At 46.2% G+C, this 143,136-nt stretch overlaps 3 protein-coding genes and 1 pseudogene across 5 annotated transcripts; 2 read left to right on the forward strand and 2 right to left on the reverse strand.

The window, feature by feature from the left end:
- Positions 1-6,213: 6,213 nt before the first annotated feature.
- On the reverse strand, positions 6,214-28,515 carry LOC123830568 (cartilage associated protein). Its single transcript, XM_045856947.1, has 7 exons — positions 27,979-28,515; positions 23,376-23,525; positions 19,037-19,208; positions 14,577-14,705; positions 11,118-11,263; positions 10,003-10,086; positions 6,214-7,125 (listed from the first exon to the last, which is right to left on the reverse strand). The coding sequence occupies exons 1-7, from the start codon at positions 28,447-28,449 to the stop codon at positions 7,072-7,074; spliced, it is 1,206 nt and encodes a 401-aa protein (XP_045712903.1). The 5' UTR covers positions 28,450-28,515; the 3' UTR covers positions 6,214-7,071.
- A 14,145-nt stretch (positions 28,516-42,660) lies between these two features.
- Positions 42,661-117,808, forward strand: GLB1 (galactosidase beta 1). The gene is made up of 16 exons (XM_045857379.1): positions 42,661-42,843; positions 63,768-63,937; positions 65,890-66,040; positions 66,605-66,665; positions 67,785-67,879; positions 70,580-70,760; positions 73,399-73,457; positions 74,692-74,813; positions 74,902-74,942; positions 79,241-79,353; positions 89,885-89,959; positions 92,036-92,125; positions 95,232-95,345; positions 96,786-96,917; positions 99,162-99,419; positions 117,233-117,808. Exons 1-16 carry the CDS (start codon positions 42,661-42,663, stop codon positions 117,485-117,487), a joined length of 2,100 nt encoding a protein of 699 aa, XP_045713335.1. The 3' UTR covers positions 117,488-117,808.
- On the forward strand, positions 42,724-50,512 carry TMPPE (transmembrane protein with metallophosphoesterase domain). Of its 3 annotated transcripts, none has more exons than XM_045857380.1 (2): positions 42,724-42,843; positions 44,373-50,508. In XM_045857380.1, the coding sequence occupies exon 2, from the start codon at positions 44,985-44,987 to the stop codon at positions 46,326-46,328; it is 1,344 nt and encodes a 447-aa protein (XP_045713336.1). In that variant the 5' UTR covers positions 42,724-42,843; positions 44,373-44,984; the 3' UTR covers positions 46,329-50,508. The 3 variants fall into 3 exon arrangements, with proteins under 3 accessions (XP_045713336.1, XP_045713337.1, XP_045713339.1); XM_045857381.1 differs by lacking the exon at positions 42,724-42,843 and adding an exon at positions 42,941-43,118 and having other exon boundaries at positions 44,373-50,512; XM_045857383.1 differs by lacking the exon at positions 42,724-42,843 and adding an exon at positions 43,088-43,118 and having other exon boundaries at positions 44,876-50,512.
- Positions 117,809-137,580: 19,772 nt separating the features above from the next.
- LOC123830743 lies at positions 137,581-138,780 on the reverse strand (annotated as a pseudogene).
- Between the last annotated feature and the right edge of the window lie 4,356 nt (positions 138,781-143,136).

Here is a 143,136-nt window from a genome sequence, read left to right on the forward strand (position 1 = left end):
GGTTCTCAAAGCGCGGTCCTCGGACCAGAGGTGTCATCAGCGCCCGGAAACTGGCCCGGGCTGCAGATTCCCTGGTGCCGCCCCAGGCGCTGAAGCAGAAACCCTGGGGGAGGGCCCAATTCTGTGTTGTAACCAGCCCTCCAGGCACCTTAACTGCACGCTCGAGTTTGAGAACCGTTGGTTTCCGATGAGTTTTGAGCTTTGAGGCCTGCTGAAGCTCCAGAGGCCAAGAAGATGAGGAACCCCTGGGGTCCGTCTTGTACTACGGAGGTCAATGTGCAACTGAGGGAGCGCTCGAAGCTGGTGCAATGCCATCTCCAGCGGTCTCCTGTGCATTGGCATAGAAGCAAAACACATTACATTTTTCTAATATGAAACACCTCCTTAGAAATCGTTTCCATTGGTAAAGAGTGATGAAGGCATACATTTATTCTGAGACTAAGAGTCTAAGTTGTGTTGTGTCTCCTAAGAGAGATCCTGAACTTCTTTGTAAGTGAAAAGTGGTTAGGAGTGTTTTAGCTAAGGAAAAAAAGAATTCTTGAAACATGCTTTCTACTCCGCCACCTCTTTGGGGTGCAAGCTTTGGGGAAATAATAGTCTCAGTAGCTATAAGGACACTACACAAAACTGAAGGACCTTAGTCTCCATGACCAGGTAAAACGAAGACCCGAAGACACCAAAGGGGACACCTGTCTGTCAGATGAAATCCAGAACAAGAAGAATGAAATGCTTTCTGCAAGTAGCCAAAGCAAAACACAACAGAATAAAAGCCAGAGACTGTATATATTTATAAATTAGATTCTTTTCTAATCTATAAGATGCCTTTCCTATTTTTAACTGTATAAAGTAACCTCTGTTTCAAAATTAGGATTGTGTTATCCAACTCTTATGTAATAACCCAAGAACATTCGCGTCATACCAACCCCCAAGTAGGTTGTATTAATACAAACGTATTAATAAATGTATTACAAATATATTAATACATGTTAATGTATTGTTTTATAGACATAAACTGCAAAAGAAGCCCAACACATCAGCTTTGAAGTTTTCATTGATTTGGTGTCCTCTAAATTAATGTCGTAGGGTCTAAAAACGCATGTAGGGAGGGGATGATTAAAATACTGTCATTATGCATGTTTTGAGACTAGGAAATGTTTAATGAGCATGAAAATGGGGGGTCCATTAACACAAAGCTCCTGAGATATTTAAAATAAATGAATATGTCCCCAAACAGTTGCTTAATGTATTTTATACCTAGGCTACTTCATAGTGACTTTTTCTTGTAAAAAAAAATGTCTAATAATCTTGGAAATAATTTCTTCAAACTTGCTCTGTCTAAGACTGCCCACCCTCTAAGCCACACTCTCCCCGGGCAGCAGGATTTTGTGGTGGTGGGGGGCGGGAGCCTACAGAGCCCCGCCCACCCCCCCTCACCCAACCGGGGATTACTCATCACTGGAGTAAGGCTTTGCTTCAAGGGATCCAGACCCAAGACATCTGTCAACGCGCAAACTCTTCCTCCCGCCGCCGTCGCCACTCCTCAATCCAAACTTTTCCACTGACGTCAACAAAATTCATGTCAGCCACCTCCTCTAGAGGTTCACGTTTGAACTCTCCCTACCGTGGGTCTCTGGTTTCGCCCCGGCCAGTTCCTCACTCTTTCCACCGGCCTGCTTCCACGCTCTTCGTTCTCTCCTTGCCTGCCCTTGAGTGACACGCGTGGAACACGGTGGCTGTCGGCAGTCCTGCCCGGAGATGCGTCTGGGCCTTGTTTGAAACAGTGAATATTCTTTCCCTTCTGAGACGTTGGCAGTGAGGGAACAACTCATCAGATCCAAAGCCAGCCCTGGATTGGAAAAGGTTTTTCCTAATGGAATCCCAGGTCTCTTAAAAAAAAAAAAACCTTCCTTGGGAGAAGGAGCCTCTCTCTCCTGAAAGGCCCTCGCCCTGCTTCTGTCGAGCAAGGACCACTCGCTGCACGAGATCTGAAAGTCCTTGGGGCGAGGCTTCTGCTTTGCTAGGTCAACGTCAGAAATCTCACAGACCTGAGAAAACAGCTCAGTAGAACATGCGTCCCAGAGTAACTGGGTGTGGCTCAGACAGCTTCATCCGGTGGATAGAGAGAGAAAAGAGTAAAGAATAAGCAAAAGAAAACAGTGAATGTGACTTAAAAAAATACTATTGTTTTCAACAATGTCCTAGGTCCTAATTTCCCACGAGAGTGAGACTGCATAAACTGCCCTACCCCAGGAGGAGGGGTGGCAAAGACATCAGCCCCCTTTATATCAGCAACCTGTATGGCCTGGCCTACTGACGGCCCCCTGCAGCGAGCAGTGAAGCACTGGGACTGATCTGCTGGACAACCTACCTACTGTGTCCCTGTTTGTTTCTTGTAAAGTGAGGCACCAGCATTTTACCCCGTCAGCTCCGAGAGCATAGTGAGCCAACCCGTGTATTCACCAAAGCCGGATCTTGGAGAGGCCATCCCCCAGCACTTGGAGGTGCTGCAGGGATGGGGGGGGTGGCGCTTACACGCCTGCCCTGGAGAGAGGAGCACTCTCCTACGGCACACACCACAGCCGCTCCTGACCCTTAGTGCTGGGGTAGGAGAGGGTCAGTCAAGGCGAAGCTGGACTGTGCTGGTGTCTTCCTTCTCCGGGAGATGCCACGGGCATGGGGCGGGGAGCCGCCTTGCCCGGCTGCAGGCACAGGAAGCCCAATGCACAAAACCTTTGGCTGAGGCTTATTTAAGGTTCCTCTCCTTTCCCCCTCCCGCCCCTTGTATACAGTTGAAACTCTCCACACTAGGTCATTCAAGCCTGGAGTCACCAGAAAAAAGAAGGCGCTGTTTGGGGGATGGCAGATGATCAAGAGTTCAGACAGCTGCGATGAAGGATTAGTTGTGGGTTTTTCTCAGTGCCTCGCTACGAACTGTGTTGTAGTCCCATGTGCAAACACTATTAAATGAGAATGTTTTCTCTGGCTCTGCTCCACCTTCTCCCCACAGTTTCACTATTGAATTTTTTTTTCCCTTTTTAAAAACTGAAGGCGCTCAGGTTTACAGCTCACATTTAAAACTTAAAAACGTTATTTCCATAAATGTTGGCAGAAACCGGCCACTGTTTATCCCACCAGCAGTCATAATAAACCCTTTCCCACTGACAATCTAACAAATCATTTTCTGTTTGCCACTGAGTTTGGTTCAATACAATTTTTGTGCTTTTCACATTCCCTGAGTAAGAACTCCTAAAAGCAACCTTTCCCAAGGCGGCCTTTGTGATCAGTGTCCCCAGTGGTACTCCGCGATCCCAGAAGGGGGGGGCAACAGGTTTGTGGTGGTAAATAGAAAGTCTTGAGACTCAGAAAGGTGTTAGTATGTTCAATGTGTTGGTATATGACATTGGTACCAGACAATTAGTCCCTTTTAAACTTATGTGCACCCACGAACCCTGTGCCATTCACTGTTAAAGCCTGATCATCAACAGGGGTCACAAGGAGGAGCCCTTAGACCCTACCCAGTGGGTGCCCCTGCCTGGTTACCAGGGTGGCAGTGTGGCTGGACAGATCCCCCTGCCCCCAGGGTGGGCAGCCTCCCTGGGTGGGACCAGCCCGAGGAAACCAAACACTGCATGCGTTTGGTGGGTCAGAGGGCAAGTGAGGCATCGTAGGCGGGTCTGGCAACTCCCACAAAGCTCACACATAGGTTTGTTTTTTCAAAAGACAGACCAGACTGAGGCTGAACCCATGAGGTCTCAGTAAAGGCTCTTCTAGGCTCTTCCAAGACACCTATTCAGGGAGGCGCTGGGCTGAGGTTGTTGAGTACAGCCTGCACACTGGGGTTTCATGGTAGGTTTGGAGGAATTGGCTCTCGTGTGTGTGTGTGTATGCGCGAGTGTGTATTTATAGAGATCAGTTTGGTCTCCTTTGAAATAAAAAGCTTAGTAACTCAGTTCTACACCCTTCGATCAAAGCAAAGTGCTAACAATGTTGACCATGCTGTCCCCAGGGTTTCTTTCTCAGGGGCCACTACCAGGATGGAGGTGGAGGTGCTTTTCAATCCCTGGTGGAAAGAGGCCAAGTTCAGAGAGTGAATGAGGACCCTGCCACTACTACTGCCACTGGACCCTGTGCAGAAATACATCCTCCACAAAATGCTCAGCCCAGGCTCAGGACCTAAGCAAGAGGACCAAATGGAAGCTCTGCAGGGTGCAGAGGTGGAGTCAGACCACCCCGCCCAGCCCTGTCCCTGTGGTGGTCTCCTTGCACTTTCTCACATGGCTGGCGAGGAAGGACCACGGCAGCCCAGAGCTTCAGGAGAGTTGAACAGCTGCAGGAGGCACTACTCCCATGACTCAGGAATGCTGGGGGAGGGCACTCACTGGGTCCCCCTCTACTTCGTAGTCCTGACTGATGATCTTCTTCCCCACTGACTTCCAAAGAAGCTTCTTTGGTAGAGTAGAGGGTGGGACAAGGGAAGCAAGGAGAACCCAGCATCTCATGGTCAGAAGCCATAGAGGATCTGACCCATCGCTGGGCTGGGGTGCCTTGACTTTGGACATCAGTAGTGGCAATAACACTGACTCCTTTGGCCATACAGCCCCCTGGGCAAATTCAGCCAAAGCCACAGTAGTTGGGTAACCCAGAAGATCCTGACAGGACTTGGTGCAGGTGAAAGAGGAAGTGCTCTCAGGAGAAAGGGGATGAGGGCGCAGGATAGGACCGAAGGAGAGAGAGGGCACGTTCAGGTCCCCAGAGGCTGGAACAGGGAGGTGAGGGAAAAGGAAGCCTGGAAAGGCAAAGGTGTGTTTTCCACCGGCAGTTAATCACCCTTACACTAAAGACCCCAGACTCAGTGTCCTTTCAGCCCGTTCCAGACCGCTGTGGAAAAGTCCCATTGGCTCCTGCCTCCATCGTGGGAGCATGCCAACTAGACTAAGCAGCTTATTGGAGGAGAGAATAAGGTTGAATAATGAAAGCTCACATCCCAGAGCACCTCACTCCCCTGTTTTCTCCGGTCCAAAAGGCAGCTCCTTCTCAGTCTCCTCGATGGACTTCTCATGGCACAGAGGACCCCCAGGGCTCCTCCCCTGGCCCTTTTCTCTTGCTTCTTAATATATACATGCAGCCAAGATGACCCCATCCAGCCTCCTGGCTTCAAGTAGCATTCGCATGCAGATGGCTCAGTAGCAGGCGCTGTGGATCTCCTCCCAGGTCCCCTTCACCCTTCCCTCTGGGCCTGCCTGTTGGCCGCCAGTGACCCACAGTCCCTTTTCCTGAGAACTGGGCTGACCAAGCCACTTGTCTTCAAAGGCACCCCCACCCCCTAACACGCAGTCAATAACTAACCGGTGGAGGCTTTCACAGCAATTAACCACATGCATCCTGATTCCCGTCTCAGGCTCTGCAGCAGACCAGACCCGCGAAAACTCAAATTGGATTTGCAGCCTGTACCTCTCACCCCAAACTCAGCCTGCTTTACACAAAACTCTTTACTTACCCACCCCCCATCTTCCCCATCTTCCCCATCTCTGGAAATGGCAATTCCATCCTATTTGTTAACCAGGCCAAAAACTTTGAGGTCACCATCCGATCTGTCAGCAAATTCTATTGGCCCTGCTGTCAAAATGAATGCACAATCTGAGCACTTAGCATCCTTTCCATGACTACCCCCCAGGTCCAAGCCTGCATCCCCTTTGCCTGGGCTTCTGCAGCAGCCTCCTAACCCGTATGCCTGCTTCCGCTTTGCTCACTTTCAGGGCTTTCACAATAGGACGGCCAGGATAATCCTTGTGAAATGGAAGTCAAGGCACTCCTCTGCTCAAACCTTCCAGGGGCTTCCACCCCAGTTAGAGAAGCCAAAGGCCCTACATGCTGAGCAAGGCCCTAGGCCATCTGCCCTCTCCCCACTCTGCCATACTCACGTGTCTCGAGCCCCTTGTCCTTCTGTCCTTCCCCTTGCCCACTCACCTCCAGCGCCTCCTCGCGGGTCCCTGATCACAGCAAGTGTGCTCTCCCTGGAAAGCATTGCATGTGCTGTTCCCTATGCCTAGAATGCTTTTCCCTGAGAGCTGTTTCCCTGAGGTCTCTGCTCTGCTGTCACCTGAAGCCTTCCCTGACCACCCTACTTAAAACTGCAGCCTCATCTTCAGGCTACCCTGCCACCTTGCCTGGTTTATTTTTCTCTACAGCAATGATCACCCTTGACACCCTCCCTATATTTACTCCTGTTTATTCGTTGTCCGTCTCTCCTTGTAGAATGCAGGCTCTGTGAGGGCAAGGATTTTTTTTTCTTTTATTCTGTGCAGAATCTCCAGTGGCAGGTCAATGCCTAGGACATAGGCAGTGCTCAATAAATATTTATTGAAGGAACAAATGAAACAAGACTCCCTCTGCCTTCTTCCATTTCCAACTCGGGGCCTGGTAACTGGGTCTTGTACCCAGCTGGAATGGACCAACCATGGTAGGACTTAGGAGATGCAAAAAGCGAGGAGCAAAAGCCACAGTTCTGCAAGGCACGCTGTCGTCCAACTTCTCTTTCAGGGGGTGCCAGAAACGGTGCAGGTCGGACCACGTGCAGACCGCCATGAGTGTGGGGAAGTTTAGCCCTTGTCTTCCACCAGCTTTCCTGGACTGGATCGGGGTACAGGGGTGAAAAAGACTAACATCTGGAAGGGTAGAAAGGTCGGAGTAGGTTTTCACAATTTATCATCTTTTAGGAGTATTTTTCTTATTTAAAAAATAATATTAAGTTTTTCTGGGGAAACAAATAGAAGACTCTCCTTCCGACCACAATGGTGAGAAAGGCAGGTATGGACACGGGGAAGACAGGTGTGAAGGTGGAGAGGCAGGTGGGAATGCGGAGAAAGTAGGAGTGAAGACCAGGAGGCAGGTGTAGTCACGGGGAAGGCAGGCTCACCCCTTGTTATATGTAGTGAGAGGCGGGGCTTCCCTTTCACTTCACAGAGTAAAGAGAAGGCTTTGAGGTATCAGCCACTTGGGCTAGGGGGAAAGGGAAGGCAAGGAATCTGTTTCCTGAAAACTTCGAAGGGAAGTCTCTCTGGCTGCTGTGGACTAGCTGGTCTCCTCCAGCTCCAAGAGGTCATCCACGTATTCCACGACCTCCCCCTGTAAGAGACAACAGGACACCTCTGTTACGTGGGCCACCCGGCTTTAGGGGTGCTGGTGGGCAGAAACTGTTTCCGAGGGGCCACTGCCAGCTGCCTGCTGGGGCTGCAGCAGCCCTTCCCCACCATCCTTGGGCCGAGAACTGGGCTTCTCCCTGGGAAGGCACCTGGCTTCCACGGCATGTGAGCTTGGAGTCAGGTGCTCCGCAGCCCCCACAGATGGCCAGTGTGAGGCGGGCAGCCCAGCCAGCCTCCGAAACACCCTGCTCAGTGCCTCCCTCCCCACGCCTCTGCCATCCCATCAGCAGTGATGCCACAGGAACCTGGACTGTCCCTTCCTCTCTGCCCTGCTCACCAGCCCGTGAGCTTCTCAAGGACCAGGACCTGGGTTCTTTTTCTGAATTAGTTTCCTCATTGGTGACGTGAGAGAGCTTTACTGAATCTTCATGATCAAACGACCCAACAAAGGAGGAAGAGGAGAACATCCTCGGCCTGACAGAGGGAATGACAAGATCATGTTTTCTATGAATATCGTGGTAGTTTCACTTCTTTTTCAATCTGGATGCCTTCTATTTATTTTCCTTTGCAAACCGCCCTTGCTAAAACTTCTAGCACAATGTCAAATAGAAAGAGAGAAAGTGGACATCGTCGTCCTATTCCCAGCCTTAGAAGAAAAGTATTCTGTTTCAGCATTTAGTATGTCGCTAGCTGTGGGGTTTTTTGCATGTCGCTATGCATACATTATATGTAAAATTAACTCAAAACAGAGTATAGTTCTAAATGTAAGTGCTAACCCTATAAAAATCTTAAAACATAGGAGTTGTGAACTTGGATTAGGCAATCATTTATTTCTCAGATATTACACCAAAAACATAAGTAACAAAATAAAAATAGATAAGCTGGATTTCACCAAAATTTAAAACGTTTGTGTGTTAAGACACCATTAAGAAAATGAAAACGACAACCCACAGATTGTGGGAAAATATTTGCGATTCACACATCTGGCAGGGGACTTACAGTCAGAACATAAAAAGAGCTCTTACCACTCCACAATAAAAAGACAAGCAACCCAATTAAAAAATGGGCTAAATGTTTGAACAGACGAGACATCTCTCCAGAGAAGATATACAAATGGCTAATAAGCATATGAAAAGATGTCCAACATCATTGGTCATTAGGGAAATGCAAATGAAAACCACTTTGATTATGAGATACCGCTTCACACCTACCAGGACGGCTACAATAAAGAAGGCAAACAGTGATGTAGCAAACTGGAACCCTTCCACCATGCCGGTGCGGGTGTAAAATGGTGCAGCCACTTTGGAGATGATCTGGCAATTTCTCAACGAGTTAACCAGCAGTGGCCAACCAATTCTACTCCTCATGATAAACCTAGGTATATACCCCTGGTCATGAGAACTGAATATTTTTGTCCAAATAAAAATTTGTACACACATGTTCATAACATCATTATTCAAAAAGAGCCAAAAAGTGGAAACAACTCAAATGGCCATCAACAGAGGAACAGATAAACAAAATGCGGCATATGAATGTGGAATATTAATCTGTAATAAAACGGAATTTTTACATATAACATGATACATGTTACGATATGGCTGGACTTGCAAACGTTATGCTTGATAAAAGAAGCCAGTCACAAAAAACCACATGTCATGTGATTCTTTTATATGAAGTGTCCAGAACAGGTAAATCCAGAGACAGAGAGTAGGTTCGGGGCTGCCGAGGGCTGGGGGCAGAGGGGAAAGAGAGGCGAGCAGAGAGCAGAGAAGTGACTACTAATAGGTTTGGGGTTTCTTTTGGGGGGGATGAAAATGCTCTAAAACCGGATAGTCGTGTTGCATGCACAACTTCATAAACATACTAAAACCCACAGAATCGAATACTTTAAGAATAATTTTATAGTATGTGAATAATATGTCAACAAAGCTGCTCTAGAAAAACCTAACAAGGAAAACTGCTCATATTACAGCGCTAAATGGAAAAGCCATGATAGATAATTAGAGTTGAGTTTATAATGAATATATGTCAGAAAATGAGTAGAAAAAAGTGGAAGCATATATACCAAAATATCAGTAGTAGCTTGCCTCTGGATGATCAGAAACTCAGCTCCTCCCCCTTTTTGGAAAGATATTTTTCTCCACTTGACAAACCACAGTAGCTGGCTGTGTTTGCATGTCGGTAGCACGCAAACCCGGGTCTGGCCTAGCAACTCACAGAACTGTCCTGTCCCCCAAGCTCCTCGCCTGTGAAGTGAGGGGTCCGACCAGAACAAGCTCACGGCTCTCTTCCAACTCCAATGGCTGGCATGTCCCCAGCTGTCTTAGGGAGCATTTCCCAGTTTGTTCCAAATGCTTTTCTCTCCATGCTACCCCTAATGATGGCTTTACTGGGACGAGGCCGCCCATCCACACAACCACTGCTCCGTAAACGAGAAAGGAGTCAGCTGAGTGAGAGTCAGGATTAGAGCAAGGACCTAATTTACAGGACAAAACAAAACAAAACACGATAATCTCAAATAAAAATCAGGATGGGCGTTTCCAAGTGTCTTCAGGTTGATGAGTAACTGAACATTCACTGTGTTTTTATAAAGTAAAAGAATGATGGTTGGACGGCTCCCGATTTCTGGCCCGTCCCACCATCCCCACCGCTGGGGAGTGCGGCCCTTCAGCCAGGTTCCTAGAAAGCTGTCTTCCCCAGGCCTGTGCTCTGCCTTTCATTAGCACGCCCACAGAAACTGCATTTCTCAAGGTCCCCTTCTGTTTCTTATTTCGGGGATGACTCGCCTTCCAGTGATGTTTAGCGGAGATGTGAGTAATCTTTTCTCTTAGCCAGACGTGCGCTAACTATGAAAACTTACCTCATCATCATCCATTATATTTTCCTTTGCAAAGTCATACAGCTCTTTCTGGATTGTAGTCACGTTAAAGAACTGAACCGCTTCCTGTTCGGACACAGAAAGAGAAGAGTTTATATGACCAACCTTTTAATGGTAGAACTTGGAGGAGGCATAGGATTTTTTTTCGGGGCGGGGGGCAGTGAGGAAAATATTTAAAATTATATAGTGGTCACGGGAGCACAACTCTGTGAATATAATAAAACTGTGATGTAGGTACTTTAAAAGCATGAATTTTATTGTATTTGAATTATGTCTCACTTTAGAAAAAAGTGGCCAGCCCCCAGTGAATGAGACGTGTGTGAGGGGAGGGGAGTGAGTGGGGGCAGGAAGGCGTGGGTGCAGGCGCGAAGAAAGATGTATGAATGGCAAACTGGGACACCATACAGAAATCCCAGTGGAAGTGCAAGTTTAGAACAACGGTCATTCAGAAAAGACCTTCTGAATGTAGTACATAATCCATGGAGTTCCGAACACATGTGAAGCTGAGTTTGTCCATCGCAGGAAGTAAATGATGGTGCATCCCTTAACGAGCCTACGGTGATGCGGTTACAAGTGATCACAAAGGAGGTGTGTGGGCGTGGCCTGCAACATGTTCGTGATGAATCGTTGGAAAGACAAAGCAAGTTTCTGGGGTGAGGGGCACACGACGCAGTGTGCAGACGATGTTCCAGTGATTTGCACCCTTGAAACCTGCATGGTTTTGCGAACCAATGTCACCCCAGGACATTCAGTGAGAACAAAAGCAGGATGCAAAACTGTGTGTGAAGTACGAGCCCGTTTCTGTAAAAATAAGTGGATTCATGCTGCACAGATGACTAAACGTACAATCATAGGCAGCGGGTGAAGAGAAAGTGTGGAATGATGGGGCAATTTCACTTTCTAAGTAAAATGTTTCCCTAATGTTTGAAATCTGTAGAGTTTGTACTGGTTTAAAAATCAGAATAGAGCAGTAAAATGCCAAAAGACAAAAACAGGAGAAGAAATTAGTTTCCTTTATTTCCAAGACAACCCTTTGTCTTCGGGTGCAAAGTGGCCTCCTGAAAGTGAGACTGATGGGGCGGCGCCCTGGCACTCACCGGTCTGGGCTGGAAGTGCTCGTCCGACAGGCCCCACTTGTCCCTGTGGTACTGGTAATACACCAGGTTCTGCTTCATGACCTGGTCGCTGGGGTCGAAGAGCAGGTAGCTGACCGCACAGGGGGCTGCGTTCTTCAGGTCGCTCACTGGGGAGGAGGAGAAAAGAGGAACAGGAAATCGAGGGCTCTCTCAGGCCACCCTTCCTTCCAGTGCAGCTTCCTAAAGGAAAAGGTCGAGAACGGGCCCCTTCTGCAGTCTGTCCTTCAGATGGTGGGTAGTTTGCAACCAACCAGGATCATCCCTGGGTAGCAGGTCACAGACGGGGTCTCCCTGGCAGCCTGAAGCTTCGAAACGTGCAGGTTCCTCGTTAGGCAGATGCCTGTGCGGAAATGCCTACCACATTCCCCCTTGGGCTCCGGCGGCCAGAGCTGGGCTCACACCCCTGGAACCAGAGGAGGCTGGGTCCCAAGACCTGGACTGTCAAGGAGCTAAGGCAGTTAGGGACGATACACTTAGCAAATGAGTGCCACCCCCTCCACCTCCCGCCCCATCCCTGCCATCTAGCGCCTGGGTCCCATCTGGATGATACCACAACCCTCAGACCCAGGCAGGCCCTCCTACAGCTAAACCAAATCTAGACAACTCAGGAGGATGGTGGATGATCTGGGCTGGAAGAGATTTGAAAACCCACCTGGTCTTCTCATTTCCTGGAAGTGAGATTCCCACCTCCAGCCTCCCTCCCTAGAGTTGTCCTGTCTGTGACAGCACCTTTAACATAGAAGTTTCGCAGGGGTTGGGATTTCCCTCAAGGGTAGGGGACAAGGAAGAAGAGGTGACCAGTGACAAGGCCCTGGGTATTCATTCTGGCACAATCTGCTCCAATTTATAATCCAGAAACACTACCTTTTGTTCAAACTCTGGTTGACCAGAATAACCAAAGCCTGGGTATGAATACATCATGCCACCCAGTGGCTACTTCTGGTCATGACAACTTTAAAACCAGGGTCTTAGGGCCAAGGTATCCACAAGGTCTGTCCTGGAAAAGACACAGCAGACTTTAACGAAGCCAATATTGATAAGCAAATTTTGCACATACTGAGTACCTATCACCCTAATGAGCAAAGATTTCCTGGGGAGGAGTAAGCAAAGCTAGATGCTTGGCTATCAGTGCCACAGTTTCTGACAGAGTGGGCAATCTTGAGAGCAGGTACGGATTTCAGAAGACCAGCGAGCTGCCAGAGTCTAGAAGTGTCTGAAACACTCCTAAACTCCCCATTTTCTGGCTCTGTGCACGCAGAACCAAGCCCCGACGCATTCTTCCCATGTTTCAAAGTCTAGCAGGGGGCCAGCTCAGTGAAGCGCCAGCACAGATTTTCATGAAAATGACATAAAAACACTAGGTTATGTGTCCTGACCAGTGTGGCTCAGCTGGTTGGGCGTCATCACACAAAGCAAAAGGGTCGCTGGTTTCGATTCCAGTCAGGGCACAGCCGGGGCTGTGGGCTGGGTCCGTAGTCGGGGCGCGCATGAGAGGCCACCAATCGGTGTTTCTCTCTCACGTTGATATCTTTCCCTTTCTTTCGCCCTCCCTTCCCCTCTGTCTAAAGACAAATAGATACAACCTTTAAAAACGAAAAAAACTAGGTTATGTTTTAATCCAACTGAAAATATTTAAACTGTGAACCCAAGACTGACAAAGTGTTGGTGACAGTTGTTGAAGCTGGTGATGGGCAGACTGCAGTTCCTTATCCCGCGCTCTCTGCGGCGTTTTAAAGTTTTCATAAGTTGTTTTTTAAACCATGTACATATTTTTTTATCATTCCCACTAAAACAGGCTCTTCCAAGTGTGGATGAGCAAAAGCAACCGGCTAGCTGTGGGTGGGGGGAAGGAGAGCGGGGAGAAGGGAAAGGGTTCTTTGCTTCGATGTTTCTGATGTTTCTCCGGGTAGCCCCCGGACGTGTGGTTTGCTGCGACAAGCCAGGACCGCAAGCCTTTTTGAAAGAAGGCACCAATCAATCGCTTGTATTTAAAAAAAAGAGGGCTCTTCACAAGCAAAACATTGTCTAGTAAGAAACTATGCCCTTAACACGAGAGTGTAGTCAGTAAATATTCACTGGGGACCTACTGTGTGCTCAGTGCTATCTCACATGGAATCGTGTTTGTAGATTATGGAGAACACGACTCTCGTCCTCTGTGCTAAATAATTCCCTGCCACAGAGCCGGTGCCAGGGTTAGTGAGACAAATAGGACCTCCTCCCTGCCACCCATGGATGGGGACTCCTGGGAAGGACACCTGTTAAAACACACCTCCCTCTCTGGCTGATCTCGGAAATGTTCCAACTGAAAAAGCAAAGCTTTTCATTGTGTCCTTAGGTGCCAATCAGGCTGCCGGAAGATCAAGTTCACTCCTGAGAGAGGCACGTTACCGAACTCAGAAACACCTGGTGAAAATGACTGTTTCAGAGGAGCAACCTTGATGAGAAGCCAAACTTACCAATTAAAAAAATATATAAGTAGAGAAAAAAATTTTTTTTTCTTTTCACCTTCAGCAGGCAAGTCTTTCAGTGTGCCCTGAGGAGGACAGGAGGCAGGATAAAAAGGAAGGTGGCTAATGCAGGAAGAGGGAGCCCAACCAAGAACAGACGTCTGCAAGGGGGACGGAGGGCTAGAGAAGTCAAGGTCACCCATCACTCTTCCCGGGACTTCCCTGAATGCCCGAGGCCAGCCGCCCCTAGGTTTGAAGGGGACCGCAGGGGAGCCCGGCCAGTCACCTGCCACTGAGGCATTTCATCGCTAGGACAACGGAGTGCCTGCTGCAGCTGTCCCTAACGGTCCCCCTGTGCTTGTCACTGAGCCGCCCAGGTACGTGCTGCTCCAACAAGTGGCCCTCGGCAATGCCAGTCTTCACGGGAAGAGAAGGAAACTCCAAAAAAGACCGGCTCTGACGACTGAGCTCTAAACTACTTTCCCTCTTGCACTTGTTTCCCTTTGTCCCCTTGGAAGGCTCCGATGGATGAACTCATTTTAGGCCGAGGGAGAGCCGACTGGAATGAAACCCCAACAGCGAGAAAAGCAAGGCCCGTGATGAGGAGGGAGGAAAGTATGACAGAAAGAACAAACACTGGTACAGAGTTTGCTATGTGCCAGTGAGTGAATACCCTCTGTATTCCATGTCAATCAACTGGTTAATTCCTCATCTCAGTCTTAGTCAGTGCTATTATGTCTACTTCCCGGATGAGGAAACAGAGACACTGAGAAGCGAGTAACTGGCAAAGCTAGAGATTGAACCCAGGCAGTCAGGTGCCAGGGTCTGCGCCCTGAGTCACCAGGTCATGCTGATGATGTAACCTTGATCTCAAAACCATAGGTAAGGGTGACCTCTCTTCTACAGAGGGGGAAGCTGAGTCTTAGAAGGATTAAGTACCACACCCAAGATTTCAAAGAAGAGGATTACTTACATTTATAATAAGCAAACTGCAAATAATGATACATGGTAGCCACGAATTTCTCCACGGGGTAGCCTCCGATAACGGGGGTGAGGTTCCCTTCACACTGTATTTTGCATTCCAGAACTTCCACGTAATGATCTGAAAGGACACACACATGTTTTCGGAGCCGTGCACTCGTTACTTTCTCAATAATGCTTCTGCCCACCTCCCAGATGATAAAGGTAAAAATGACCAGTGATAAAGATAAAATATGTGCAACACTTATGATAAAGGACTGAAATCTTTAATGTGCAAAGTTTCTCAAAATTAACCAAAAAAGGGCAAATATCCAGTATAAAAATGGTCCAAAAGATGCCGAGAGAAGAAATGATAAAAGTGGCTAATAAACATTGTGAAATGATGCTAAACCTCATATGTAATTAAGAAATATAATGCCACTGAAGATAATTTAAACGGTTATATTGGCAAGTTTTTAAAAATACGCTGACACCCATGTTAGGGAGACAATGGTGAGACTTACTCTCGTGTTCTGTTGGTAGAAGCAAAACAAGGACACATTTTTCAAAGAGCAATTTGGCAAAATGTATCAAAGGTTAAAATACACATATCCTCTGACCCAGCAGTCTAGTTCTGGGAAACTTTTTTTAGACATAGCCACCCAGAAGCACTCACTGTTAGTAACAGCAAACAAACTTGGAAATCACCTAAATGCCAATCAATAGGATGATAATTAATAAAGTACGACACATACCAACAATAGAATCTATAAAGACTTTGAAAAACAATAGGTGGACCTAAATATAATAACATAGAAAGATATCAAAAACTACATTTCCCAGCTTCCCTTGTAGTTAAGTGGGGGCCATATGACTAGCTGTGCCAATGAAATGTGAAATGCAGCAACTAATGAATGCTGTCTTGGCCTGGTCCCCCAAAATCTCCCATGTGGTCCTTGGCCCCTGCCTTTTCTCCCTTCATGCAACTAGAAGCAAAGGGCTCCAGAATAATGGTGCACATTTTGCTAGAAAGACTGTAGAAGAACAGGCACTCTCTTACATTGTTGGTAGAAATGCAAAATGGTAACAAAATCCTAGATAATTTACAGAAACGTTTACTCTTTGCACAATCAGTCCCACTTAAGGTGACTTTAGAAATACGCCTCCATAATTAGACAAAAACACCTGAAATTTCCCATTGCAATGTTATATGTAATAACAAAATATTGGAACAACCCAAATGTCCATCAGATAATTGAATACACCATAGTATATTGCCCCCACCCCTAGCAATGAAATATTCAGTAGCAATTGAAAAAAAAAAAGACACAACATCTCTGCACTTGTTAGGACATGTGGTTAAGTGGAATAAACAAAGAACCCACAGTGTATCAAGTATGGTACCTATTCTGTAGGAAAGAAGCAGACATGAAAATAAGGGGAAAACAGATTTGTATATATACAACCTTTTATTTAAAAAAAAATGATTCAGCCCTGGCTGGCATAGCTCAGTGGATTGAGCAGCAGGCTGCAAACCAAAGCATCGCAGGTTCGATTCCCAGTCAGGGTACATGCCTGGGTTGCAGGCCACAGCCCCCAGCAACCGCACATTGATGTTTCTCTCTCTCTCTCTCTCCCTCCCTTTCCCTCTCTAAAAAATAAATAAATAAAATCTTTTAAAAAAATGATTCAGGCAAGAACCCTCAAAAGATGCTAAATCAGAGGATTGGGGGTTGGGGGAGACACAGAGTTCGATGGACACTCTCCACAAATTATTTATTATTTTCAAAAGGAAAAATAGTAATTACATTGTGGAGAAGGTGGAAACTGAAACACACCTTAACCAAATGCTTAACAATTAGCAGCGCCAATCCGGGGCAAACAGCCACCATGCCCACCTGGATGTGGTGCCCGAGAAGGGCACTTCTGTAATGTCCCAGCCAAGTGGGCACAGCCTGAACACAACTGTGAGGGCACATCATAGAAACCCAAACTGAGGAATGTTCTATAAAGTGATGGGCCTAAGTTCTTAAAAAATATCAATGGCATAAAAAGACAAAGAATGGCCAAGCAACTGCTCCAAATTAAAAAAAAAAAAACACTAAAGAAGAAAATAATTAGGAAACATGACCCTGGGCTGGGCTGTACCAGGCAAAAAAAGTTTCTATTGAATAGAAAAGATATTATTGGGACAACTGACAAAATTAGGATACGGACTGCTGATTGGATAAAAGTACTGCACCGATATTAAGTTGCCTGAATGTAATGACCGCACTGTGGATATGCAGAGTATTGTTGTTTTTAGGAAATACACTAAAGTGTGATGGGTTCAAGGGTCATGACATGTGCAACCTGCTCTCATGTGGTCCTGTAATAAGAACAAATATGCACACACACACAGGGAGAGGATAATAAAGTAGCACAACCAATGTAAAAAAATTAGCGAATCTGACCCTGGCTGGGTATGTTAGTTGGTTACAGCATCATCTCTATACGCCAAGGTTGCAGGTTCAATCCCCAGTCAGGGAACATACAAGAATCAACCAATGAGTGCTTGGGTGTGTTGAACAGTAAGTCGATATTTCCCTCTCTTTCTCATTCTCTCTCTCAAAATCAATTTAAAAAATTAGTGAATCTGGGTAGAAGTATATGAAAGTTCCTTCTATTTTTGCAACTTCTCTATAGGTTTGAAATTATTTAAAAATAAAACTAAAATATCCCCTACATATCTTTATCTACCTACCCAGCTAGCTATCTACCTATCTATATTAGGTATAGCAAAGATAACTTATCTTTGCTTATTTTTATTAAGAAGAAAACCTTTTAGAAGTATAAACCAGAAGCTAGTAAAAATGGTTGCCTTTGGGGGTAAGTGGAACAGGCAGAAGAGAAGTGGATGGAAACAAGATCTCCTTTTAGCTGCCTGGACCTCCTCCCTCCCCTCACCTAGGAGAAAATGGCTCACTACTAGTAGCCCTGGGGTCCCATGTTGCCCTTTGGGGTCCCCTTCACCCACACTTCGGTAGATAACCCTCCGTGAGCTACCCTGGTGGACGTGTGCCATCTGCGGCCAGTCGGGCCCTGACTGCTACAGAAGGAGACTCATCTTCCACAGCTCGGCCTTTTGTCTCTTTCACAGCTCAATCAATGTGCATGTGCTGGCTACTAAAAACAAAACAAAGTGTAAGTATAATGTTCCCTACCTGGTAAGACACTATTTCATTAGGGTTAACAGGTTAAGACTCTGCAGTCAGACATCCTGGGCTCAGATCCCAGCCCTTCCCCTGAGGACAATAAACACAATACTCTCTGGGCCCCAGCTGTCTCAGCTATAAAATGGGGAGAATGCTGTCACCTTCCTCATGGGGCTGCAGCAGTGAGATACTGCACATAGAAAGTAGAGAACAGGGCCTGGTATCTAGTTAAGAGGGTTTTTTTTAAGTTACCTTGTTTTAAACATTTTTAAAGGTTTAATTCATTTTCATTCAAGAGAGAAGGGAAGGGGGAGAGAGAAACATCGATCTGTTGCCCCCCTAACATGCCCGACAGGCAACTAGTTGCCAACCGACTGGCAACCTCTGGTGCATAGGCCAGCGCTCCATCCACTGAGCCACACCAGCCGGGGCTCATCTCTCTGTTTTTTGAATGCTTGAAATTTTTCACAAGAAAATGGTTTTGGCAAGGGAAAAAAGGTACTCTGTAGAAAAAGGCACACCTAAGCAAAAAAAAAATTTTTTTTAAAAAAATTTAAAAGCCTGGATTCAATGACCCCAAACCACAAGATTTCTCCGAGCTTTGACCCATCCAAGGGCGCAGGGCCTCCCCAAGAGGCAGGCCACACCCAGCTTGAGCCCAGGCTAGACTGACCAGGGCACCCTTGCTACCAGGTGCAGTGCTAGGATCCCCGGTCCCACAGCCAGCTTGGGAAATCTCTTCATGGCCACTCCCCGTGTTCTGGAGTGACGCTGCCCACCAGAGGGAGACGAGAACCCGTAGGGAAATCTAAGCTCCCTCTGGATGGGGCTTTACATGCTCTTTCTTCATTCTTTCCTGTGTTTTCTAGACCTCTTATAATGAATCTGCATTGTTTCATGATCAGAATATTTTTTCCCAAAAGTTATCATAGTGACAACTACTTAAGGCTCATGATACTCTTCCTCCTACCTTTCTGTGTGCTGGCAAAATTCCACCATTCGAGCTATCTCAGTAACAAGAGGCACGAGTTACTCATGAGCCTGTTTTTGTTTTTGCAGAAGCCCGTGGGGAACCTGTGATCGGTCAGGGCTGATGGGATAAACGCCCTCTGCAGGCCTGGGCTCGCCCTCTGCAGGTCAGGGCTTGGACATGACACTCCCTGTCTCTCCAGAAGCCCCTGCCGGGTCTGATCTGCGCAGGCGTCTGCCGTGCCCAGCAAGGCTCCTCGGAGGCCACGGGCAGCTATCCCCCTGCCGTCTGGGATCCAGTCCCACCAACCTGCTATGGACAGATAGAAGTCCTTGAAGTCCTTGATCTCCCTGGAGCCCTCGCAGGCTGCAAGACACTCGTAAAAGGCTTTGAAGAAGTCGGGAAGGGCCAGCTCCATGTCGGTGATGGACGTCCTCCAGTTCTCGCCGTTGTACGCCCGCACAGCTCGAATGAACAGGCTCTGGGGGAGCAAGGAGAGGCCGACAATGAAAGTCCCAGACGGGAAGGGAGCTGCACCTGCCTTCCCAGAGGAATCGGAGCATCACAGAGCTCCATTCTCACTAATTCTGAAGGGACCGCGCTGGCCCTTAATTAAATAGGAAGCCAATTAGTGACTTAATTTATGCCTTGTTTTTTCTACCCTTTTCTTCTTTTTAAATCTTCACCTGAGGATATAGTTATTAATTTTAGAGAGAGAGAAGGGAGAGAGAGGGAGAGAAACATCAATGTGAGAGAGACACATGGATTAGTTGCCTCTTATATGTGCCCTGACCAGGGGTCGAACCTGCAACATTTTGGTGCATGGGACAACCCTCCAACCAACTCAACCACCCAGCCAGGGCAATGGAACATTTCTTATTTCATTTCATTGTAAAAGTAGCAGGTGCTTAATAATAAAATCAGGTTTGAGTCAAGGATAAAGGGGAAATGACAGTGACAGAAATCCCAGCAGTGGCACCCAGAGGTCAGGGGTTGGGACAAAGGCTTGACTACAAAGGGACATGAGGGAGCATTTTAGGGGAGGTGAAAATACTCTGTGTCACGATTATGGTGGTAGCTACAGGTTTGCATATATTTGTCCAAACCTATTAAATGCTACATAAATTATACCTCAGTGAAGCTGATCTTACAGATTGCATCAAGGAAAAGATAGAAGCTTCAGAGCAGCAGTCGAACCACTGTGCCCTAAGAATGAAGTACTAAACAGGAAGGCCATACATCAGCTCCAATTACTGGGGAGGTCAGCCATGTGCCAGGCAGTGGAAACTTCCAGGAATTTCTGCTACCTGTTGACCAGACCAGGTAGAAGAGAAACAACGAGGGCTCAGGAAGAGGCGTAGTATCACAAGAAATAAGTAGAGATCTTGGATTCATACCCAAAACTGCTAACCTGGAGGGGCCCAGACAGGCCTTGAAATAAACAGGGGGCAGATGGCGGTGTAGGCAGACATGGCTCCCCTCTTCTCACAACCACCTCAAAATTACAACTAAAATATAGAACAACCATCGCTCAGAACCGACAGAAATCAAGTTGAATGGAAGTCAGACAACTATGGAATTAAAAAACCACATCCATCCCCACTGGTAGGAGGGATGCAGACACAGAACAGGTTGGTCCCACACCCACATGTGGGAGATAAAAATATGGAAGGAATATCTTGGGAGCAAGGAGTCCCAGCCCCACACTGGGCCCCCCAGCCTAGGGTTCCCCAGGAGATAAGTCCTCATAACTGTAGTTGCAAAAACCAGTGGGGATTGAGTAGGTGGAAGAAACTTCCGGAGTCCCAAGCAGTTCCCCATAAACAACCCACACGCACTCTCTCTGAGCTCTAGCACCAGGGTAGCAGCTTGAAAGGCACCAGTGGCGTATGAAGAGGAACTGAAGTGTCTGGCATCAAGGCAAAAGCTGGGGGACAGTTTTCTCTCAGACAGAAAGGCGGGGAGAGGCCATTATCCCTTTCTGAGTCCTCGCCCCAGAATCACAGAACCAGCAGTCTGGTGCTATGTCTGAGACTCCATCAACCTGGCTAACACTGTTTGCCCTACCCTGGAGATGCCCTGAGACTGTCCCACTGAATTTACAGATCCCCCCAAACTATTAACCATTATTTTTCCATACGAATGGCTGGTCTTGGCTCATGTTTCACAACTTCCTAAATCCTATCAAACAAGCAATAGCTGACCTCAGTGAGCCCCCAGCCTCCAAACCTCTTGCTAAGAGGCCCCAGGTCCAGCACAAGCAGCAACCAGCCTAGATTCACAGTTTGGCTTTGCCTGATAATCTCCAAGCCCAGCATAAGCAGCAGCCTTCTTAGACTGCTTTATAGCTTAGGCAGGGTGGCACAGGGAAAAACACAGGTGGGGGCTGACCTTGGCCTGAACCACCTGGGAAATCTCAGAGCCTGTACACCAAGTGGACAGCTACAGGCCATGTCAGAGCCATCACCCTGCCCCTGCACAGCTGATCCTCCACGGAGGGCAGAGCTTGGTAGTCAGTGGTCACAGCCAGTCCTTGCAGCTGACTGGTCTGGGTAAATCTTTCCCACTGACCTGCCAACAGCAACCAAGAAGAGGGTGTACTCAGTGCACATGAAGGGCATACTTAGAGTACCCAGACTGGGCCCTACAGGACACCAACTATATTAGGCCATATACCAAGACAAGGGGTCATAGCAGCTCTACCTAATACATAGAAACAAACACAGGGAGGCTGCCAAAATGAGGAGACAAAGAAACATGGCCCAAATGAAAGACTAGATAAAAACTCCAGAAAAACAACTAAATGAAATGAAAATAAGCAATCTATCAGATGCAGAGTTCAAAACACTGGTTATAAAGATGTTCAAGGAAGTTAGCGAGGACCTCAACAGCATAAAAACAATTCAGTTAGAAAAAAAGGATACACTAATTGCAACAAAGGACAATTTACAGAGAAACTACAGTAATTAATAAAGCTGAGAATCAAATCAATTATTTGGAATATAAGGAAACAAAAAACAACCAATCAGAACAAGAAGAAAACAAGGATTGTGTAAGCAGCCTCTGGGACAACTTTAAGAGGCCCAACATTCACATCATAGGAGTGCCAGAAGGAGAAGAGAAAGAGCAAGAAATTGGAAATCTATTTGAAAAAAAATAATGAAAGAAAACCTCTCTAATTTGATGAAGGAAATAGAGATTCAAGTCCAGGAAACACAGAGAGTTCCAAACAAGATGGATGCACAGAGGCCTACTTTAATACACATCATAATTAAAATGCCAAAGGTTAAAAATAAAGAGAGAATCTTAAAAGCAGAAAGAGAAAAGCTGTTAGTTACCTACAGGGGCATTTCCATAAGACTGTCAGCTGATTTCTGAAAAGAAACTTTGCAGGCTAGAAGAGATTGGCAAGGCATATCCAAAGTCATGAAAAGCAGACCTACAGCCAAAGTTCCCCTACCCAGCAAAAATATCATTTAGAATCAAAGGGCAGATAAAGAGCTTCCCAGACAAGGAAAAACTAAAGGAGTTCATCATCACCAAACCATTACTATACAAAATGTTAAAGGGATTTATTTAAGAAAAAGAAGATCAAAACTATGAACAATAAAATGGCAATAAATGCATATCTATCAACAACTGAATTTAAAAAACAAACTGCCCTGGTTAGTGTGGCTCAGTGGATTGAGTGCTGGCCCTCCAGCAGAAAGGTCGCAGGTCAATTCCCAGCCAGTGCACATGCCTGGGTTATAGGCCAGGTCCCAGTTGGGGATGTAAGCCAATGAATGTTTCTCTTGAATATCAATGTTCCTCACCCTCTCCCTCTCTTTCTCCTTCCCTTCCCCTCTATCAAGAAATAAATAAATAAAATCTTAAAAAAAAAACAACTAAGCAAACAAGGACATGGTCAGAATCATGGATACAGAGAGCATTTTGATGGTTGCCAGATGGGAGAGGGGTAAAAAGGAGTGGCTGAAGAGGTGAGGGGATTAAGAAGCACAACTAGGTAGTTACAGAATAGCCATGGGGATGTAAAGTACAGTATAGGAAATAGAGTAGCCTAAGAACTTATATTCATGACCCATGGACATGAACAATGGTGTGGCGATAGCCTGAGGGAGTGAGGGGTGTTAGGTAGAGGGAGACGAAGGGGGAACTACTGGGACAACTGTATTAGCAAATTCAATAAAAAATAATTTAAGAACACTGAACAATCAAATGACCATATTTCTAAAATGTACCATTTACAGAAAAGGTGGCTTTAATAGCATCATGGAATGCAAAATCTCATTTTTTTTAAAGATTTCATTTACTTATTTTTCGAGGGGAAGGGAAGGAGAGAGAAACATCAATGTGTGGCTGCCTCCATGCTCCCCCTGCTGGGGACCTGGCCCATGACTCGGGCACGTGCCCTGACTGGGAACTGAACCACAACCCTTTGGTTCCCAGGCCCGAGCTCAATCCACTGAGCCACACCAGCCAGAGCAAAATCTCATTCTTAAATGGGTCAATGCTAAAAAGTCACTTATTTCTACTTTCATGGTATTCATCAAATGCCATCAAAAATCACTAGAAGTCCTTCGATAGCTGGAACTGTTCTTCGACAATTCACACTGTGACCGACCACCGTGCAGAACTCCAGCCATACCTCATATGACTTGGTTTCCAGGTCTTTAATGTAGTCCTCAGCGTCAGGCAAGCTCTTGTAAAAAGCCATGTTTTTCTTCATCATTTCGTCATCGGGGTGCTTCAGTAGAAAGGTGTGTGCAGCTGCGATTGCTTTCGGAACATTATTTGCCTGAAGCACAAAGAAGAAAGACAAACTCGACTCAATGGACGGTGAGCAGTGATTTTTGCCCAACGAGGTCTACTGGGTCTTTCAGTAACTTTTTTTTCTACACAATGTTTCCAGCTGAGGGTTCAGCAACTTCTGTGGCCCATCAAGACCTGGTCCAGCTACTTTGGACACGCGTTTATTCCCTGAAAGTGACTAGATGGCCTTGGGGAGTGCAGGGGGCTTTCATCATCTACTCTCCCCCATCTCCACCCTGCTCTGCACCCTGGGAGTGCTGGCCTTTGTGGACCGTGTGAACTGTAACAATCGACTACTCTGCCCTCCAGCCTCCAGTGGAGTTCATCCATGAGGAACCCCATTAAGGAGACTAGAGGGAGAGGAGAGAGTAAGGTTGGGTTATTTAGTCTCCTGGCTTCCCCCCTGCCTGGTAGCCTCAGCCTCCTCTTGTCCCTCAACTGACAGTCACAGCTCCTCTCAAGGTGGCCCTCTGTGTATACAGTCTCTCTCCTTCCAGGCTGTCTCCTTCGCCCCTTTGGCCTCGGGGTAGTCACACGCCACTGTCACCAGCCTCTGTACATAACTGCCTTATTAATGAATGTCCCTTCACTCACCCAAATGATTAGACCACATCTTTCCTGCCCAAACCCTGACACCGCGATAAGTTCCCAAGTTTCTCGCAGAACCTTCTGTTCACTGTTCTCGGCGACTGCCACCATCTCCTCACTCCACTCAGTCACTCACTCAGCAAATACTTGTGGAGAGCCTCCTACATGCTAGGCACTGTTCTAGAAACTAACAACAGGCAAAATAGGGAAAAAAAATCCCTGCCTTCATGCACCACACATTGCAGTGAGTCCTCCCTATCTCCTAGCAACCCTGATTAAGAGCCCTTTATGTTCCCAATGTTCTGTCTGCCTGCTTTCACACCGCTCTGTGGGCTCAGGTAATGTGTTTCTCTCTCCCCGTCCAGACTATGGTCCTTTTAGGACCCAGCAGTGTCATTCCTCACGCCTGGTATACTTCCTGGGACAAGGCAGCACACGGAGTCAGTGACTGGGACACGACACTGTGACTACATAATGCGATTGTGAAAAGTGATCCATCTTTTGCTCTCTTTTCCCCTTTCTCATCTGCCCAGTTAGGCAGTGGCCAACTGATTCTGAGCTTATCTGTTTCATGAGAGGTAACTTCTGGACAAAACACAGAAATTACTCATGTGACAAAAGCCCCATGCCATTGAGGGAACTTGGGAAGTGGGAACTTGGCAAGTGAGAGGAAGAATTGGGAGAGGGAGCTGTGGGCAGAAGCCGGCTGGCCTGAAAGGAGAAGAGGGAGAAAGGGAGACTCCCCTAAAAAGTTTCCCTTTGCAGCTTTAGGAGAAGCAAGTTCCATGGCCCCGGGGCGGCAACTGTGGTGCCCTTGTGGGCAGAGCCCAGGAGGGAAGAAGTCTTCAGGGAGTAATGGTACGCTGTGGGGGGAGGGGGGCTTAGGAGGGCAGGTAGACAGGGATATGGATACCTCCCCGTGTGGACACACAACCGACAACCAGAGGACACCCCTGCGCGCGCACACGCACACACACACTGACATCCCAGCTCTGGGCGTCCCCTGGAATCATGGCACAACCTGGTGGGGGCAGGGCAGGCACCACACACAAGCACAGAGACTCCTTCAGCCAATCCCGAGGGACACTTGGAGGCAGGGATGGGAGAATCAGGTTTGAAGAGAGAAGGGAAAGGGATACTTGTCACACTTGGATTCCTGAGAATCAAAGGGTGGCACAGAGCCACGGCAGTTAGAGACAACGGCGGTGGCTGCAAGAGAGAGTGGTGGGCGGGGATGACTCCCACGTGTCCGTGCTGGTGTTTTGGGAGCACCCCTCAGTGGCCCGCAGACTGCGTCAGAAAGGGCTCTAGAGAAAGCTCTACAGTCCTGGCCAGGAAAGGCCAGCCTGGCAGCTGGAAGGAAGGGAGGAGGTATGAATGCAGCCGTTTGACAGCATTTGCCAGTGAAATGAGGTTCTCAGATTCTCAGAAGAGCATGTAGAAGGAGGGGCACAGAGTGGGATTTTGAAGGCCTCTCACGCAGGACCTGCATTTACAAAGTAGAACCCGCTCCTGAAGAGGAAAGAGTGATTTTGTGCACTTGAACGCAGGCTCAGCCAGCTGGAACATGAAGCCACATCTTGGCACCTAAACCTCAGACAGACCCCAGCCGGGTTCTGGAGAAGGGGGTGGTGGTAGCCCCTACCCAGCCATGGGCTCCTGACAGAGAGAGCTACCTGCATGATAGAACCCCAGCTACCTGCCAAATGAGCCACCCCTAAATCAGTGAGGCGGCAGGCCTTTGGGTTGGGAAAGAACAGAGTCCACGTCCAGGCAAAGGACGGGACCAGGGTGCCTGCGAGGGGGCTGGCCCAGTCTGCTCACAGCCATTAAGGGTTTGATAAAACGCTGCACCCCACCTCTCCCTTGGCCTGTGGGGAAGTTGAGCATTTCAAGGAGATGGCAGCCACAGACAGAACCCACAGACATGACATGAACTAAGGTGGCTGGTGACATGAAGTCTCTAGTGGGACTGAGAGCTACACACAAGGAGGATGGCCCCTTCTCTACAAGAGGCACATCCGCACCTCCTCACCTCTCTCTGGCAGCCTGAACTCACCCTCCCTCTCCGCGTGTTCAATCAGGGCTCTGGCCTTCAGCACGGACACACAGGCCTGCCGTCAGCCCGGCGCAGGGGCATCTACCCAAATCCGCCACAGCAGCCGGCACCATCTACCTCTGCCTTTCGGAGTCAGGGAGGATGTACCTGCCTGTCACCGATCGTTTTCTCTCTACCCAGAAACAAAACGTGAAAATATAAACATCATTAAGGAACAACAACAACAACAAGGAAACAACATACAATATCACCACCTAAAATCACTTTCTCAGTGATTTTCAGTTGAAGCAATGAAGATTCCTAATATTTATCAATAAAATTCTTAACGTTTTTCTGCCCTATAAGAGATCTCAAAATACTGCGACAGATGGTATTTTACTGACTTTTGAGGGATTGTTACAAGACCTATAAACAGTTTTGAAGAGAAGCTATGAACTTCCTAAACGTTGAGGACACCGCGACCAAGGAGAAGACCCAGGCCTTACGGGCACATCGAGTAAAACGCTCTCCCCCTCCTCCTATGTCGCTTGTTTCAAATTCATCTACACATTAAAGAAATCAGAGCTTTTGCTACTCCCAAGTCTTACAAGTAAAGATTATGTGATTCAATTTTGGTTCTGTCTTTGCCAAAAGCTATACAAAAAAGAGAAAGAATTTAACAAGTCATTTTTTTTTGCTTAAAAAATAGTGTTTGTAGGAGCTAGCCATTATTTTTCAATGTCCTGGAAATGTATTAATATTATTTCTGGTTCCATTTTTAAACCTTTTTTTATTGCCAGGACAAACAGTCACAAAACTGGTATGTTTTATAAAACTGCACCCAAGCATAAAAGAACCCAGCTTTTCTTACACTTGGGGTTTTGTGCTGTTGTTATACTCCTATGACTGCAATACACACGTGGCTGTCTCAGTGGAAATATGAAAAACAGGTCTTGCAGGCCAAAGACTCAAAGCTAAGTTAAAACAAAACAACCAACTTCCACCTCCTGAGTCTGGCCAATGCCCTGCATCTAATTTTGTAGTCATTAAAATAAAAGCAATGTATTCCTTTAAAAATCGTTTTCAATTAGATAAAGGAGAATGTGGGCTTTGAGCAGGCTCTCTTGGCAAAACCCAGTGGAAACTCGCCAGGTTCAAGCCTCTTTATCCAGTAACAGGGAATTCAGCCCATTCTTAAAACTCGTGGGTCCCCAGAGTAAGGACTCAGAGGATATAGAGGATTGTAATTTGTGACTATTCTTAGCCAGCAATCACAGACAGAATCTAAGCAGCCCAAAGGAGGAGGCCGACTGCTGTTGAATTCCAGATGAAAGACAGACAGTAGAGAGCGCCAACCTTGATGAATCACTGCTAAATTCTGCTCCTCGGGCAGGGATGTGCCCTCACCATGAGTCCTGCCCTTTCCTGGCCTCCATCTCCTCCTCTTTTAAAGGGACTAGCCAGCTCCTCAGGTCCTCTTTGGCTCTATTATTGAAAGTCACCACTCACTTGAGAAAAAGGGATTTTAATGGCATATACTGAAAAGATGAATCTTCCTTCCAATAACAGGTAACTATTACCAGGCACTTGGCCGAGTGCCACTTTGCTAGACGTTCTATGTATGTATTCACTGCCTTAGCTGAAGTATCTCCACCTCTAAGATGAAGAAGGGGGCGGGGTGCGGAGACGTCCTTTGCCAGGTCTGGGTGGACAGCCGGGTCCAGTAAGGGCGGTGGAACGTGGCCTGGAACAAAGGGGGTGGGGCCAGAGCCTAAGGGAGGCGGGGCCGCGGGGCGGGGCGGGGCGGACTTGCCTTGAAGTAGGCGAACTGCAGAAACTTGTAAGGCTCGCGGCGCTGGAAGTCGGCCAGTACTTCGCGGCTGGGCTGCGACTGGCGGAAGGCTGGCAGGCCCTGCTTGCAGCGCTTGAGGCAGTGCGCTCGGCGCAGCAGGCCTCCGAAGAGGCGCAGCTCGGGATAGCGGGCGAGGCCGGGGGCGGGCTCGGGCTCGGGCACCAGGCTGCAGTTGCGGTGGCAGAAGGCCTCGCTGTCGCGCAGCAGACGGTGCAGCCGCAGGCTGATCTCCAGGTAGCCCACGCTCTCCGCCCAGTGCTCGCTGCTGTATTGGTCCAGGGCGTGCCGGTAGGCCGACTCGAGCGGCATCAGCTCGTCCCGCGGGAAGCTGCGGAAGCTGTAGCGCTCATACTGGGCGCGCGCGTAGCGCAGCGCGCAGCCCGCGCACAGCAGCACCACCAGCGCCGCGGCCGCCCCTCGTCCCGGCTCCATCGCGCCTGGCGGAAGGAGAGAAGGAAGGAAGTAAAGGAGCTAGAAGGAAGAAGGACGGCGAGATGCGGCTGGCCGAATTCCTGAGAGGCGGAGACGACAGCCTCAGGCCCGCCCCGTCCGGCCTCCCCTCCCCTAACCAACGGAGGGTCCTGGTGTAGCTGCCTTCACGGGGAGGGTGCCCTGGAAAGGGCGAGCAGACCGCTGGTTCCCACACTGTCCCACCCGAGCTGGGGACTTAACTGTTGAGCGGTTTGGGGACTGAGGTCTGATAGGCAGACGCTGCCCTAATGGATCATAGATTAGCGCCACTTTTTTCTTTTTCTTTTTTAAATTTTATTTTAATTGTTGTTCATGCAGATTAGCGGCACTTTTATAGTCACTGAGGGGATTTGTGAAAACTCAGGTTCTTGGGCTGTATCCCCAGAGTTTCTGATTCAGCAAGTCCGGGTTGGATCTGAGAGTTTGCATTTTTTTATAGTTATGATGTAGAATTTTATTTTCATGACCTCTTTTAAATGTTATTTTTCAATTACAGTTTACATTCAGTATACTTTTATATTAGTTTCTGGTGTACAGCAAGTGGTTAGATGGTCATATACTTTACCATGTGTACCCCCCCCCCATATTTCCAGTGTCTACCTGGCACCATATATAGTTATTTCAGTGTGATTTGGCTATATTCCCTATGGTGAGATCCACTGACTATTTGTAACCACCAATTTGTACTTCTTAATCCCTTCGCTTCTTCTCACCCTCTCTCCCAACCCCAATCCCCTCTGGCAGCCACCAGTCTGTTCTCTGTATCTCTGAGTCTGTTTCAGTTTTGTTGATTTTGTTCTTTAGATTCCACAGATAAGTGAAATCATAGGGTATTTGTCTTTCTCTGACTGACTTAATTCACTTAGCATCATACTGAGATTTGCATTTCCCATCAGCACCCTGGTGAAGCTGATGCTTCTGGTCCAAGACCTGCACTTTGATAGCAGCATGGCTGACCACCTTACTTTTCAGTGATAGAAAAAGATAACTAAAATTAATAAGAATGTCCATGGCACTTTGTAAACTATTTAGCCAGCCATGTGGAAGATGCAGCACCTTACAACCCTGCGATTCCATTCCTCAGAATATACTACAGGAACTTGTATGTGCTCATCGAAAAATATGGATGGAGCCCGGGTTGGCGTGGCTCAGCTGGTTTGAGCATCGTCCCATAACCCAAAGGTTGTGGGTTTGATTCTCCATCAAGGTGGATACAGGAAGCAGCTAATCGATTCTTCGCTCTCTCTCTCGTTGATGGTTTTCTCTTTCCCTTCCTTTTCCTGTAAAAGCAATGAGAGAATGTCCTTGGGTGAGAGAGAAAAAAAAGAAAAAAAGAGAAGGATATGGATGGAATATTAAAAGCAGCTCTTAAAAATTATTTAAACTTTTTACTTTGAAATAACTTACAGAAAAGCTGCAAGGACAGTACAAAGAACTCCCATATTATCTTTCATCAAGATTCATGAATTGCTAACGTTATGCCACATTTCCTCCCTTTATCTAGATTTATATGTTTTTTTTTCTGAATCATTTGAAAGTAGGTTGCCTATATCAGTCCAACTTCCCCCTTAATCTTTCAGTGTTTAAGTCCTAAGATTGAAACTACAGATAATGGTCAAATTCAACATCGACATAAGACTTTAACCTACATTCCCTATTCCAGTTTTGTCCACTGTACCAATAATGTCTTTTATAGTACTTTCCCCTGGACAGGATACAGTCCAGGATCGGGTATTGCATCTAGGTGTCACCTGTAGTAACTTCTAAACTGGGCCTTTTCTGCTTATTGTGCCCTGTTTTTGAAGGATACTGGCTGAAGCAACATTGAGATCCCACTACACACCTCTTAGGATGGCCAAAATCCAAACCACTGACCATGCCAAAGGCCGGCAAGGATGTAGAACAACAGGAACTCTCACTCATTGCTGGTGGGAATGCAAAATGATACAACCACTTTGGAAGACAGTTTGACAGTTTCTTTTAAAAAACAAAAGATTTTGTTTATTTTTAGAGAGAAGAGAAGGGCGGGAGGAAGAGAAAGAGAAAAACATCAATGTGTGGCTGCCTCTCATGCACCCCCCATGGGGGACCTTGCCCGCAACCCAGGCATGTGCTCTGACTGGGAATTGAACTGTCAACCCTTTGGTTCACAGGCTGGCACTCAGTCCACTGAGCTACACCAGCCAGGGCAGTTTGATAGTTTTTTTAGCAAACTAAACATACCCTTTCTATACAATCCAGCAATCACATTTCTTGGTATTTACCAAAATTAGTTGAAAACTTATGTACACACAAATATTTATAGCAGTTTTGTTCATAATTGCCAAAACTTGGAAGCAATCAAATGTCCTTTAGTAGGCAAATGGATAAATAAACTGATATATCCAAACAATGAAATAGTGTCCAGTGTGACAAAGAAATGAGTTATCAAGCCGTGAACAGATATGGAGTCACCTTAAATGCCTATGACTGAGAGAAGCCATCTGAAAGGTCTACATCCTGTATGATTCCAACCATATGACATTCTGGAAAAAGCAAAACTATGACGATAGTAAAATAATCAGTGGTTGCCAGGTGTTGGAGGGAGGGACAGATGAACAGGCAGAGTACAGAGGATTTTAGGGCAATGAAACTATTCTATGTGATACCATAATGGTGGATACACATTGTTATACATTTGTCAAAACCCAAAGGATGTACACCATCTAGAGTGAACTTGAATGTAAACTAGGAACTTCGGATGATTATGATGTGTCAGTGTAGGTTACTGTTGGGAACCGACCTGCCTGGTTTCAGAAGCTGTAACCTCCATGGCTAAGGCTGAGTAAAGGACCTTGGGACCATAAGCCACTTAGGAGACAAAGCTTATCTTCCTTGTAGGGGTGCTGCCTCTGCCCCCTTTTACTTCATCCTGCTTGGCCCCGGGTAGATGACTGGTTAGCCAATGACGGGTAAGATTCCTTAAAGGAGGGGTGACCTAAGACAGGCATGGTCATGAGGGGCCCTCAAGGAAGCACTTGGGAGCCTATAGAAGAAGGGGGTGATAGACCCTCACTCCTCGGCTTTAATATAGCCTGAGTCCTCATTCTGTCTGCAAGAAATCTCCTAATGTCTTGGCGACCTCACTTTCCTTGCCCAACTTCAGTCTGAAACAATGCCAGAGGTGAGTGTGTCCCTGTGCTGGAAAGAGCAGGTTCCCTGGGGCGATCAGGCCTAAGAAAAAAATGCATAAAATCCCGTGAAACCTACTTTGCTAATACCCTCAATTTAAATGATAATGGTCCAAGCACTAAGTGAGTTTGTTCCCCAAAGTTTTATGGCCCTTTAACTACCTGACCCTGACTCAGAATAAGCCCTCAGAGTTCTTTGAAAGTTCTATCTATTGTTTAATCATTTCTGCCTAACAATGATTGATGAGCTTTACATATAAATCCTGTATTCCTATACAAATTAAACACAATAAAAGCTTGTCAAGGCAAGGATCGGGGCATTCTCCTCTGCAGAGAGTGGCTAAGGCACTCCAAGGCACTCTCCCCTTGAGAGAGTGACCATGCCGTCCCTTTTCCTTCACAGGATTTTGGTGGTCCATGTGAATTTGTCTCGTCTTATCCACAATGCCATGGACACTGCTGGCCAGTGTCCGCATCAGGTTATAGCACAAAAATTTATTTCTTATAGTTCTGGAGCCTGAGAAGTTCATGATCAAGGTTGCCAGCAGATTTTGTATGTGGTTCAGGCCAGCTCCTTGCTACGTTCTCACATGGTGGAAGGGACAAGAGAGCTCTGCAGTTTCTTTTATAAAAGCTCTAATGCTATTCATGAGGGCCCTGCCATTCATGAGGGCCCTGCCCTCGACCTGATCACCCAAAAGACCCCAGAGACCCACCCCCAAATACCATCCCACCGGGGATTCGGTTTTAACATGTGAATTTGGGGAACACGCAAACAGTCAGTTTATAGCAGTAATCACTCTAGTGTGAGGGTGAGTCTGGAAAGGTTTCTTGCAAGAGGCCACACTTGAATTCCTATACAATGTTTGAAAAGATCAAATAGAAGTTGGCTGGAGGCAAAACAGAAAAGGAAGAATTTCTGACAAAGGGAGTGATACACGCAAAGGCTCAACTCAGGAAGAAGATGGTGGGGCTGGAGGCCACAAAAACAGTATAGGACACCCCCAGAGTGATCCTCATAAGAAAGACGAGGGCCTGAATTGAAAACACAGGACATAAAGAGCCATACCCCAGAGAAAGATAAGTGGCAGAAGTTAGATATTTCCTTCAGATACTGCCATTGGTAATTCCTTCATTAAGAAAGAGGCATTAAACCTGGGGTTTGATTTGGGGATGCGTTGTGACCTATAATCCTAGGTAGCCCCCCCCTCACCCCATCCAAAGCCCTATGTTAGAGAAAGCTCAAGAAATTCATACAGGATATGGTAGGCTGCCAGGCAACTTCACTGTGTTCAGTGAATAATTATTTCATCCTGGGCTCCCTAGAAAGCAAAGTCTGAGGCAAGAATTAAGTGCTAATAGTTTATTTGGGAGGTGCAGTCACTGGCAGAGGGCATGAGAGGGAAGGATGAGGAGCAACACTAGGTATGTGTTACTATGCTGGCTACTGCTCCGTAACCGCCTTGAAGACATAAGGCCAGTGTCTTGGCAGGTACACCCACCAGACCACGTGGTATGTCTCTGGACAGGCTATGCCGAGAAACCACACCATGAAACTGTTCATCTGGGAGAGAAAGGGAGAGAGGAGTTTTTACTGGCTCTTTCCCATCTCTGGTCTCCCACTGTCCTACAGGGAGTGAACTCGCCTGCCCTTCTGGGTTGTACTTGCCGGCCTCTTTGGCGGACAGTCGGGCAGCATGGTGCTTTATTCCGGTGAGTCCAGAAATGTCTGGAGGAGCCAGAGTCTCCACATGGTTGGTTTGGGGTGGCAGATGTGCTGCAGGGGCAGGTGCCATGGAGCAGGCAGCCTAGGGTTTGGGAGACAGGTGACTAGTGAACCCCAAGTGTCACACAGATGTGTCTAATACAGCAATCACAGAGGTGTGATCAAATTATCTGAAGCTGCAAACTTCAATCTCTCATACAGCCTGCAGGTCATGTCAAGAGTGACGTGGAGCCAATGGAGACCATTGCCCACCTTGAAGGGACCTACTATTGCCTTAGAAGTGTCCCCACACCTATCTCCAGTCTACGGTTACCCTATGGGACCATGGGCCTGGTGTAGCCACACCTCTGCTCTTCCAAGAGAAACTGTATATCTAGATTATGTAAATTCCCCTGCTTAAATGTTGACAACCCCAGTAGCGATATAAAATTTAAGACACTGGTGAGCCAACATGGTGATTGCCAGAACAAATACACCTTCGGGCTGTATCTTACTGTAACCTTCAACTGAGCTAGAAAATTCCTGCGATCGATTGTTGAGAGAAGGGAGTCGCACATGCAGATGTGGCTGTAAGGAGAGTGTGGGCTGAACCCAGGGTCCCGGGTGGGCAAGAAACAATATGCCTAGATCCAACACGAAGGGGAAAAGAACAACCCTGCGAAGACGTGGCTGAGAGATGGTAGGGAAGCAGGTGCTCTTGGCAGATAGTACGGGGACACGAAGAAGATAGGAGAGAAGGGCGTTCAGAATGAAGTGCTCATTTCTCCCCCTAAGGCAGGCCTCACTTGGGGCATTTTATATTTTTAGATATTTTAAGAACATATCTGTTTTTGGAAACTGAAAGGGAGTTTGAAGACCTAAGGGCAAGGACATCCTGAGACTCATGACTGTCATATGGCAGCTGCTAACTTTTAGGAAATTGGAGCTGTGGGGAAACAGCCGATTATTTCACAATTTTATCATTTTATTCCTTTACAACCATACCATTAGCTGGTTGCTCAACTTAACTCCTAGACAAGGTCTCGGGGTTTTCTGAGTCAGGAAACTTAAACACGAGAAAGATAAGGAATTGCTGCCTGGCCAACTGTCCACATTTGCAGGGCGGAGACTTCATTTTTATTTTTTTTTTATTTTTTCTTCTTTTTTAAAAATTTTAATTGTTGTTCAAGTACAGTTTTCTGTCTTTTACTCCCATCCCAGCCCACCCCCCCCATCCCTCCCCACCTCCCTCCCATTTCCACGTCCCCTAGTTTTTGTCCATGTGTCCTTTATATTTGTTCTTGTAAACCCTTCCCGTTCTCCCCTGAAATTCTCCTGAGATTACCTCTTCTCTCCCCTCCAGCCACTGTCAGCCTGTTCTCTGTTTCAGTGTCTTTGGTTATGTTTTGCTTATTTGTTTGTTTTGTTGTTTAGGTTCCTGTTAAAGGTGAGATCATGTGGTATTTGTCTTTCACTGCCTGGCTTATTTTGCTTAGCATAATGCTTTCCAGCTCCATCCATGCTGTTGCAAAGGGTAAGAGCTCCTTCTTTCTTTCTGCTGCACAGAATTCCATTGTGTAAATGTACCACAGTTTTTTGATCCAATCATTTACTGATGGGCATCTAGGTTGTTTCCAACACTTGGCTATTGTAAATTGTGCTGCTATGAACATTGGGATGCATAGGTTCTTTTGGCTTGGAATTTTTTAAATACGTTTATTTTGATATAAGATACCTAATGCGTCATTTGGTAACATTTTGCCTTATCTGTTCCATTATTTGATCTGTCATTTTATACAAGTGATATATATATATACAGACATTATATATAATATATAAACATATTTATAATATGTATAAACATTATATATAGTATACATATTATTAGTACCATTTAAGATTAAATTGAAGACATTACGCCCCTTTACCTCTCAATATTTCAGAGTATACTAGTATTTTCTAAGAACGTAGGCACAGTATCATTATCCAAGTTAGGAAATGTAGTATTAATACAATATTTTTATTGTATTAAATACACTTTCCAGCCTCCCTACCCCCCACTTTCCAGCCCGCTCCAGTGCCTACAGCCCAGGGGCAGAGGCCCGGCTGTGGTTCAGGCCACCGTCTGCTCTGGCACAGGGAGCTGTGAGAGACCCGGGGGCAGGCCTGCCATACATCTACAATGTTATTTCTAATCCACAGTCTATATTCAACTCTTGTTCAGTGTCCCATAACATCCTTTGTAATTATCTCTTTTTTTCCAGGTCCAAGAGACAAACATGCATCACAATTGGTTGCCATGTCCCTTTAGTGGAGGCCTTGTGTTTTCCTTGCCTCTAACATATGTCCTGAAACCTGTTCCAAATTACAGTGATTTCCAAGGACGTTTTAAAATATCACACATGTAAAATTCGTTACTTTTTTACACTGCAATAAGGTCAGAACTGACGTCGAGACTTGACATTTGCGAAAATTTCAGAGGCATTTGAAAAGGAAAGCTCTGTTAGGACCTCAAGGGAAAACTGATCAATCAAAGGGGCTGAGATTGATTCTTAACATGCGTGCAAAGCCCTGTTAGGATAGAAAAACAAAGTTTCTGTCTGTGTTATTGGGCCCCATGCCTCTCCTCCTTTCATTGTTCTTGTGCTATCGTCGAGGGTTCTGTGTTTTTCGAACTACCTTTGGTGAAGAATCAGTTTCATTTCAGTGGTTGTCAGTCTCTTTCCCATCAATTCAAGGACTGAGCCTGTTGTAAAAACATGATAAAAATAAATGGCTAGACAAAGGAAATAAAAATATACATACAAAATTTACATTCGCCTTCCTGTTTTTAGATTTAATGGACAAGCTTTCACAGACTGCGGCAAGTTTCTAAGTCCCTACTTGGAATTTCTGCATCCAGGCTGCTGCCCTCGGACCACACTGTGAGCAGCTCAGGCCTGCAGCTGAGCCTGTGCTGTACGTAACTGTGTGTGTGAGCACCTTTTCCCCTGGACACTATTCCCTGCGGGAGGGCAGCTTTCTCGTGGTCATTTCGTATCTGCCACAACCCGGAGCAGCAGGTATTACATCCCAGCACATATCTGAGGAGGGGCCCCCCCAAAAAAAAACAGAATTATCTTCTGGAGGGTGGGCCCCTTATAGTACAGGCTTCCCCTGATAGGAATGTTCTAGGAACCCATCTGTGTCAGTGTACCAGCTGGTGTTGTTGTGAGAGGCTGCATTTGGCTTCAGTGATTTTTTTTTTAAGACTGTTTCGACACATTTGTCCATTACATGCTGAGTGATTTACAAGCACACCTGCCCACACCAAGCTGAGTGTTCAGCAGTTTTTGACCAAAACGGCAGGGTCACCATGCCCCACCCTCCCTATTCACCCCACCTCACCCCAAGTGACTCTTTTTTTGTTTGTTTCCCCAGATGAAAATCATCCTCAAATGGAAAGGTTTTGCTGATGTGGAAGAGGTGAAAAGAAAAAAAAGCAGCAGAAGCACTAAAAGGCATCAACATCGGTGCATTCAAAAACCGTTTGGAACAGTGGGAAAAATGTTTCAATGGGTGTATTGCATCAGATGAGGAGTACTTTGAAGGTGACTGAAGCTTAAACATGTAAGAATAAATACGCAATTTTAAATAAGTAAAGTCAGTTTTTGTGGGGGAGGGTCCCCCTCACATACGCACACTTCACTTGGACGGGAACTAAAAGACCAAGTACGGGCAGAAAGAGGAATGGCCTTGCAAAAACAACTCAGGCGTGAAAGTCAGACGGTGTGACTTAGAGACTCCATCGCGTCCCGGCCCTGGGGCTGGCGGCAAGTCATTGAACTCTACGGTGCCTTGGTTTTCTCGTCTGTGAAGTGAAACTTGGATCTTGATGCAGAGCCACACGCCACTGGTAAAGCATTCAACCAAACAACGGTCATTATTATTATTATTGCTAGCTCAAGGCCAATACCAAGTCAGGTCCTAACATGTCAGGAACCAACTACAATCTGTGGTCCCTGGGCAAGCTCTTACCGTCAGTAGGTTTTGTGGGCCATGAGGCCTCCACTTCGATCCTCCGCTGCAGTGTAAACGCGGCCACAACATGCAGAGAACTGGGAGTGGCTGTGTTCTAACACAACTTTGTGTGTGGACACTGATGTTGCAATCCCATATTGTTTTCAAGCATCACGGAATAGTATTCTTCTGATTTTTTCAACCATTCAAAAGTGTAAAGATGGCCCTTAACGGGCAGGCCATACAGAGGCAGGCATCAGTGGGACAGAGGCTGCTGGCTTCAGTTTGTTTAGCACAACCCCGAGCTAAACACTTTCTGCTTCAATTCGGTTAAACATGCCTGCTGCGTATTGTCATGCTACATCTGTAAAGGGGGGGAGGGGAAAGGTAGGAAAAGTTGAAGCTGTTGTTTGCCAAGGATTTTTTAAAATCTAACTTTGTCTTCCATTCAAGATGGCACCATGGGCAGACACGGCTCGCCTCTTCGAACAACCACATCAAAATTACAGCTAAAATATAAAACAACCATCACTCAGAGCCATCAGAAATCAAGTTGAACAGAAGTCTGACAACTACAAACCCAGTTAAATGTAAGTCTGACAACTACAGAATTAAAGAAACCACATCATCCCCACTGGTAGGAGGGGCACAGATGCAGAACAGGCTGGTCCCACACCCACGTGTGGAGGGATATCTCAGGAGCGAGGAGTCCCAGCCCCACACCAGGCCCCCCAAGCCAGGGTTCCAGAGCCAGGAAGATAAGTCCCCACAACTTCTAGCTGCAAAAACCAGCAGGGATTGAGTCAGTAGAAGAAACACCAGGGGCCCCAACCAGTTCCCCTTAAGGAACCCACACACAGACTTACTCAGATTCACTTCCTCTGAGCTCCAACACCAGGCTAGCAGCTTGAAAGGCAACAGTGGTACACAGGGAGAAACCGAAGTGTTTGGCATCAAGGACAGCAGAAGCCATTGTCCCTTTTCTAAACCCTCCCCACAAAGAGCCGGCAAGCTGGTGCCAGATCTGAAACTACCTCAGCCTGGATAACACCATTTGACCCACCTTGCAGATCCTCAGAGACTCTGCCAACCCAACTTGCAGGCCAACCCAAGCTGTTTTTCCATACAGAAGGCTGGTTTTGGCTCATGCTGCACAACTTCCTAAATCCCATCAAAAAGCAAGAGCAGGCTTCAGTGAGGTTCAGGCCTGGCACTAGCAGCAGCCCACCTAGATTCAAGCTTGGCTTTACCTGGGAATCTTCAAACCCAGCAAAAGTAGCAGCCTTCTCAGGTTGCTTTATAGGTCAGGAAGGGTGCTCCAGCAAAACACGGGTGGGGGCTGACCTTGGCCCGTAGCACTTGGGAAAACCCAGGGCCGGCACACCCAGTGGACAGCTACAGACCATGCTGGAGCACCACCACCATGCCCCTGCACAGCTGACCCTTCACGGAGGGTGGAGGTTGGTGGTCAGTGGTCACAGCCAATCCTTGCAGCTGTCTGGCCTGGGTAAATCCCTCCCATTGATCTGCCAACTTTAGGCTCAACTTTAAGAGGAGGGTGTACTCACCCCACACAAAGGGTGTACCCGGGAGTACACAAGTACACAGTTTAGGTGATAGGGGAGGCTGTGCCACTGGACCCTGTGGGATACCAACTACATTAAAACATGCTACCAAGACAGGGAGTCATAGCAGCTCTACCTAATACATAGAAACAAACACAGGGAGGCTGCCAAAATGAGAAGACAAAGAAACATGGACCAAATGAAAGAACAGATAAAAACTCCAGAAAAAAAGAGCTAAATGAAAAAACGGAGATAAGCAACCTATCAGGTGCAGTGTTCAAAACACTGGTTATAAGGATGTTCAAGGAACTTAGTGAGGACCTCAACAGCATAAGAAAGACCCAGTCAGAAATGAAGGGTACATTAACTGAAATAAAAAAGACAATTTACAGGGAAACAACAGTAGAGTGGATGAAGCCAAGAATCAAATCCATGATTTGGAACATAAGGAGACAAAAAACAACCAATCAGAAGAACAAGAGGAAAAAAGAATTTAAAAAAAAATGAGAATACCATACGCAGCCTCTGGGATTTCAAGAGCTTCAACATTCGCATCATTGAATGCCAGAAGAAGAAGAGCAAGAGGAAGAAATTAAAAATCTATTTGAAAAAAACAGTGAAAAAAAGCTTCCTGAATTTGGTGAAGGGAACAGACCTGCAAGTAAAGGAAGCACAGAAAGTCTCAAGCAAGATGGACGCAAAGAGGCCCACTCCAAGAGACATCATAATTAAAATGCCAAGGGTTAAAGATAAAGAGAGAATCTTAACAACAGCAAAAAACAAAACAAAACAAAACAAAAAAAAACAACAGTTACCTAAGGGGTGTCCCCATAAGACTGTCAGCTGATTTCTGAAAAGAAACTTTGCAGGCTAGAAGCGATTGGCAAGAAATAGTCAAAGTCATGAAAAGCAGGGACCTACAGCCAAGATTGCTCTACCCAGAAGATATCATTTAGATTAGAAGGGCAGATAAAGAGCTTCCCAGACAAGAAAAAAGTACAGGAGTTCACCATCACCAAACCATTATTATATGAAGTGTTAAAGGGACTTATTTAAGAAAAAGAAGATCAAAACTATAACAATAAAATGGCAAAAAATACATATCTATCAACAGTTAAATCTAGAAAAACAAACTGAGCCAACAAGAAGAACAGAGACAGAATCATGGATGCAGAGAGCATTTTGATGGTTGCCAGATGGGAGGGGGTTTTGTGGGAATGGTTGAAGAGGTGAGGGGATTAAGAAGTACAAATAGGTAGTTAAGGAATAGCCATGGGGATGTAAAGGACAGTATAGGAAATAGAGTGGCTGAAGAACTTGTATGCGGGACTCACGGAAATGAACAACGGTGTGGGGATTGCCTGAAGGAGTGGGGGTGCTGGGTGGAGGGGCCTAAATGGGAAAAATCAGGACAACTGTAATAGCATAATCAATAAAATATCATTTAAAAATTGAACTATTTTGCAATAATTTAGACTTAGGAAAAAAGTTGTAAAAATAGTAGAAAGAATTCCTTGATCGATTCCTCTAATGTCAATATTTTACCACATTTGCTTTATGGTTCTATGTGTGTGTTTATACATATTTTTTTCTGATCGGATAGAGAGTCCATTGCAACGATGATACCTTTCTTTTTGTAAAAACAAAAACATTCTCTTCTAAAAACACAGTGCAATTATCAAAATCAATAAATTAATGTAAAACTATGATTTAAGCTTTAGTGCTTGCACTCTTATCAAAATCAGGAAATTACCCTACAGGCCTAACTCTGATTTCATCAGCTGCCCCGCCAACATGCTGCATGTGCCAAATGTGTTCTAGTTATCACCTCTTGCAACTCTCTCAACAACCCAGTGAGTCTGATGTTATTATCCCCGTTTTACCAACGAAGAAGCTAAGGCTCGGAGAGGTTAAGTGACTCACCCACTCACACAAACATTAAGCGGCAGAGCTAGTATTTCAACTTTTCAACTCAAGTGTGCCCGCCGCCAAAGCCCTCGCTCCTTAGTTCCGGATGAGTGTTGCCGTGTTTAGAGAGGACCTCACAGCACCAGAGGAGTGAGTCTGTGTTCCAGGCAAGAAGAGAACCTGTGAAAGGAAAGCCAGTGACTGTTTCTCAGTCTCCCAGGGAAAAGTCCAGTGGAAAAGGAGCCGGGAATGAGCAGGTGCAATTGTAGCTATTTTGTTACACAATGTATAAGGGATTTTTTTTAATATAGTCAACATTATTTTTTAACTTTTTAAAAGTAAAAAATAACTTTTTAAGTCATTTTAAAAACAGATACAGAAAGAGACATAATACAAATAAATAACTTAATGAGTTCTGTTGTGGCTTATCCCCTTGTGTCCATCTTCCAGGTCAAAAAACAAAACTTCAGACCCAGAGCTCGTGTGGCAGACAGTGATCCTGGACAAGCTAACACACATCGCAGGGCATTGGTTTTCCCAAGTGTAAAATGAGACGATACTACAGTCACGTGCCGCAGAATCACGTTTCGGTCAACAGTGGACCAATAGCGGTCCCACAAGATTATAATGGAGTGGAAAAACTCCTACTGCCTTGTAATGGGGCTTTGAAATGTCTTAGCACAACACATTTCTCCAGTGTTTGTGGAGACGCTGGCTTAAACTGAGTACTGCACTGTCAGCCACGTAAAAAGTACAGCATGGTTAGTTATGTAGAGTACATTACACTTGATTATGACAAAAAAACAGCTATGTTACTGGTTTATGTATTTACTACATTTTTGTCATTGTTTTAGAGCTTACTCTTTTACTTAAGTGTTTGCTGTGAAACAGCATGCCATGTTCATCGCATCTCTTGACTGCATTTTTTTGCGTGTGTTTGATGTACTCTCGTGCTGTTTTGTCCAGTAACACTGTAGCCCAGGAGCAATGGGTGGTACCACATAGCCTCGTGTGTAGTAGCCATCTAGGTTTGTGTTCACGCAGTGACAAAAATCACGTACTGTTGCGTTTCTAAGACTGTCTCTCGTCCTTAAGGGGCACACGACTGTATTCCACCCCAGTGTGACAGATCTGCCCACGTCGGCATGGCAGGGCTGTTAAGAATCTCAAGGGCAAAATTGAAAGGAGGGAGATGTTGCTTTTAATCTGTTCAAACCCAGCAATAAAATAAAAAATTCTACAGACCCTGATGCTTTGAAAGTTGGCATTTGGAATGATTTTTTTCACAGCTCTAAATTTCTTGGTAACTTAGAACGGTGGTTCTCAAACTTCAGCACGCACCCACAAACCTGGAGAGTGTGCAAAAATACAGACTTCTGGGCCCCAGCCCTAGAATTTCTGACCTGCAGTTCCTGGGGTGGGGCCCTAGAATTTGCATTTCTAACAAGTTCCAGGTATAGGGTTGGTCCAGGGTCTGAAATGTACAGACCTTTAGTTTTCGAGAGTCTGGTATGCAGGGCTAGGATTCTATCTAGTCCACTTAGGTTTATCTGGTCTCAACTTCCCCGTTCTGTCCTCTGAGGCAGCCAAGGAGCAAGGAGGCCCTTGTTGAATGAAGTCCAACCCCCGGGCGCGTTATCAGGCTGCTGACAGCGGGGCCTCTCAATTGCCTTTGCAAAGGGTCTAGCAGAGGCCGACAAGGAACGAGATAACGCTATCCTGAAGTCACGAGGCCGCGCGTGGCCTCCAGATTCGTCAAGCCCATTCCCCGCCCCCGGGTCTGCTGTCGTGGGGCGGAGCGCCGGGCGCAGCAAGCTCCCAGGCTATGGTCAGGACCCGAGAGGGGCGGTGCCAGGTCGCGGGTCCTCAGTCAAGTGACGCCGAGCGGCTGGCCCGGGCGCCGACTGCGATGGAGCAGAGAGGCTGGAGAGCGGATCTGCCGGGGGTCATTCGCATCCTCTCTCTGCTGCTGGTGTTCCTGCCGCCGGGACCCGTGCACGGCTTGCGTGTAAGTCTACAAGACCCCCTTGCGGGGATGCATTGCTAGAGGACATGCTGGCAGAGGACCAGGTTGTAGCTGCGGCCAACAGGGGCCCTGCAGGGCCGTGGGCCTGGAACCCGGGGCGTACCTCGGCAGAGAGGCAGCCTACGGAGCGGGCAGGCAGTGGACTGGCCCTCCTGCCGGGGGCGGGCCGAGCGCGTCCTTCCCGGTAGCTTGTCGCTAGTGTGTTCCGCTCCGGCTGCCGGTTTCGCCTGAATCCACATCCCCAAAGGTGCTAGGAGGTGGGTGAGATGAGGTGTGCCCACACCTTTCCAGCTCTGCAATTTTCCAAGAGGGGGAATTGGAAATTCCTCCAGCGCGCATTATTGGAGGAAGCCTGGGACTCTGGCCTGGGGCGCCCTCCCTTGCCCAGTGTGTGCCCTGCGAACCGCTTCGGGGAAAACGGGGCCAGGGGAGGCCCCCCGCAATGGGAACTTTGGGTTCATGTCCTCCGAGGAGCTCTCTTTTCAAATATCTCGCCACTCCCCGCCGCCTCCTTTTATGGCTTGGATTTTCCAGACCTTCGGGTGGTCCAGGCCGAGGGCGGAGAGGAGGCGGGCGGCAGGTAGCCGCCGGAGCTGCGGGAGGGAAGTCTGCTGGAGCCAGTGGGGGAGGGGGAGGGGGAGGGGCACCTTTGGCGGTAGAAGGAGGACCGCGGGGAATTGAAACCGGCACCCACCCCTTGGCACGTTCAGCGAACCAACTTTGGTTCCTCCAGAGCCTGGGTGGGCTGAGCCTGGGCCACGTTTTAAGCCGAAGTGGTGAGGTTTGGGCCGGTTGACCTGTAAAGCACGACTTGGCCTAGAGCAAAACCGTACATTTATCTAAAGCGAGGTTAAGAATCTTAAGTATTTGGAAAACACCTGCTGAAAATATTTTAATTTGGGATTCTTCTTGGGGAAAGGTCACCTAAAAGGGAGGGTTTGCTACCCCCTGTTTATTGGGGTCTGTGGCTCCCCTAGCCCAGTTTTTTGGCTAGGAGTCTTGGAGGAGCTCCCCGCACCCCAAGGCGGGAGCTCGCCCGCTGTGAGAAGCCCTGGGGACAGCGGCAGAGACAGACGGTCGGGGAACACGGACCTTTATACTCAGGTGGGCTGTGGGAGGGGAGAGACACGAGCTTACCGGTGAGGAGCCGGTGCACTGGGCAGTCCTCCTGAGTGATGAGGGCTCATCATTGCGCAGCAACATTCCGCGGTGGGGTGCCCTCGGACCGCCATGTCAGGTCCCCCCCGGGGAGGCCGGCTTCACCCCAGGAATTCGTCCGTGCCTGGTTTTCCCTCCTGGGCCTAGAGCCGATGGAAGCTACCAGCTGATGAGCTTTCTGTGATTTCCTCGTTTACATTTCCTTAGAACAGCGGTTCTCAAACTTCAACTGTCCCAGAAATGAACATTTTAAGTATTTATTAATGTATTTCAGAAATAATAACTCTGTTACATGTAAAGAGATGGATGGGTTTTTGGAGGGGAGGATAACAATGTTTCTCCCCAAATTTTAGGGCAAAGAGTGGTATTGGTTTTCATGTTTGCAAACCTCGTGTCTGCCCTAGAAGATGACAGTGTCATTCTCCTGCCTGCTTCTGCGCTCTGTGTCGCCACTGCGTGTGTCCCAGAGCCTCCGGAAAACTCCGCCTCACACTCAGAGAGAATGAGAAAGGAACAGGCAGTTGTGGTGTAACATTATTATGGAAACAATTTAAACTAAATGGACCCCCGGGCCGCACTTCGAGAACCGCTGATTTAAAATAATGTGTTTGTTATCATAAAAGAAATTCTGTACGCATTGTGGAGAAACTTTAAGTGTTCAGAAAAGTGGACGGAAGACCATGAAAACTGCCCATCGTGTTACAACCCAGTGTTTGTGTTTTAATAGTAAAGTGTCCCCACCAACCAGTGGCTGGGATTCGAGGCAGGTCGGGAGGTTGTACTCGGCCTTCGGGTTTTGAATGGGGACGAGAAAGCTCTGATACTCCACAAAGCTGATGCCGGTTCCTGGTTGCAGGCGGACCTGAGCCGGAACCTTCTCCTTGGCCACTGTCTTTTCCAAGGACCTCGCCTTCCAGAGCCCGCCGGCACAGACCTGCCAGGGGACCCTCTTAGGAGCAGAGAAAATGGTGGTCTTCAGGCAGCTGTCCCTGGGTGTGAAGGCTGCCCTGGCTGCTGGCACTGTCTTCGTGTCCATGATAATCTCCCGCTCCTACCTGTCCGAGAGCCTTCGGCTGGGAGCCTGGCGCTGGCTGTTCCGCCTGCAGCTTGCCCTGTTTGTCAACTCGCTCATGCTGATCGGCTCCCTCTACATCTGGCGGAGCGCAGTCAGCAACCTTAGCCATTCCCCAGCCTCGGAGTCAGCCTGCTTTCAGCTTTGGAAGGCGGCCGTTGTGACCTTCCTGGCCTTGGCCCATTCCAGTTTCTTCACCATGCTCTTTCTGGTGGCCGAGGAGCCCTATCTGTTTTCCTTGGCCGCCTACTCCTGCCTCGGGGCGTACATCATCATGCTGTTCTTCCTCTGTACCCTGAGCGGCATGGAGCAGGCCTACCAGCTCTTGGCCTGGCGCAGTGGCAGGGTGGTGGGCAGCCTTGACAAGACAAGGAAGCTGACCCTCAGGCCGGCCCTGGCGGTGGCGGTGACCGCCGTGCTCAGCATAGCCGGGCTTCTGAACGCTGCCCAGCCCCCGCTGGTAAAAACCGTGGCGGTGCCCATCCATCAGCTGCCCCCCTCGATGGACAACCTCAAGGTTGTGCTCCTCTCAGACATTCACTTGGGCCCCACCGTGGGCAGGACCAAAATGGAGATGTTCGTGAGGATGGTGAACCAGCTGGAACCGGACGTCACGGTGATCGTGGGCGACCTCTGCGATTCAGAAGCCTCCGTCCTCCGGACAGCCGTGGCTCCTTTGGGCCAGCTTCATTCACGCCTGGGCACCTACTTTGTCACCGGGAATCACGAGTACTACACGTCCGACGTCAGCAACTGGTTCGCACTGCTGGAGTCCCTGAACGTCAGGCCCCTTCACAATGAGAACGTGAAGATTTCCGCCACAGGGGCCCAGCAGGCTGGTGGTGGGGGTGACGACTGGATCTGCTTGGCCGGGGTGGATGACATCGAAGCAGACATCCTGCACTACTCCGGCCACGGCATGGACCTCGAGAAGGCCCTAGGGGGCTGCAGCCCGGACCACGCCACCGTCTTGCTTGCTCACCAGCCCCTGGCTGCCAAGAGAGCCCTTCAGACTCGGCCAGATATTAACCTGATCCTTTCTGGGCACACGCACGCTGGGCAAATCTTCCCCTTGAACGTGGCAGCCTATCTCCTGAACCCCTTCTTTGCCGGTCTCTATCAAGTGGCCCAGACCACATTTGTGTACGTCAGCCCAGGCACGGCCTACTATGGGATCCCCATGAGACTGGGTAGCAGGGCAGAGATCACAGAGCTCATCCTGCAGCGGGCTGTCTGAACCTGGCCCTGCCCCATCTGCCTCTTAATTACCCCCTGCCCTCTGTTCTCTGTTCCTCTTCAGAGCAGGTCACCTGCTTTGTGTCCTCCTGCCTCTCCTGCCCAGCCCTGCCCACACACGCTTGTCACGAGGCTGGCCTGAACAGTGATTTCTGGTGGAGCTGCCTGGCAGGTTAACTCTGTAGACGGCCAGTTGCTTTTTACTATGCATTTGTGAGGCCACTAAAGTCACATGCATGAGGACAGGCACCTGTTTTCCAGATGACATGGAGTAAACCTTCCGTCTCTGCAGAGCTCGTAGGCATAAACCGAAACATGGGGTTGCTTGAAATGTGCACCTCTAGAAAGCAGAGTAGGGAAGGTTCTCTGAGTGCTTTTTAAACCCTCTTTAGGACTTAGGCAGTTTCCAGGACCATTGATGTAGAGCTTTCTGGGCAAGGGGCCACATTGCTAGGTAACCTGGGCGAGCAGGTGAGACGGAGGCCCTTCTGGCTGCTGAAGAAGAATTTCTTGTCCCCCTTGGTTCTTGCCGAGTCATCTTTATTGAGGGCATCAGCAAAACCTGCTGGAATACAGAGTTCACCCTGTTCCAGACCTTGAGCGATGCTATTTTACTGCCAGCGCTCCTGGGCCTGTGGGGTTGGGGGTGGGGTGGAAAGAAACAGAGCTTCATGGTGAGTGGTGGTAATAGTGCTGCGTAGAAATTCAGAGGGTGTTTGCCTCCTTTTATACAATAATTGGGTGAGGTAATTAAGGGCAGGCTCCTTCCCCCTGTCTAGAGATGCAGAAACGGAGGCAACGAGCTGTAGGTAGGGCATTAGCAACAGGACAAGGTGTGTAGGAGATTCTGGGCTAGAAGTCAAGTCCGTTTCCCAGTGAAAGTGTTCTTTCCACTGTCGGTGGTCCAGGACCTGTGTCTGATTCAAAGAGTTACCAGGATGAAGAGAACAAAAAAGGGCCTAGAATCTGATGTTCTTTCAAAGTGGTTGTTTGCTTGAGGCTGATTTCAGTTCACCCCTAAGTACATGGGCCAGGGCCTGGAGGGGAGTCAGCTGGTTTCAGTGTGGGACGTCTGTTAACACTGGAGGGAGAGTTAGAAAACTGGATGCCCCCAACCCTTCACTCTCTTCCAGCAGGGGCAGGGGGGACCATCCTTCCTACTGGCCAGCTTTCTGCCCCCTGGCCTGACCTCATCAGACCTGTCCTAGGACTCTGGCCACAGAATCAGAGGTCCATCTGTGCTGCCACTGGACCCATAGCAAAACAGGTGGAGGTTACTATGTCTGGAGTGACTTTACCTCTATTGGTCCGGCCCTTATGAGACCCTTTGGCCCTGGGGTAGCAATAAGCAGGCATGCAAGGAAAGGCCTGTCTGAGAAGATGGAGGACCTGGGCTCAGTGTTGACATTTTTGTGATCGACAGTCACTCTGATGAGAGGTCACCCTGCTGCTCACAGGTCAGGCAATGAGGTCAGACGTGGCCTCACTGAGCCTCGGTTTCCCTCACCCTAAATGGAGATATTATCATAGCTACCTCAACACTGTGTCGTGGGGAGGGCACTGGGACGTGGCACGGGAGTTGCATGTGGCACAGTCACCGTGGAAGCACGCGGTGTGGCTGCTTTGTAAACATCAGGCGGGGGCATGCTAAGGAACTGGGTACAGGTGCCAGGGAACTTACGGAGCAGACAGTCCTGGGGATGTGAGTGGGTCTCGAGCCTCCTGCTGCTGGGCCCCAGTGATTTGCTGGGGGGGTCGCTTTCCTCTGCCTGTGTTAAGTCTCCTGTGAACTCCGCCTGGTGGGTAATGGAATCCCCGGGGATCCTGAAGACCACCTTGTTACATCCAAAGTATTGACGGCGGGCCTTCCAGTCCAGTGTGGCTGATTCCACCCTATGAGACACAAAGCAGGGCCATCTTAGGTGTCCAAGGAATAGTCAGCAGCACCTCCCACTTGGCTTGTATTCCGTGAAGAGGTGGGAGTTTCCCAGCAGAAACTTCTCCTTTACTGTCCAGATGCGGCCTGGAAGGGCCGCTCTCTCCCGGGCACCCTCTGCACTTCTCTTCCTCACACACTGACCTTCTTTGTTTGTGGCTGGAGGAAGTGGTGAGAAATAGTTACTTGGAGCTTGAACATTCTTTCAGCTTCCATTCTGGATTTTTTTTTTTAATCTGTAAATTCAAGTGAAATTGAAATGCTTTTAAAAAACAACAATGTCAAGTATAGTATGATCCTATTATTAGGATCCTATTAGGATCCTATTAGGATCCTATTATTAGGATCATACTATATGGGAGATGTCACTTCATTCACCCCACTGTCATCCATTCCAAACATCCGTCTGTCTTTTTTCCCCTTTATTTTGTTTGTTTTGTTGTAGATTTTTTATTGAGGAAATGTAAAAAGTATTCACGATGTAGAAAGAATGGCACCGCTCTCTCAGCACCCAGCATCAACGATCATAGATATTCTGATATTCTCTGTCACTCATCCCCACCACACGCTCTTTCTCTTTTGGCTGGACTTTAATATTAAGGCAAATCTTAGAAAATACAATGTTACCCCAAAATACTTCAAGATGAATCTCTTCTAGAAAAGCATACACCTAATGCCGTTATACCCAATGGAATTAATAGTAATTCTTTAACATCACCTAATACCTAGTTAGGAGGTGTCGGGGCTGGAAGCCAGGTCTTCTACCTCTCAATAAAAGTGGTTTTTCCACTGCCTGAGGCTTAAGCCACTGTATCGGTTACAGGTGACTACCAGGATTCAAATGCAGTCTACTGTCGAAAGAGTTAGTATGCAGTTTTTCCTGAGTAACTCAGTAGGTTTTGTTTTTTTTCTTTGTACTGTGGTAAAAAGCACAAAGCATAAAATTTACCACCTTAATGATTTCTAAGTGTACCGTTCAGTAGTGTTCAGTGTATTCACACTGTTGTGGAACAGATCTCCAGAGCTTTTTCATCTTGCAGATGGGAAACTCTGTACCCATTAAACAATAACAAACAGTAACTCCTCTTTTCCCCTCCTCTCAGCACCTAGTAACCACCATTTTGCAGTCTGTTTCTATGACTTTGACTACTCTGGGTTCCTTATATAAGTGGAATCGCACATCGTTATTTTTGCAATGGCGTCTTTCCCTCAGCAGAATGTGCTCCGTGTTCATCCATGCTGTAGCGTGGGACAAGAGCTCCTTTCTAAGGCTGAGTAATAGTTCATTGCATGTATATATCACATTTGGTTTATTCATTTGGCCATCAGTGGACATTTGGGTTGCTTCCACACTTTTTGTTGGTTTGTTTGTTTGCTTCTTGTGACTAGTGCTGCTATGAACATGGAAATGCAAATATCTCTTCAAGACCCTACTTTCTGTTCTTTTGGATTTATACCCAGCAGTGAGATTTTTGAGGAACCTCCATACTGTTCTCCATAGCAGTTGGACCATTTGACATCCCACCGACAGTGCACAAGGTTCTCATTCCTCTGTGTTTTCACCAGAACTTGTTACTGTTTGTTTTTTTGTTAGTAGTGTGAGATGATAACTTACTGTGGTTTTGATCGGCATTCCTCTGATGGTTAGTGACGTTGAGCATCTTTTCATATGCTTGTTGATCGTTTGTTTATCGTCTTTGGAGAAGTGTCTGTTGAAATATTTCCCCCATTTCTAAATCAGGTTATTTAACTCTTTGTTGTTGTTGAGTTATAAGAGTTCTTTTTATATTCTGTATTATTAACCCCTTATGAGATATATGATTTGCAAATTTTATTCTATTGCCCTTAATGAGCAAAAGTTTTTAAGGATGTCCCACTTGGTTATTTTTTTTGCTTTTGGTGCCTGTACTTTTGGTATCATATACAAAAAATCATTGCCAAGTTCAATATCATGAAACTTACAATCCATTTCAAGTTAATTTTTATATATAATGTAAGGTAAGGGTCCAACTTCATTCTTCTGCATGAGAATATCTAGTTTTCCCAACATCATTTGTTGACAAGACTATTCTTTTGCCATTGAATAGTCTTGGCACCCTTGTCAAAGACCATTTGAGCATATATGTGAAGGTCTATTTATGGCCTTTTAAAAAATATATTTATTTTTAGAGGCATGTGCCCTGACTGGGAATTGAACTTGCTACCCTTTGGTTGGCAGGCTGGTACTCAGTCCACTGAGCCACACAAGTCAGGACAATTTATGGCCTTTTTATTCTATTCCATTGGTCTATTTATTTATCTTTATGCCAGTACCACAGTATCAGTTTTGTAATATATTTTGAAATCAGGAAGTATGAATTTTCCAACTTTGTTTTTTTTTAATTGTTTTAGCTATTTGAGGTTCCTTGAAATTCCATATGAATTTTAGGATGATTTTTTTTTATTTGTGCAAAAAATGACATTGGGGTTTTGAAAGAGGTTGCACTGAATCTGTAAATCACATTGGGTAGAATGGACATCTTAACAAAACTGAGTCTTCCAATTTGTGAACATTGAATGTCTTTCCATTTGTCTGTGTCTTCTTTAATTTCATTCAACAATGTCTTGTATGAGTCTTCACCTCCTTGTGTAGGTTTATTCCTAAGTATTTTATTCTTTTTGATGCCATTATAAATGGAATTGTCTTAATTTCCTTTCTAGATTGTTTATTGTTAGTGTATAGAAACACAGCTGATTTTTGTATGTTGATTTTTTGTCCTCCAACTTTGCTGAATTCATTTATTATTCTAACAATTACTTTTTTAGTGCGTAGAATCTTTAAGACCTTCTACATATAATATTATGTCATCTGTGAACAGAGATAAGGTTACTTCTTCCTTTCTAGTTGATTGCCTCTTATTTTCTTTTCTTGCCTAATTGCTCTGGCTTAGACTTCTAATACTGTGCTGAATAGAAGCGGTGTTGGCAAACATCCTTGCCTTGTTCTTGATCGTAGAAGAAAAGCTTCAGATTTTCACCATTGAGTATGTTAGTTGTGAGCTTTCATATATGGCTTTTATTATGTTGATGTACTTTCCTTCTATTCCTAGTTTGCTATTCTATTATGAAAGGTGTTGGATCTTGGAAAATCTCTTTCTGCCTCAGTTGAGATGATCATGTGGGTTTTGTTCTTCATTGTGTTAATATTGTATATTACTCTGATTGAGTTTCATATGTTGAACCGTTCTTGCCTCCCAGGAATAAATCGCACTTGGTCATAGTGTATAATCCTTTTAATGTATTGTTGAGTTCATTTTGCTGGTATTTTGTTGTGGATTTTTGCATCAATATTTATCAAAGTATTGTTCTGTACTTTTCTTGTTATGTCTTGTCTGGCTTTAGTATTAGGGTAATGTTGACCTCATAGAATGAATTGAGAAATGTTCCTTCCTCTTCAATTTTCTGGGAGAGTTTCAGGAGGATTGGTGTAAATTCTCCATTAAATATTGATAGAATTCTCTAACAAAGCCCAGATGGGTTTTGTTAGACCTGGGTTTTTCTTTGAGGATTTGCAGCTACTGATTCAGTCTTCTTACTAGTTATTGGTTTGTTCAGATTTTTTTCTTTCTTCATGATTTAGTCTTGGTAGGTTATGTGTTCCTAGGAATTTATCTATTTCTTCTAGGTTGTCCAATTGGTTGGCATGCAGTTCATAGCAGTCTCTTCCAATACTTTTCATTTCTGTGGTATCATTTGTAATGTTTCCTCTTTCATTCCTAATTTTAATTATTTGAGTCTTCTTTTTTCCTTAGTTAATCTAGCTAAAGATTTGTCAATTCTATTCATCTTTAAAAAAAACTCATAGTTGTATTGATTTTTTTCCTATTTTTCTATTCTCTATTTCACTTATCTCTGCTCTAATCTTTATTATTTCCTTCTGCTATTCTTGGGTATAGTTTCTGCCTTGGTTTCTTGAGGAATCATATCTCTGCAGTTCTTCTGTTTGAATCAGGATTCAAGAGCAAGGTCCATATGTTGTATGTGATGTATTTCTTAAGTCTCTCTAAGTCTGTTAAACACCCTCCTCTTTTATTTTCTGTTATTTGTTTATTCAACTTACCAGGATATTATATCTTAGAATTTCATACATTTTGGACTTGTGGTTGTGTTTAATGTGTTGTCTTTTCCTCATATTTTGTAAACTGGTAGAGCTAGAGATCTATAAAAGTTAGAGCTACAGGCTGGATAGAATCAAGTTCAACTTTTTCCCTTTTTTGATACAAAGACTTCATTGCTTCAGTGATACTAAGATTGACCCGTGGGTCCAGGTGTTAGCTTGATCCCTCCAGTAGAATGTTACTCATCAACATTTTATTTAATGTTTCAGCAGTCACTGATGAGTGTCACTTAAATTCATTATTCCACTTCCAACTGTAAAATGGTGATTTTTAAAAAATAGTGTGATGCATTAAATTCAGACTTGAGTAGGCCAGTGTACTTAATAGGCTTCTTAGGAGTAGTTAGTTGGCTTTTATATATTCAAGAGACAATGGGAACTTCTTTAGCCTCAATTTTGCATTCTGAAAAAGTTTTGGGGGTACTCAGAAATACAGTCCCTCCCTTGGCCCCCAAAATAGTGATTTTCAATTTCATCATGTCTTCTGTGTTTATTAGCTGTCATTCTTCTGCAAAGAACTCTCCTCATCAGTTGTTTGATTACTCTGAAAAAGTCTATAGCAAAGGCAAAACAGACACCAGATCCTTCTCCTTTGTTCATCGATTCTCAGATTAATGAATGGCTGCCCCAGCAGTCTCCAAGGATAGCCAATAAGCTTTCTTTGGGATGGGAGAGAGTATTATGAATTTGGTTATTTTTATACATTTGATGTGCTTCAATCCATTGAAGTGATACATCTTTTGATGCTTCTGATACCTCATTTTTGGCCAATTATGCCATTTTGTTGTGACCCTAATAGTTTTTGATAGTTTTAGGCTTATTTTGGACATACTCTGCCCCAAACTTAGGTTAAGTAATTTTTTGAAGGCTCCTGGTTCTTTTTAGCAGATAATATTTATAGATCATAATTTAAGTGTTAAGGGAGCTCATTGCTACTGGCTACTGTCAATTCTAAGCTGTTTCAGTGGATATTGCTAAGAAATACACACGTTTTTAGAAAAAGAAAAGAACTTAATTTTATAGTAATATTTCCAAGTCAGGTGGGAGATTATGGGCTTTTTCAAAAATAGACTTTATTTTTTTAGAGCAGTTTTACATTCATAGCAAAATTCAGCGGAAGTCACAAAATTTCCCCCTTATCTCTGATGACAGGGTTTTTACTTAACTTTCTTTGACTTTGTTTCTTTTTTACATGGAAAGTTTTGGTTCCTAACAACCCAGTGCAATTACTTAATTACTTTATTCTACTATATACATTATAGATTCAAAATGGTAATACGATATTAGTACTAAGGTGAAATCTACTGAACGCAGGTTGGTTGGTTTGTGTGTTTTACCTAAATGCCAGTTTAAGATGTATTTTTATCCCTAGGCAAGACAGTCATTTCAGATTCACTGGAAATGATTCTTTCCTGATGTATTTTTATCCTTAGGCAAAATATAGTCAAAATACTACTTCAGATTCACTGGAAATGATTCTTTCCTGTGTGTGAAGTTAAGTCTGTTTTTAACTTTTAAGAACTAATTTATATTTTTAAATTTATTTAAAAGGAAAAGCTATGCACTTTTCTCTGAGATGAAGGGGGAAAATGAAATCTGCCGATGTGTGTGAGTTCTGGAGGATTGGGAACTGGTCCCAACTGGGCTCATTTCCCCTTCTCTTTCATTGTAATTTGTGCTCTTGATCCACAGTCTTTTTGGATGCCGAATAAAAATCTTTGCAAAACAAGACAGGCATAAGTACCGTATTTTGCCTTGTATAATGCTCACTTTTTGTCCAAATTTTTGAGGGAAAAATAAGGATGTGAATTATACATGGGTAGTACTAATTCCATATTTATATAAATGTTTTTAATTCTTTTATTTATGCTTATGCTTTAAAAGTATAACTGTAGAAAGCAATAACAATATCCATATGCAAAATAATGTCCTGGAATACAATAATTGGTTTTGTTTCTAAATACAAATAAATAATTTAAATAAAAATTTAAATGAAAGATTATTTTTTCCTGAAAGTTTGGGCCAAAAACGTGGGTGCGTATTATACCTGGCAAAATATGGCACGTAAACAGAAATATGCATAAGCTTTAGCAGCTCGTCCACAAATTTCTCCAGGTCCATACTCATTCTCACCATTCCGTGTGGTGGTTTTGCTTCTCCAGCCTGTCTGATGTAATGGTGTTTCCATGACATTTCCTACTGCAAAGATTGATAGACCTGGCATAATTCGAGTTGGTTCTCTAGTCATCTGAAATAGTCCTCCTCTTTCTCTGTGTTCTGTGGACTGTGGGGAAGCCGATGATGTGTAAAGACTCGTCCGCCCCTATGTTCTCCCTTTCCCAGAATCCCTCTCCCCTCAACCCCAGGGTACTAGCAACCTAGGAGGCTTGGGTCTCTGCCACCTTGGCCCTGAACAGCTCATGCCAGGAATCCCCCTGGGCTCCTGGGCCTCTGGGGTGAATTGAATGGGTATGTAGAGTGTGGGGGATGGAGACCCATTGAGTAAGAACTTACCAGAGTTACAGGGAGGGACCTGAAGACAACATCCTCACTCGATCGATCGATCGATTGGCGCGGCCCAGGTACAGGCTGTGAGGTCACTGAGCTCCTTCTGTTTGTTTAATGTAACTGAGGAATGTGCACAAGTAATGGAAATATCATTACCATTTTTCCTGAGGACTAGGAAACCTAGGGGATGTTCACATTACTTGGTGTTGTAAATACCAGTGTTACGTTTAATGGGGTTTTTTAGATGCTTATTTACCACTGGAAGAACCTAAACTGAACAAATAACTTTAAAAATGTTCCATTGGACAGTATTAAGTCCCTGATGTATATTTGGTCTGGGGGTAAACAAGTAATATTTGTTTATATTTCTGTGGTTGTTTTCCTCCAGTAATATATATATGTATATTATGTACACGGGGAACCTTGGGGAAGATGTGGTCCTGGCCTTGCTTGGATCGATTTATTGATGTGTGGTTGCTGTGACTTTATGCATTGTAAGTACATATGCTACCAACCCCCCTGTACGTGTGAAATAAAACTGGCTCTTCAGCATTTCGTCCCACTGCCAATTAATTTAGAAGGGCTGGAATTTGCATAGACAGCAATCTTTGCATTCTTTTCATTGGGGGGAATAGACTTGGAAGGTAGCCTTTTCTCATTCCTCCTCCCCCACGTTTCTCGGTCACCTGCTGTCCGGGGTGCCCAGCACAGCGATATTAAAGAAGCCAGCTCCTGGGGGCTGGATCCTCTCGTAGCCTTCAATGTTGACAGGGGTCATTTTGGAACCATGAAGTGGATTTTCCCTGTTAACCTTGACCACGGCAGTCATCAATGGGAAGCTGTCTTAGGTGATGCTGCTTCTGCGGCTGTCCAGGTTGACCCCCTCTGCTCGAGACTTGTCACTGCTCCCCAGGTCCAAATGGCGTGATGTCAGAGGAGCAGCCCGTGGCCGGTCCTCACGGTCAATGTCTCTCCTGAGAGAAAGCGGGGCAGTTAGTAGGGCCCCGGGGCAAGGGCGAATGTGTCCTGCTGCCCTGGCTGCCTACAAACAAACTCCTTTTGATCCTCTTTATTGATAGTTTTGAAAAGACTAGAATGTTAGCCATAAACCAGACGCCCAAGGCTGTGTTGATGTTCCAGTAACCCTACATCCACAGGGCAGCAGCCCCTGGGGCTACTACTTGGTTCAATAAGTAGATGGCCACCCCCATCCACCAGGATCTGTCTGGTTTTCACTGGGGCTCAGGTCGTTGGCATGGGGGCATGATGGGGATGGCCTGTGAGTCTTGGTGGAGGAGGCACCATGTCTGCAACTTCAGGAGGAATTGTGGTCTTGCTTCAGAGTCCTCCTGAGTGGAGATGGGGTCCATTTCTAGGAATTCCCTGTGGCCCTTCCCTCTATAATGGCCCTTACTCGCAGTAGGGTTTTGGGGGTTGCTACGTAAAACCATCCTGACTTGTACCCGGGACCCGTGAAATAACCATCAGGTGGTCTCTGACTCCTGGACCCACTGTGAGAAGGACCTGGACCAAGGCTCTCTTTTCCCCCTGGCCCCCAAAGAGTGAGGAGGGAGAGGGATGGCATTTCAGGTCCCCTGGGGTCAGTATCGGCTCAGACAATCAGCCACTCTCCTTAGGACACAGGTACCCTAAGTCCCATCAGGGGAGGATTGAGGGGCTGCTGTGTGTGCAGTGCTTGGGATGGCATTGCAGGGCCCTCCCTCAAGGGGATCCATCCAGCCTTCTGGTCAGTCAACTGGCTGCTTGTCAGAGAGCTGTCCCAGGGCTGGCAGCCAGAGGAAGGGGCCCATTTGCCAATTGCAGTGGCCGACAGTCAGCCTTTTGTGCCTGAGTTCCTGATTTGTTTTTCTCTCGCTAGACACAACGAACCACACCCTTGCTGGTTGCCCAACCGTCTCACCCTCTAGGAACGCTATGGTTTGTGAGCCATTGCTTGAGGTCACTGTGGGTCAGCACACCTGGCCGCCACTCTGGCCTCGCCGGTCCTTGTGGTGATTATATCCACCTGCTCCTGATGGCCAAGCGGTCTCTCTTTGATTTTCAGCATCTCATCATCCCCAGTGACACCAGGGCGGGGCCCAGGGCCACAGCAGCAACTTCTGCGACCATTTTCCTACAGAGGACAGCACCCTCAATGGGTTCCCCAGAGATGCTAGGCTGCCCCCCACTGCCGCATCCCCCCACTGAAGGGAAGGGCGTCCTGGGGCATACAGCCAGATAGCAGGTTGTCGGGGCACCATTTTCACATTCCCACCTCCTCGAGCCGTCTCACATCATCCTCAGGGTGCCGGTGCAGTGTTGGCATATGCGGCTCATTTCCTGTGGGCCTGTATCACGTCCAGGTTCAGGGAGCCACGCCAGCCACGCAGCGATGGGGGAAAGGTGCTTTCCGGAGACGCTAACTCACACGTCAGGGAGAGTGCACTGTGTCAGCACACTTACCTCTGTCCGGCTTTGTGTTCCGGGCCCTCAGGATGACTCCCAGTGTTCCCCGGGATTAAGTCCAAGCCTTACTCTTCCAGAAGGAAATGTAGGTCTCTGATCACTCTGAGTGGATGGCCGATCTCTTTCTACAAAGCTTCCGAGTCTGTTTCAAAAGCCAGGCAGCCTCACAGCCCTTCCAGTTACCAGTATCACTGCCTCCCACGTCCCATTCCCCATTCCAGGGTAGAGCTAGTGCAGATGCCACCCCTCCCTTTCCAGCCCCGTGGTACCTCCTCCCAGGCCGGCCCAGGTGAGGGCCTTAGCATTGGCATGCATGGCCCTGGGTGGTCACCGCCCACGTAGCACCAGCTGCAGGGCTGCTGTTGCTCTTTGACATAGCTGGGAGATCCAGGTGCAGACTCACATCCTGAGGACCTGCCGTGTGGGCCCGCCCTGGGACCAGTCATCCCCATCTGGGTTTCTCCGGATGGCCTAAGGAGTGATTCCAGAGTGCAGAAATGAGGGACAGGTGGGAAGAGGCAAAAGCGACAGCAGTTATTCAGCCCCGCTGGTTGAGGGTTGCCCCCGGGGGCATGGACTCTCAGTACTCCTGGGCCCCTGGGACAGCAGGGTCCCGTGGTGTTGGGACAGAAAGGCAGGAAGACTTCAGGTGTGAGTTTGAGCTGACACACTGCCCTCACAAAGGCTAGTGAGCTCACGCAGGACTATCCACAAGAGCTGCTGCAGTCTTGGGCTTGTGCTAAAGAAGCGTTCTCTCCTTCCTCTTTTTATTCTCTGTATGGGAGAGCTTTCATAATGGCAAGAGTAGGGTGCTTCATTACTCTCGGGAGTGAGATAGTATTTCATCGTGTATGTGTGTGTACATACATGCATGTATAATACACACACCATAGAAACCATAATTGACTCATCAGCCCACTTAATTTGTATCAACATTTCACTAGGAAAAAATTTCAGACATACAGAGAATTGAGAGAATTGTATACCCACCATCCAAATTCTAGCATTAACACATTGCTATCAGCCCATCTCTCCATCTATCCACCAATACACCTTATTTTTTGGATGCATTTCAAAGTGAGTTACAGACATCAATGCATCCCCCCCCCCACACACACACAGATATTTCAGCATGTATGTTATTAACTAGAGGGCAGTATTAGTTTGTAGCTTTCTTTTTCCCTTTCAAGATAAAGTTTACATACAATGAAATCTTCCTTGTGCCATTTGATGAGTTCCGACAAATGCAGCCACCTGATAGATGCAGAACCCTTATCCAGCTGGAGAATGTGACCAATACCCCCAGAAGGTCCCTTATGTTCCCCCCAAGCAACATCTGCCCCCGCTGTCCCAAAGACAACACCTATCCTGATTTTCTCCCCACCATAGATTCAATGTGCCTGTTCCAGAACTTCCTATAAATAAGTCCACTCTGTCTGGACTCCCTCTGGCAGGATTTTTATTCACTCAGTGTAACATTTTCGAGATTTATCCATATTATTGCAATATCAGCAGTCCTTTTTCATTGCTGAGTAGCATTCTATCGTGTAAATATACCACAGTTTGTTTACCCATTCTCCTATCAGCAGAACTTCAGTTGTTTCCAATTTTGGACTGTTATGGATAAAGCCTCGATGAACATGTTTTATGTCTTTTCATGAACATATGCCTTTGCTTCTCTTGTAACTAAGAAAAAGCCTTTATCTTGAAGGGAAATTTGGCTTCAACCGTGTTGCAGTAAGAACGACAAAAAGTACACTTGTAAGTATACCCACAGGAAAAAAATTGTGGAAAGGGTAATTGCATGGTTAAAACATGCTTTATTATGGAGAATTTCAAAAGTGCAGAGAGAGAGGACGCGAACACCCTGCATTTATTAGCCAGCTTCAAGAACGGTCAGTTTTGCTCTGCATACCCTCTGCTATTTCTGCTCTTTGTACTTGTGGTCTATGGTAACTTCAGATGCAGTAATCGCCCTAAAACACTTCTGATAAGAATTTTTTGTTCTTTTGTGTCATCCCCACGCCATCATTATACCCAACACAATTAGCAATAATTCTTTTAATCCAGTCGAATGCCCAGTCTGTGTTCAGAGTTTTTCTACTTCAGCGTGGTGGTGTTTACAGGTAGAATCGGTATCGGAACCAGGTCCCCACGTTGTGTTAGGTTGTTACGCTTCTTACGTGCTCTTTTATTTCCGCACAATATTTTAGGGTTTGATTTTATTTCAATACCATCGGTCTGCTAGAGCAGCGCTATAGTGAGACATTCGGGATGCCCCACATGATGGATTTGCCTTACTGCTTTCATTAGTGTCACTAGCCTCAAGTGCAGTACTAGGAACTGCTTCTAGGTGGCGCTGCGTGCTTCCTGTTCAGGGATGTCTGCTCGTTTCATTTTCACGAGGCGGACACGGAGCAGAGGGATCGCACAGAATCTGCCCGGTCCCTTCTTTATCCGTCTTGCTGATGGTTTTGCCATCCACTGATGATTTGGCTTAAATTCATTATTTTACTAAGTGTTAGAAAAGGGTGTTTTTCAGATTCTGCGCTTCCATCTCCATGTATTAGCAAGAATTCTGTGGAAAATTTTCCATTGTCCACTTTTTGGTTACCCTGAAATACAGTTTTGATGTGAAAGGGAAGTAAACAGCTTGGTTCTTCCCTTTTATTTGTCATTTTTTTAGAGTAATGAGTAATCCAGCAATCTCCAAAGGCGACCAGCGAATTTTCTTCCCCCAGTATATCGTTACAAACTCACAGGTGTTAATATCCTTGAAGTCTTTTTTTAAAAATTGATGTCTCTTAAGTCTCTCTTTCTCTTTTTGAAAAATGATGTTCACAATTTTCCTCCTGGCGCCAGTGGAGCCCCCAGAGGTTAGCCGCTGTGTCCTACACCTGTGACCAAGTCCCATCCTGTGGGTCCTCCCCCACCCACTGCCCCCCTCCCGTCACTGCCGTGGTCCACGTCTCTGCTTTTTTGCCACTTCAGGAAAAGGCCAGAGTCCCGAGTATTTTAAGATACACACTTGATTCGATCATTCTGTTTAAGCTGTTCTCCACCACTCTTGGCATTAAGTCCAGGCCCTTGAACATGGACTTCAGGGCTCATTCGATCTGGCCCCTGCCTGGCGCTGTGTCAGCAGACGTCACGCTCTGTCTGCACTGAGGTCCATGGCTCCTGCCCTGCACGGCCCCTTGTCTGCCAGGCTCACACACACACACACACACACACACACACACACACACACACAGAGTTTCCTCTGTCTGTGCCACTGTTCCCCTCAGCTAGCTCTTCTCCATCCTGGGGTTTCATTTAGGCCAGTAGCTCTCAACCCTGCTGCACCTTACAACATCTGGCCAGCTTTAAGAAATACCAGTGCCTGGACTCCACCCAAAACCAATTAAAATCCAAATGTCTGGAGGGTGAGGCCTGACTTTGTTATTTTTAAAAGCATGCACAAGGGTTTCTGGTGTTTGGCCAAGGGTGAGAACCACAGTTTGGAGTGGCCCTTCCTCTGGGAAATTTGCCCCCGCCCCCACACTCCCATGCCTGGGTTACATGTCATGTATTACCACTGTAGCTTTCTGGTTGAACCCTTTTTATCCCCAGCTTTATTGAGATATAATTGATGGATGACATTGTATAAGTTTAAGGTGCACAATGTGAAGATCTTATCTTTACCATCTGGGCCTCGCTGTGCTAACTAACTGCTGGGTTTCTTCCGAGTGAGACGGAAGCTTCACGTGGGCTGTGTGCCCTGTGCTTACTCAGCAGGTGTTTGATAATATTTCTAACTGGGTGACAGGGAGCTATTTAGGCTGGATTTGGACGTGGTTTTACGTACAGGGATGGTGCCGTGCTATGTGGGACAAAGGCCAGATTCTACGCTCTGCCAACATCGTCTCTTGCTAACTCCTCTCCAGCTTTTCTGAACTCCGCCTCCTAGACATATGGGCTTCAAACGGTCCTTTCCTTTCCCCAGTTCTGCCCGAAGTGGCTTACTCCTTCCACAGTGGTGCAAAGAACGCCCCCAACTCATCGGCCCCCTTTGAACTCACAGGACTTGTGGGAAACCCTTATTTGACAATTTGTCATAGATAGGCTGTAAAAATGTTTACAAAATTGGGGCACCTGATATATGAAGTAAATTTTGTATTTTGTGCATTTCTTTAGGAGCATCTTGCCTTCAAATGGAAATTAAAGCCTTGGTTTCCTAGAAGAGTAAATTGATATTAAAATGATTATTTTATGATTCTGTATTATTTTCTATGTTGAGGTCGCTCTATTGAGGTGCAGTTGACATACAGGGAAGCTCCCCATTTGACCCAAAGCAATCTACTTGGAGTGATTCAACATGCAGTCACAGTGCCTTGATGGCCTTGGGCTTCAGGCTATGTGTGATCTAGGACACACGCTCCCTCCATTGCTTCAGATGTGACCTCAAGGCACCCCCAAGCTCTCAATGACTGTGATGCTGCTGTGAAGAGGGACTTTTTCTAAAAGTTTATATTGAGACCTTTGAAAGCCTAGAAATACTCAAGGAATCTTATCAACAATGAAATGATGGTAGCTGCCGTCCCGTTGCCATCTGGAGCCTGTTGCTGCCTTTTTCATCCACTAGAGGGCAGTATTGCCCTCCGCCTAACTGTTGGCTTCCCCTTTAGGGCCTCCCTTCCCTTTCAGGTCCTAGCATCTTTAGCTTCTAAAGACCCACCAAAAAAAAGTGCCTGTTGAAACTTGATTTGACTGCTAAAAATACATCTTATATCACAACCCTATAGAGACAGGCATACATATGCAATTCTGTGTACGCATTATATAATAAACATTTCATAAAATAATACGTGTCTTTACTACATGCAACACACTCAATGTCCTTCTCTCTTTTATTGGCATCGTCATCTAAACTGAGTTCATGACTCACAAATTGGGTCACAGCCAACAAGGAGGAAAATATTGCGTTAGGGTTCACTTAGTCTGACATCCTGCACATTTATGGGTGAAGTACAGAGTTGCAGTACAGAGGGACTTGCCTGAGTCACTGTGGAACTTAGAACAACACCTGGGATGAGGAGGCTTCAGGGCCTCAGACTTTCACTCTGTTGCCGCCGCTAGCCCACTGCCATTGCTGCTCTGGTACACCCGGCGCTCTGGCAGGTCACAGCCGCAGGGCGGGAGGTGTGCACGTGTGTGTGTGTGTGTGTGTGTGTGTGTGTGTGTGTGTGTGTGTGTGTATGCGTGTGGTGTTCCCAGTGCACTGGGCTTTGCTACACCAAGAGAAGGGTCACAACCAGCAGGGTTTCCTCTGCGGGGATCTAACTTCTGTGTCTGCACCACTGATTATCAAGTCGGTGCTAGACTCTGCAAGGTCAGCTCTGTGGAATCCCTCGTGGGGAGCCTCCTTGGTGATTCGGTTTCCTGAGTGAAACATGGTGAGCCTGGCTTGGCCGTGGTTTGCTCTATAGCCCAGAAACCGACCATGAACTCTGTCGGTACGTGATGCAATTCAACAGGCAGGGAGTCACTCACCATTGTCAAACTGTCTACTTCCAAAAGGCTGAAGGTGCAAGTGTTACAGCAGGGATTTAATTAATGTTAATGAGGAGAGTGGGGTAAAGGGACTTAGACACTGAGCTTAATAAAACTGGGGGCAGAAGCCTGTTTGCTTCCCCAGGAAGCTGCAGCTTTTCACCCTCCGTGGGAGCACAGCGTTTCTCCGCCAAGGAGACTAACACTCCTCCCTTCCCCACTCTGGTACCAGACTGTTGGGGGCTTGAGGGGAGATGCCGCACCCTAGAGGCTTGTCAGTCTTAACTAGGGGGTATAGACCCCTCCAAAGCCCCTGAAAGCCCGGGATATTGGTCATTTTTAAAAAGCTGCTGGTCTTTTCCAAGCCCAAGTTGATATAATCTCAGGGGAACAAAGAAGCATCCTGTCTCTCTCTCTCTCTCTCTTGCTCATGACCTGCACTCACACGTTGCCCTAACAGCCACACAGCCCATGGTCATGGTCACGTGGACCCCCACGCAGGCTCCAGGGGGGAGCCTGAAGACCGCAGCACAGCAGTGGACCGCAGCTGGAAACACACGCTAAGCCAGCCGGGTGCTGGACTGGACTGGACTTTAATGTGGAGCCCAAACTCTGGGCAGTGGCTTTCATACTGGCCCTACTAAAGACCAGATTGGGCATTTTCAATGGCGGGATGGGTGGAGATGGGACTTTAGGAAGTCAGGACGGGAACTCCTTAGTTTTACATCATCAATAAAGTTCACCACCCCATTCCCTCGTGGGTCTCAGGAAGTTCTTTTCCTCTAGACACTGCAATAAACTCGTTTTCCACCAGTAACACAGTTCTCATCCTTGCTCTGTAGAATGTCTCCCAGAAGACGTTCACGATCGACTACAACCGCAACTGCTTCCTCAAGGACGGCCGACCGTTCCGCTACATCTCGGGCAGCATCCACTACTTCCGAGTGCCCCGCTTCTACTGGAAGGACCGGCTGCTGAAGATGAAGATGGCTGGGCTGAACGCCATCCAGATGTAAGCAGGAGGGCCCTGGGCTCGCACCTGGGCCCAGACTCCCGCCAGGAGAAGAGAGGGTGCTTCTCAATGCAACTATTTCATTGCTCAGAATGAGAGAGAGCCTCGTCTGGTGTTCTGGGGGGGCTTGTCACGAGCTCGACTGGCCCTTCTTCAGATAATTCATCCCCTCTTCCCGGCTTGAAGTTCATGGCCAGAAATCATAAAATGAATGTCGGCTTCAAAAGGCAAAGGGAAGTAACAATGATGGAGCGCGGGCCATGTGCGGGGCTCACATGCATGAGTCTATTTCTTCAAGGTGTTCCCATTCCCGTTGGCAGCTGGTGAAATGAAGCTTTCCCGAGCCCATGTTTTTAGCCAGAGGCCCAGCTAGGACGTGAAGTTAAGGGTGTTTGTAAGCAGTCCCACCTTCTCTCAGCTCTTAGGGGTAATGTGCCTCATCAGGTAGATTCCTGAAACCCAGCCTGTCCCCAGGGTTCTTTGGGTTTAGTCTACAGCCGGGGGGTGATAGAATTACCCCAATAGCTATCTCTCCTCATCTCTCCTCTTCTCTCGTTGCAAGGTGACTAACGGGGAGGAATTGAGGTGGCTGGCCACTCTGGTTTTTACACTGCTGGTGTGAATTGCCAACAACTTCGCAAAAATAAAGAACTAGAAAACCCAGAGGCAGATTCCTGGGACAGATAAATTAGGGGGAACCCCACCTGTTGTTCTGGGTGTAAGGCCACCGGGCCTGTGTATCGTCTCAAGCGTATGTTCAAGGGGACGAAGACCGTCAGTTCTAGGAAACCCTGCAACCCTAGGAGCGTGGTGAAAGGACACAAGCCAGGGTCACCAGAGACCTTTCTGATGACCAGGTGTGGCTTCGTATGTAAATGTATAGTCCATGCTGTAGGCAGGCAGGGGAGCTGGTAGGGACTTTTACCTCCTGCACGGTGTTCCTCCCTCTACTTTTTCTTTTGTTGCCTGTGCTCTCTGTGTTATAGCTAAGACACCATTGCTTAATCCAAGGTCAAAGATTTACACCTATGTTTTCTTTTTCTTCTTTTTTTTTTGAAGATTTTATTTATTTATCTTTAGAGGGAGGGAAAGGGAGAGAGGAAGAGAGGGAGAGAAACATCCACATGCAAGAGGTACATCAGTCGGTTGCCTCTCTCATGCCCCCAACTGGAGACCTGGCCCACAACCCAGGCACATGCACTGACGAGGAATCAAACCAGTGACCCTTTGATTTGCAGGCTGGAGCTCAGTCCACTGAGCCACGCCAGCCAGGGCTCTATTGTTATTTCAGAGTGTAGTAGTTTTAGTTATTATTTAAAAAAGAGTTTGCTGTAAAACAGTATGCCATGTTACCCTGGCAGCAGCCTCATCCACCTCCTGTGTACCGTGGCTCTTGACTGCATCATCGTCTCTCATGCGGGATCTCGTCACAGGTGGCTTTGCTATGCGGGCTTGTCCCCTAGGAGCAGGGGGCTAGACCACCCAGGCTTGTTACAGGTATGCTCTCTGGTGTTTGCACCACGACAAAATAGCCCGACGGCACATTTCTCAGAACATTTCCCCATCATTAAGTGACACTGACTTTCCACCTCATCACTTTAGCACAGATATTTTCATTTTTCATGAGCCTTGCGCAGGCATATATACAATTGGTACATAGCAATAAATCGTGTTCACGTACTTCTGCACCTTTTTTAAAGTCAGGCAGTAAATAGGAGTGGACATTCTCTGTGGGTCATGAACGTGACAGTGTCCCTGCCCCAAGTTAGATTTCTGTGGGTAGCTGCCCTGAAAGCTCACAGCGAGACCTCCTCCCCAGAGGCTGCCTCGCGGACAGCCCTGAGCACCCTGCAGGTTCGCTGTTCTGCAGACGGCTGGGAAGTGCGTGCAGGGCATCCGGACGGACCATTGGGCTGTTTCCAGGAAGGGGCTGTGTGTGTGTGTCTTGGCAGATACGTGCCCTGGAACTTTCACGAGCCCCAGCCAGGGCAGTACCAGTTTTCCGAGGACCACGATGTGGAGCGCTTCATTCAGCTGGCACATGAGCTGGAGCTGCTCGTGATCCTGCGGCCCGGGCCTTACATCTGCGCGGAGTGGGAGATGGTGAGCACAGCCGGCCAGGCGGGGCTCTGCCTGCCTGGTGCACGAGACGGGGGTGGGCCGGCAGGCAGGGGCTGGGGCAGGGGGGAGGGAATTACAGCAGTTTCAGCCACTCGCTAATTCCAGAAAACACGGGGCCTGTGACTGGGGCCAGTGTAGGTGTTTTTACCCTTGGGAGGTGCCCAGGCAGAGAGGACCGGCTACGGGCCGGAGGTCCAGGTCCTCCTCTTGGCGGGCACTCACGTAACTCAGTTTCCTCACTGGGAAAAGCGGGTAATGGTGTGGGGCTCTATCTGCCTCACGGGGTAGCTGTGAAATTAAGTAGAATAATCTACGTAAATGGCTATGATTCTCACAACTTTGCATTCCTGAAGAGTGACCTTATTTGTACCATGATGGTGCAATTTCTATTTTCCCCAGAAGTTCCCGAATCAGAAAGCCCACCTCCAGGGCCGCTTCTCCATGAAACTTGCCTCCCCTCGCTGCTGCTAGTAGTTTCTGTCCCCCTGCAAGCGCCTTTCCTGACATGGACCTTGTAACGGCTCCCTTTTTTCTGTCCCATCCAAGGGAGGACTGCCTGCGTGGCTGTTGGAGAAGGAAAGTATGGTGCTCCGTTCTTCCGATCTGGGTAAGTGGTCTCAGATGTCTCAAGAGAACTTACGAAAGCTCAGACAACTTATGTCAAAGGACTTGGGTGTTTGGAAGGCTGGGGTACGTCCTCGCAAATGCTTCAGAAAGTCGAGTGCAAGTGTTTTACCATCATCCACACAACACCAGACAGTGGACGTGTAGGGAACAAGCTTTCTTGAAATGCTTGACCAGATCTCGCTGACAAACTCATGAAAATTCGAATCAGCATTGGGCCCTCCTTGCGGGTGGCCGACTGATTTGAATGCTCTCCCTCCCGTATTCGTAGGAGGTCGCAGGGCAGGTGAGAGCATCTAGCCAATCCGCCCGGCAGGTGTAGGGTCTGGAGCGGTGGCCCTGGACCGCTGGGCAGCTGCAACGCTTTCTGTTCCTTGGTCTACTTTTGCAGAGGGATACGTAAATGATAGGCCTTTTCTCTTGTTTCTGTAAACGACCAGAAATTATTTTAGCTGGAAACCCAATGAGCTGCATGTCTGTCTTCTGGAGGTTTCAGTTTCTCCTGCTGGTGGCGGTGATGCAGGTGGTCCCGGAGCAGCTCACGCTGAGTTCGCTGGGCCAGAGGCTGGCGCACTGTGCTCTATGCACTTTTCCTTCTGCGTGTATTCCCTGCACGTTTTGCCCTCTTAGTGTGTTATTATTAGTGTCTTCACATGTATTATGTCATTGAATCTGTGAGGCAACTCTGTAAGTAGGTACTTATTATCTCCCTTGGACAGTGTGTATTTACCTTTGTTGGAACTTAATTGTAAAAAGAAAAAAACCCTCCTGTGACAGAGAGGAGGACACACTCTTCCGTCACCCTTTTCTTCATTTAACTCACACCGGCAGCATGCCTCCTGTGCTCCAGGCTTTGTGTCCTAGTGACAGGGACAGATACCAGGCATACTGGTCCTTGTCCACTGAGAGCTCATCAGAGGAGACGGCTCCTTGCAAGACAACTTTTATCTGACCCTTAGTGCCTGCAGTGACCCCACTTCAGAAGGTCGATGCTGAATCCAGTACATCTGATCTCTGCTGCTGGCCCCCAGGTTGCAAGGCTGTGTTGTGTCTGTGTGTACTAAAAGGAGCGTGATGGTGCTACACCTGTCTTGTTTTCCAGATTACCTTGCAGCTGTGGACAAGTGGTTGGGGGTCCTCCTGCCCAAGATGAAGCCTCTCCTCTATCAGAATGGAGGGCCGATTATAACAGTGCAGGTAACCATGAGCACGGGCTGGCGGTGGGGGGAGGCTTCCCTCCGTTCTCCACGGATACAGGGGTGATGCAGACCCGGGCTGCATGAGTCTGTCTGTCTAGGAGGCAGCGCCACGGATGCTGCTTCAATTTAAATTGCAGTTGGGGGAGGTTTGACCGTTTTTGAAGGCCTGCTGGGTACCAGGCTCTCTCCTGGATGTCCTCTACATGCTATTCAATTAATCCAACCACTGTCTCTTTTCAATGAAGAGTGTCAAAGAGATGAAGTGACTTGGCCAAGGTCACCCAGCTGGCAGGTGGTAGAATCAGCATAGCACCCCAGGTCCACTTGTCTCTTTCTCTCGTCCCGTGTTGCCTTCTGGCTGCAAGGATGTGGCACGAACCCAGCCACTTGGGTGACCGCCCCGCATGGGCAGCCAGTTCACACAGGTATAGAACGAGGTGGTGGACTGGGCCATCGTGTTTTCTTGCTTCCTGTCCTCCACAGTCCTTCTCCCATCAGTATTCCTCTCTGCAAAGAGTGGTATTTTCTGGGATATATCACATGGCCTGTATTTTCTATGTGAAAAATCAGGACACTCAAACTGCAACGATTTTAGCTATTTGTAAACGGAACTTAAAACACCAAACCATGTTCACTGGCTGTTACCACGGATGTTCGTATTGAAAAGAATAGTTATGTCAAACTAGCTGCATCCTGGAACAAGATGCACCATGGTGTAGTGGGGTGCTCCCTCAGGGAGCGTGGGCCAGACTTCTTTCTTATGAATTATGGACAGTGTGCAGGGACTGTCATTGGGGGGAAAGAACACGGCCATTCCTTTACCCTTCCGGTAGCTCAAAGGAGCAATGAGAGGGCGAGCTGGCCAGGGTGTCCATTCTGACATGCATGGCAGACTAAAGCCAGGCCATTGCTCCCCAAAATATGTACAAGTAGCACTCAGGACCCCTCTTCTGTCCCGAGTCTGAACTGGCTAAACCTTTAGGAGCCCATTTCCTGTATACAGACTTTGGTCTGAAAGTTGGGTGCATCTTTGCACAGCTGGGTCTTCTGCCTTACTCCTGATCACGGGTTTACTTTACTTTCCCTCGTTTTTAGGGAAAGTCTCTGCTTCTCCCTAGATCACTTTCAGTTTCTGATCACAACTTTTCTGTACCCTTGGTTATCAAAATATCACAAGAATGTAATCGACCGTGAACTTGCACAGGAGAGCAAAGCTGACTGTCTTGGGCGTGTTTCCTCTGTGACCACCCCTGGTAACCTCAGATGCCTTTATCTCGGATGTGGATCCTGCCAGTGGACTCGGCTCCCTCCTCCTCCGCTCCCCCTCACATGGCCACCGCCTCAGTCCCACCTGATCCGTTTGCCCCCTGATCACCAAATGAGCAAGTACATGATGTTGGGAAATACAGAAAAAAAACATAAGAAAAAACTCCCCCATAATTTGCATTTAAACATCAGGAGCCAGAAGCAAAGCTCAGGTCTTTCCATTTTGGGGGTAGAATGCCTTAAATTTTTGTCAATGCCTTTAAAAATTTCTTTTTACAGTCAGTTCATACTGTATGGACTGTTTCTTACCTGACTATATTTTCTTAGTTTATTCTTATGTCGTAAGCATTTTTCCACATCATTAAGAAGTCTTTACGCTCCAGACTCGTGGTTGCCCTCTTGTCCTGTGAGGGTCCCCATAGGTCCTCTCGGCTCGAAAGCCTTCCCAGTCCACTCCATTGGCATCCCCTTGGCTCGGAACACGCGGCTAGTGCTTCTGTCTGCGGACCATTTATGGAGGTCGGTCTGCTTCCGTCCCTGCCCAGGTGTGCCTCTAGTCACTTCTGCTCCCCACCCGTCTTCCTGGCAGCCAGGAGCTCACATCCCAGGTGCGTCCACATCGCACACCTACCGAGTGGTTCTGGGATTGAACAGAGGTGGCCGGATAAGACGGAAGCCGGCACTGGTCGCCAGTGGCTCCGTATGTGGGCGTTCCTGTAAAAGCTGGTAGCTCCGTCCTCCTTCAGGGCAAGGAGCAGCAGGATGAGTTCACTCAGTTCACCAGGCTGGTGTTTTCTCTTGGTGCCCGGAGATTCTGACGAGGCCACCGAGGAGCCGGGTCAGCCGGCAGGACTGAAACGATGCCTACCAGCAGGCTCAGACCCCTGCCCCAGGGTGGTCAGGGCCCTTGGCGCTCTCGCCTGACATCTGCAGGAAGCCCAGCCTGGAGCTCCACTGTGCATTTGTGTACACATTTGTGTATATTTACTCTGTGTGTGTGTGTGTGAACATCTGGAAGACTATGCCAGACGCTTACGGTGGTTATCTCTGGGTAATAAAATTAACAGGTGATTTTTCCATTTTCTGTTCATTTTTCTCCATCTTCTAATATTTCTACCATGGGGAGGTATTATTTATGGGACGTTTACAGGATCTCTTCTCTATCACAGCGTAGAATATCACTACAGTCCAATGCCGAGCATGGTGATTTTTGTTTTCTTCTTGTTTCTGGGTGGAGCGGTACGTTTTTTACGCTGAGCTGCTTTTTGGAAAATGAGTTTCGAGGACTGAGTGTAGGGGATATTTGTGGCAATCTTTAAGCCTTGTTATGTCAAAATACATGCTTAGGTATCCTGTCCAAACAAAATCGTTCATTAGAATGACTACATTGGAATCTCTGATTTTTTTTTCCCTCTGTTCTTTTAACTTGCAGGTTGAAAACGAGTATGGCAGCTACTTCAGCTGTGACTTCGACTACCTGCGCTTCCTGCAGAAGCGTTTCCGCTACCACCTGGGCAACGACGTGGTCCTGTTCACCACCGACGGCTCGAACGAGAAGCTAGTGCAGTGCGGGACGCTGCAGGGGCTGTACGCCACCGTGGACTTTGGACCAGGTCGGTATTTGTGCCCGAGTAACACGAAACCGGGTTACAGCCTGGCGTGCAGCCCTCGCTGCGTCACCAGCCGATTGCTCTGGGCAGCCGTCATAGGAAGTGGCATGGGGCCACCGAATGAGATTCCTCACATTTTCCTTTATCCAGTAATAGGTACAACAGAATAATTGACAAAGCCCCCCTCCATTGCTAAGGTTACTTTATTGAAGCCGATTTGGTCTGTAGGACAAGAGGTCCGTTTTCCAAGCTGGCGGAGCTAGCCTTGAACCTGGAGCACGGCTCTCTCCGGGGCTGGCGGGCCCAGCAGCTGTTCCAGCTGTGAGAATCTTGACCCTGAGTCAGTCATCTTTCAGGCTCCGTCTGGGACACACTGCTCTTCTCCGTGCCCCCCCAGTCGTGGCTGGGTGCTCGGGGGCCCTGTCCTGGCCATAGTGAGCTCTGAGGTCAGCCCTGGAGGGCAGGAACTTGCTTTCCACATTCATTACCTCTCTGTATAAGTCAGAGCACTAGGAACTCTCACCATGAACTCTCTCGTGGGCCAGAGGTGGTTTGGTAAATGCTACGAAACTCATCCTGCTTGACTCGTGGGTGCCACATAAGCTGCAGAGGTTCCACAAATAAAAGTTTGCAGGGGTTGGGGTGGGGGGCAGCGTGGCTAGGATGCTTCTGGTTATAATTAGCTTCTGGCTGTAATTAGGAGAGTCTTCATTTAGGTTGAGAGCAGCTTTCATAAAGGACAGGAACAGCAGCATGTGATTCCAAAGAGGCTGCGGGACTGGACTCGGCCACCCTTCTCTTTATTTTTTGCTGCAAAGAACACCATTGTGACCATTGAAATCTGCATGTAGTCTGTAGATTAATTAGGAAATAGTAATGTAGCCATGTTAATTTCCTGGGTCGTAAGGTGTGTGTTGGGTTTATTGGAAGGCGGCCCTGGCTCTTAGGAAAGCACACGGAAGTACAGGGGAAAAGGGCCCTCCTGTCTGCAACTTGTTCGCGAATGACTTCAAAATAGGCACCTTCTTACACAGAGAAAGGAACCGATAAAGTAAATGTGGTAAAATGTTAACGATTGCAGAACCCGGGTGAAAGGAATATGAGTTTTGGTACTATTCTCATGACTTTTCTCTGAGTTTGCAATTAATTTTTTTTTAAAGTTAAACTCTTTCCACCCTCCCACCCCCAAAAAAGGACGTTCTTCAAATGGCACCGAGACCACGCCGCTCTCCCATCCAAGGGAAAACACACTCTGTGCTTTCTTTCTCCTGAGAAGGGTGTAATTGCATTCTTTAAGGAGATTCTTCTGCATTACCGAAAAAGAAAAGAGTTCTTTTCAGCTCTAAGCGGATCGCGTGTCTCTTGAAACACGCACACTGTGCAGAGCACCTGGTGGTGGTGAGGAAGGAACTCGTCTCCAGAGATCTGCACAGGAAGTGGCGTGCGGGTTTCCTCCTGCCGTCACGTACCCTCCTGCCTCCCCGTTGCAGCGTTTTCTGTTGGGAGGAACAAATGGAAGATTGTCACGAGTGTGCTGCAAGCATTATTTGTAGGTGGGGTGACAGAGGGATGGCTGCCTGCGGGTGGAAGGGCAGACCACCGCAAGGCCAGTGAACCTGGGGCAGGGGGGCTTGTGGTGGCTTCATTCATTCGTGTGGCAACGGGGCCTTGGATGGAGGTCAGGTCACGGGAGGAGACTCGGGAGAAGAGACACTAAAGGTCTGAACACCACCTAATGCTTAATGGTGAGAAATTCACCGCCAGAAGGTAGAATGCGACCATACTCTTTCTTGATCAGCACACTGTCTCCTGAAAGCTGGTCTTACCGAGAAGCCAAGGGCCATCCGAGAGCAAGGGGTCGTATGGAGGTCTTGGCCGGTGTCACTTCCACACGGGGATACCTGCTGTGAAGTTCGGGGTGCCTGGACCGTGAAGTTTGGGACCAGGGTATCCTCTGCTCTATTGGGAGAGACACTATTCACGCTCATTCTTTCACTGACGCAAGGCAGCCATGACCTCTCCGTGGAGAAATTCTTCTTCTTTTTAGAGAAAGGAGAAGAGAAGGTGTGGGAAGACAAGACACAGGCATCCTAAGGAACATTTCAGAAGGAAAATGGAGAGCAAATAGCTGATGTGTACAAATTAAAATTCAGACATACACCATTATTTAGGGATAGACACAATTAGACCCCATTCATTCCTTTGATCCACTGATTAATTGGCAAATCTTTGTGGCACTATTATTGTGTGTGGCGCTGTGGAGGCTACCGGGAAGCATCTTCCGAGCAGGGCTACCCTGTGGGGAATGTCTGGGTCGACCAGATGTCCATGTGAAGTGACTTGCACAAGACGTGTCCAGGCCGTGGGCAAACACAGGTGAAGAAGACTCAGGTGAAGCAAACTCCCAAGGCAATGCAGCCACAAGAAGCCATGGGGACCTGCTCAGAGAGAAGGCAACATTTTGTGGTGCCCACACGTCCACTGGTCTGAGTGCAGCCTAAAGCTAGCTTCGGGGTGTTCCAGGCCCATGGGAGTGTGGGGAGGTGCTGGGACCTCGGGTTCAAGTCCTGGGAAGGGCTCTTTTTATTGAACTTCATGTTATTCCCACAACTGACCTTTTTTCTCCTTCTGATCATGTTAGGTGCCAACATCACAGATGCTTTCCTAATCCAGAGGAAGTATGAGCCCAAAGGACCCTTGGTAAGAATCGGGAGTGACTGTGGAGAGATTGCTTGTACCAACTTCATCACAGTTGCCGGGAGAGAGGTTACGTGCTGTAGAAGGTGGGAACAGATCCGTGGTTTTTCTGGCTCCGGGACTGTGGGGACATAGCCCTCTGGACACATGAGTGACAGCAGTGGCAATGCCCCTGCTTGAAACTCAGGCCCTGCCCTGGGGTGAGACAGAATGGGGACTAACATGAATGTTCTGCCGCCACCAGGCTCGGTGTTCTTGCCTGTTCATCCCAGTTGGTCCCATAGCAACTCTCATAAGTAGTATCATTGTCTCCATTTTCAGTGGGGCTCAGGGGACATGTCACTCGCCCAGAGTTGTGCAGCTGGAGAGTGGCAAGACCAGGATCTGAGTTCAGGTCTGCGTTTCCACCTTCAGTGTGCTTATGAATTACGTAGGAATCGTGTTAAAATGTAGACTTTGACCTACTGGGGCTGGGGTGGGGCCTGAGATTCTGCATTTCTGACAGGCAACCAGGTGGCATTGGGCGCAGGTTTGCTGAGTGCACTTTGAGTTGCTGGGCTTTGTGGCATGCGGTGTGGGCAGCCAGGAGGAGGAGGAGGTGCTGACGAGGTCCAGGAAGGCGTGTATAGTCCATCAATCCATCACTGCTCATTCCTTCTCCACACAATTTGCTGTGACTCAGCCCAGCTTACGAGCTTATGTCCTGTGCCTTCTCTGCAGCGGGTCAGGCGGCCCCCCTGTCTGCAGACCTTTGTGCAAAACAGCCTTTTCTGCATCTGGCCTCTGCCTAGTGAGCAGTGCAGAACCCATACTCATAGCCTTTGGATGGAGCTATTACCTGAGATGAGGAGGCCCCAGAACACGCCCTGGTTCCTTCTTCCTTCTCCAGACCCAGGGCTCAGCAGAGTAATGCCCAGGAGAAACGTGAAGTGCCTGGGGCCTGCCTGTTAGAACACTTGGACAGGCTGACCTCACTTTAAGTCAACATGCAAAATTTTGATGCAGGTAGAGCTTTTCGGGAATGCCATGTTACCGGTGCTTGAATACCGAGTTTGGGCAATGCTGCTATTATTGGAAGTCCTCATTGGTCCCCCAGCCCTGGGTTGAGCAGCGCACGTCAACTCCCCCTTCTACCTGTTCCATGGTGGGGAATCTGGGGCGATAGTTACAGGGCAATAGCCCCAGCATTTGAAGGTCATGACTCAATCCTAAACTCCATGTCCCTTTCTCTTTTTAGGTCAATTCTGAGTTCTATACTGGCTGGTTAGACCATTGGGGCCAACCTCACTCGACAGTCAAGACTGAAGCAGTAGTGTCCTCCCTCCAGGATATACTTGCCCGCGGAGCGAACGTGAACTTGTGAGTGTTCATTTCTGGAGGGGAGGGCACCCCCCCCTCAGCTGTCAGCACACAGTGAAGTACAGTCCGTTCTCCTGTCTCCTTGCAGGTACATGTTTATCGGTGGGACCAACTTTGCCTATTGGAATGGTAAGAGCAATTTCACATCTGTTCCTGGAAGCTTATGCTAACAGGTTTCTGGTGTTTGATTTTGGGGGGCTGTGCCTACAGATAATTTTTATGTTCTATTTTTGTTTTGTCTTCTGTATTTTCAGATATAGAAGAATTGCTTATATACAGTTTTTAAAAGATTTGATTTATTTATTTTTAGATAGGGGGAGGGGAAGGGAAGGAGAAAGAGAGGGAGAGGGAGGGAAACCTTAGTGTGTGGTTGTCTCTCACGCACCCCATCTGGGGACCTGGCTCACAACCCAGGCATTTGGCCTGACTGGGAATCGAACCAGCAACCCTTTGGTTTGCAGGTTTCCAGTGCTCAATCCACTTAGCCACGCCAGCCAGAGCCATTTTTTTTTTAATTCTAAGGGTCACAAATTGTGCATTTAGGTACCTTATTGTCTTAAACCAGCTGTCTGGGGAGTCCTCAGTCGTCTCTAGCTCATGTGTGCATACATGCTCTGCTGTGGTCTTTTATTTTTTTTAACTTTTTTTGGTGGAAATATAATCCACATATCATAAAATTCATGATTTTCAAGTATACAGTATACAATTTTGTGATATACTAAATCTAATTCCCGAACACTTTTATCAGTCCACAGAGAAACCCCAAACCCAAGAAATTCTCCACACTCCCTCCCCCCGGCCCCTGGCAACCACTGGTTTGCTCCCTCTCTGTGGATCTGTCTATTCTGGAAATTTCATATCAATAGAACCACACAATGGGTGGTCTTTTGTGTTCAACTTATTTATTTTTATAGCATAATCTTCCTAAGGCTCATCCATCTGGTAGCCTGTATCAGTACTCAGTTCCTTTCTATTGCCAAGTAATATTCCGTTGTATGGATATACGGCATGTCCTTTATTCACTTGTTGGCTGATGGATAATTGGGCTGTTTCCACCTTTTGCCTGTTCTGAGCAATGTGTGAACATTAGTGTCTACGTATTTACTTGAATCCATTTCAGTATTGGGGGGTGTATACTTAGGAATGGAGTTTCTGGGTCCCTCTATGCTGAGGGAACTGCTGTAGCGTTTTCCAAAGTGGCTGCACAGATTTACGTTTCTGTATGGTCTTATTTATTTATTCATTTTTGGTAGGAAAAACCATGACAAAATTTCCTTCATTGCTGTTAATTTTCACAAAGACGTGCCATGCTTAGTTGGCCTTTCTCTAACCCTCACTCCCCACCTCTCTTTACATCTATATTTTTCTCTCTGAATCATCACTAAGGATGCCCGACTGTTGAGTGTTGAAGGGTTAATTTGGACCCAAATCTCCTACGATCTCTGCTACTCTCTGCTCTTAATGAACTTTCTCCTCAGAACTGCTTCGTTTGGGGCAGCGTGGGGTGGCCTGGGAGAAGACTGAGCTTACCAGTATTGTTGGTGTTATTACAATGGTTAGAGAGCCAAGAAGCAGAGACACTGCAAAACTCAAATGTCATTAATTGAAAGATAATGGGCAAGGTTGATAAATGAAGTGTTAGACCGTTCCCGCGTGTTTCCGTCTTCTTGCTAGAAACCGTGAAGACTCTGGGGTGCCTTTTTCATTCGGTAACGAGGAATTCCGCCTAGCTTCCATTCATGGAAGTCAGACCAATCATCCAGTCCAGGAATGAAGATGGATATATATATGGGAACTTTACCATTCATATGATTTTTAAATAGCTTACTGTTCTACTTAAAACAATACAATGTTCTTTTTTTAAAAAAAAAAAAAAAGCAAGAAGGCTACCACTGAGAAAAATAGAACCTGTCTTTGATCTTCTCCCTTGTTCCTTTCCCTGCCATAATTAATAAAAGCCTCTTTTCCACCTCGGCTTTTCCATTTAGTCCTCAAAGTAGTTTCACCTGGGCTACGATTACAGCCTCACTTTCCAGCTAAGAGAAGCAGGGTACGGAACACTCCATTCGGCTGGCAGGGGGTGGAGCCTGGACCACACTCAGGCCTTGGGGAGCTGATGGTCACTGCCCTCGGGATAACCCCTTCCCGCCTGAAACCCCTGCGCCAGCCCCTAGACCAGCCCTTCTTGTGAATGCCAGGCCCCTGTGACCTGCCGAGTGGCCCTGCTGTCTTCGGGGACGTGAGGGAGAGCCAGGCTGCCATATGCGTCTCCTGGCAGGTGGGCAGCTGAGGACCAGCAAATCTTGCTGTTTATTTGCCTTCCTCCCTCCTGCCCCCTGATGTGGAGAAGAGGCTGGAGTTAGCACTGTTTGTCTAGGACCCCGTAGTGGTCTGAAAACATCTGGAGAAAGATTCTGCTGGTAGAAAGAGAGCAAAGACTTACTCTGCCAGTCCATCCTTGAACCCCCTGGCCAGCTCCCCAGCCTGGTTCCCCTGGCCTGTCAAGTTTGCTTCCAGAAGTCACACTGGTTCAACTTGGTAACTGACAGAGCTCCTCTTCAGTCCTGGCTCCGGCTGCCCCCTGCACCCCCCGCCCCCGGCAATGAGGCCACACCCACTTGTAAGGTGCACACAGTGTCTAGTGTGCAGGGAGACAAACGAGAGAGAAGCACCGGGCAGCACCGTCACCGCCACTTTAGAACGAGAGAGGGGACCACAAAGGAGAAGGTGTGCTTGCAAAAAGGGATGTGGTTTTCTTTTGCATTGCCTCTCACGACAAAGGATGTGTTTTATCATCTGAACCCCCCAGAGGCGGGCGCACCTGCTGGCAGGCAGCTGTCTCTGGTTAATAAGAAAGTAACGTGACTGAATCGATTGGGTGGGTTTAGGTATTTCCAAAGGCAGGTTCTGGGCAGAGAGCCAATGACAAGGAGCCTTCAGGGGGTGACCTGATGCTTGGCCCGGCTCCTGTGTCAGTGCCACCCCCTGTCGGATCACCCAGGGGGGCTCATTTGTGAGCTGTGGGACCAGTCGAAGGAGTTGGTTATGAAGTCATATGTGAACTCGCAGATTTGGGGCCTCATTTACTTAGAACTTAGGTTGGATATAAGATTTCTCTAAAATAACTTCATTCTCATGCACTTACGCGGCCAGATGCCGCCAGAGTTGAAGAGAAAGGCGTGGCACAGAGCCTTCCTGGCCCCTAGACGGCAGCGGCTGCGTCACCTGGGGGCCTGCTGGAGAGGCCGAGCCTCAGGTCCCTCCCCACAGCTGCCGACTCAGAATCTCGGGCAGGGTTTGGGAATCTCTGTGCCCAAGTTCTCCATGCGGTTCTCGTGCCTAGGCGAGTTTTCTAAGTCCTGGCGGATGGTCACGGCCCTATACTACACACAGTCTCCCACCTGTAAATGTCACGTGTGACAAGGTTGGAGTCCTCTGTTCGAGGCTCTGCTCCCTCAGCAATCACTGCAAGGACACTTGCTTTCCGAGTCTTTGCGGACGCACAGCATTGGCATTATTTGTTGCTCTCTGTCACAGGTTGCATTCCCGGGGAAACAGACTCTGAGATGACCCAGCAGGAAGGTGACTGGGTTGTGCTCTGAGGGTTCCACAGGCACCTGGGAGAGAGTGTGGGAGGCAGGACTGAGCAGAAGGAGACACTGGGCTATAGTGTGGATTCAAACGTGGCTCAGCTGATTCTAGATGGAGCTCTCGACGGGGCTGGGAAGGCCCTCTGAGGCACAGGGGCTAGAGAGGGACACACCCGAGAGCCGTCAGCAGCCAACTCTCCCAGTGGCTGGGGGAACACGTGAGTGCCTTAGTCCCAAAGGGGGATGCGAGAGGCACACCCCAGCACCCCCTCAGTCTTTGCAAAGGCCTTAAGGCTATATGGGAATCTCTGTGGGTTCATCTGTGTGTGCGGTCATCTCCCACCTTGTTTGGTCTGGTGACCCTCCGTTGTTACCTGCTTGTCCCTGGCCTAGTCACCTGTGTCTCCACCACTGACCTTTTCTCAGCCACACAGTTCAAGGTCATGAAAAAGATCGCAGGACTAAACTGTCAGAGATGCAGGTCGTGCCATAAGCCCTTCCGTGACCAGTGGTGATGAGCGAGTTTAGTAGCGAGTGTCAGATGCTCTGCTCGTGCCGTGACAGCGATATCTGCTGATGTCAGAACTGTGAGCTCTGCGGGGGTGGGGGAGGGGGGAGTGCTCTGTAGGCTCCACGGTGCTTGGCACGGGCTTCCTGTAGAAGGAAACTCATTTCTCTAAACCTTGCATCCAGAAGGGCACCTCTGTGTTGCTTAACAATTGGTTCAAATGTGTGTTTTCTTTTCTCCCTCCATATCACTGAGCCCATGGGTCCCAAAGAATCTGTCCGAGGCCAGGGCCTTTAGTGGTAACTCATGGCACATTTTTTGTCTTCTAGGGGCCAACATGCCCTACCAAGCACAGCCCACCAGCTACGACTATGACGCCCCCCTGAGCGAGGCGGGAGACCTCACCGAGAAGTATTTTGCTGTGCGAGATGTTATTCGGAAGGTGGGTGCTTTGTGTGGGCTGCGGCAGGCTGGTCTTGGATGGAGCCTGCTTTGGGCTCCCTGTGCTGTATGGACGACTTCCTAGAGCCTCTGGGTTTCAAGGGACAGCTGAAAAGAGGCATCAGAGAGACTTGGCCTTGAGCCTTGGTCTCTGGCTGGTGAAGACTGAGCCCATGAACAAGGTACTCCACTAGTCTATCCATTTGTAAAACTGGACCAGCAGCCCTGGCTGTGCTGTAAGGGTGAGAAAGAACCCACGTAAGGTATCACATTGTCCAGGGAGTGGTAGCCATTACTATTATTGATACTGAAGGTGAGACAGTGTGTGTTCGTACAAAGAGCTGAAGTGCAGGGGAGAACATCCGTGGGCCTCGGGAGCAGGGTGCAAACGTGAGCTGTCATTCTCCCGTCTGGGGCAGTGCTTGCTGTTCCTTCTGGCCTGCCACCTGAACTGCTTCGTCCTGCTGATGCTGTGACCTTTTCAGGCATCCACAGCACTCAGGTGGGGTTTCCTGTCTCTGCTGTGGGTTAAAAAAAAAAAAAAAAACAACCCACAGTTTTTCTGCTCAGTCACCTGAGTTTTGAAGTTAAAGAAACACAGGTCTTTCTGCCTATAAATGGTATGGGCGGTATGGACTTTTTTTTTTTTTTAAGTATGTTCTAGTCTCAACTTAACCGTAAGTGTTAAAATCTATATACTAAAATACACTCCATGTATCGAAAAATATGATCTAGGCTTATCTAAGAATGTGTCTATTTCATTAAACTCTCAAACGTATGGTTACAATGTTGCTTGTGGTGTTTTTGTTACGGGTTTGACTGCTGCAGGACTGGGCGTGAGGATGCTGAGCCCTCTCTTGGAGGTCTGTTCTCCTCGGAGCTCTCTGTTCCCTTCTCTGTTATTTCCTTCCTTTATTTGGAGCTTAGCTTTCTAATCCGGCCTTCTCCTTTTTGAATATAAACACTCACGGTCATACATTTCCTTCATGTTGCTGTAGTTCCATCTGCTAAGTTTTAATATGTAATATATGGATGATAGTTTGCTTCTAAATATGCTTATTTTTATTGCTCTTTGCCCCTTGAAATATTCAGAAGTGGGTTTTTCAATGATTGAACTTAAGCATTTGTCTAGTTTGTTGGTTTCTAACACATTTGCATCTGTTTAGAGAACATAGTCTGTATGATACCGATCCCCTAAAATTCACTGAACCTAATCTTAGAGCCCGGCATATACCAACGTGAACAAATACTCCATGTGTTCTTGTTGTATATAATCTGTATATGTGTTCATTAGATTAAGCTTATCAATGGGGCTGTTGATGTTTTTGTTATCCTTCCTAATTTTTTGTCAGTTTATTCTATTGTTGACAGAGTTGTTTATGTATTTCTCTTTGTAGTTCTGTCACTTTTAAAATTTTTTAAATTCTCTTTCAGAGTGCTTTAATTTCAACATATATATAAATGTGTCCCCTGTAGGTGGATTTTTAAAAAAAAATCTAGTTTGAACATTTTTGTCTTTTAACTGCTGTATTTATTCAATCTCATTCATCACAATTCTGGATACACATCAATTAGTTTCAACCATCTTATTTTCTAATAATCGATTTGTCCACCTTTTCTGTTTTGTCTTCCCTTTATTACTTTCTTTTGGATTGTTTGAGGGGTATTTTTTCCTTATTTCTCCTTTTCTCCCCAGTTTAGAAGTTATTCACTGTATTTTTACCTCATTTCTGGTTACCTACTGAAGTATAAAATATGTACCTCCCCCGCCCCCCCAAAAAAGCACAGCTTTTCTGAGCACAGTGTATGGCTCAGAAAATTTTATGCAAAGTGAATACACCCCTGTAACCAACACACGGCACCCCCGACGCCTCCCAGACTCCCTCCTAGTCATTAACCTTCTTCTACCCCTCGGGTTAACCACCGTCCTGACCTCTATCACCATAGGTTAGTTTCACTTTTTTTTTTTCACTTTATATAAATACGTTCACACAGTACATACTCCCAGATGTCCGGCCCTCAAAAAAACTTGAACATTCTGTTTTAACTTACAATAATTTCAAATTCATCAATATCTTGACTTCTTCCATACAACCAGAACATCCCTCTTGACATATGTGATACTGTGTCATGCATTTTTGTTCTCTTGGATTTAGATTTCTGAATGCATCCTACTTCCCTCTTGGGGAAAAAAAACCTATAAGGCATTACTATAATTGCTTCAGACATTATTTGACATTACCCACATTGTTTGTTTATTCACAAATAATTCCACAAATATTTAGTACGTTCCTTTGATATGCTTGGTATTATATAGACAGGGTCCAGCACAAATAACGCCCTTTTATTACAAAATCTTTCATTACAAAATCATAAGCATGTCATTCTATAACATAACAATATCACACTGGAGCACCCCATATGCCATTTTAGGTGAAATGTTCAAATTACAACTATAAAGTATTACACCCATTTTATTACCCTACCGTCCACACTCAAGCAGGTGTTTCTTCTGCCCGTCCCAGTATATAGTCCTCCTTGAGGATCAGGCGAAGCTGTGACAAAGATTTAAGGTTCTCAAAAGCCATGTGGGATATCCAGGGCCAGAGCCGTCCTGGATGCAGAGTGCATCCTGGGAAAGTGCACGGCATTTTTAAGGACTGGCGAGGAGGCCGGTGTGGCTGGAGCTCAGTAAGTGAGGGGAGAGAGTAATAGGAGATGATGTCAGAGAGATAATGGTGAACTGATGACCCCTGGGGCCTCAGGGGCCGTTGTAAGACTGACTGGCTTTTACCCTGAAAGAAACGGGAACTCGTTGTAGAACTGAGCTGAGCAGAGCAGCTGATGACTCTGGGAGGCAGCCCCAGGGCAGGGAAGAAAAACCGATCAGAAGGCTTTTGCAGCGACTTGGGTGAGAGGGGTCGTGGCTTGTGAAGGTCACGGGAACTGGTCTTATTCAGCCTCTCTCCTGGCTGCTTGCTTCCCCACTCTCGTAGTGCGAAGAGATTCTCGTGGAGTGCTTTAGATCTTCGATTTCGTATTTGACATTTAAATGTTGAGGTGCACGGAATTTTTGTAACTGTTGTTACGAGTGAGGTAGGGATTTAACTTTATTCACCTCTTCAGTGACGAGCTGGTTACCCCAGAACCTGTCACTAACTTATCCATCGCTTTGCCACTGATTGGATGTTTCCATTTCGTGACCTACTTAATTTCTTTAAGTATTTGGGTCTCTTTTTGAACTTGCTTTTGTCATTGATTTTCCCCCTCCTTTTCCTACACTAAACCGGGTTAATGGTTGCCTTTACTATGTTTTATTCTCTGGTAGGACTAGTCTTCCATCTTTAGTCCTTCAGAATTTTCCTGGCTATTCCTGAAGTTTACTTTTCCGTACAAACTTTGGTATTATTTTATCAACTTTGAAAAAAAAAAACCACTGCAGGATACCTGTTGATGTTTGATTAGTTTTGTATTAAATGTATATACATCAGATTAGGGGTGATACGTACAAGATGGAGTCTTAGCCAAGAAAATGCTTTTTTAATCTATTCAAGTCTTCTCTGATGTCCTTCCCGTTTTAAGGTTTCTTAAAATAGTTCTTGGCCACTTCTTAATATGTTTACTCCCCAATATTCTTTTTTTTAAGCCCAATATTCTTTTTAATATCACTTACAGTGGTACTCAGGGGTGTACAAATCGGTGGCATTCATTACATTTATGATGTGTAATCATCACTGCTATTCCCATCATTTTCATCACCCCAGAGAGAACCTCTAAGTACGAGGCAAGAGGTCCCCACTTCCCCCTGCTCTCAGGCGCCGGCAACCTCTAGTCCACTTCCTGTCTCTGTGAATCTGCCTACTCTAGATGTTTCCCATAAGTGGAACCATACAAATTTTCCTTTTGTGTCTGACTTATTTCACTTAGTGTAACGTCTGTAAGGTTCATCCACGTTATAGTATGTATCAGAATTTCATTTCTTTCTATGGCTGAATAATATTCCATCGTCTGGATGTACCACATTTTGTTTATTTCTCTCATTCACCTCTTGATGGACACGTGGGTGTCCATCATTTGGCTATTTTGAATAAGGCTGCATTGAACATCGGGCCACGAGTATCTGCTCAAGCCCTGCTTTCAATTCCTTTGGGTATACACCTAGCCGTAGGGTTGCTGGCAGGTTTATTTTTAGAATAGTTTTCTTTTTGAAATAGTGAGCTTTTCTTATGCCTTACATAGGAAAAAAAATCCAAATTGGATTCTAAAGCAAATATTTACATGGCCTTATCATAACCTCATGTTCTTATTCTATATTTTTAGCCAGTTCTTTCTACCCCATAACTCATACTTTCCTTGACCTTCCCTGGTTCTTATGATTGATGGTTGTTAGAGTCCTTCCCCACCCCCTCCACTTCCCTCTGTGCTGCTGTCCAAGGGTCCCTGATCTACAAACCACCAGCCCCGGCCGCTCTGACCGTCACACTCCCGCACTGGAACTAGGCAGGAGAATTGGGGATGTCAGTGTGGACTGGCTGGAACAGGGTTTTGTACTTCCAGTCTCAGCTGGACCTTTCACTATCTCCAGCTCTCTTTTGCGCCTGGGTCTCTTCTCCTTGTCTAAAGTGAGCCGCCACTGCTGTCCTCTCTCCTTAACACACAGGTGGCATTATCTCCCATTTCACCGAGAGCACTGATGCTGTCAAATACGCCATGTGAAGGAGCTTGAAGAAAGTGACGTAGTGCATTTCATAAATGCTTTGGGTGCATTCAGAAAGGGTATGGAATGAGGCAACGAAAATGAATGTACATTTAAATGAGTGAAAAAAAATTATTACTGTTACACAGATTTAAAGGATTAAATTCATCACAAAACTTAATAACATAGTTTGGGTTTATTAACTGTTTGGAACACCTCGCCATCCTTCTTTCCTTAGAGTTGCCTGCGTGCTGTTCCATTGTCTCTCTTCTCATGACAACCACATTGGCAATCTTTTCCTCTAGAGAAAGTGGACCTCTTTCTCTTTAGCGTGGCTGATTGAAATGTATTTTTTAGTATTTATAGTTCTGTGAACTATCAGAAAGCTTCGCATTTTGTTACCAATGATGATATACAGTGGTACGCTGGTGCTCGTCATTCATTCGTTCTGGAACTCATGACAAGTGCCAGAACCAGAGAGTACCCAACGACGAAGCATTTTCTCTTGCGGGGCGGTATGACTCATATAAGCTCTAGCAAGTGTGACGAGTCCCAAGCAAGCACCAAATGCTGAAACATTCTTTTCTCATCAAAATGCACCGAGTACAAGGTGACAAGTTCTGAAGCTGACAAGTACCAAGGTATGACTGTATACATATTTAGGGTTATTATCAAAATTGGGGAAATCTCTCAAGTTCTTTCCTACTCGAGTTGTAATATTTGGAAGAAATTTCTGCGGACAGGTTCTGACCCCGTACATTTCCGACCTTGTTTCTCCTCCACAGCTCATGTACTTCTGAGGCTGGGTGCCTTAGAGCGTGATCGGGTTAGCGTACTGAGTGCTGGGAACAATCAGTTGGCGGTAATTTACCCGCTCTTGGCAGTGCCAGTGTACCATGGATATGCACTCTATACCCTAATTAAATAAACCCCCTCCTCCACTCACCTGTGGTTGAATCCAAAGATGCCTGTAGTCACTCTAAAGCCTCCTGATTGGAAGAGGGTGCGTGTGACACAAGGAAGCTGGAGCAGAAGGAGACAAGGCTCTTAGCCTCTTGTGGTTACATTTTATTGTTTTGCAGGTTTTATAAAAACCTGTAACCGCATGAACACACTGGTAGGACCTTGCTTTGGGGCACTTTTGGATTCAGAAGATGAGTTAGGAAGCTGCTCTAGTAACATTCTGGGAATGGGGTGATAGGAGGGCAGCAGGGAGTGGAGAGGAAGCAATGGGTCTTAAAGGATTTAGGAAGTAAGATCAGTAGGGTTTGGCCATTGACTTCATGCTGATGAGAAAGAATGAAGAGTTGTTGATTTGTCCAGGATTCAGCCTTTGTTGGATAACTGGATGGGGTCAGAAACTTAGACAAGAGGGTTGCAGAGAAGGCACAGGCTGGGGATGGAGACGGGGAAGCAAATTCAGTTCTGGGCTTGTTCAGCCCAAGACGCCTCTAGTGACATCCAGGTGGAGGTGTCTCTGCAGCAAGTGCCTCACTTAAGGGTGAGAAGCTCCAGGGAGAAGTCACTAGGGCAGGCTCAGATTCTGGGGTCAGCAGTGGAAGTGGAGGCTAAAATGCAGGGCATGTTGACACTGAACATGGAGAGCTGAGTGAAAAGGGTCTTAGGTTAAGCAAAAGACTAACCTGGGGACCCCCAAGCTTATACGCAGAAGACACAGCAAGATGAACCCATGAAGGACGCTGATCCTTCAGACATGAATGTAATTCAATGACTTACGATAGATGTAGCTTAACCTCTAGTCATCCTTTCCCCCGTCTCTTTTTGATATTTGAAATTTGGAAGAGAGAAATGAACTACTTTAACAGTTGGCTCTTTCTTGTAAGACTTCGCAGATGGCCAGTTAGCTGGTGTGCTAAATAGTATTCAAACTATTTGCTTGCCTCAAGAGAAACAGGGGGATCACAAATACCCCCTTCTAGAGCTCTACCAGCCGCTCTCCTTCACCGAGGACTTACAGAGCGGAAGGGGTCCCTCCTTTGATCCACCTCTAGAGTCAGCTGAGTGGTGATGGCCATTATCTTTTGCTGGCATGAACTCCCAGGGATGACGATTTCCCACCAGGCTGCACAAGCCTGTGCTCGGTGGTGAGAGCTCCAGGCGTCCCTTTGCATGCCTCTCCAAGCATGACAAAACTCATGACATTTGCAGTTTCTAAGGTATTCTCTTTGGTGTGGGTAAACTCAGCCAGACATGGTTAACACTTTGACCTCGAAGATGAACTGTCAGACTCTAGGGCAGCGCCCTCTTCCTCTGCCCTGCCAGTGCCTTAAGAGGGCCAGGGGTGCGTTTATTTGTGCATGCTTTGGCATGGATTCCAGGCCCACGTTTTAAAGAGGTTTCCATCAAAGAGAAGAATCCAGCCGGCTTTAGGGAGATGGGTTACTCTGCCGAAATTAATCACATGATAGCTGGAGGACCTTGATCATGGAGTTGATCTTGGGATTCCTTGAGGTGGTTATTGGAGCGAGAGGTGTGGGGGTGGGGGCTGCAGGTGCAAGAATGCCACCGTGATTTTCAATAGTTTGGAAGCTTAATGAAGTTTGCCTCAGGACCAGTCTACAGAGGCCAGTGGATGGGCTTTCTTGGTCTTTAGCTGGAATGACACTAGCTCAGTGGGTAGACACAAGCTGTCTTTTTCAGTCCACGGAGCCAGTGGGAACGCAGTGTTTTATGTCTGATAATTAAGGACAACAAAGTGAATATACTTAACAAGTGTTAGCCTTCTGAAGCATCGCTGGCACCCTTGTGGCACTAGTCTTTTTATTTCTTACAGGCTTGGCTTTCTGAGTCTATCTTCCAGAGAGATTTCTCTAACATGCTGATCTGGTCAGGAAGCCGTCTATGACTCGGCCCCTATTTTCCTCAAGCCTCATCTTTCAATTCTCCCCATCTTGTAGGTGATCCTCTGGCCTTAAAGTGAAGGGACCTAAACCTCTCTGAAAGGGACAGTGCTGTTTCTACCTACTGGCTTCTGCACACGCTGTTTCCGCTGCCTTTATCCTTCTAGAAAATAAGGACACACCTCAGTTACCTTCTCTGGGGAGTCGTCTTTGATCCATCTTTCTGCAGTTAGTCACACTTTGCTTTCTGCCACGACCTGACAGTGTGGAAATCTTGAATACACTACTCCTCACAGTGAGTTAATGAACTTGTTTACACACATATCTCATGCTCTGTTAGAAGCTGCTAATATCCCCAGTTCCAAGCATAGGAACTGATGCAAAGTATGTTTTTAATAAGACTTTGTTACATGAATGAGCAAAAGCATTGGAGATCTTGGGGAAAGATCTTTGAGATTCCATTGGGAAAAGAGCAACTTCCTATATTGAATTCGTCTAGCTAAAGAAGTAGGATAAGAAGCAATATTTATGATTAGTCTGAAAACTGTGGTCAAAGCACAGGTTATTATGGAGAAATGAAGGTTTAGAAGTATAATGTTTAAGTATATTTGTCTATTTATTTTCTGAAACCTAAATTAGTTGAAAAGAGATTAGGATTTTGCTATATGATGAGAAATGAAAATAGCTAAAATTATTAAAAAGAAAATGGAGAAGATTGTGGCAAATGGGACAGATGGGGACTTAATATTGATATTATAATGAGTTCATAGCACTGGTTTAAAAATCAAGATCCAAATAGGTAATTGGGCAAAAAAAACAAAGAAAGTATATACATTTGATAAGAACTTTGGCATATACTATGTTAAGAATCATATAAAATGCTCATATCATTTGACACAGGAACCCTTTACTTGGGGCTTCATTCAAAGTAAAATTTAAGCCAGGATAATGCTGTAACTATAAAGTTGTTCATGCGACAATATTTTTATATTAAAAACTGGAAATAATTCAATTCCTAATATTGAAAAAATAGTTATATAAATTCAGTCATATCCATTTGAATATAATATGCAATAAACAAACTTATTGTCAATAATTTGGTCATGCCAAAAGTACTTTTTAAAAAAATATTTTATTTATTTATTTCTAGAGAGGGGAAGGGAGGGAGAAAGAGAGAGAGAGAAACATCAATGTGCGGTTGCCTCTCATGTGGTCCCCACTGGGGACCTGGCCCGCAACCCAGGCATGTGCCCTGACTGGGAATCGAACCTGCGATACTTTGGTTCACAGCCCGTGCTCAGTCCACTGAGCTACACCAGCCAGGGCCCAAAAGTACTTTTGATAAGTGGCAACAGCAAATTACAAAATTGCCTCTTACCCTTAGAATATACATGTGTTTAAGGGGAAGGTCTATGAGAAAAACCAGAAAAGAGCAGGTTTCACGGCATGTTTTTGGTTTTAGAATTATGTTTGGGAATTAATAGGAAACACCTTCTGTTGTTGTCACGACCATTAAGGTGGTAAGACAGAGCGGTAGGAGCAGCAGCAGACATGGGGTCCAAAGGCCCAACTCCCACCGCCCTTGCTTTCTTTACAACCTTGAGCAAACTTCTCGGTCTCAGGAAATATAAGAGCTGTTAGTGAGGGCTCTTGTGAGTAGTAAATGAGACGACAAAACTGGCTGAATGTTGGTTGAAGAAAGTCAGCTGAAGGTAGTGAAGAAATCAATGATAATGTTTTAAATGAATCAAAAAAGTCATAGCAGATATGTGCATTATTTAGAGACCCAAAGAAGCAAAAATAGGTTCCACTGAATGATTTTTAAATGGTTTCCTCTGAAGAATATAGCTAAGAAAAGAGTGAGTCAGAAGAGTATTGTTTTTCCTTTTACCAGTCTTTTATCCTCTTCTTTTATTAATTACTTTTAGAAAGGAAAAAAGATGGAGGGAGGGGGGAGAGAGAAGGGAGGAAGGGAGGGAGGGAGGAAAGAAGGAAAGAAGAGAGGGAGGGAGGGAGGGAGGGAGGGAGGGAGGGAGGAAGGAAGGAAGGAAGGAAGGAAGGAAGGAAGGAAGGAAGGAAGGAAAGGAAAGGAAAGGAAAGGAAAGGAAAGGAAGGGATCCTGAAAGATCATAATGCAATCTACTTGGAGATGCCAGATGGGCATAGACTGTTCTAAGACCTAGGACTTCCACTCATATCTTCTGATGCTAATATGTATGTGTGTGTGTGTGTGTGTGTGTGTGTGTGTGTGTGTACACATTTAGTAGGATTTATTTTTATTTTATTTTTTAACTTTTTTAATTCCAACTTACATAAAAGTTTCAAGAATAAAAATTGTACAAAGAACACTTGTATATTCCTTACCCAAATTCACGCATGTCAACATTTCACTCTATTTGCTTCGTTATTTACCCCTCGCCTCCCCCCTTGTGTTTTCTAAACCATTGATTGAAGGGTTGCGTATCTCATGACCCTTTACCCCTAAATGCCTCAGTATACATCTCATAAGAATAGGTAGGAATGTGCTCTTACATGACCATAACAATTTCAACATTGATACAAAACTTTAATCTACCAATAAGATTTAATCTACAAATAATATTTTTCCTTCCCTAGGCTACCTCCCCGAAGATTCTGAACCTTTTTCCTTTTCTTTCCCCCCACTCTAGTCTTCCTGACGCCAGCCTCATTCTCACTACTTGTCTTTGCTCTCCATTATGAAGTCTTTGTTCTGTAATTACGTGAATGAGTCCTGGAGCTTAAGACACACACATCCACAGACACACACTTAGAAGTAAAAACTGAACCAGATCCCGTCTTGGAAGGAAGCCTTTTGGTCCTCTGCCTTTCCAAAGCATCACCGGCGCCGTTGTTTCTGTCGCTGACCCTCCTTTTGAAAGACCAATTGTATAGATGTGTTTCCAAGGGTTTAACAGCCGTTCTTCTTTTCTGCCCTTTTCCACTCCGGATTGTAGTTTGAAAAAGTACCAGAAGGTCCCATCCCTCCGTCTACACCCAAGTTTGCATATGGAAAAGTTGCTCTGAAAAAGGTAAGGAAAAAAAAATGACAGAAACATTGAGAGTGAGGAAATGGAATTTAGCTGTTGGGAGTGAAAGTGTTTCGCTGGGGCATCGGCTCGTTATTTTTCTGTGAATTTGTTTTCCGTAAGACCGATGGGGAAGGTGATGTTTCTGGGAACACGGGGGCACAGGAGGTGAGAGCATGGGTCTGTGTGTTGACAAGGTGAGCAAATGGGGCGTGGGGATTCGGGAGGTGTTCCAGATCATTCAGGTCATTTGGGGTCAGTTATCAGTTATCCAAAGCAATCCCAGAAACCTTTGTGGGAATGACATGCCACCTTGTTGTTATGGCTGATAAGGTTCTTTTTTCTAATCCGCCTTTATTTTAGGGGGTTCTCAAAAGCTACAGGCATTTTAATAGGTCTTTGCCTTAAATTATACACCCCCATCTCAAAATCGTGTGCTAATTTTTGTGGTCTGTAATGTACATGGTAAATGAGACATCATGGGGGAAAGGTAGAAATCAATCATAAATAAAAGCTAAAGGCATTTTATTCTAGAAGAGAGGTTACATTTTATAGTCAAGAGTGACGTAAGCCAAAGTCACTTTGTTTTGATCATCTGTCTTCAGGTTTTCCCCTTTTATAATCCCTAACTCCTACATATGTTAACTCACAAGAAAAAAAAAGACATGAGCCGTTGCATATTTCTTACGAATCTTGATATTCTAAAATAGCATCATAAGTTTTTATCTTTAAGCAAAATGCCAAACATGATCGTATGATTTTTTTCCATTCATGAAGCCCTTTGATATTATGGTTGGTTGAGTCCTTGTAACTTTTTCCACCTAGTGTCAGATTCGTGTGTTACATTCTACAGAGAACGTGGTTGGCTGCTCTGCCTGATAGGCATCTTTCTTTAGATTAATCAGACTTGAATCACACTCGTCCATGGAGCATCTCTGACTTCTTCACTGCTTCTGCTACTTAAGGAAAAGTGGGTCTGTCGGGTTTAGAGCAGTGAGGGTTTAATTTTGCTACAACAGAAATAACTGCAAACGTTTAATACCACATTGCTAAATACAAATCTAGCTTGGTATCAAAAGCACATTCTGTTTACTGCGAAAGAAAATTGTGTGAGCAGAAAAGGCTTTTTGTTGTGAACTAAGTCCTTGTAATTTCATAGAACAAATCAGCCTATAACTGAATTAAATGTGTATGGAACTTAGTTACGCAGGATAGAACCTTTACCATGAGTTGTGTGTGTCCACGTGGGAAGGCATCCACGTGAACAGCTGAACTGATAAAATTGCACTTAAGATTTTTTATCTCGATGCCGCACATCAGCACGGTAACCACGGAGAGTGCTGATGCCATTCCTCGCTAGTATCACTGCCGTGGAGAGTCCTGGGTTTAGAGCCAAACCTGCCTGCAAATCCTGGCTCTGCCGTCGCTCAGGCGAGCTTTTCCGAGTCCCTAACTTGGGGACCATCATGCCTTCCCCACTGGGTACTTGCAAGGATTCAGGGAGGTTTGTGTGTAAAGCTCTGTCTCCCTTGGAGTTTGCTAAGCACCCAGTGTTGGGCAGCTCTTATCGTTGTTGTCGTTGCACAGAGTGAGCATCCTGAGTTGCCAGGATGCACAATCGTTTGGACAGTGTGTGTGTGTGTGTGTGCGCGCGCGTGTTGAGTGGCTACTATGTATTGGGCTCTGGGGGCTGCGCACAGTACAAACCCAGCCCTGTTGGAGCTGACAGCCTGGCAAAGGGACGCAGCTGGTAAATGATGCGGGCATGGAAGCTATGCTGCAGACAGATGCAGAGAGCCCAGTCACCGGTACTTCTCCGTGGGGTGTTGGGGAAGGCTTCAAAGGAGGCTGCCTCCGAGCCTTGGGTTGCATTTATTTTAATAGCCTTCAGGGAACTGCTAGAGATGATTCAAGGTGACTGGGGAGTAGCCCTGAGTGGAATTTGAACCATTTAGATTTATTTAGGGGGTTGGCAAAATCCACTAATAACGTTGATCATTTGCAAGGGGCATGCTCGACTCTGATGACCAGGGAGGGGTGCACAGGGAATGAGTGAAAGCTGCTTTTGTTTCTTTTCAGTTAAAGACAGTGGAGGAATCGCTGAACATTCTGTGTCCCAAGGGGCCTATAAAAAGCGTTTATCCCCTGACTTTTATCCAGGTGAAACAGGTAGGCCTTCAAAGGTAACACTTTTTTCTACTTGCAAAAATGTGTTTTCTGTCCAGCCTTGCAATGTCCTTTCTTCACACAGGGACCAAAATAGTAAGCAGACAAATCAGACCCCCCCCCCCCCCCCCCAGTAATGTAACAGTGGACTTTCTGGCTCTCTTTAGCTTTAAATATTGCACATTAGGCCAGGTTTATTTTTTTTTCTGTATTTCCCCCATTTCTTCTTATTCTCACTCACAGAAGTTGTAGCTCAACCTGTTTTCAACATAATTGTGTACTAGCTATAAATCAAGTGCATTTCTGATCTAACTAATCTTTGTTACTAGGTACCGGTGGAAAACCACTATTTTTGTACTCAAAAAATGACAATTTAATTACTTGTCCGTAGTTAGCTCAAAGGTTAAGGGCTGTGTTTTTACTACATTAGGTCCGTAGAGGTTCTTTTTCCTGCTTTGGAAGAGAACAGAAACAAGCAGAATTGGGTGGTGTGTGGGTGTGAGATGAATCCCCAGGCACCGCCCTGTCTTTCACTTAAGAGCTTTCCCCACTTTCTATGTTGGGAAACTTCACATCTAAAGGAGCCACAGGAGCAGGACAACCAGCACGCCTATAGCTTCCCCCCGGGTTCTCCCAGTGTGACCGTCACTACACTGGCTTCACCTTCCTGTGTGCGTCTGTCATCCGCTGCTGGCTTGTTTTCTCTACCCTTAGAGTGGGCTGTCACCATCACGGCACTTCCTAGCTGTGACAGCCTGGGTCCCTCGAGAAGAAGGACTTCATCCTACATGACCACAGTATAACGATCACACCTCAGAAAGTTGACATTAAAACGCAATCCAATGACCAAAGATACATTCCATAGTCAGGTATCCCGGTTATTCCGATGATGTCCTTTTATAGCTTAACTCTTTCCATCCAGTTTCCAGGCTAGGATCCTGCATTCCATTTAGTTATAATGTCTCTTTAGTCTCCTTTCATCTGAAACTGTTCCTAAGTGTCTCTCTCTTTCTCTCTCTCTCTCTCTCTTTCTCTCTTTCTCTCTCTCTCTGAACATTTCTCAAGAGGTCAGGCCAGGTATTTGGTAGACTGCCTCTCACTGATCAGATTCAGCGACAACAACATTTTTTGGCACAAACATGACAAAGGGTGATGTGTCCTCGGGGTGCCCATGAACGAGGTCAGCTTGTCCCTTCGTTACCATGTTAAGTTTGAATACTCAGTGGGGATCTCAGCCCCGTGTTTTTAAATGGGCTCCCACTTTCTGCAGAGATTGCCTCCTGGAGAGTATCTGAACAGTGAGGTGACAGAATACTAGCACACCTAATCTTTGTTTAGTGCGTTCTGTCTCCAGTTACTATTCTTCCACCTGTAGCATTTTACAAGTTTTATGAGAATGTTTTACAAGGGACTATTTTTACACTCGTACAATTTTACAAGAATGTTTTATTCCAACAAATCCGGTGTGCCATAAATGAGATGAATAATTAAGCTCCCTCACCCCACCTTTTTCATTAATACTGGGCCAAGTTTCCTGTCTAATTTGAGCACGCACCTGCTTCATGTGTGCGTGTCTTCATTTGTACAATAGAACATGCCTTCCCACCTGGTGCAGCCGTGCAGCCCGTGAGAGAGGACACGGACACTAGAGCAGCTGGAGCCCGGAAAGCAAATGAATTCCAAGTTCACATACAGACACTTTGAGTCTTCGTTGTTTCTCAGGCTCCCTCTGCTTTGTGATCTTAGACTATGCAAGTGCTCTGGATTGGGTGGGGCTCCCCGAGCCCCGGCTGTCTGGGGTCTAGAGCAAGCCCACAGAATGTTTATTTTCAACGAAACCCATGGAGGGCACAGCTGCAGGAAGTGGGGTGCAGCCCTGGTACGTCCCCCAGCCCCCCAACCTCGGAGGCCTGAGCTACACCTTTGCAGGGAGCATCACAGCTTCCACTCCCCTCTGGGGGCCTTTCACCAAGTTCTCCTCAGCCTCTGAGTGAAGACTTACCATTCTGGTTCCTTTTTAAAGCAAGAGATGAACGGAGACGTGGGTGTCAGGGAGGGAGGCGTCCTGGGCCTGAATGTTCAGCGGCGGCGGCTCCAGTCCTTTCCTGCAACACAGGAACATGGGTTGGCATTTCTTTCAGCTCCCCCAAACCCCCTTTCCACTCACCTGAGGTGCACTGCCCTGCTTTCTGGGCCCTGGATGTTAGGAACTTTCTCTCTGGTCCCTAAAGGATTGCAATTTGGATCCTTTTCGCTGACTCAGGATGTGGCCCAGCTCACCCTGGCGCCTGTCCAGAGCAGAAAGGTCACTCCCTGAGGCTGTGGGTGCGGAGGCCGACTGTCTGGGGCCTCCCTTTCGGAGCAGGGATACCAGCACCTGAAAGTATTTTCTGACTTCGCAGCAGGTTACACCCCATTTCTCGCTGTCTCTATTTCCCCTACTCCTGCACTCGAAACAGTTTCTGATTGACTCTTGTTTTGCATGTGAGAGCAGATATTGCCCAAGGACCTGGAAAATGTTCCACCGAACACTCTCGGCTTTGCTGTTGTTTGTCTCTTTTGTTTGTTTCTGTGTTTTGTTTTGTTTTTCGAGGTAACGAAATATATGAGATAGGATCCCCCTTAGTGATTCAGGGCAAATCACTGAACACATTCCAGAGTCCCACTGGCTCAGGCTGGAAAAGGATGTTTGATAGAAGTCCCTTCACGGTTCCTTGAAGTTTGCTACCATGGAAGTTATTCCACGATCTAAAAACTGAGGCCAGCTCCCTTCTTGCTGATTGAATTTTCCCCAGCACCTGGGGGAAGCCTTCCATTCCTTACAGTTTTAGAAATATCACTTTCAGCCCTGGCTGGCGTAGCTCAGTGGATTGAGCATGGGCTGTGAACCAAAGCATCGCAGGTTCGATTCCCAGTCAGGGCACATGCCTGGGTTGCATACTATGGCCCCCAGCAACCGCACATTGATGTTTCTCTCTCTCTCTCTTAAAAAAAAAAAAAGAAAGAAAGAAAGAAAGAAATATCACTTTCACATAGATCAGGGGCAAATGAGTTCTCTTAAGGTGAATAGCAAAAATGACGAATTTTTCTTCCATCCTTTTCTGGCCAGTATTTCGGGTTTGTGCTGTACCGAACCACACTTCCCGAAGACTGCAGCAGCCCAACCCCCCTCTTCTCACCCTTCGGCGGCGTCCACGACCGGGCCTACGTCTCCGTGGATGGGGTAAGGACTGTCTCGGGGCCTGTTTGTCTGCGCCAGCAGCGGGGGTGTGGTCTGCACTTGGCCGCCCCAGTCCTTCCGAATAGACATTCGAGACCTTAGCCCACCCTTCAGCCTCAGGCTCTGCCTCTTCCCGTAGCTGACCCCACCACGGCTGACGTGGCCTCACCCATGTTCCATCTGCCCGAATCCCTCCCTCCCGCATCTTCCCCTGGAGGGCCGTGCTCCTGGCCCTACCTTCTGGGAAACCTTTCTGGTCTCCCCAGCCCAAGGCCATCCTCGGTGACTAACCACCACATGTCACCCTTGTCTTCCTTGCTCCTTGAGGAAAGGGTCCATTCTGTACATGCCGGTGTGGCGATTCACTTAAAGAAAGTTATATTCTGAAGGGTTGTTCATGATAGAGCGAAAATCCACACTTTGCCTCAGAACAAAGATACATTCCTCTCATTGCAATATTCATGGGCAAGAACACATGAAGAGGTTTTCCTAACTAAGAAAAGTTGTTCGGAAAATTTTAAATTAAAACATTCCCATTATATTGTCATCAACAGCTTTATTTTCTGTGGGAGCAAGTTCCTAAGACATTATATGTATACTGATGGCAATTGTTTCTTGGATTTCAATTTAGGAATTGTATTAGTGAATTATAGTCAGTAACATTTTTTTTATCCCATCTTTGAAAACATTAGGGATATGTCGCTGCTAAAATGCCTGTTGTTTTTGCTCATTCTGTTATATAATTTTCATGGTTAATGCATTGTATCAGGTATTTTGAGGTGAGAACATTCCGCCTCTCTGATTTTTATCTCATTTATTTGATTTCTATCTCCACTCGCCATTTTGTTTAGAAGCTTTTTTTTTTCTTAATGGCTGCCTTCCATGCTACGAGAACACGAAGAGGTTCCTGTAATAGGAATCCTCCCCTGGAATTGTTTTGCTTCCATTCCCTCCCTATTAAAAATGAACACAAAGCAGCCCTGGTCAGGTAGCTCAGTGGGTGAGAGTGTTGTCCTGATACACCAAGGTTGCGAGTCCCATCCCTGGTCAGGGCCCACACAAGAAGCAACCAATGAATGCATAAATAAATGGAATAACAAATCAATGTTTCTCTCTCTCTCTCTTCCTTCCTCTCTCTCTCTCTAAAATCAATTTTGAAAAGTAAAACTTTTTTTTAACATGAGGCAAAACTTTTTTAAAACATGAAGCAAAACTTTCCCGAGCAGAGGAAACCAGTCTAGACCTTTCCTTGCTCAGAGCTGTGTCTGGTGACTTTCCTGTTTAAAAAAGCCGATGACTGGGACAAAGGGGCCATCAAAACATTTCCTCCCAAGTCTGGTGACACTTCAAGGAGGGAAAACGAGTGCTCAGTTTAACTGAGCGAACTGCCTGTCTTCTGATCTGCTCACCTTAGGTAATTCTGCTCTGACGTTGAACCCACAGGTCCCCCAGGGAATCCTTGACCGAAGCAATGTGATCTCTCTGAACATAACGGGGAAAGCTGGAGCCACGCTGGACCTCCTGGTGGAAAATATGGGCCGTGTGAACTATGGCCATTTTATCAATGATTATAAGGTAGGAGCAGCCTCGCTGTTAGGAGTGAGGTTCAAAGGTTGGCAGGACTGTGCCTAAGCCATCCGAGGGAGTTTTTGTAAATCTACTGTAAAAAGCTCACACATACATTTTTCCCCCCGCAGCCCTGTTATCATAGAAGCAATTCTTAAAAGCACACAGACGTAGTCTAATTTGATGAGTGAACCTACCCTGATTTGTTTTGCAACTTTGAAGACCTTATTTCCTCTGCAGCTGATGAGAAAGTCGAGCTTTGCAGACAGAACCCTTCCCTTGGGTTTGAGTTTAATCATCCTGTAGAAAGAAACAGAAGAAGAAAACCACTCCACTGTGCTCTGCCTTTGCTTATAAAACCCACCGAGCTCTCAGAAGGCACTCCCTTGCCAACAAAGCCAGCCTGGCATCGGGTCTGCTCTGTTTTCTGGGTACGTACGATCTGTGGATCGTGCAAACCCTTAACTGTACGAAGCCTTGGTGCACTGGTTCTTTGCCTCAGCCAGTCACTCTGTGCCCAGGTGTCTAGTCCAAATATGTTTTTCTCACACGTATTTTTAGAGCATTACTCAACAAAGATGTGCTAAACTCATACTCTGTGCGAGTTGCTCCATATGGTGCTTTGGGGGATGCAAAGACATCGAGGTAGCTCTGCGGCTACCTCGCCATCCGCTGGAGAGCAGGAGGCTGCACCGAGGGAAGGACGGCACCAGCTGGTGTAGCGCAGGGCGGGGGTCTGAGCTATTTCCTGGCCCTCTGCCTGGCAGCTCAGAGGGGAAGCAATTACAGCCTCAGGGAATGACCACGCCAGGGCCACTCCCTGAGTAGGAATGTCCCTGTTACAGGCAGTAAGTAGTGGCCTTCCTGCCTGGCTCTCACCATGGAGTGAGAGGGATGCTTATGTAGTCTCTGGGTCCCCAGTACCCAGCAGGGAGCCTGGCACACAGCTGCCTGTGACCTTTTATTGAATTACTCAAGGAGCAGTTGAAGCTTCGTAGTGAGAGATGTCCCAAGACAAATCTGGGCTCTCACTAGGAATGGAGGTGTTCTCCCATGTAAAAGGCCAAGAAGGGGAAGTTAGATGAGCCGTGAACCGAGGCTCCAATGTGGTGGCCAGTGCCATGGACACCTGCCCCCGGCCCTTGCTGGACAAACAGAGCAACTTCAGAATACACGTCCGAGGTTCACCATCATCATCACCGCTCTGGGTGGGCCTTTACGGATTCAGCACCCCCCTTACCCACAGTTCCACAATCCACAATTTCAGTTACCCACAGTCAACCATGGCCCGAAAATATTCCGTGGAAAACTCCAGACACAACTCCAGTTTTAAACTGCATGCGGTCTGTGCACTGTGGTGGAATCTCATGCCATCCCGTTCCATCCCACCTGGAGTGTGAATCGTCCCTTTGTCCAGCATCTCCTCGCAGTGCTGTCTCAGTTGTCAGATCAACAGTCACAGTGTCATAGTGCATGTGCTCAAGTCACCCTCATGTTACTTAATAGTGGCCCCAAGGCACAAGAGTAGTGAAGCTGGCAATTTGGATGTGCCAAAGAGAAGCCAGAGAGTGCTTTCTCTAAGTGACAAGGCACGTGTATGCCTATGCATAGGGACAAACACGGTATGTGTCAGTGCTGCTTGAAGTTTCAAGCACCCACTGGGGGTCTTGGAACAAATGCCCCATGGAGGAGGGGGTCTACTGTATCAAAGTGTCCTCACGTATTTTATCTCATTCAGTCCTTACAGCAGGTTGGTGGGCTCGGGTGGGATCACCCTTGTGAGTGCTGCTGAGGAATTTAAGGTCAAGACTTGCTTGGTCTGGGTTCTACGTCAGGGGCAGAGTCTGTCCCCTCCCTCCATCTCCAGGGAGCTGAATGTCCTTTTGCATTCCTCAGGTTCCATCTTTTCCACCATTCTAGCAATGGCTCTGAATCAAACACCAAAATCGGGGATTTGGGATTAAAAGCTCTAGTGACTCAACCCCCTTTCTGCAGAGGCAGAACTCGGAGCCTTTGGTGGGGGCAGCCTGGCCTGCAAGGGAGAGAGAAAGCTGTGGTTTGGGAAGTGTGCCTCTTTCCAGGGCAATGTGATTCTTCCCAAAATCTGTGTCACTTCACACACTGTTGGAGTCTCGTCTGATGCTGGTGTTTCGTATCCCAGTTTGCTTTTCCTAGGAATCAGGGCTGGAACACAAAGACACTCAAAGCCTTTGCCTCCCCACCCCAGCTCATTGCCCCGTTTCCCCGTTGCAGGGTCTGATTTCCAACCTGACCCTCAACTCCAACATCCTCACGGACTGGATGATGTTCCCGCTGGACACCGAGAACGCAGTGTGCCACCTGGGGGGCTGGCATGGCAATGACAATGACAGACACTGCTCTAGGAAAGCCTGTGCCCGCAGCTCATCGAACTATACAGTCCCAGCCTTCTATGTGGGAAACTTCTCCATTCCCAGTGGGATCCCGGACCTGCCCCAGGACACCTTCATCCAGTTTCCTGGATGGACCAAGGTACGTGTCTCCACAGAAAGTGCTGGAATTCAAGCCTCAAAAGTCTGGTGTTTAGTGTTTGAGAAAGAATCCAAAGGAGCTGCTAATGAGATGCCATGCGGCAGTTTTGGGAGTGGAGGATTTTCTGCGTTAGCTGACCCCTTCCTCCGGGGTGGGGCCACAGCAGATCTTCGGGGATTCAAGGGCCAGCTTAGAGGTGGCATCGTCTACCCCGTTTTCATGGACTGACAACTTCCTTTAATGCAAGATGGCTTTTCTGCTTCCTCTAGGAAAACTCATAGCCCCTTTGGATATCGATTATGAGGGGCGCTTCCCCTTTATTCTGAAGCCAATCTGGCCCAGGCAGAGGGGTGACTCTCTGGGAGAGCCTGTTTTTCTCCTGTCTACACCTGCCTGCAAACTCCTATCACACCCCCACCTTGATATGACCCCGTGCCCTGGGGGCATCCACCGTGTCTGTAGGACCCTCAGCTCTTTTTTGGACATTCTTCTTTATTCTTTGAAGACATCAGAATGCCTTCCTTCACTGTCATTTTCTCTACTTCAAGTCCTCTTTTCATCTTCAATAACCTTACCATCGCTCAGTTATTCATTCAAAAGAGTTCTTTTCAGTGGCTACCAAACGTCAAACTTTGTGCTGGGCGCTAAGGGTGTAGTACAACAGTACAGGGGGAGGCACAAGTAGGTTTACAGTTGTGAGTATGCAAAACACAGAGCTCATTTTTATTAGTACTTATTATTATTATTATTATTATTATATTATTTTCCATACAAACAACTGTAAACTTCCTTTTGCCCCACCTTATAGATATAATCAGATATGGTCCTTGCCCTCGGGGAACTTACGGCCTGGGTGGGGAGCACGACCAAATCAGGTAATAGCCCAAAGTGAGTGGTAAAACTGTAGCTGCAATGGATACTAAGAAGAGATGTGGGGGTTGATAATAACTGGGGCATTTGACCTCGGCAGGGAGATTAGAGAAGCCATACTTGGGGGAAGTGGTGCTTGAGAGATATGAAGGATGAGTAGGAATTAACATGGCAAAAAGGGGAGGGGAACGAGTTCCGGGCAGAGCCGATAATGTGTGCAAAGGCCACGTGCTTCAAGGGGGAAACAGGGAATACGAGGAAGGGCCCACATGTGTGAAACACAGAGAAAGGGGAGTGTGGTTCAGAGAAGAGGAGAGAAAGTGGGGAGACACCAGATTGGAATGGGCCAATGACATCACATCACAGTTTTGTCTTTATGTTGAGAGCCATTGAAGCAGGAGAGTGACAGGACGTGACTGTGATGTGACTAGCATCTCCCACCCCGGTCCGCACAACGGGCTGGGTGAGGGTATGTGTGAATGCAGGGAAAGTGGATCACAATCTCCTTGACAGACGGGGAAGATGGAGAGGACGTCAACTACTGGGGAGATGTTTGCAGTTAAATCAGTAAGATGTAATGATGGATTGGATGTGGGGGTTTAAAGAAAAGAGTCGTATCCCAGATGACTCTTAGGTTGCAGACTTGCAGCTGGACAGGTGGTACCATTTACCGAAAGAAGAAATTTTGGAAGAAAAGACTTGGGCTGGGACAGTGAGATCATGAGTTTGGACTTGGACACACCGAGTGTGGGAAGCCTTGGAGGACAGCTCTGAGAAGGTACTGGAGGAGGGCCGGGAATGCAGAGGAGGGATCTGGGCTGGTACACGTACACGCTCATTGGCGTATGGGCGTTCGCTGAAGATGTGGGGTGAATGAGGTCCTCTGAAAAGAGGGAATGCAGAAGGAGAGAAGAGGATCCAAGGCTGATCTTTGAGCGACACAAACGTGACAGAGAGTGAGGAAGAGAGACCAAAGAAGCAGAAGGAAAGCGGGCGTCTGTGCGGCCTAGAGGACAAGTGAAAGGAAGGCAGGAGCACTTCCGCTGGGTTTGGCTGCACGGAGGTCCCTGGGACCCTCTGGGAAGTGTGGTGCCAGTGGAGCGAAGCGTCTGCAAGCCAGGCTGCGTGCCCCGGGGGAGTGTAGGGTAAGGAAGTGAACACATGAACAAAAGTGTGGATACTTGAATATGAACATTCTTTTTGAAAAGTTTAACTCTGAAAAACAGAAAAAAATATGTCAGTAGCTGGGAGAGGAGAGGGCAAAACATACACGTGGAGTGTGTTTAATAAATGCCCTTTATAACTTTTTGCTTTTTAAATGTTTATGGAAATATATTTTCATTATCATTCTGTCCGAATATTTTCTGATTTCCCTGATTATCTCTTCTTTGACCCATAGATTATTTAGAAATGAGATGTTTAATTTTCATATATTTGTGGGGGGGTTTCTAGCATATTTTATTTTTATTAATTTCTAATTTAATTCCGCTATAAAAGTTTTAGATGAAGGAGAAAAATCTTTATGACCTTGGGTTAGGCAAAGACTTTTTAGATTTGATGTCTAAAGCATGACCTCCAAAGGGGAAAACTAGTGAATCAGGCTTCATTAAAATTAAAAATGTTTTCTCTTTAAAAGAAGTCATTAAGAAAATAAAAATCCAAGCCACAGATTGGGAGAAATTCTTTTCAAATCATATATCTAACAAAGGACTTTTATCTGGAGTATATAAAGAATTCTCACAACTCAGTAATAGGAAGACACACAACCCAAAGAAAAAAATGGGCAAAAGACTTGAATAAACATTCCACCAAAGAAGCTATGCCAATGATTGATAAGTATATGAAAAGACAATTAATAGCCAATATCATTAATCATTAGGGAAGTATAAATTCAAACCACAGTGAAGTACCACTTCACACTCACTGGAATGGCTATAATAATAACAGGTGGATAATAGCAAGTGTTGGCAAGGATGTAGAGCAATGGGAACACTCCTACATTGTTTGTGAGAATGTAAAATGGTACAATGGGAATGTAAGATGGACCACAATTTGAAAGTCTGTTGAAATATTAAACATAGAATCACCATTGAACTCAGCAATTCCACTCCTAAGTATATATTCAAGAAAAATAAAAACATGTCCACCCAAAGACTTAACTGTGAATATTCTTAGCAGCATTATTCCTAGTAACCAAAAACTGGAAACAATTCAAATGTCCATCAACTAATGAATGGATAAATAATGTATGCCATACAATGGAATAACATTCTGCAATAAAAAGGAACGGACTACTGATACATGCTGCAACAAGCATAGATCTGAAAAACACTGCGCTAAGTAAAAGAAGCCAGACATAAAAGACCACATCTGGTACGATTCGATTTATGTGAAATGTTCAGAAAAGGCAAATGTGTGGAGACAGAAAGTGGATGAATAGTTGCCAGGGCTCACGGCACGGATGGAGAGTGACTACATGGGTATGGGATTTCTTTGGGGAGTAATGGAAATGTTCCAGAGTTAAACTGTGGTGATGGTTCCATAATCTTCAATTTATTGAGACCCAGCATGTGTTACATTTTGGTGGGCATACCTCTAGAATGTTAAGGTCTAATATCTTCCCTCCGGCCAAGTGTTTCTCTCGCACAAACTCTCATGCCTCCCAAGCCTGCTCTTGGATCTTCCTGCTGACCTGAAACTTTCTACCATTAAGGCTATGGTTCCTCCCTACCCAGCCCAGACATCATCACTTTCCTTTTTTAAGGGCCATCTATCCCTGGCCCCCTTGCCCTTCCCCTCTGTTTCTGTGCTTATCCTCCATCTTTAGGGGGTCTCCACTGGCCTTTGCTGGTTCACTGGTAGCTGGGGACTGCTAGTGAAAAAGCAGTCCCCAGTTGGAGGGGACCTCTCCAACGGATTCGTCAGGGCCCAGATCCTCTCACTGTCTCCATCCTCTGGTGGCCCCCACCTTGCCCAGGAGTCCCTGGTCTGTCTCTTCCCCCTCCTCAGAGGCCTTTTCTAACCTTCATCACTCTCCTTAGGCCAGTTTATTCTTCCTCCCGCCTCCTCCTCTGAGAACTCACCCTCCTTGACTGCTATCAGGTGTAACTCCTTTGTTCCCTCCGCTTCCTGTCAGACTTATCTCTCTACCTCCACCCTCACTTCCTGCCCAGTGGCCTCTAGGAGGAAGTCTAAGCTCTGAATCCCCTCCCCACCTTCTTCCCCCAGGTCAAGATCCTGTTCTCGTACTTCCTCCTGCGTGTGTCAGCCTTTCTGTCTTCTCTGCCAGGCCCCACATTGCAGCCAAGAAATGATATCTGGGGTCTCTACGACCTAACAACAAAGTGAAGCCCTCCTTGGATGTCCCCACTCTAGCCAGTAGGCTCGTTCTTATTCCCTTGCTCCCTCTTTTTCTCCCCTCCTTCCTTTTCTCCTTCTCCGCATGTCTTGCTGTGCCGCTGAGTCTTCTGTTTCCCTTGTTCATGCTTTCTCACTCTCTCTCTCTGCCCATGTAGCACCACGTATTCCTCTGTCAAGACTGACATTGACCCCCCTAGGAAACCTTCCTAGCCCCTTAGTGCAGGGCTAATTCTGCCCTCCTGAGAGCCCCTCTACGCCCCACCTGGACTCAGCACCATGATGCTTCGTCACACTTAGGTTGACACCCCAGTTACAGCCACTGGGTCATAAGCTTCATGAGGGGCATTTTTTAAGTGCTCAGCGTATTCACCATCCTGCCCTCCTCCTGGGCCTGGGTGCTCTGTAAATGCTTTCTGGCGAACAGGTGCACCAATGCCTGTGCTGCTGAACCCTGGGAAGAGAGCAAATGGGAGTGCTGAGGGGCTTTGCTGGGTGCTGTGGATACAGGGCCAAGGCAAATGAGAAGACCCAAGCCCAAATCACTGCTCAGTGAGTGGTACCAATGTAGTGCCTTAAGGGAAGGAACTTTCCAGAAATGTGAAGCAGAAAGAGAACATGTCTGTTACAGGGATTATCAGAAGGGACGAGTAGCTCAGACAGAGCTTGAAACAGACCTGAAGGGTAGAAAGCCCTTCATCAGAATCAGAGGGATTTTTGTCAGGGAAGGAATTTCAGGTGCGAGAATAGTAGAAGCGAAGGTACAGAAATGGAAAAACAGGGGACATTTTGGAGGTCAGAGGGGGTTCACCTTGGCCAGGTCATGTAGGTGTCACACCAAGAGTCCCAGAGCCAGGCTCCTCTCAGCAGTTTAGAAACGCTATCTCCATGATCATTAAGAGTGACACATGTGGTAGGATGTTATATCATTATCTCCTGTTTGCCGATGAGCAGATAGAGGCTCAGAGAGCTGGGTATCTAGTATAAGGTACGGAAGTGGGTAGTGGAACAGTTCCCCGAGCCCCAGGTCTGTCTGACGTGAAGGCAAATGTGAAAAGGCAGGGAGGCAGGTAGCACTGAACAAGGCCTCAAAGGTCAACGAGGAGCTTGGACTAATTATCCAGGCAGAGGCTCTTGACTGATTTCAACAGTCTGATGAGGGATCTGCGCCTTCATATCTGAAAGGTACACATAAACGATGTTCGTGAATGTATCGGAGGGTTCAGAACCCCAAAAGTCCATCTAATTCATATGCCCACTCAAAAACTGGTATATAAATGTTCACACCAGCATTATCCAAAACGGTCAAAAGGACTTCCAGTCAAGATGGAGGCGTAGGTAGATACGTTTCACCTCCTCACGGAACCACAAGAAGAATTACAACTAACATCAAAACAAATAACACTCAGAACTACCAGAAAATGGACGTCCAGCAACCAAGGATTTAAAGAAGCCACATTTATCCAGATGGGTAGGAGGGGCAAAGAGGTGGAGTCGAGGTGAACAGGTGAGGAGACATGGTATGGCACAGAAAGGTGGTGGCAGTGGTGGAACAGGTGGTCCCACATTCATGTGTGATGGATAAAAATCAAGAGGGATACCTCAGGAGCCAGTGGTCCCAGCCCCAGGCCAGACTACACAGGGTGCCAGCGCTGGGAAGATAAAGTTCCATAACTTCTGGCTGCAAAAACCAGTGGGGGTTTGGGCAGCAAAAGAAACTGCTGGTTTCTCCAGAGAGTCCATTTAAAGGGCCCACACAGATTTAGAACGTACACAAACCCACCTACTCTGGCATTCACCACCAAGGCAAGTGCTGGAAGAGCACCAGTTGCAGGGGAAGTGGGGGAAGTGGCTGGAAAGGGGCGAGTGCCCAGCAAACCTCCAGAAGACAGGCAGTGGCACTGTCCCCTCTCCAAATCCTCCCCACACACAGAGCCACAAAGTGGTGAGGCAGGTTGCCCTGTCCTGGCAAATACCTAAGGCTCTACCCCATATAACTTAACAGGTGCGCCAAGACGGGGAGTCAGATCAGCTCTACCTAATACACAGAAACAAACACAGGGCGGCTGCCAAATTGAGGAGACAAAGAAATATGGCTCAAATGAAAGATCAGAACAAAACCCCAGAAAAAGAACTAAATGAAATGGAGATTAGCAACCTATCAGATGCAGAGTTCAAAACACTGGTAATGAGGTGCTCAGAGAACTCATTGAGTATGGCAACAACATAAAGAAAGAAATGAAAGTTATACTAAGTGAAATAAAGAAAAATCCACAGAGAACCAACAGTAAGGGAAGGAAGCTGGGAATCAAATCAATGATTTGGGACATAAGGAAGAAATAAACATTTAACCAGAATGGAAAAAAGAAACAATTCAAAAAAATGAGGAGAGCATAAGAAGACTCTGGGACATCTCCAAAAGTGCCAACACCTGAATCATAGGGATGCCAGAAAGAGAACAGAAAAAGCAAGAAATTGAAAACTTACTTTAAAAAATAGTGAAAGAATACTTCCTTAATTTGGTAAAGGAAATAGACATACAAGTCCAGGAAGCACAGAGAGTCCCAAACAAGTTGGACTCAAAGAGGCCCACACAAAGATATATCATAATTAAAATGCCAAAGGTTAAAGATAAAGAGAGCATATTAAAAGCAGCAAGAGAAAAGCAGAGAGTTGCCTACTGAGGAGTTACCATAAGACTATCAGCTGATTTCTCAAAAGAAACTTTGCAGGCTAGAAGGGTCTGGCAAAAAGTATTCAAAGTGGTGAAAAACAAGGACCTTCAACCTAGATTACTCTATCCAGCAAAGCTATTATTTAGAATGGAAGGGCAGATAAAGTGCTTCCCAGACAAGGTAAAGCTAAGGAGTTCATCATCACCAAGCCATTATCACATGAAATGTTAAAGAGATTTATCTAAGAAACAGAAGAAGATCAAAACTATGAACATTAAAATGACAACAAACACCTATCAACAACTGAATCTAAAAAATTAAAAAAAAATTAAACTAAGCAAACAACCAGAACAGGAACAGAATCATAGGTATGGAGATCATTTGGAGGGTTATCAGCTGGTAGGGGGAAGGGGGAGAGTGGGGGAAAGATGCAGGCAATAAGAAACATAATTGTGAGGTACAAAATAGACAGGGGGATGTTAAGTATAGTATAGGAAATGGAGGAGCCAAAGAACTTACATGCACAACCCATGGAGGGGGTAGCGATTGCTGGAGGGAAGCAGGGTACTGGGCAGAGGGGGGCAAAAGGGGAAAAGTTGGGAAATTGTAATAGTATAATCAATAAAAAATACTTTAAAAATGTCCGAAAGGTGGAAAAACCCAAATGTCCTACAACTAATGAGTGAATAGACAGAATGTGGTATATCCATATAATGGAATATCATTCAGCAATAAAAAGCACTGAAGTCCTCATACATTGTACAACACGGATGAACCTTGAAAACATGTTAAAGGAAAGAAGGCAGTCACAAACCATACGTATGGTATGATTCCATTTATATGAAATGTCCAGAATTGACAAATCTATAGGCACTGGAAGATTAGTGGTTGCCTAGGGCAGGGAAAGGGGAGAAGGGGAGGGAGGGGAATCACTGCTAAAGGGTGCAGGGTTTGTTTTTGGAGTGATGAAAATATTCTAGAATTGATTGTGGTGATAGTTACATAGCTCTGTAGTATACTAAAAACCACTAAGTCACGCCATTTAAATGAATGAATTGTATGGATGTGAATTTTATCTCAACAAAGCTTTAAAACGCACATATCCATCCACAGGATTTGCAGATCTCGGCTGCATAGACCTTGAGAGGAGAGGACATATTTACACGCAGCACACCTAGACCAGAGCATCTGTGTTTTCTTTCATTCGCTGGCCCGCAGTGGTCCTTGGTGGTGAGGACTGCCTCAGACCAGCTCCTGGGGTTCTGAGTGATCGGGACACGCAGAACAGACAGACCTCACTGCCCTACAGGGCCCTGAGTTCTGACTTCTGGGGGAATGAGCACTTGGGCAGCTGTGGGGAGGGGGGAAGGACGGAATGACCATTTCTCAGACTCTGCAGGCAGGCTAACCCTCTTCCATCAGGACGGCCCTACGGGGCTCCTGTCCCCAGCCTCCTGGCTTACACTATTGACTTGCTATAAAGGAACTCCCGTATTTTGCCGTGTATAATGCACATCCACATGTTTGGCCCACGCTTTCAGGGGGAGAAAAAATCTTTCGTTTTTAATTGAAAAAAAAATCAATTATTTATTTATTTATATTTAGATACTTGTTTTTTGTATTATAAAGGAATTTTAGCATTTGCTTTTTAACATATTATGGTACAAGAAATTTTATCTAACAGATAATTACAAAACACAAGAACAGATACAAGGTATTTCAGATATAACCCACGTATAATGCACATCCTTATTTTTCCCTCAAAAATTTGGGCAAAGAGTGTACATTATACACGGCAAACATACGGGACTTTGATTTCGTGAATGTAGTCATGGTAAGAGTGATTCGTGAGATAAAAAAAATCACTTCTGATTACTTTGGCTTTACTTGAGTCAGATGTGGCTTTCTGATTAAATGCCTGAACTTAGCTGGGATTTCAGTGGGGTGATCGGGCATGTTTTGCTGTATCCAAGTGACACAGGCCAGCACGTGCCTACATAGGACCCTTGTCTGACTGCAAACTCCCTGAGATAGGCAGTGGTCTATCTGTGTTCCACCAGTACACTGACATTTGGACTGTGTACCTCTCCTCCAGGTGGGTGCCAGTAAACCTCGTATTAACATCTCCTGCAGCCTTCCTGCATGCTTTAGCCGCTTGTGGGTGTCGGTGTGTGACAGAGCATGGCCAATGTCTCCTCACCCAGAATGATGCTTTTAAATCAGAATCAAAATAGAATACTGACTACAAGCAGTTTTATTTTTAAAGGCAAACATTACCTCTTTCGAGATAATGTTCGAGATAAAAAATCATGAACTAAAGAATTCAGCACAAAGGGCTGGCAAAAATCCCTTTTGTCACCAGCCCTCTCCTGAGGCCTGGTCACCAAAAGATCAGAGGGTTGGTGTGTTGGGATGGGGGGCTAGAAATGGACCTCTGTAAAAACTCTAGAACAAGGAGACTTGGGGAGCTTTGGGCCAGTGAACCACCCAGGTGCTGGGAGGTGCACCTGAAGAGGGTCACAAGCTCCACACCCCACCCCCATACCTTGCCCTATGCATCTCTCCCCTCTGGCCATTCCTGAGTTGTATCCTTTACAATAAACTCCTAAATGTAAGTAAAATATTTTCTTGAGTCCTTTGAGCCATTCTAGCAAATTACTAAACCTAAGGAGGGGGCTTGGGGAACCCCCAATTTATAGCATGTTGTTCAGAAGCACGGGTGGCTTGAGCTTTGCCACTGGTGTCTGAGTGGGAGCCGTCTTGGGGGACGGAGCCCTTTAACTTGCGGGGTCTGACTTCAGCATTAGGTAGATGGTGTCAGAAGTGAATTGTTGGACTCCCCATTGGTGTCAAAGAATTGGAGAGCTGTCAAGGTCAAAAAAAAAAAAAACCATCTCAGAGAGAGTGCAGTGTGGCGTGGCAGCAAATGCAATTGAAAAGATGGTTTTGTGGTCTCGTGGACCACAGAGTGTGGACAGGACCTTGAGAACTTTGTAGAACTGGGGAGGCTTTAAGCATCAAAGTGTGTGAATGGATAGGGCCACCGTGTGCAGCAGGTACGTACCAGGGGAAGTGCTTGAGGATTGAGGACCAGGATTGAGGGCTCAGTCCCCGGTCGGGGGTGCATTCAGGAGTCAACCAATGAATGCGTGGGTGGGTTGAGCAATGAATTAATGTTTCTCTCTCTCTCTCTCTCTCTCTCACACACACACACACACACATCAATAGATAAAAATTTAAAAAAAGGAAAAGCAAGATTTGCTGAAGGATTAGTTGTGGTGGTGGAGAAAACGAGTGAAGGAGACTCCGGAGTCGGAGGGGCGGGGCTGTCAGTGTCGGAGGCGGGGGAGACTGCGGGGAGCCGGCCAAGGGTCGGGAGCTCGGTTTCCGGCATGTTCAGTCTCAGGCACTTACTCCCCAGTCAAGAGGAGCTATCCATTCTTGGCCATCAATCCAAGAGGTGGCCATAAAATCTGGAAACATAGCAAAATAATAAATAAAGCTGCATTCAATACAATGAAATAACATCACCCATGTTTTCAGACCTTCGGGCCATTCCTATAGAAAAAGCCTGTCGGTCTTTAGGAGTCTGTGTACATCCGGTGGTGGGTTTAATGGAGGTTACAGGCAGGTGTTCAGCGCTCGTGGGGGACTGCAGAGGTGAGGAACCTGTCCCAGGTGTGCCGCTATTAGGAAAAGGTCATAACCAGTAGAACTGACTCTGAAGCTGGTCCTGCCAAGGCCACCAGCACCTACGTGATAGTATGTTCCCTGGATATTTCTCAGGCCTTGACCTCTCAGCATGTGACATCTGACATGAGTAACCACTCCCTCCCTTGAAATGCTTCTCCTGGCTTTTGTGACCACACTTCTCTTGGTTTTTCTTCCCCCAGTTTGTTCCTTCTTGGGCACCTCTTTCAGTTTCCATGTTTCAGATCTCAGGGCTTGACTCTGGGCCCCCTTCTTACATTTTCAAGGGATATCAGCCCCACAGATGTTGTGGTAACACCCAACTCAGCACTTCTGAGGACCCGGAGCAAAACATCCAACCGCCTATCATCGGAGGTCTCCTAAGCACCTTCAGCCTGATACATATAAAACAGAACTGTTCCTCCTCATTACCCCTGCAACTGCTTTTCTCCTGGAGAAGTGGTCCGGGGAGAAAGGTTGCAGCTGGCGCCTTAATGTAACAGTGGGGATGGAGGGCAGGGAGGGTCCTACTGGGGACAGTAATAGTAACAGCCACGTCATTGAGAGCTCACTGCATGCCAGTCACTGCGCGGAGTGCTCGCACGTGTCCTGTCACTCAGTCAAGTCATTCACAGCAACCCTGAGAGGGGCACAAACACACGGAGGGAGCCCTCACGAGATTTGGCGGCTGATTAGTGGAAGAGGAACTGACTGGGTTTTGGCAACGGGTTTGCCACCAGAACACAGGCGTCACGAAAAGCAACACTCGATCAAAGCCAGAGAGGGAAAGGAGAAGACTCACAGCACCATCGTGGTCACTGGACACGTGGATTCTGGCAAGCCACTCCAATATTCAATGGGTTTAAAACACCCATTTATTCCCCTTATTTTTTAAAGATTTTTAAAATTTATTTATTTATTTGTTATTTATTTATTTATTTTTAGAAAGGGGAGAAGGTGGGGAGAAAGAGAGGGACAGAAACATCTTACCTGGCCCACAACCCAGGCATGTGCCCTGACTGGGACTCAAACCCGAGACCTTAAGGGTTCACAGGCTGGCGCTCAACCCACGGAGCCACACCAGCCAGGGCCAGCTCATCTTTTTGAGGGTTGTCAGAATGGGTGGTTCTTCTGCTGGTCTCCGTGGGTGTGTCCTTCTAGTCAGGGGTGGGGCTCTGCTCCTAGGTGTTAGCTAGCTGACTGTCTGCTGAGGGTACGGAGAACACTGGGCCGTCTCTCTCATCACCCAGCAAGCTAGCTGAGGCTCTCCTCCACGTGGTGACTGGCAGGGTTCAAAGAAAGAATACAGGTGTGTGAAGCTTCTTAAGGTTCAAGTCATCATTTGTGTGTCCCTTATTCCGTGTTCTTTGGCCACCAGAAGTCATTACACCATCTCCCTCCAAGGGATGGAGAAACGGATTCTGCCCCCTCCCTGATAAGGGGCAGCTGCAGAGAATTGCGGGCATTTTTGCAATCTGCCACAGGTCTTAGTACCATTTGACCCTACTTTCATTCTGAATTTGAGGTGATTTTTAAACTTTTCTGGACTGATATACACTTGTTCTTCCCCCTACCATTTCCATCTAATTTGTTGTTTCTTGTCACAAGTCCTGTGAACTTGGAAACTAGATAATCAGACTGCTTTCTATACATATACATCAATTTAGTGACAAAACTTGAATTGTGTGTGAGCAGGAGTAAGCCGGCTCTGAGTGAAGGAGGGCACCTCTGGTTTTTAGTGCATGGACTTTATGACAAATATATGTCTGCCCGGAAGCGGTTTTTGCTCACCAGCTCTTAGCTTTTTGTTCATATGTGAGGTGCTATGATGACTAGTGTTAAGCAAAGTACTCCATTCACAAAATCAAGAAATGGCCCCAGCTGGTGTGGTTCGGTGAGTTGAGTGCCAGCCTGCGACCAATGGGTTGCAGGTTCGATTCCCAGTCAGGGCACATGCCTGGGTTACAGGCTGGGTCCCCAGTGGGGGGTACTCGAGAGGCAACTACACATTGATGTTTCTCTCTCTCGTTCTCCCTCCCTTCCCCTCTCTCTAAAAATAAATAGATAAAATCTTTTTTTAAAAATCAAGAAATGATGGAACTTTTTCAAATTGCAAAGGAAAGGAATTTACATTTGGGGTTCGATGAGGGGAAGAAGTGATTCATCTTTTTATGCTAATATTTTAGGTTTTCATGGCTTCAGTGCTATATAGAGAAACCATAAAAATGTTTTCACTCTGGTGCTGTGGATCAAAGAGGAAGCAAAAGAGTGGGTTGTGCATCAGCTACAGACCCCTTTGGGCTGAGGGGAAGAATTCATTTCCTCCTGGGTGCTGCAGTGAGATTTATCTAACATCTTATCTAAGCAAGCCCTTCACTGTTTTACCTTTCTAAAAAAAATTCTGTTTTTCTTTTCTTTCTCCCAAGTTAGCATCACAATTGCCCATGAACTGTGTGTGATAAGAGCCCTTTAACCTTGAGAAGTGGACCTCTGTCTTTTGATTTGAACTTCTCCAAGTGTCTAAGTGCCTTCTTTCCGAATATGATAAAATCAACATTGAGCCCGAATTTCTTGTTTTTAATAAAACTCAGCCAAATTTTCAAGAACTTTAAACTGTCACTTAAATCAGCATTGGAACGTGTGAAAGGACTGACTTTTCTAGAGAATTTAAAACAGACAGACATCTATCTGTCTGATTAATTAAATAGGTCAAGCATTTCCCGGAACCGAACATTTATACTATTATCACCTCAGTAATAATAGCAAAGAGTGGGAAGCCTGTCAAGTGTCAAGCCATGGTCAGAGAAAGTCAGGCGTCGTCATGAGACTATCAGCTGGGACAGCCCCAGGAAGCCCCAAAAGCCACTGCGTGGCCCCCACGGCGCTCACCCTGTGAATTCAGAGTGTGTCTACTTTTACATGGCATTTACCAGCATGTGCTTCCTCGCCCTCCCACCAATAACTTCAGCATGATTTCTTAAGAGAATCAAAAGTCAGAGTGTATATATTCTTTTTTTAAATGACCGTGCTAATCAAGGAGGAGTGCAAATATTTCATTTTTCTTCCAGTAAACAGTGTTCTCTAAAACTCTTGCCCTGGCTGGTGTGGCTCAGTGGATTGAGCACTGGCCTGTGAATGGAAAGGTTGCTGGTTTGATCCCCAGTCAGGGCACGTGCTTGGGTTGCAGGCCAGGTTCCTAGTAAGGGGCGTGTGAGAGGCAACCACACATTCATGTTTCTCTCACACATCGATGTTTCTCTTCCTTTCTTTCCCTCTTCCCCTCTCTCTGAAAATGAATACCGTACTTAAAAAAATAATAAAATAAAACTCTTAAGCAGATCAGAGAAACAAACACAAAGTATATTTTCAGTAGGGCTTTGTGTCAGCTCATAGGTGAATCTTTTCTCAGGCAGATCAACCAGTATTATCGGATGAGTGTGCTAGATGTATACTTAATATCACTCTGCTGTGTGCTGAGAGTCTCACCTCAGACAAGATGGGCAAAGCCTTCCTTTCATAGAGCCCGTGCTGGAAATAGCTGATAAATCAGTAACCAGACAAATGATATGAACCTCAAACAATGACGAAAACTAGGAAAAAATGGAGAGATTAAAGGGGTGGTGAGGGACTTGGAGCGGAAGGCCCAGTACCAAGGACGGTGACCATGGATTGAGACCTGGGCTGTCAGGAGGCTTCCTGTCTGGGGAACCATCATGAGGAATAGTTGACGTGTTAAAGGAATGGGGGCAAGTTCAGCGGGGAGCTGAGTGAGCAAGGGGCCGAGTGGAAGAGGCAGGGCGGAGAGGAGCAAGGCATGGGTCTGTGGGCCATGGTATGGAGATAGGAGGCAGGCGTGCATGAAGATCACCCGCGTCTCACTTGGCCGCCATGTGGAGCCTGGGGTTCCAGGAGGCCTGCGAGGACGCTGCGGGCCTCTCGGGCAGCAGTGGGGACGACTTGCTCTGGAGGGCCGGCTGTGAGGCTGGGGAGAAGCGGAGAGACTGTGGTCTGAAGGTGAAATTACAGGCGCTTCACCCTGCCTCAGCCTTACGGTAGCCGCTGGCTACATGTGGCTTTTGTTTCAATTGAAAGAGAAAATTCCATTCCTTCCTCCCACCGGCCGCATTGCAGGTGCTCACAGCTACTCTGTGGGGCCGCACGGGACGTCCCATCGGCACAGAAAGTCCTGTTGAACAGCGATGCCTGCGGGCTGTGTGCCTACGACCTGCTCTTTCCAAATTCGTCATTCCTCTCGCTCTTGGAAGGGCAACCCAACTGCCATAAATTTCATTGACTGTCCCTTGCTTAAAAGCTGCGTGTGAAGGGAAATTTTGTCCTGAAGAAGTTCCTAGCTCTGGAGAGCTAACCGAGGCCCAGGGAGACATGACCGTGGATTTGGGGAATGTTGGAGGGAAGGTGAGAGGCATGAGCCCACGAATGGGGGAGTCGTGGGGGTGAGTCAGAGTCCGAGCAGCCAGAGTCCGTATGGCTGCTGGGGGCTCCCAATGGGCCGCAGGTGATAATGTTGGGGAGGGAAAGAACAACTGGAACGGAAGATGCGGTGTCCAGAATTAAGGGAGTGATGAGGAGAAAAATAGTGTCAACTTTGATCAATAACTAGGAGCGACGGTTTGGGGTTGTGTCTGTCGGTCACAGTGCAGTCTGGGGAGTGGGGCCGCCGGGACTGTTCACCGGGAGTTAGAGTTTGGCAGAGCGGACAGAGCATCAGATGGGGAACACTGCCTGACCCACCTGTGCTGGGCAAGTCGGCACCTCTGGGGACTCTCAGGAGCAAGTCCTGCCACCTAAGTGGCACTTGGGGGAGCTCACAGGGAAGGCTGTGGGACTGGTGCCCTGGGAAGCTGCTGCACTGTTGGTCAGCAGAACAGCCTTCACGAAGACGAGCTGGACATGGAGCAGAGGAGACCATGGTCCTGCCAGTGCTGGGCACAGCCGTGACAACCCTCAAGCTCAAGGGCTGCTGCTTCCCTGCTGCTTCCCAATCTCGAGGTCCTCTTTCGGCCAGCTCTGGCCCAGAACCCTCGGGTGGAGGGGATTTAGGGAAATGTCGCCAGTCTTCCAGGGTGGTATGACTCAACTCAAGAGCTGTGAGGGAGAAGGAACCAAACCTCAACTTTCTTCACCTCACTCTTGGTTGAAGAGTTGGTTTGGCCCTTGCCGGGAACACAGCGTGGCGTCCATGGCGCACAAGCCATTCCTCGTGGGCGGCTCACAGAATCCTCCTCCCCACCCCACCCCCCACCGCTAATCTACCTCTGAACGCATCTCCCCCCTTGACCACAAAAGTGATGTTGCTGTTCGTTAATCCTGTGAAAACAAGGCGCCGGCAGATGTCAAACTGATAAAAACCTGGTAAAGCTGTCATTGTGCCTCCTTTCAGGATGGATCAAGATAACGTGTCCCGTGGTTCAAAAAAACAAGAGTAAAGTGGTTCTGGGTACTGTGAAACTGTCATCCTTTTTCTAAATGACTGAATCCAAACGATAGGCGGTTTTTAATCAGCGGCCGGCTTTTGTGGGTACGGGAAGGCCCGGGTTGTTTCATCACATCGTGTGAGGAGAGCCACAGCTCACCGAGCACTTCCCCGGGGCTGGCCCTGCGCTGGCATGCTCTGCGTCCTCCTGTCCTCTATGTCCCCAATTGCTGGCGTGAGCTGGGACCTGCCCAACGTCAGACAGCCAGGAAGTGGTGGGACTAAGCTTTGAACCCAGCTAGGAAATGCAGAGGGAGCTGGAATAAAGGGCATCCCTGGAAGCTGAAAACAATACCCCAAGCTGAGCAACGAAGCAGCTGTAAGGTAAGGGACCGCAGCTGTGACAAGGAGCATGCTAGGTATCAGGGCTCAGCAAGTGACAGTTGGACCTCCTCCAGGGTTTCCCCCCCGCCATTACAGATGCTCCTCGACTTACATTGGGGTTATACCCCAATAAACCCATCGTGAGTTGAAAATCTTGTACGTTGAAAATGCATTCAGAATACCTGCCCTACTGAACAGCGTGGCTTAGCCTAGCCTCTTACACGTGCTCAGAACACTCACATTAGCCTACAGGTGGGCAAAGTCATCTAACACAAAGCCTATTTTATGATAACATCTTATGTAATGTATGACGTGCGTTGCTCTAGCACAATTCATAAAGTCAAAAAATCGTAAGTTGAACCACCCTAAGTGGGACACTGTCTGTATTTGGACCACCGTGGGGAGGAATTTCTTTATTTCTTCCTCCCTCCCTCCCTCCCTTCTTTCTCCCTTTATTCCTTCCTTCTTTCTTCTCCTACATATTCTTCCCTTCTCTCTCTCCTGTGCATGATTGCCCCTCCTTTGCTCTCTTTCCTTGTGATAGAATGTTCCATCTCTCCAGCCAGCAGCTGTGTCCCACCCTCTGAGCGGATGCTAACACCTGCGGAGAGGCCGTGTGGACACACCCAACCATCGGTGCTCTCCTTCAGGAGGTTCTCTGCTCTCAGCTTTGTAGCGGAAGCGGCTTCTCCTGTTCACAGAAATTGCCTTTGCAGCCCGTAGGGTCCCCTCTGCTTCTTGAAGCAAGCGTGCTGCTCTCACCCTGATGTTGGTGCAAAAACCAGTAATACAGACACCCAAGTGGGCGGCCCCTGTCTCTCCCCCCACCACCCCCACATCCTTCTGGAGGGGTTGTTTGGGGACGGCCTCTGGGGCCTGTGTGTTCTCAGGCTGCAGGCCCTGTGCTCACCTTGTGCACAGTGACAGCGTGGTCAGGACCCGCCTCTAGGAGCAGGGCACAGAGAAGGAAAGCTCACCTCCTTGAGGAGGCCATTTGTCATTGTCTCTGCACAGAAGCGTCAGGGAGAGGCTGGTCTGTGGAGACAGGCAGTCCTCCAGGACCCAGGATGAACTTCAGACACTTGGCAACGCTGCCACAGTGCTGTCCAGCACTGACGTGTGACCGCCAAAGCCAGGCAGAGGGACCAAACACGTATTTTCCTGAAGTGGAAGTGGGCATTTGGGGCAACTTGTAGTTTCTCCCACCCAGCCCCTGCCCGACATGGCCAGCCATCCCCGCAGAATGCTGGACCCCGGGCTGGCCTCAGCTGTGGTGGAGCGTGCCTGCGCGGGGGCGTTTCCTGCCTCTGCGGCTGCTGGCGTGTCCTGGCATCAAGGTGCTCCTGTTCCTCAGGATCCCTGCAGCCGGGGTTGATGGTTTCTCTCTTTCTCTCTCTCTCCAGGGTCAGGTGTGGATTAATGGCTTCAACCTCGGTCGCTACTGGCCAGCACGGGGCCCCCAGATGACCTTGTTTGTGCCACAGCACATCCTGGTGGCATCAGGCCCAAACACCATCGTAGTGCTAGAACTGGAACGCGCACCCTGCGGTGACAGCCCCCCAGAACTGTGTGCTGTGGAGTTCGTGGACAAGCCGGTTATCAGTGCAGCTGTGACCTACAACCCTCTCTTTCAAGACCTGCCTGACCCAGACTCCTGACAAGAACATGGTGCAAGCCTGTGTGATTCTTTGCAGCGCCAGCCTGTCACATACCTCCCATGTCCCCTTGCACTGGCAACATTCACTGGAGACTTTGGTCGGAAAAGAGATTTAGCTTGTGCATTTTCACCTGAGGCTTCCCTGCCACTTCACAGTGACTGACCCACCCCTGCGGAGCCATGTGAGGGGTGGGGGTGGTAGCACAGGAGCACACGGGTGCATCTGCAGAGCTGGAACGGAAGCTTTCGAGGTGTTTCTGATTTTTATTCTGGAAGAATCATGTTGTCTTTTTTAAAAATAAATTTTGCATTCATAAGGTTACTGTTTTTGACGTTGAGCAGGTATTAAGTTATGGTTCTGATTTAGATCATAACTAGACTTGAGTGGGCTGAAGAAGCCACTTCACTCACTCGAGGTTCAAAGGCATGGAAAATCGTCTTGGTTTGATCTAGTGGACTGCCGCTTTTCTGATCCCTATTTGAAGTTTGAGCCCATTTTGTGTGTTCCAATGTAGCAACCGCATCTCTCCACATGCTTAACACAGGCCTTCACACATGTCAGTAGTCACACATACACATGAGTGCATATGCTACATCCGTGCAAGGTGTTGTATGATACACGTGCCTTGCCCAGGGCGGGAGCTCTCTGTCATTGCACACTGTGCTATACCCCACCCAGTTCTGTGTATATTATATATTTAGTACACTCGTCCCTCACAAGGATTGCCCTTTTCCCCAATTTACCAGGACACACAGCTATAAGTGGTAGGGATAGGGTTCGAACCCAGGTCCTCTGGCTCTAGTGTCCAGACACACATTTCGGACGTAATATATCAACACGGGCTTACGTTCCCATAGGAAAGGATTGGAACAACATCAACAAAAACATTCATGTGACCCTATCTGAGTGCTCGTTCAAGAGATTGCTCACTTTTTATTTTTTGCTTACCTGTGTTTTAAATCCGTTACGGAGAAGATATACTTTATTTTAAGGGAGGGAGAAAGGAAAGATATTGATGCTAACCTACACCGTGTTTCCATGGTAGTGTATTTTCCCCCCTCTCACAGACATCAGGAGTGAAGATCGGGGAGTCGACAGGGAGTTTGCAGACCAGCTGCGCCAGCTGCAGGAGTTGAGGCAAACCGAGACTGGAACTTGACGTAGGACTATTTTCCATAGCATCTTTTTCTCAACGTCCTGCATCACGTGATGTTTGGGCGTCCCCCAGGATGAAGAGGGGCTGCGTGAACCCAGGCCTCATTTCATTGCTCTTCCTTCCATGGCTAAGTTACCAAATATGTGCAAAGTGACGCTCAACAGCTGTGCACAGTGGTAAGCTTTGGAAAGAAACGTGAGATGATTCCTTTTAGAGCATTCTGTGCGTAGGTAAACTGCACCTCCCCTAGTAGACCAGTGCAGCATCTCCAGAAGGTGCAGGCAGTGAAGCTGGATCACCTGGTTGAGGGTGCATGTCCATTCTCCCGTCTGACCCTCAGAGCCACACTCTGAGGTCGGCAGCAGCGAGCCCGTTCTACAGATGAAACCATTTCAAGCTACAGCGAGAGGCGGAGTTGGGTTCTAATCTGGTCTGTGCCCACCCAAAGCCAGAGTGTGGTGGTGTCAGAGCGATGCAATCTTTTGGATTCTCCCCCTTTCTACAGCACATTCCTGCCCTTTTCCAGGGTGTCATGTTCTGGAAAACAGGATGTTAATACATAAATAGTACCACCCCGGACTCTGCTCCCAACCCGTCAACTCTCTAGGCTTCCTCTGAGGGGCGTATGTTAACCTTCTACAGTGTCATTCTCAAAACGTGATGTTCCTTTTACCCTTCCTGATTTCTGAACTCTGTGTATGGATGCTGCCTTTGGAAATAGTAAAGGCAGTACAACCACTATGGAAAACAGTATGGAACTTTCTCAGAAAACTAAAAATGGATCTGCCTTTTGACCCAGCAATTCCATGCTGGGATTATATCCTAAGAACCCTGAAACACCAATCCAAAAGAACCTATGCACCTCAGTGTTCATAGCAGCACAATTTACAATAGTCAAATGCTGGAAGCAACCTAGGTGTCCATCAGTAAATGAATGGATCAAAAAACTGTGGTACATTTACACAATGGAATTCTATGTAGCAGAAAGAAGGAGCTCCTACCCTTTGTAATAGCATGGATGGAGCTGGAAAGTATTATGCTAAGCGAAATAAGCCAGGCAATGAAAGACAAATACCATATGATCTCACCTTTAACGGGAACCTAAACAACAAAACAAACAAGCAAAATATAACCAAAGACACTGAAATAGAGAACAGGCTGACAGTGACCAGAGGGGAGAAGGGAGGGAATCTCAGGAGAATTTCAGGGGAAAAGGGGAAGGGTTCACAGGAACAAATATAAAGGACACATGGACAAAAACTAGGGGGGATGGAAATGGGGGAAGGGATGGGTGGGTGGGTTGGGTTGGGAGTAAAGGACAGAAAACTGTACTTGAACAATGATTTAAAAAAATAGTAAAAGCAATACCTCCATTAACTGCTGTGCAAATCTTTCATATTAACTTTGTCTCCAAGCTGACTTTAATATTCCAGGACTTTCTCAGCAGCCTTGTGCTAACCCAGCCACCACACTGAGGATCTGGGAACATTGCCGTATTCTCAGTTGTCCTTGCGATGAATATCGCAGCCTTTTCCTTTGTACCATTGGTTATATTCATCCCAGGCTGCAGAATATTTTGTTTTAAAACAGTTTTATAGAAGCATAATTTGCATACCATAACACTCACCCATATTAAGGCACGCCCGTGTTGCTGAGTTATACTGCATGTATACAGTGGTGCGGCCATCTCCACAGTCTAGTTTTAAAACACACCCCCTCCCCCTGGAAAGCTCCCTGAGGCAGGATGTGCTCATTCCCACCCCCACACCAGGCAGACACCAGCCTGTTTTCTGTCTCTATAGTTCCGCCTTTTACAGGAATTTCTTTTCTTTTTAAGATTTTATTTATTTATTTTTAGGGAGGGAAGGGAGGGAGAAAGAGAGAGAGAGAAACATCAATATGCGGTTGCTGGGGGCCGTGGCCTGCAACCCAGGCATGTGGCCTGACTGGGAATCGAACCTGAGACACTTTTGTTCGCAGCCTGCCCTCAATCCACTGAGCCACGCCAGCCAGGAGGAATTGCTTATAACTGGATCACAGTAGGTAGTCTTCTGTGTCTGACTTCATTCACTTAGCATAGTATGTTTGAGGATTATCTGTGTTGTAGCATGTTCAAAAATGTGTTCCTTTTTAAAATTTTTTAAAAATATGTTTATTGATTTGAGAGAGAGAGGAAGGGGCAGGGGAGAGAGAGAAAACAAAACAAAACAAAACAAAACAAAACAAAACATCTATTGGTTGTCTCCCACATATGACCCAACTGGGGATTGAACCTGCAACCCAGGCATCTGCCCTGACCTGGAATCGAACCCCCAACCTTTTGGTGTATGGGATGACACTCCAACCAACTGAGCCACACTGGCCAAGACAAAGAACGTGATCCTTTTATTGCTGAGGAGTATGCCATTGTGTAGACATACTGCATTTTGTCCACCCATCTGTCAGTTGATGAACGTTTGAACTGTTTCCTGTTTTGAACTACTGGGAATAATGCTGACCTGAACGTCCACGCACAGTTCTTCGTGTGATCATATGTTGTCCTTTCCCTTCCTTGGGTAGATACCTCGCCGTGGAATTGTTTAGTCATATGGTAAATATATGTTGAACTTTTGAAGAAACTGCCAAACAATTTCAGAACATCTCTCTTGGGGCTTGCAAGTCACCAAACAGCAGCAGAGTGGCCCTCAGCAGACCCCAGTCCATCTGGGAGCTCCCACCCCTTCTCCTGTCCTCTCTGCTCCCTGCTGCGCCTCAGACTGTTCATGGTCTCTCTCATTTTGTCTCTTTGCCTCTGTCCGCCTTTGCATATCAGCAAATCCAGTTTGTTCAGAAGGAAATTGTTCCTGGCTGGCGTAGCTCAGTGGATTGAGCGTGGGCTGTGAACCAAAGTGTCGCAGGTTCGATTCCCAGTCAGGGCACATGCCTGGGTTGCAAGCCATGACCCCCAGCAACCGCACATTGATGTTTCTTTCTCTCTATCTCCTTCTCTTCCCTCTCTAAAAAATAAATAAATAAAATCTTTAAAAAAAAGAAAAAAGAAAAGAAAGCTGGATCTTTAAAAAAAAAAAAAGAAGGAAATTGTTTGCCACTAATCTGAGTCTGGTTTTTTTTTTTCATTGTTTCCCCAACAAGCAATACATCTGCCGTCAGATGACACAAACAGGAAATGATCTTCTATGGTCTTTGTTTCTTGCCGCATAAGAAAAAAAAAGTCATTTTCTGAAATCCCTTTTTCAGTCAGGATGAGGGATTCTGTCTGGTCTGTGGTAGAAGAGACAGCCAGTGGGGACCAAGCTCATGGGCCATGAGGAAAGTCCGCTCAGTGTGCGCGTCGTTGGAGTGGGTGGTTCTGAGTTCAAGCCCAGCCTCTGCTCTTGGTCTGACTGAGCATAACTTTCCGGGTTGGCCACTGCCTTCTAGCCTTCTGGCCCTGGGGTTTGTTAACTGGACACCCAGCAGCCGTCTGGTTGCCTGTAAAGGCCCAGTGAAGATTCTGCACAGATTACCCACTAGACAGTTGCTCTACTAACCCTCCGTGGGGATTTCCCACGCGTGAGGAAGCCTCCCACAAGCCTCAGTCCCCTGCACTCCCCAGCTAGCAGCATGGACTCCCCAGGGGAACCAGGACAGACTCGGGGCAGACATGGGCTCCCGCTCCCGCTCCCGCTCCATCACTTACCAGTGGCGTGATCTCAAGTAGCTGGTTCACCGACAAGCCTCAATTTCCTCATCTCCTGAGTGTGGTTTCTACCTTGTGGGGGGTTTTAACCAAGTACAGCAATCGTGAAAGCACCCGACACGGCCCTAGCCACATAGTAGGTACTGACTGCATGAATGCTAGTGTGATGCTTTCCCCTCGCATTCCTCCAGCGAAGTGGATAAGGCTCGTGTGGACCCCTGAGGGACAAGCAGAGAAGAAATACCCCCCAGGACACACCACCCTTTTCCCGCATCCCTTTCTGTTCGGTTCAATAACTTGGTTCCTCTCCTGACCAGCCACCATGCTGGCTAAGGATGCAAAGGTGAAGGAGACAGTCCACTATAATGCACGGACACAGGCTGGAAGATGGAGGAGGAGGTTGCACAGAAAGGGGGAGGGGCATCGTCCCATGAGGCCAGGACAGTAACCTGACATTGCCGGGGACAGCCTGAGCCTCCGGGAAAGACTGGAGATGAAGTTTGGACTTCAGAGACCTCACTGCTCCACCTCCTTAAAGCCTCTGTTCCTTGTCCTCAAAACTTAAGCGATTTTCCAGGGACCACATGCTGACTTCCTAGCCCAAAGGGCATTTCTCATCACTGTGTGTTGTTTGGGTGGATGTCTGTGCTGCGTATCAAACCACCTCATCACATTTGCATAAGTGACATGAAACAGCTGTTTTGTGATGGCTCCGGGTCGGAATTCCACAGGCACAGGCAGAGGGGCCTGTCTCTGTCCTGTGATATCCGGGCCTCTGCTGGCTACTAGAGTCATCCGGGGGTTCCTCCACTTGCGTGTCTGGCGTTCCGGCTGGGCCGACTGGAAGTGTGAGCTCAGACTGGGTCTGTCAGCTGAAGCATCTCCATGTGGCTTTTTCCTGTGATGATGCTAAAAAATAAAAAATAACATTTGTAAAATACTTTTAACATTTAATTTTGCATACGGTATATCTCATTGAGTCTTTTTTAGGTTATATTGATTGATTTTAGAGAGAAAGAGGAAGAGTTGGAGATAGAGAGAAATATCAATTTATTGTACCACTTATTTATGCGTTCACTGGTTGATCCCTGCCCTGGGATCAAACCTCCAACCTTACTGTATCGGGATGAAACTCTAGCCAACTAAACTACCCAGCCAGGGTCTCACTGAGTGTTTATAAAAACCTCTTGAAGAAATAGGGCAGGTGATATGCAGCCCAATTTGCTGTTTAGGAAAGTGAGAGGTAGGAAGGATTGTGATTTAGCCAAAATTGGGAGGGCCAAAACTGAAACTCTTGCCTCCAAATCTTCCCATAGGCAGGTTACCTTGATTGATGGGGCTGCAAGGAAAAAGTTTTGTATTCCATTTGAGAAAACTCAAAACACAGAGGAATGATATTTGCAGCCACACTGCCTGGCTTCCACCAGGCCAGATGTGAGCTGCGGTTTTGGTGAGTGAGTGACCTATGAGACATGGGGGTGAGGACAGCGGAATGGCCTGTACGGGTGGGGCCCCTGTGGACACAGGGCAGGGAGCGGGGAACCCCCACACGGGAAAATGGCTTGCTCCCAAGTCTGGGCCCTCCTCTCTCACAAAACCACCCTTGTAGAGCCCAGCCCCTTTTCCACTTTAATTTGTTCTTTGACACTCAGCAAATTTCCCCAGGAACTTAGCCGGAGAGTTTCATGACCAAATTCTCTGAACGAAGTGACTAGAGAGACTTTACATGGAATTTTAGTTGAGAAGTCAAATGGTGACTCTGGGTTTTCCTCCAAAAGGAGCTCTTCCCAGCAGTGAGAGGGGCTGAGGGGACTGGGAGTGGACAGACAAGCACTGCAGGCTGACGTCCGTCCACTCCAGCCCTTGGGAGGTGAGAACAACGTGCCTTGTGGGTGACGGCGCTCCTCTGTCCAATCCCTGCCATGCTGGGGAGACAGCAACACCCAGTTGCAAAGAACGCACACGGTAAAGGACTTGAGAAACCACAGCAAAGAGTTCATTTGTAGTGGGTCAGATGTCCTAGGACCGTTTCCAAAGCCCCGCAGGAGGCTTTCATGGTTTGGTATTCTAAAATTGAGATTGCTTAGAACCCAAATGCCAGTCCTTCCACCAGATGGGATTTTTGCAGTACAGTAAGTCCTCGCCGAACCTTTGTGTGTGGGTTCTGGGAAGTGTGGCGAAACAACGCATAATGAAACCAATGTTACCACAGGCTAATGGATATAAACAAGATCGGCGTTGTAATGAAATGATGGTGAACAACATGGCATTATTTGAGGACCTGCTCTATCTGAGGACCTAAGTATCCACAGGAAAGAAGAGCTGGAGGGAAGACAGTTGGACAGAAGACTAGTTCTACCTTTCCATTAAAATAGTCTGTGACCGCCTGATAAGCTGATGACAGGCAGAATTTCTTGGAACACATCTTTCAGGCCTGTCCTTAGGTCATTGCAGACCCATCACAAACTCTCCAGAGGCCAATCTGCTTAAATATGGAATTCTGGTTGTTCAGGAAGACAGAAGTGGAAGATAGAAAGAATAATCTGGGTTTTTTTTCCCCTACTCTGAACTCCAAACTTTTTCCTCTTAATAGGTAGGAAGGAACCATCTCTCTCTGGTTTTCTTTTCTTTTCTTTTTTCTTTTTTGTTTAAGATTTTATTTATTTATTTTAGACAGAGGGGAAGGGAAGGAGGAGGACAGGGAGAGAAACATCACTGTGTGGTTGCCTCTCACACAACCCCCACCGGGGACCAGACCTGGCCAGCAACCCAGGCATGAGCCCTGACTAGGAATCAAACCAGCCACCCTTTGGTTTGCAGGCTGGCACTCAGTCCACTGAGCCACATCAGCCAGGGATATCTCTGATTTTGAAATGCTTTTGAGAATAATTAACTCCTCACTGAGGTGTAAAGATTCAGTGCCTGTATAGTAACATATAGAATGCAAAATGCATACCAGCAGGAGTGAACCAAACGTTCAGGCCCTTCTCACTGAGCAGCACCCTTCAACATCATACTAGTCTCAGCTGCTCCTCTTTCTCTTGGTAACAGAATCCTGCCATTTCCTGCTCCCATGCCTTTTTTATAGGTTGGAATGGCCCCCTCTTCATTTCAGATGTCCTATCACTTAAGTCCTTGGTCTTTGAACCTGAAAAGTCTTCAAGCTCCATTCTTTATGAAAATGTTTAAATCTCTAAAAATGCTCTACAAAAGTGCCTGTAGCCTCCATGTCTTTGTTAAATCCAGGACAACCTTCATTCATCCATCCATTCATTCATCCATTCATTCAATTACTAGTGAGTACCTAACTCAGACTAGGCATTGAGGACAAAATAGTAACTGCTTCACAACACCCTCTCTCAATCACTTTTTTAAAAGATTTTATTTATTTATTTTTAGAGAGGGAAGGGAGGGAGAAAAGAGAGAGAAGGAAATATCAATGTGTGGTTGCTGGGGGTCATGGCCTGCAACCCAGGCATGTACCCTGACTGGGAATCAAACCTGTGACACTTTGGTTCACAGCCCACGCTCAATCCACTGAGCTACACCAGCCAGGGCCTCAATCACTTTTTTTGAAAGTATAGAGCTACTATCAATAGCAATAATAATAAAAACATGGCCCATGACTCCAAGAGGTTTACAGTGAGAGGAGCAGTAAACAGACACGTTCGATGCAGTGTCATGGGCTGCACAAGACAGGAGAGCCCAGAGTGGGAGGCAGGGTTCACAGCCGAGGCTCAGGCAGCCAGGGACTCTGTCTTACAGCAGAACCTAAAACCAGGGTTTGGACACGTGTGCTTTATAGAGGGGCTGCTCTAAGAAGGAAGGGAGTAAGGGAAGAACATGGGGCAGGGGAATAAAAACAAATAGAGACTACCTTCATCTTAAAATAATCTTATTTAGCTCATAATCCTCCTGGGAAGTTCTGGTCTGGACAGGGCTCTGCTGATGTTGGCTTAGCTCATCCATGTGTGTGAGGTTAGTCAGTAGTTCAGCTTGGGCTGGCTAGTTCCAGAAAAACTCATACATATTACGTGCACCATGAAGTTGGTCTCACCTTGATTCAAGGGGGCCAGACTTTTTATACCCACCTACTATGTCAAGCAGCCCTTGGCTGCCACTGAAAGGAGGAGGAACTATTGGGCTATGGGAAGGTGGTGGGGGATTGGCTAAAAACAAGAGAAGGCCAATGCCCTATTAGAAGCCAATGCCCCCAGCAGCTTGACACTGGGTGCACCAGTTCCTAAAGGAGATTTGGGCAGGCCTCAGCAGCATCTCCTGTGGGTACTAAACTGAGACCTAAAGGATGAGTAAGAGTCAGTCCCATGGAGGGTGGGTGGGGGAAAGGCATTCCAGGTGAAGTTAACAGTGTAGGCAGAAGGCCAGAGCTCAGAGAGAGCAGGACCATTCATAGAAATGTATGTGACGGGGATGGACCCTGTTGAGAACACCTGGGGCTGCAGTGAAATCAGGGAGCCAGGTGGGAAGTGTCTTCCATGATTGTATAATGAGGATATTATACAGTCCTCATTGTTGAGGTATTAGCACAATAGTTCTGTTGTCAGTCAGTAACAAACAACACCCCAACCTTAGTAATTTAAAACAAGATTTATTTGTTATTCTTGCTGCATGTTCTTTGCCAACCAGCTGGGTAATCTCAGTTTCCTGTTGATTTGTTCTTTCACACCAGGACCCAGGCTGACAGAGCAGTCACCACCTAGAACTTTCCTTCCACAGTTCCCAACACAGGCAAAAAAGAATGTGGGAAATCACACACTGACTCTCGAAACTTCCACCTGGAAGGGATACTAAAAGCAAACAAACAAAAGAGACTTTAATTTTCAAAACATCATTAGGAATAGAGAGTCATCGCAAAAATTATGAAATGACTATTCATCAAGAAGCTATATTATTGTAAACACTTATACATAAAATATATAAAGAAAAACTTATTAAACTACAGGGAGAAATTAATAGCCCTCTATCATAGAGCATTGAAAAGCTGATAGCATAGTAAGAGAGGTCAACAAATCATCCAGAGACATTTTTTCATTTGATGATCCAAAGTAAACTGACGGTGAAGTTGAAAACAATTTCGGATGGGGTCATGAGGCAAGAAACACAGAAATCAATGCCTGGCATTCACAAAGTTCAGAAAGTCTAACAGATGACTGATCCACATTAAAGTAGGTGGCTGTAAGCCCTGGCTGGTGTAGCTCAGTGGATTGAGCATGGGCTATGGACCAAAGGGTCACTGGTTTGATTCCCAGTCAGGGTTGTGGGCCAGGTCCCCAGTGGGGGCCATGCAAGAGGTAACCACACATTGATGTTTCTCTCCCTCTCTTTCTCCCTCCCTTCCCCTCTCTCTAACAATAAACAAATAAAATCTTTTAAAAAATAAAATAAAGTAGGTGTCTGCAATTCTCAGTTAGGAGTGAAATAAATGGAAACCACCCTCCATTGTCTGAATACCCAAGAGATACAGGGACAAGCACCTTGATTCTGAGCGAGGCAGAAATAACTAACAACCCATCTCTGATAGGTTCTGAGCACAGGTCAGGGACTTACAGTCTAAATTTGCATCACTGAGATTGTCCATTAAACTTCAGGCAGTGAATTAAAGTGTTATACAGGGTTGATAATGCCTCTTTATGTTCTGACAGAAGCAAATTCAAAATTGTCTTTGTAATAAGGGCACTAATTATCCTGTATCTTGGGAAATCCCCCCAAATAATCTTCAAGGTCAAAGAGTAGTCACAGTCAAATATAACCAAGTGCACAAGAAAACAAAACGACATAAACAAGAACCAGCAGAAAAAGACCAATACAAGCTTTGGATATTAAAATTATGATATATACTTTAAATATTCTACAATATTTAAAGACAACTAAATAACCTTGAAAATATTTGCAGGGGATAGGAAACTCTATGATAAGACATCACAGATTTGCCAAAGAATTAAACAGAATTTCTGGGACTTAACAATAAAATAAATCACACTATAAAACTCAGTGTAAGTTTTGAGAGCTGGTTAGACACAGTAGAAGAGAAATGGGTTGGAATATAGATCAAAAGAAATAATGCAGGACATAGTATGGTGGGGAGTACAGACATGGGGGCCAGAGTGAAATGATCAAACATATTCCAAAAGGAGAAGATAGAAAGAATGCAACAGAGGCAGCATTTAGAGAAACAATGGATGAGAATTTTCAAGAGTCAAGGTCAGGTGCCAGTCCATAGACTCAAGAGACCCAACAAATCCCAAACATTTAAATTAAGTGAAAGTTTATATCTAGACATATCATAGTAAAACTGAAGAATACCAGCAAAAAATAAAACTATCTTAAAAGTGGTCAGAGAATAAAGATTACCTTCAGTGGAGTGGCAGCAGACTGAAAGATGATTTCTCAAAAGCGAAAATAAAACACTAAAGATAACAGAATGATATCTTCATTGTTCTTGAAGAAAACAACTGCCAACTTAAAATTCTATACCCAATAAAGTTATCTCTCAAAAATATTGGCCAGTGAAGACATTTTTGAAAAGCAGAAACAGAGACTATTACTAAAAATTATACTAAAGCGTATACCTCAGAGAGGAGGAAAGTGACTCTAGAAGGAAAGCCTAGAATGTAAAAAAGAACAGAGGAAAGAAGTGACAAATCCATTCATAAATATACAAAAATATTAAATTAATGATTCAATAATAGTAATGACCAGTGAATCTCACAATATTGAATTATAATAAACTAAAACAGGAACTGTAAGACAGTAACAATATAAAAAAGTCTTCTCATTTTTTGTTGTGGTTCTGGTGATTGGTTTGGAGGCTTTTTGGGATCAACGATTTGGATCAAAAGGAAGAAATAAACATCCAACCAGAACAGAATGAGGAAACAAGTACTCAAAAAAATGAAAAGAGGCTTAAGAAACTCTGGGACAACTTGAAACACTCTAACATCGAATGATAGGAGTGCCAGAAGGAGAAGAACAAGAGCAAGAAGTTGAAAACTTATTTGAACAAATAATGAAGGAAAACTTCCCCAATCTGGCAAAGGAAGTAGACTTCCAGGAAGTCCAGGAAGCCCAGAGAGTTCCAAAGAAATTGGACTTGAAGAGGAATACACCAAAGCACATCATTGTTAAGTTATCAAGATTAAAGATAAGGACAGAATCTTAAAAGCAGTAAGAGAAAAGGAGACAGTTACCTACAAAGGAGTTCCCATAAGACTATCAGCTGATTTCTCAAAAGAAACCTTACGGGAAAGAAGGGGCTAGAAAAAAGTATTTGAAGTCATGAAAGACAAGGACCTACATCCAAGATTACTCTATCCAACAAAGCTATCATTTAGAATGGAAGGGCAGCTAAAGTGCTTCACAGATAAGGTCAAGTTAAAGAAGTTCATCACCACCAAGCCCTTATTATATGAAACATTAAAGTAACTTATCTAAGAAAAAGAAGATAAAAAACTATGAACAGTAAAGTGACAACAAACTCACAACTATCAAGAACTGAACCTAAAAAAAACAAAAACAAAAATTAAGCAAACAACTGGAACAGGAACAGAATCAGAGAAATGGAGATCACATGGAGGGTTTCAGTGGGGAGGGGGGTTTTCATGGGGAGAAGGTACAGGGAATAAGAAGCATAATTGGTAGGCATAAAATAGACGGGGAGAGGTAAAAAATGGTATAGGAAACAGAGAACTCAAGGAACTTATAAGTACAACCCATGGACATGAACTAATGGAGGGAATGCTGAAGGGTTGGGGCCAAGGGGGGATATAGGGGAAAAAATTGGAAAAACTAAGCATAATCAATAAAATATACTTAAAAATAAAAATAAATTTTTAAAAAATAAAAGTGTTTTAAAAATTTTTTTAAAAAGCAAATGAAAACATAAGGATACCAAAAGGCTGAAAGTTAAAAGATGGAAAATGCAAATCAAAACAAGGCAGCTTTCTCACACGAAGGTTTTTGAGGTGATGGGTAATTTCCTGTTTTTGAGACACCTGTTCTTAATATTTTATCTGCACTCTCCCATTAGCTTAACTGCAGCATCATTACAGTGGTGGTCATGGAGCTTCTGCGGCGTAGTTCTGTGCTCACAAAGCAACAATTAAGGATAATAACAATAATCCAAAAAGAAGAGAAACTTAACTTTTAATTAGGCAAGGGACACTACGTCAGAAACTCAGACTTGTGGATTAGGACCACGTTGGTGAACCATTCTGAGAGCCTTGAAGGCAGAAGAAGAAATGGAGGGGACAGACAGTAAACTCTCCCGTGGCCTCTTAGAGCTACGTTCTCCTGATGTTTACTAGTGCAGGGGCTGTCAATCTTTCTCAGGTTACATCTCCCTCTCGGGCACTTAGCTCACAATGTCGTAGTTATTTGTGTGTGACTGGCCGAAAGAGCCTTCATGACAAGTCCCACGTGGCTTTCATTCTTCTTTCCCTGAATCAGTACATCTAGCTCATAGTAGGTCCTCAGTAGTCGATGCTTCCTGCATGAAAGAATGTGTCTGTGACGACAGTCACAGACTGAGAGTGGGTCTATGTGTTCTCCCCATTCCTTTAGGCTTGTCTAACACAGACGGCAGCTGAGGTGTCCTTCTCTTTAAAAGTGTAGATGAGATCTGTCATCAAGACCTTCCCAAGGTTTCTGTGAACCCCAGTGGGGGGCTTACTTTTCTCAGTTTCCTCTGGCTAGATGTTCTGCCTCTGCTTCCACTGAATTTGAGAAGCGACTAAATGGTCTCAACATCCCACACGTTCTTCTGCAGTGCCATGACTCAACCGTGCAACTGAGTCCCTTGAATTTCACAAAAACTTCACCCACACGGGGCCTTTTATCTTTAGAACTTTTCGGAAGCTTTGAAGAGATTAGGGCAAGGAGCCGTCTACATTGCAACAGCATAAGCTCAACACTATTAAATATTAGATATCCCAGTTGGTCCACCCCCACCTCTGAATTTCTAGCCATTTAAAACTAAACGTGTCTTATATGTATTTCTAAAATGACACAGGCTCATCTTTCTCCTCGGGGTCCAGCTTCTTAGGAAGGGGCCCTGCGAGGCATGAGAAGCCCATGGGCTAACAGAGAGGAAGAGAAGAGTCAGAGGAAAGCAAAACTTCAGACGCCGAGTGAGCATCCTGGACACGAGCCCTGGCCCTGCCACCTCCCATGGCCTAGCCCCCTGTTGGGAAGAACAACAGAATTTCCCTAAGGTTTTGTGATCTAAGCAAAGAGTGCTTTTGAGATGTCCCACCATCACCACTGACATTCCTAAGAGTCAAGCTTGGGGAGGAAGCAAGATCCCTGAGTTCCCCATCAGGATGCACATGAGTGTTTGCACATTGGCCAAGGGTCCCCATGAGCCAGACACGGAGTAGAGAGCAGGAGATGATCTCTCATACCAGCTAGAGCAGCATGATGTAGCAAAGGCTCTAGACAGCCCTACTAAGCCCTCTGAGACCAAAGCGTAGAGCAGGAGGAAATTCAGGGTGTCCTGTGTCCTGAGGAGTCCATAATACCTGCGAAGTAGCCTCGTGGGAGTCCTGTATGCAAGCGTGGATCAACTCGGCAGGTCCCTTCATGGACTGATGCTTGAGACCTAGACAGGATGAGGTGCTGCTGATACCAGTGATGACAAAGACCCGAGTCCTCTCCCGAAATTGTAACTCCTGATGTTCCTGAGGGAAGAGGGAGTGGATAAAACACCAAACTGACTGAGATTCAGTTTCTGATTCCTGGGAGACCTGGGACTCAAGATACAAATTAAGTTCAGTTCTGAGAGGAAACTCACTGTCGACACCCATGTATGTCATTTCTAACACCTTTAGGTAGAATCAGTCCTTCCTGATGTCAGTAAGTATTTTAGAATCTTCTGTTGTTTGTTAGGGGGTGGTATTACTTGCTGAAAATAGATCAGAATACTTAAAGTACTTTCCACGCTATTACATTATATTGAGTTCACCTCAGGTAAGCTCTTGTTTTGATTGTTAATCTTGTACATTGTTTTAGAATTATGTTTCTTCCTTGAATGATGGAATTTTGGTTTGCTTGCTCATTTTGAATAAGAGATTTATGTTACTTTATAAAGGAGGCTCTCTCTCTTTCTCTCTCTCTCTCTCTCTCTCTCTCTCTCTCTCTCTCTCCTCCTCCTCCTCCTCCTCCCTCCCTCATTGGTTCTGCTTCTCTGGAAAACCCTAATATAGAACACATCTTTGATTAGCTTCTTCCCCTTCCCTGTCCAACATCCCTCCTCCACTTCTCCAGGGAACAACCCCCAACAAATCACTCACACTGGAATCTGTCTCAGGTTCTGGAGAACCCAACCACAAGTCCTTCCAGTGAACAGCTCAGAGTCAGCCTGTGCACAGGACTTATGTTGGTGGTTGGGATCTGAAGTCCAGTGGTGGTTTGGGGTATCATATATCTATCTGATTATTGAATCATGGGCTTGGGCTTGGTTCAAATCTTCGTTGGGAGTTTGTGTTTATCTTCCAGCCTACAGTGGCCAACCAGCAGTTTTTCCACCTCCCTTCAGAGATGTCCTGCCATCACCACTGACTTCAAGCCCCCCACGTTGTCTGGAGCAGTTACCCCATAGGATCTGAACTGCTGGAAGTTACTGCCAGTGTCAGGCCCCATCACACAGAAGACCTGAGGTCTCGGCTTTGCTCACTACATTGCTTTTTGGTCCCACCTGTGTCCTTCCTCACAGATGCTTAACCCTATCACTTTTCTGCAATATTATTCTCATTAATGTATTATATAATTTGCATGTCACAAACGTGCAGGTTTTTAAGTGCATCATATAATAAAAGTTGATAAATATACTTACCCAGCTCACCCACACCCAACAAGATACAGGAAATTTTCATCACCCAGATTATTCCTCTGCGTGCTGACACCCTAACACACACCAGAGGCAAACACTGTTACAACGTTTTTCTCCCTGGGTTAGTTCTTGCCTGTTCCAGAACTTCAGATAAATAAAATTGTATAATATATGTCTGTGTCCGGCTTCTTTTGCTCAAAGTAACATTTCTGAAGTTTACCAATGTTGTTGCATCCATCCATGAGTGCTGCCTTCATTTACCTAGCTGAGCAGTATTCCATGGCAAGAATATACCAGCCTTGTTTATCCATTCTCCTGCTAATGGACAAGTGGATTATTTCCACTTTTTGGTTATTATTAATAAAGCTGTTACAAACATAATTAAATATTTTTGTTGAGATGTAATTCACATACCATAACAGGTACTCATTGAAAATGTATAGTTTGGTGATTTTTAGTATATTCGCAGGGCTGTGCAACTGTCACCATAATAATCTAAGTGCAGGATGTTTTCATCACCCCAGAAAGAAACCCCTCACTCTCCAGCAGTCACGCTCCATCTCCTTCCTCCCCCAGCCCCAGGCAACCACTACGCTGCTCTTGTCTCTATAAATTTGCCTACCCAAGGTCGTGAGATTTATGACTAGGTGTTTCTAAGAACATTACAGTTTTAGCCCTTACATTTAGTTCTGTGATCCATTTTATCTTTGTTCGGTTGGAGTAAGGTAGTGGTCCAACTTCACTCTCTTGCATGTGGATACCCAGTTGTTCTAACACAAGTTGTCAAAAAGAACAGTCTTTCCCCCATTGAATTATCTTGGCACCCTTGTCAGAAGTCTATTGGCCGTTAACTTGAAGGTTTGTTTCTGAACTCTCAATTCTATTCCCTTGACTTATATGTCTGTCCTAATGCCGTTCTACATTGTCTTGGTTACAGTAGCTTGGCAATGAAGTTTTGAATTTAGGAGGTGTGATTCCTCCAACTTTGTTCTTCTCTTTCAAGACCATTTCACCTCTTCTGTGTTCCTTTCGTTTCTGTGTAGAGTCAGCTTGTCAATTTTTGGAAGAAAAAAAAGAAGAAGAAGAAACCTCTTCTAAGCCAGCTGGAATTGTGACAAAGATTTTACTAACTCTGGAGATAATTTAGAGAGTATTGCCATGTTTAAAACATTGAATCTCCCAATCAACGAGTACAGAAAATCTTTCCACTTTTTCAGGTCTCTTAATTTATTTCTGTGATGTTTTCTACTTTTTCAGTATACTTGTCTTACACTTCTTTTATTAAATTTATTTCTAAGTATTTTATTTTTTGATGTGATAAATTGAATTATTTTTCTTAATGTCATGTTTGGATTATTCATTGCCACCATAGAGAAAAGTCATTGATTTTTGTATATTGATCTTGTACCCTGCAATCTGCTGAATTAACTTATTAGCTCTAATCGTTTTTTATGGACTCCTTAGAATTTTCTGCATAAGAGATTGTGTTGTTGGCAAATAAACATAGTTTTATTTCTTCCTTTTCAATCTGAATGTGTGTTTTTTTCTTTTTCTGACAAGAACCTCCAGTATAATACAAATAGAAGTGGCAAAAATAGACATCCTTGTCTTGCTCCTGCTCTTAAAGGGAAAGCACTCAGTCTTTCGCCTTAAGTATGATGCTACAAGTGTTCTTGAACAAGTCCTTTTATGGACTGAGGTCTTCATTTCGCCTGAGTAAATACCTCGGTGTAGAATTCCCGTATCACAGAATAGGTGTATGTTCAATCTCACAAAGAACTGTCAAACTGCTTTCCATGGTAAGTTCTGTACCCAACCGTCTTTTAAATCCCTCTTGTTATAGTTCTATCTATCATGTCAATGAATTTCAGGAAACAGGAAAAGCTTCTAAACTATGAACTCCTTGCTGCACCGTAATTGGGCAGCTTCCCAGTAGTAGATTCAACAAGTCTGTGACCCTCAAGAATCTTTCAGCCCTGGCTGGCGTAGCTCAGTGGATTGAGCATGGGCTGCGAGCCAAAGTGTCGCAGGTTCGATTCCCAGTCAGGGCACATGCCTGGGATGCAGGTCACGGCCCCCAGCAACTGCACATTCATGTTTCTCTCTCTCTCTCTTTCTTTCTCCCTTCCCTCTCTAAAATAAATAAATAAATAAACAAACAAACAAATAAAATCTTTAAAAAATTTCATTTACCACTTAAATCCATTCCCTCATAAGCTCACCCTTCGTCCACTGCACAAACCCACCCAAATTCCTCCTCAGTTATTCTCCCAAAAGGAACCAAGCTAAACCACAAAAGGTGCCACCTGAACTAATGTGCACTTTATTTGCATGTGATATTTTCATGGTGATGTCATTAAAATTAGGAGAACTCCCTCTGACCAAGGCAACCATGAAGAGGGGGTTGTACAGTCTAGTCTTTCCCACCCCCCCCCCCATTTTTAAGTGCTTCTTTCATTGAATTTATGGGAGTTAAATGGGTTAATAAAGTTATATAGGTTTCCAGTGTAACACTCTATAATACATCATCCGTGAATTCTCAGTCCAGTCTTGACGCACATCCGTTTCGTGCCTGGTTAGATAGACTCCAGTGATGGTTTTGGCTTATCTCCTGTGTGATCAAAGGAACGCAGACATTCTGCACACTCCCACAGCTATCTTGCATCCATCTGAGACCATAAACTCGGCTACTCATCTCCCGGACTTATGTCAGCATCTCCTTCAAAGCACCACACATCTTCGCAGGCAGTCGGCATATCAGGAGGCGCATCCGCCGGCTTACCTCACCTGTGAGCCTTGAGGTTTTCAGAGTCCCTCTCTGTGGTTCATTAGTCAGCTTCCCATGATCACTGAGCCCTTCCTCTATTTTTTTCTCCTAAAATGACAATATCTCTATTGTTTGGGCAGATTATGAAAGCTATGTATGGTGTTCAAAGAAATGAAGAAGCCTAGAAATTATAAAGCACAATTTTTTCCCTCTGGAGAGTAGCTCACATCAATAATACCTCAAAAGACCAGGGGGGAAATGTTTTTTAACGGCTAACAGTTGGGAGTTTAATTTGAGGTTTATCATTCCAGGTTTTTGAAAGGCACTTGGACATGTCTGCATGGTAGTTGGCGTACTGCTAGAAGTCATTCTCTCTAACGACATCATACTCCACAGTATGAATAGACATTATTTTTGTATTACTAAATATTTCAAACATATAGGAAAGCACTAAAAATAATGTAATACACATCCATGTGCCACTGAGTTATTAGAAAATAGGTCAAAACCCAAATATTTTCCCCCATTTGTCTTTTGTCTTTTGATTTTTCTTTTGGTGATGTTTTTCATGCATATTTTCATAGTCACAGAATCAACTTTAAGAATCTTTTCTAGCCCTGGCTGGCGTAGCTCAGTGGATTGAGCGCGGACTGGGAACCAAAGTGTCCCAGGTTCAATTCCCAGCCAGGGTACATTCCTGGGTTGCAGGCCATAACCCCCAGCAACCGCACATAGATGTCTCTCTCTCTCTCTCTCTCTCTCCCTCCCTCCCTCCCTTCCCTCTCTAAAAATAAATAAATAAATTCTTTAAAAAAAAAAAAGAATCTTTTCTTATATGGCTTCTGAATTTTTGAGAAAGACCTTGCCCATGCCAAAATTATTCAAAATTTCTCCAGTATTTCCTATGAGGACTTCCATTGTTTGAATTTTTACATATGAATATTTTGTCTTCCTGCAATGTAACTGTGTAACCAATGTAAGACATAAATCAAGCTTAATTTTTCTCCAAGATGACAGTTCATTTGGTCCACTTCTTCAGTAAATAATTCTTTGTATCACTCCTTTGATTTAAAATGCCACCTTTAATATATGTTAATTCCCATGTAAATTTAATTTACTACTCTATTTCTCATTCGGGCCAGTTGCCATACTATTTCAATTAACTGATTAATTTAATACACATAATAACTTATACTGTGTATACCTGTATTGCTCTCCTTTTTCAGAGTGAATCTGGCTAGTCTTTTCTTGTCCATTTTTACATGAACTTTTAAATCATTGTATGTAGTTTAAAAGAACTATTGCTATGTCTTGAAAAATAATGTTGAATTTTAGAATTTAACTTAGGAAAAACTGATGCTTTTTAGAACTTCGAAATTTCTTGTACAAGGACATCTGGGCCTTTTCATTAGATCTTTTTGGTGTCCGGCAGTAGAGACTTAAAGTGGATTTTTAAGATATATTTTACATATATTTCCTATATATTCTGTTTTGGTTTTGAGCTCTTATATTTTGAGCTTATTCTTCATTTAATTTTTAAAGCACTACATTGGCTGAGTATTAAAACAAAAACAACAGCAAGTAGCACCAGATCATGGTTATAGTCCTTCATTCATTCACTACTGTATATAAAGTGCCGGCAGTGTCATTCACTGGCCGCATTGAGTGGTCTGACCCTGAACACCAGCCTAGGATAATGTTCATCGCCTTCACATGCTTCTCCATTGTAATGGCACCGTCGTTCTGGGTTGGGATCAAAGTCAACCAGCTCTACCTGGTCCATTTCATCAGTCTCTTCTACTTCCTTCCATTCAGGTAGGAGTTTTTCCAGCAAAGAGAGTTAATCAGGAGAGAGAAAGCCATTCTTAGGAAAGTTTACCTAAAATTCAATGATTAGGCGACCCTTTCCATATGGGCTATGATAAATTGGCATGCTTTCATTTAACACACCTGATATCTCCATGCTTGACAATCTGACCTGGAGGAGAGGTCCTGACTGTAGTTCAGTTGTCAAGAGTAGCTCCTGGCTTCTGGAAGCCACACAATGCTTCAACCAGCTGTAGGTTCATACACATGAAAAGGTCTTCTCCTCATGGAGTGAAAACAGTATGGTCCTTCTGATCTAAAACAATGATAATATCTCCTGGCTCTAGCGCTGGTGCTTGGTCTTCTTCACCATGGAATGTTAGCTTCTGGACATCTTTCATGCCTTTGTCAATAGGGACTTCTAGAATCTTTTTCTCTTGAACTATCTTCCTTCCATTGCAGCTTTGGCATCTAGCTTTAGGACTGATCCATTCCCTGTGGCCCTGGCACTCCGGCGCACAGCGAATTTGCTGGACCATCCCAGGTCCTAGCTGATGAATTCTTATTCGCATCCTCATACCTCAGCAACTGAGACAGCGCTCACTGCTCCTTTCTTACCACCTCAACCTTCACATTTGTCACAAATCTCATTCTTTTGCAGAGCCGGTTTTTCTTGTTGAGCCATTATATAAATCCTCCAAGGTTACTGAGAGCTGATGCACACGATTTTTACCTCTCCTTTTCCTCTGCATCCTTCCTCCTCCTCCAAAACACATATCAAAGGTGTCCCTGGGGGAGCTAGAACCACCACCTGCTCCACCTTCTTTAATTGCCTGATCTCCTCCTTTATCGTATAATTCCCTTTTCTTTGCAGGAGAGCACTTCATAAGCTTGAGAAATCTGTTTAACTTCTCTCCTTCATTTGGATTCTTATCTGGGTGGTACTTCAAGGCCAGCTTCCTGTAACTCTTTTTCAGTTCTTCCTGGGTGGCATTGGGTTTGACCACAAAACATCATAGTGAGTGGCTTCTTTCACCATTTCTGACAGCAGGCGAGTGGGCCAGTGCAGGTGTGGAGGAGCAGAAAATAATGCATTACTGCGCACAGCTCCAAAAGTCTCCACTCCTTGGCTTCTTGCAGAGTGTTCTGGAAAGTTCCACCTATTTCCTATATATTTTAGACATAGAATATGTATTTTAATTAAGATTTCTTCTGCTCAGCCCTGGCTGGCATAGCTCAGTGGATTGAGCGTGGGCTGGGAACCAAAGTGTCCCAGGTTCGATTCCCAGCCAGGGTACATTCCTGGGTTGCAGGTCATAACCCCCAGGAACTGCACATTGATGTTTCTCTCTCTCTCTCTTTCTCTCTCTCTCTCTCTCTCTCCCCCTCTTCCTCCCTACCTACCTTCCTTCCCTAAAAATAAATAAATAAATAAAAAATCTTAAAAAAAAAAGATTTCTTCTGCTCTCTTTCAAAATATGGGTTTGTTTTTTCTTCACATCTTCTAACTGATTGTTACTTGTAAATATAAATGTAATTGAGCTCGGTATATTAATATTTTGCCCTATTAACTTGCTTAATTACCTTATTGCTTATAATAATAACTTGAGTTTTCCAGTTATTCAACACTGTCACTGCAACTAGAGATACCTTATCTTTTGTTTAAATAAACTGTATATTTTATAACACTTTTAGGCTTACAGAAAACCGTGAAGTACAGCGAGTTCCCCTTTACCCCCACATCCAATTTTCCCTATTACTAACGTATTACACTAGCATGGAGCATTTTTCATGTACTTAATGAACCAATATTGACACATTATTGTTAACCAATGGGCTTACTTTATTCAGATTTCCTCATCTTCAGCTAGTGTCCTTTTTCTCTTCCAGAACTAGTTACATTTAATTGTCTCTTGGGCTCCTCTGGGCTGTGACAATTTCTCAGAGTTTCCTTGTCTGTGATGATGCTCACGGTTTTGAGGACTGCTGGGTCAGCATGTTGTAAAACGTCCCTCTAGTCCAATTTGTATGCCTCTGATTGATTCCTCTGACAGCACGGAGCTGATCCGTGCAGTGCGGTGTTAAGGTGGGCGTGGTCAGAGCAGACCTTCTTGCCTTGTTTCATTTTTTGCTGGGATGTGTCTGCAGTGCCTCATTAAGCATTGAAGCCAGGACAGATGTCTATTTGATCATGATAACAAAATATTACATTCCTAAACGTCCGTAGTACTCCTGTCCTGATAATTTTCTTAGAGTCTATCTCTGAATTATTGACCATGCTTGTGTTTGGGGTGGGGGCTCCTGTAGTCTTCCAGATTAGCTGTTTCACAACCCCAGCGGCTCTTTCGCCGCAGAGACAGACTTGACTCCTGCAAATCTGAAATTTGGCAAATCTCAACAAAAGCGAGATTAGGAAGGCTTCTGACCCTGTTCGTCCCAGCTCCTCCACCTCGTGGTGTCCCCCACGCGTCAGGAAATGGATCTTGGTAGTGCTTCCTGAAGTCTGTCACTGCCGCACCCTCTCCCCACCTCTTGTCATCTTTGCCCACAGCCTTTACCTGCTTTTTAGTAGAACTAACTACATATATATTGGGCTCTGAAAGGTATATCTCTTTCTAGGTTTAACCAAGGATGGTATTTGTGGGGTTTTAAACTCATTCTTCTTGCTGTTATTTGACAGTTTCCCAGAGAAGGCGAAAATGCAGACTTCTGCAGCTGTGTTCATACCAAAAGTCTTCATGAAGTAATTTTTGACCCAAAGACCGCCTACTAATTTCTGGAACTAGGGGGGCAATTCAATCAATCTTTGAAGTGTGTCATATAAAGTTTTATTAGAAACATAATGGGGATTTTGGAGAGAAGACTGGTGAAGTTTTCGTGGTGAAATAGAAACTTGAATCAACGTGCGGAGAACTTGATTAAGAGATAAGGAAATTCACTCATTCAGTAAAAAAAAACTAAAGAACTGCTTTGCACAAGGCATTTTGCTAGGCAGCTAGCTAGTGGTTATTGTCGGTGGAGTTAGTCTAATTCATGCTTAGAATATGGTTTCCCCTGGACCTCTTTGGGGGAATAAAACCAAATTTATCTACTTTAAGAAGAGTTTCAATTTTTGAAAGCACTTAGTGAGCTTCTGATTTTCTGAAATGGAACTTTGGAGCCATTGTAAACATTTTTTTTTTGGTGATAAAGGAAAGGAGTCTTTATTCAAAAGCTTCACAGTTTTGGAGGAACAGCTTCCACATGTATTAGCCACTTACAGCTTGTCAATTAAGGCTAACATCTTCAACCCATTAGTTACAGCTTCAATCACTTCAGCCTATCAATTAAGGCTACACCCTAACACCTGGGTTCTCCTAGCATTTCCCCCCTCTTTTTAGTTATTTTATTTCTGTAGGGTTAGTTTACAAACCAAAACATAAGATACAAAACCTACACAACTTTGGAAGAATGGCAGGCTTCTGCCTCAGAGCTCGGCCCCTCTGGAACACCCAAAGAATGACCCTGCCCCCCTCTGCCAGGCCAGCCCAGTCACAGGCTGCACCTGGAGTTCCTTCCCATCCAAAATACCATCTGGTGGGAAATGCAGGCAGCTGCAGCACCATCATCCAGGCGTCCTCGAGGAAGGAGAGCCAGATAGCCCAAAAGAGCCTGCCTAGGAGCTAGAGAGCCCATGAGCCAGAGAGCCAGCCAGCCAGCCATCTTTTTACTTCCATGTGTCCTGGAGGAATTCGGCTTTCCCCACTGCAAACTTTTAAGGGGTATAGCACTGTGACCACACAAATGGCTGGAGCTGTGTCTAGTTCGTTTAAACCAAGGAAGTCACTGACCGGTAAAGGATATAGGGTGTCAGATGACGGAGGCGCGGCCGCAGGTAGACAAGACAGGAAGGGAGTGGTGTAAGGAAGATGCCTCGGGGTGTGAGGCGGGCAAATTGTGGGTGCAGACGTAAGACTGACTAACGGAAGCATAGGAACCAAGAGTCAAGTTGGGGTTGATGGTCAGAGGGCAATGAGGGAAGAACATTCCGGATGCAAAGATGATGCCCCTTCATTTTCCCACACCTGAGGTGTATTTCCATTTATATTAGGTGCTCACTTGTCCCCTCTGTGATCCAAAACTCCCATTTTCAACTGGGGTTCCTGGAAACAGACTCTGGGTCTCAGAGATTAGCATCCAGATTTGACGGGGAGCCCTCTTGGGAGCAGTCCCTGTAACAGCATGAAGGAAGTGCGACTAGACCAACAGGCAAAAGTGAAGGGCAAGGCAGTTACAACAGAGGTCTCCGCTAATCTTATGGGGAGCTCTGGAGTTGAAGTGGCTCTTCGGAGTTGTCCCAAATTAAGGCAAGAAGGTGTTTTGTTTCCGGTCACTTATCTAGTCACTGGATGAGAACTGTGCCTGGAGAGGACAATCCTGAAAGGGAACTAGCCGAGAGCTGTCACCTGTCAATGCTCCCAGTGGCTGTGGCACTAGTGCTTCGGTCCTGGACAGGAGTGTATGCACAGCGCCCATCAAAGTTCACTAATGGTCTCCTCTAGCCCCGTAGCGGGTGGCAGCTGGCTCAGTAGCTCAGAACTGCAGCCTCTGTGGTCTCTCTCATCTTTGCCTTCTTTGCTACTCTTCCCCACCGCCCACATAGTCACTGTACGAAAACCTACCAACCACTCCCTGAACACACAATATGCTCGTAACACCACCCTACGTGTTCATGTGCTATTTCATCAGTCTAGAGTGTCCTTTCCCCCTCCCATTCATCAAAACCAAGCTCCTTTTACAAGGCCTACTTCAAAGGCGAATTGTGTTATAAAAACTCAAGACTGAATCAATGTCTCCGTCCTCTGGGGTCCCAGAGCATGTGGTTCCTAATTCTCTGATCGTATCTGCCGCGTTTACTACTCTAGTTGATCTTGTGTTTGAGTTCTCCTTTATCTGATTGTGAATTCAATGAGTGCAGAACTTACTCTTTTATACTATTATTCTCTCCATAACCCAGAATTCTGTTTGGCACCAAATAGACATTCAACAAATAGGAATTTATTATATCCAATGTTCCAGATTGCTCTAAGAGTTCCTTAGGAAAAATTTCCCTAAAGGTCTGAAGACCCTTTGGCATCACCCTGTACTTACTTCTCCCTCTCCTGGGAAAAAAATTATATTTATTTTTTCTGTATCATCTGAGTGCTTACTATGGGCAGGGACTGCTAAGGCTACTTCCTAGTGTTCCTATTGTTGTTACTGGTGGTGTCATTAAGGTAAAATGCACATAACACAAAACCAGTCATTTGGAAATGTACAATTCAGTGGCATTTAGCACATTCGCCGTGTCGTGCAGCCACCACCTCTGTCCAGTCCCAAAACATTTACATCAGCCCGGAAGCACACCTGTCCCTAT

This window comes from Phyllostomus hastatus, unplaced genomic scaffold (assembly GCF_019186645.2).
Source record: "Phyllostomus hastatus isolate PE091 unplaced genomic scaffold, TTU_PhHast_1.1 phas_scaffold_129, whole genome shotgun sequence".
In the NCBI taxonomy this organism is placed as follows: Eukaryota; Metazoa; Chordata; class Mammalia; order Chiroptera; family Phyllostomidae; genus Phyllostomus; species Phyllostomus hastatus.

Excerpts from the sequence above, each read along its gene's own strand:
- LOC123830568 (XM_045856947.1), bottom strand. The coding sequence starts at position 28,449 with ATGGAGCCGGGACGAGGGGCGGCCGCGGCGCTGGTGGTGCTGCTGTGC. Across the intron at positions 19,209-23,375 it reads TGGAAACCAAGTCATATGAG|AGCCTGTTCATTCGAGCTGT; the intron begins GTATGGCTGGAG and ends TTGCTCCCCCAG. Across the intron at positions 11,264-14,576 it reads GCAGTTTGCTTATTATAAAT|TGAGCGACCTGAAGAACGCA; the intron begins GTAAGTAATCCT and ends CCTCCTCCCCAG.
- GLB1 (XM_045857379.1), top strand. The coding sequence starts at position 42,661 with ATGGTCAGGACCCGAGAGGGGCGGTGCCAGGTCGCGGGTCCTCAGTCA. Across the intron at positions 63,938-65,889 it reads GGGCTGAACGCCATCCAGAT|ATACGTGCCCTGGAACTTTC; the intron begins GTAAGCAGGAGG and ends GTGTCTTGGCAG. Across the intron at positions 89,960-92,035 it reads GAAAAGTTGCTCTGAAAAAG|TTAAAGACAGTGGAGGAATC; the intron begins GTAAGGAAAAAA and ends GTTTCTTTTCAG.
- TMPPE (XM_045857380.1), top strand. The coding sequence starts at position 44,985 with ATGGTGGTCTTCAGGCAGCTGTCCCTGGGTGTGAAGGCTGCCCTGGCT.